Raw genomic sequence first — 144179 nt, 5'->3', positions numbered from 1 at the left:
TAAATTCTGGTTAACATATAGTATAATATTCATTTCAGAAGTAGAATTTAGTGGGGGCGCCTGGGTGGCTCAGTGGGTTAAGCTGCTGCCTTCGCCTCAGGTCATGATCTCAGAGTCCTGGGATCGAGTCCCACATCAGGCTCTCTGCTCAGCGGGGAGCCTGCCTCCTCCTTTCCCTCTGCCTGCCTCTCTGCCTGCTTGTGATCTCTCTCTGTCAAATAAGTAAATAAAATATTAAAAAAAAAAGAAGTAGAATTTAGTGATTCATCACTTTCATTTAACATCCAATGCTCAAAACAAGTGCCCTCCTAATTACCCATAATCCATTTAGCCTATCTCACACCTACTTCCCCCTCCATCAACCCTCAGGTTATTCTCTACAGTTAAGAGTCTTATATGGTTTGCTTCCCTCTTCCTCACCCCCCTTCCCATGTTCATCTGTTTTGTTTTTTAAATTCCACATATGAGTGAAAACATATGGTATTTGTCTTTCTCTGAATTATTTTGCTTAGCATAATTTACTCTAGCTCCACGTCATTGCAAATGACAAGACTTCATTCTTTTCTATGCCTGAGTAATATTCCATTATATATAGATATCACCTCTTTATCCATTCATCAAGTAATGGACATTTGCACTCTTTCCATAATTGGCTATTGTTCATAATATTTATATTAACATCAGGGGAATGTGCTCCTTTGAATCAGTTTTTGTATCCTTTGGGTAACTACCTAGTAGGGCAATTGCTGGGTTGTAGGGTAGTTCTATTTTTTTTTAAATTTTTTATTTTTTATAAACATATATCTTTATCCCCAGGGGTACAGGTCTGTGAATCACCAGGTTTACACACTTCAGAGCACTCGCCAAAGCACATACCCCCCACAATGCTCATAATCCCACCCCCTTCTCCCAAACCCCCTCCCCCCAGCAACCCTCAGTTTGTTTTGTGAGATTAAGAGTCACTTATGGTTTGTCTCCCTCCCAATCCCATCTTGTTTCATTTATTCTTCTTGTACCCACTTAAGCCCCCATGTTGCATCACCACTTCCTCACATCAGGGAGATCATATGATAGTTGTCTTTCTCTGCTTGACTTATTTCGCTAAGCATGATACGCTCTAGTTCCATCCATGTTGTCACAAATGGCAAGATTTCATTTCTTTTGATGGCTGCATAGTATTCCATTGTGTATATATACCACATCTTCTGGATCCATTCATCTGTTGATGGACATCTAGGTTCTTTCCATAGTTTGGCTATTGTGGACATTGCTGCTATAAACATTCGGGTGCACGTGCCCCTTTGGATCACTACGTTTGTATCTTTAGGGTAAATACCCAGTAGTGCAATTGCTGGGTCATAGGGCAGTTCTATTTTCAACATTTTGAGGAACCTCCATGCTGTTTTCCAGAGTGGCTGCACCAGCTTGCATTCCCACCAACAGTGTAGGAGGGTTCCCCTTTCTCCGCATCCTCGCCAGCATCTGTCATTTCCTGACTTGTTGATTTTAGCCATTCTGACTGGTGTGAGGTGATATCTCATTGTGGTTTTGATTTGTATTTCCCTGATGCCATCAAAATCCTTGAGGAGAACACAGGCAGCAACCTCTTCGACCTCTGCCGCAGCAACATCTTCCTAGGAACAACGCCAAAGGCAAGGGAAGCAAGGGCAAAAATGAACTATTGGGATTTCATCAAGATCAAAAGCTTTTGCACAGCAAAGGAAACAGTTAACAAAATCGAAAGACAACTGACAGAATGGGAGAAGATATTTGCAAACGACATATCAGATAAAGGACTAGTGTCCAGAATCTATAAAGAACTTAGCAAACTCAACACCCAAAGAACAAATAATCCAATCAAGAAATGGGCAGAGGACATGAACAGACATTTCTGCAAAGAAGACATCCAGATGGCCAAAAGACACATGAAAAAGTGCTCCATATCACTTGGTAGTTCTATTTTTAACTTTTGAGACACCTTCATACTGTTTTCCAGAGTGGCTGCACCACTATCCATTCCCACAAACGGTGTTAGAAGGTTCCCCTTTCTCCACATCCTTGTCAACATCTATAGATTCCTGGGTTAATTTTAGCCATTCTGACAGGTATGATATGGTATCCCATCATGGTTTTGATTTGTATTTCCCTGATGATGAGTGATGTTGAGCATATTTCATATATCTGTTGGCCATCTGGATGTCTTTTTTTTTGGAAAACATGTCTATTCATGTCTTCTTTAATTTTTTTTTTTTGATATTTAATTTACGAGAGAGAGTGCACACAAGCAAGGGGAGGGGCAGAGAGAGAGAGGGAGAAGCAGACTTCCCACTGAGCAGGGTGTCCAATGTGCGGCTAGATCTCAGGACCCTGGAACCACGACCTGAGCTGAAGGCATATGTGCAACTGACTGAACCACTTAGATGCCCCTTCTGCCCATTTCTTAACTGGATCATTTTTCTTTTGGGGTTTAAGTTTGAGAAGTTCTTTATAGTTGTTGGATACTAACCCTGTATCAGATGTCATTTGTAAACATCTCCCACTCTGTAGGCTCCTTTTTAGTTTTGTTGATTGTTTCCTTCACTGTGCAGAAGCTTTTTACATTGATGAAATCCCTAGAGTTAATTTTGCTTTTGTTTCCCGCGCCTCCAGAGATACGTCTAATAAGAAGTTGATATGGGTGAGATTCTTCAAATTTCTATTAGAAAGCACGACATATCCTTTTAATTTACCAGCCATTGTCCCAAGTAGATCACTTTCTCATTCCTAACTGTAAAACATCAAGGACCAGAAGAAAGAAAAATCAGAACACCTGTCAAGTTTCCTAATCATTACAACATTTCTCTTTTAGAAACTCCATATTCTTCCCTTTCTTCCTTATTCAAGGATCCTACTCAGATGTGGTCTCTAATGAATTTCTGACCTCCCCTTTACATTTTCCAGGCACTTGCAGAACCCCTTTGCTTATGCTATCCACTCAGTCTAATGTACATTCACTCTCTCACCTACTATAATGACTCACCTTTCTTCTTTAGAGTACTATGTTACTTCATTACTCTTCTTAATTTCCCAAAGTTTCCCTGAAGTCATAAATAAAGATAGAGATTATACTACACACCTTCCCTGTTAGTTTGTACCATTATGACCTTGCTAACATTTGATTATTTAACCTATAAAATGGCACTGTATGTGGCTTAATCTATTATTTCTTAGTCTTTTAATACTAGGATTAATATATAGTAGAGTTGTAATCAATTTTTAAAGATTTTTATTGAGTATTCAAAATTAAGAAGATAATTTGCAATGTAAAACCAAAATATTTAAAGATCTAAAGTAAAAACAAATGAACAAACAAACAAACCCTCATTATTCTATTCCAAAAACATAAATTAGGTAAAGATGAAATTAAATTTCATCAAAGTCAAGATCTCTAAATTTAACAAGGGTAAAATCTACAGTATAATAAAGACTTACTATGCCAATGTATTGTCACTATCAAATACTCATTAGAATTGAGTCTTTAGCATTAGAGATATTTAGTGTCATTTTTCTACACCAGCTGATAATACCATAGAGAAATCATAATTTTTATATCTCCAATATTGGATATTCTTCCATATGGATGTTAATATATATATATATATATCAAAAATAATGGCCATTTATTTTTATTACCTGGCATTATTTTTTCTTATATATATTATTTTCTCTTTAAAGGCAACCAGACCATACCATATCACATGGTCCAGTGATATATATTTGTATAAGGAAAAAAATAATTGAACTATTTTTGCCTAACTGGAGAAAAAGTCTAAAAAAATGCAAAAATATTAAATACAACTCTGTATTTTAGAGTCACAAATTGTTGCTTTGAAAGACTAAAAAGATATGAATACTTACATACATGATTGCTCTACTCTTATACCTCCTTAAAGACTGAAAATTAAAAACTGCAAAGCATTTTATGCCATTTAAAAGCAGATGGTGTATAAGAGCCACTTGAGTTGCAGAAGTGCTACCTGTCATTATATTTCCCACACCACTGAGAGAAATTAGGTGTTTGAAAAGCTGTAATGTGCCTTTTACTTGGAATTCTCAGGCTTTAATTTCCTCTCCGTGGAGTAACTCTGATGTGATGGTGCTTGTCTCTGTTTAATCTGAATCTGATACTCTTTCTTTATAAAAGTAAAATATAAAACCTTAAGAATTATTTTTTTCAATCTGCATTTATACTGTCCATTAAAAATATAGTACTTCCAACCATTTCCATGACGTACAAAAATATGCCAGGTTTCTGTATTTAAAATCTTCATAACAGGATATTAAAAAGGACTTGTTCTTCCTCAGTTTCCATTCAAATGTCAGTGAGACAAAATTAGATACCAAAATGATTGTAAGACCAATACCCATATGGAGCTTTTCAGAGAAACTGGTCCACCACTTTTGAGTTTTAGCACCTCCCCCAAGAATTAAAAAAAAAAAATCAGAATTTGAGAAGGGAAAATTTTGTAAAATAGTTCTCCGAGGCTATTACCCTACTGGTCAGTTATTAGATAAATTAGAATACGTAAATACATCCACTGCAGTTTAGACAAAGGATTCATGTCTGAGGCACATTTTAGAATGCTATAGTGGAATTATAGATGGAGGTCTGAATTCCCACACCCCACCTATTCCTACAGAGGTTTCTAAAGTGGAAAAGATGTCACAAGTCTCACAGTTTCAGCAACAGAGTCCAGATAACACAGGGTAGGTACACCCGTAGTGTACACAGAGTAACATGCAGAGCTGTCAAATCAAATCACTATGTAATACATGTGAAACTAATATAACATTTGCATCAACTATACATCAATAAAATAAGTAATTTTTTAAAAGGAAGTTTATTACAGATGTGATTAAGTTATGAATCTTTACAGGGGTAGATTATTCTGGATTATCTAGGTGGGCTTTAAGTGTAATTACATGAATTCTTATAGAAAAGGGGACAGGAAAATGGTCAGGCACATTAGAGGAGGAGAGAGGAGTTGAAAGAAGCAATGAATAGATTCTCTCCTGCTGCCTCTGGATGGAGCATGGCCTACTTGGTTTAGTTCAGTGAAACTGATTTTGGACTTTTGGCCTTCAGAAATAGGATAATACATTTTTACTGTTTTAAGCCATGAACTTTTTAGCAATTCGTCACCACACCCACATGAAATTAATGTAGCCCTCTAATTTGTATTCTTTCTCTTTTTCTAGGATTCAAAGCTGAAATAGACCTTGGTGGCTACATATTCCAATAGCTTTTAAGTTGTGCTCTTGAAGCCTACAGTTTCCCTGAAGCTACTGAAAAAAATACTGCTCGAGGTTGGTCACTATAAGAAATAATAAAAGAAATCCAGAAAAGTGAAAAAAAAAAAAAAAGGTAGAAAGATTGGTATCTCAAGTTTCATACCCTCCTTTCCCATGTGTCACATAAAGAAAGCCTCTATTGTTTAAGGTGTCCATCCATCCTTTCCCCTCAAACTCATTGCTCGATCCTAAAAACTGCTACAAGCCAATCATTCCCTCTGAAGAGATGGGTTTTGAGGGGGATAAATAGCTTAGTTCTAGTCAAAAATACATAAAAGGAGGAATGCTTGAGATACACAGTAATGTGAAAATTTTGAATAAAGGTTTTGCACAAGAGAAATATATTTATAATTTAGAAATAAATAATCCCTCTTTTGTTTTGTGTCTAGAACCACTACAGTCACCTTATCAAGAGTAGTTACTGTGAGGACTGAGGGTAACACAGTGAGGATGGCAGAACAGAGGAATGGAAAGAAGCCAGATCCATAATAGGACTAAGCCAATGAATTAGTGTGTCGGGGGAGATACAAACTTAATTTTAAGCTACCTTGAGTTTGTTTCTTTTTTAGCATCTAGGCAATTGAAACAATATCAACTAGAGACATGCCATGAATGAAATTAATTCTAAGTAAAAGATATTGCAGTCAAATTATGTAGTTATGAAGATGAACACAAAGAGGGGGAATAAATGAGGGTGAGATTGAATGAAAAGCAAGTTTGATGTGAGACCTCTTCTCTATCTGGAATTCTGGATTTAGAGAATCTTCTGAGACATATTTTCCTATAATTTCCTATAATTTTCCTTTGCTCCAAATGGGAAGAAGTTAATAGTTATGCCTGAAATAAATTTCAGTAATAAGTATTACATAAATTTAACATAACTTTAAAATATAAAATAAAATTAATAAAAATAAATGTTAGCTTTTATTCATTTATGAAAATAGAATTTAATTGGCATCTACTGTATGACAGGAGTCATTATGTGCTGTGATAATGATAGCATCAGGTTTTATTCTGAGTGTTTTAAACAACTACCTCATCTTATTCATCACAAAAACACCATGGATAATTCTTATTATTTTCTACCCTACATTTTGGACAAGCAAACTAAAGCTCACATTTATTATTAACTGTAACTCACTCAGATTTACACAGTGTAAGATTTGAGATTTGAAACCAGACAATCTAACTGCCATATTCTTGGTCCATACATCATAGCCTAATGGCCATGAACAAGATTGACAATAAAACTACATTCCAATGGGAAATTTAACAGTGCCATTAGTATTAAGCTGTTACTCTATTTGACACTTCAAGAAACAAAACTCTTAAAGTTATATTATTGTTGGTCTAAATTCAGATAAGGAAATTGCCTCTGAGATTAAATTGCAAAAGCTCTAAAAGTAATTGGCAAGACTAAACTTGAAACATGGTCTCTCTAAAACAAAAACTTGAGTTCTTAACCAACTTATGTTTATTGTCTGACTAAAATATATAGACACATGCCTCTAATGTAAAATAATTTTGATTTTATTTTAAAAAGGATTTTAAACTCTTAAAAAGTTATCTTTTTTTAACTATTACATCTTGCCATTCACATTTTATTTCACTTTTATTTTTATTTATGCTTCAGTTTTTCAAAGGTTTATTTATTTATTTTGAAGTAATCTGTACACCCTGCATGGGGTTCAAACTCACAACCCCAAAATCAAGGTCTCAGTCTTTTCTGATTGAACCAGCCAGGCACACCCTAAAAGAAACTATAACAATTGAAATTGATACTTAAATGCAGGGGATACATATAGATATATATTTTATGTTGCTAAATCTCTCTCTTAATGTTTTATTAACAATAAGAATAATATTTTAAAATAGATTAATACAAGTAAAATATAAGTTAAAATAATCATAAGTAAAACTAAGTAATGGAAAAGATTTCCTCCAGGTTTTTCAGGGCATTAATATTTATAACATCATCATATTAGCTGCTATCATCTTAATATTTATTGAGTACCCATAAATATAGAATGCATAGATAATAATCTTTATTAACAAAGGAAGGCAAGGTCATAGAGGAGAAACTATGCATTTTATAAAAATATGTACATGATGGGAAAAATCACCTTTCATTGTTCAGTGCCCTGGGAAAGAAAGAGTATCTTCACAAAAATGTTTCTTCCTGCTCATTTATTTTAATGATTCATTTATTTATTTGAGACAGAGAGAGAGAGCATGAGCAGGGTAAGGGGCAAAGGGAGAGGGAGGAGAGAGAATCCTCAAGCAGACTTCCTGGCAGGGATCAATCCCAAGAGTCCAAGATCATGACCTGAGCAGAAACCAAGAGTAGGCCATTCAACCAGTTGAGCCACCCAGACACCCCTTTTCCTGCTCATTTTTATAGCATCTATTCCTAAAAGTAAACACCGGATGCATGACACATTTGAAAAAAATAATAATGTTTCCAGGCTAGTAGCATTTTCAAAACTGCATTAAAAACAAAAACAAAAACAAAAATAGTAGAAAGATCTTATAAGAAGCTCTCAAAAAACATACATAAAAATATATATGTAATATTAATAATATACCTATTTCAAGTATGTTTCATTTACAACTTTTCTTGTAAGAAGTCATCATCATTTTAAAAATATGTTTAATCTTTGTTTAAGCACATTGTTCCTTTTTACAAAAAAAAGGTCATAAGAAAACTAAATTTATTAATAAAACTGTAATTTCTCTTCTCCTATGTGTGAATAAATTAACCTGTTTGTTGTAGGATTTTTTTTTACCCTGGAGAAGAAATGTTTATGCAAGAGTAAGTCATACCAAATACTTTCTGATATTAGGGGTGTGTGTGTGTGTGTGTAAAGAGACAGATAAAGCAATATATTTTAAGAGAATCACATTACACAGTATTGAGCAAAAAAAGTTGCTTTCAATTAAAAATGGAATGACTGGGCAACTGGGTGGCTCAGTTGGTTAAACAACTGCCTTCAGCTCAGGTCATGATCCCAGAGTCTTGGGATCCAGTCCAGGGACCAGCATCTGGTTCCTTGCTCTGTGGGGAGCCTGCTTCTTCCTCTCCATCTGCCTGCCATTCCCCTGCTTGTAACTCTCTCTGTCAAATAAATAAATAAAATCTTTAAAAAAAAAATGGAATGACTGAACTGTTCATTGGTGGAAATATTTGTTAAGTGTGTTTTACGTAAGCTTTTTAAATAGATGCTTGTTACCATTTTAGAATTTCACTATGCTTCTCAAAATAAAATAAAAATACCCCCATGTTTCCCTATCTTTTGACATGCTATGGGACTTTGGTGTTAAAATGTGGATCAAATTTTGCTATAGTGCTCTCTGTGGAAGGCACTATTGTGTGATAGTATTTACAGCTGCATATGAAAACATGTTTGAATAGTCAACTTTCCTGGAGCTCCCCAGGATTTAGAAGGTGATTATATGAAAACAGGAAACTTAAAAGAGATGTTTTAGAAAAAAATTCAGTTTTGAAATCAAACCCTCCCCAATGGTTTTATTTGTGGAAGAGAGAAGGAAAGTGCATTTGTTTAGTTTCTGAGAAGGTAATTTTGGTAGATCAGAAAGAAATGGAGTTTTAGAATATGAATTACCTGAGTTCAAATTCCAGATCCACCATTATTACCATTAAAAAAACCAAAGCCAAAACCAAAACCAAAACCAAAACAAATAAAAAAATGGGAGGGCATTCTGCTAAGTGTAATAAGCCAGGAAAAGACAAATCCTATATGGTATTACTTAAATGTGGAATTTGAAAAAAAGCCAATTTCATAGCAAGAGAAAAAAAATTGATGATTGCTAGGGGCTGGGGTGAGGGTAAAATGACCAGACATAGGTGAAATATTATAAACTTGCACCTATATGATGAATATGTTCTGAGGATTTAATGTACAACATGGTGGTAATTATAGTAATTAATAAATTGTTGTGTACTTGAAAACTGCTGAGAGTAGATCTTTGTTTTTAAAGATTTATTTATTTTATATAGAGAGAGTACATATGTGCATGCATGAGTGGGGGAGGGGCAGAGAGCGATTCTTCAAGCAGATTCCCCATTGAGTGGGGAGCAAAACAAAGGGCTCAATCTCACAAACCATGAGATCATGACCTGAGCTGAAACCCAGAGTAAGAAACTTGACTGACTGAGTTACCCAGGTATTCCACTTGGAGTAGATTTTAAACATACTCACAAAACACACAAAAAAGTGTTAACCTTCTGAGATGATGGATGTGTTAATTATCTTAATCTTGGTAATAATTCTATAATATCTATCAAATCATCCACATTGTACATTTTAAATATATGTCAATATATTTATGTTTATATGTCAAATATATATTTGTGAAATATTCTTCAGTAAAAATTTAAAATAATATGCTGTACTCTTAAATTTATTAAGAACTTAGGTCTCTTATTAAAAATAAAATAAAATGAGACATAAAAACTATTTTAGAAAATTAAAAATATGTGTAAATGATTCATAATACCAAAACCAAGGGATGCTTAAACATGTAAAATAGCAAAGAAGACAGAACATAGTTGAAGGAAAGTGAGGAATAGAGATTGGAGAAAACCAATATTGGAAAAATAACTGTTGAGAATTTTCTAAAACTAAGGAAACAGAGGAGATAAAAGACTTGAGTATAAACCTTCAGCACAGGGGTGCCTGGGTGGCTCAGTGGGTTAAAGTTTCTGCCTTTGGCTCAGGTCATGATCTCAGAGTCCTGGGACTGAGCCCCACATTGGGCTCTCTGCTCATCTGGGAGCCTGCTTCCTCCTTTCCCTCTGCTTTATTCTCTGCCTACTTGTGATCTCTGCATGTGAAATAAATAAATAAAATCTTTAAAAAAAATAAATAAACCTTCAGTATAAACGTCAGAGGGATTGGGCATACTGATTAATTGAAGAGGTGATATGATCTATTTAAAGTGCACTTATTACTAAAACTTTAAGTACAACTCAAATATAGAGCAATTTGAACATTAAAACATATAATGGGGGCTTAAGTGGGTAGGAGAAGAATCAATGAAGCAAGATGGGATTGGGAGGGAGACAAACCATAAGTGACTCTTAATCTCACAAAACAAACTGAGGGTTGCTGGGGGGAGGGGGTTTGGGAGAAGGGGGTGGGATTATGGACATTGGGGAGGGTATGTGCTTTGGTGAGTGCTGTGAAGTGTGTAAACCTGGTGATTCACAGACCTGTACCCCTGGGGATAAAAACATATGTTTATAAAAAATAAAAAATTTAAAAAAAACATATAATGGACATAATTAAACACCATACTTAATCTCTAGAGCATTAAGGTTAATAATAAAACCTTGAAAACGTTCAGAAATAAAAGACAAATTTTCTAATAAAGAAATGACATTTTGACTGACGTGGAAATTCTCATCAACAGCAACAAAAATTATTGAACAATAAAATTAATAGCTTAAAGTGTTGAATAAAAATATTTTTCATTCTTTTTTATGACTAATATTCATACACACACACAAACACACCCTGCACCTCTTCTTTATCCATTCATCACTCAATAGACATTTGGGCTATTTCCATAACTTGGCTATTGTTGATAACTCTGCTATAAATATTGGGATGTGTGTATCCCTTCAAATCAGCATTTTTGTATCCTTTGGGTAAATACATCACAGTGCAATTGCTGTCATAAAGTAGTCCTATTTTTAGCTTTCTGAGGCTCCTTCATACTATTTTCCAGAGTGGCTGCATCAGTTTGCATTCCCACCAAAAGTGTATGAAGCTTCCCCTTTCTCTGAATCCTCATTAACACCTGATGTTTCCTGTGTTGTTTATTTTAGCCATTCTGAGTAGTGTGAGGTGCTATCTCATATAGTTATGATTTGTATTTCCCTGATGATGCGAATTGTTAAGCATATATTCTACTGTTCTTTTGGTTTCTATTTCATTGATTTCTGCTCTAATCTTTATTAATTCCCTTTTAATGCTGGGTTTAAGCTTCACTTGCTGTTCTTTCTCTAACTACATTAGGTGTAAATTTACGTTGGGTGTTTGAGAGCTTTCTTGTTTCTTGAGAAAGACTTGTATTAAATTAAAACCACATTAAGATATTACCTTACATCAGTTAGAATGGCCAAAATTGGCAAGACAGGAAACAACATGTGTTGGAGGGGATGTGGAGAAAGGGGAACCCTCTTCCACTGTTGGTGGGAATGCAAGTTGGTGCAGCCTCTTTGGAGAACAGTGTGGAGATTCCTCAAGAAATTAAAAATAGAGCTTCCCTATGACCCTGCAATTGCACTCCTGGGTATTTACCCCAAGGATACAGATGTAGTGAAAAGAAGGGCCATCTGTACCCCAATGTTTATAGCAGCAATGGCCATGGTCGCCAAACTATGGAAAGAACCAAGATGCCCTTCAACGGACATATGGATAAGGAAGATGTGGTCCATATACACTATGGAGTATTATGCCTCCATCAGAAAGGATGAATACCCAACTTTTGTAGCAACATGGATGGGACTGGAAGAGATTATGCTGAGTGAAATAAGTCAAGTGGAGAGAGTCAATTATCATATGGTTTCACTTATTCGTGGAGCATAACAAATAGCATGGAGGACATGGGGAGTTAGAGAGGAGAAGGGAGTTGGGGAAAATTGGAAGGGGAGGTGAACCATGAGAGACTATGGACTCTGAAAAACAATCTGAGGGGTTTGAAGTGGTGGGCGTGGGAGGCTGGGGGAACCAGGTGGTGGGTATTAGAGAGGGCACGGATTGCATGGAGCACTGGGTGTGGTGCAAAAAAAATGAATTCTGTTATGCTGAAAATAAATAAAAGAAAAAAAAATTCTCACCAAGATAGTAGCCAACAGGATCCAATAGTACATAAAAAGGATTATTTACCACGACTAAGTTGGATTTATTCCTGGCCTTAAAGCATAGGTCAACATCCAAAAATCAAACAGTGTGATAGACTACTTTAAAAAAAGAAAAGGTAAGAACAAAATTATCCTCTCAATAGATGTAGAAAAAGCATTTGACAAAGTACAGCATGCTTTCTTTATTAAAACTCTTCACTGTGTAGGGATAGAAGGAATATACCTCAATATCATAAACACCATCTATGAAAAGCCCACAGCAAATATCATTCACAATGGGGAAAAACTAAGAGCTTTTCCCATAAGGTCAGGAACTAAGCAGGGATATCTACTATTACCACCATTGTTCAACATAGTACTAGAAATCCTAGCCTCAGCAATCAGACAACAATAAGAAATAAAAAGCATCAGAATCAGCAAAGAAGTCAAACTCTCACTCTGCAGATGACATGATATTCTATGTGGGAAATGCAAAAGACTCCACCACCCAAACTGCTAGAACTCATACAGAAATTCAGCAAAGTGGCAGGATATAAAATCAATGCACAGAAATCAGTTGCACAAATGAGACAGTAGAAAGAGAAATTAAAGAGCTGATCCCATTTACAATTGCACCCAAACCCATAAGGTACCTAGGAATAAACCTAAACAAAGAGGCAAAGGATCTATACTCAGAAAACTACAGTCCACTCATGAAAGAAAATGAGGAAAACACGAAGAAATGGAAAAATATTCCATGCTCATGGATTGGAAGAAAAAATATTGTTAAAATGTCTACGCTACCTAGAGCAATCTATACATTCAAAGCAACCCCGATCAAAATACCTTCAACATTTTTCACAGAGCTGGGACAAATAACCCTAAAATTTGTATGGAACCAGAAAAGACCCTGACTATCCAAAGAAATGTTAAAAACAAACAAACAAAAAACCTGATGGCATCACAATTTTGGACTTCAAGATTTAATACAAAGCTGTGATCATCAAGACAGTATGGTACTGGCACAAAAAGAGACACAAAGATCAATGGAACAGAAAAGACAACCCAGAAATGGACCTTCAGTTCTATGGTTAACTAATCTTTGACAAAGCAGGAAAGAATGCCCAATGTATAAAAGATAGTCTCTTCAACAAATGGTATTGGGAAAATTGAACAGCCACCTGCAGAAGAATGAAACCAAACCATTTCCTTACACCACACACAAAGATAGACTCAAAATGGCTGAAAGGCTTAAAGTGAGAAAAGCTATCAAAGTCCTACAGGAGAACACAGGCACCAACCTCTCTGACCTCAGCTGCCACAACTTCTTGCTAGACACATCTCCAAAGGCAAGGGAAACAAAGGGAAAAATGAACTATTGAGACTTCATCAAGGTAACAAGCTTTTCCATAGCAAAGGAAACAGTCAACAAAAACAAAAGACAACTGACAGAATGGGAGAATATATTTGCAAATGTCTTATCAGATAAAGGGTTAGCATCTAAAATCTATTAAAAAATCTTCAAATATAACACCCAAAGAAAAAATAATCCTATCAAGAAATAGGCAGAAGACAAGAACAGACACTTCTGCAAAGAAGACATCCAAATGGCCAACAGACATATGAAAAAAATGCTCAACATCACTCAGCATCAGGGAAATGCAAATCAAAACCACAATGAGATACCACTTCACATCAATCAGAATTGCTAAAATTAACCACTCAGGAAATGACAGATGTTGGCAACGATGTGGAGAAAGGGGAATCCTCCTCCTACACCATTGGTGGGAATGTAACCTGGTGCCACCACTCTGGAAAACAGAATGGAAGTTTCTTAAAAAGTTGAAAATAGAACTACCCTAAAACCCAGCAATTGCACTACTGAGGATTTCCCTCAAAGATAAAAATATAGTGATCCAAAGGGGCACCTGCACACCTATGTTTATAACAGCAATGTCCACAATAACCAAACTACAGAAAGAGCCCAGATGTCCATCAACAGATGATTGGATAAAGATGTGGTGTATATACACAATGGACTACTAATCAGCCATTACAAAATGAAATTTTGCCATTTGCAAAAATGTGGATGAAACTAGAGGGTATTAGGCTAAGTGAAATAAGTTAATCAGAGAAAGACAAATATCATATGATCTCACTCATATGTAGAAATTAAGAAACAAAACAGAATCATAAGGGAAGAGAGGAAGAGACAAAATCAGACAGGAAGACAAACCATAAGAAACTTAATTACAAGAAACAAACTGAGAGTTGCTGGAGAGGAAGGAGGTGGAGAGTTGAGGTAAGTGGGTGATGGGCATTAAGGATGGCACATGATGTGATGAGCACTGGGTATGATATAAGACTGATGAAACACTGACCTCTACCTCTGAAACTAATTACCTCTGAATGTTAGTTAATTGAGTTTGAATTTTAAAAAACTATTGAAAGTTAAAAAAAAGAAAACGGAAGTAAAAAGGCATAAAGTCCCCAAATCTCTTGCAAACGGATCAGAAAAAAAAAATATGTAGAGTATAAAATTTTATGTATTATACTATATATTAAAATTAATATATATTATCATATATAACTTATAAACTTTAAAATTATATACACATATATTTATTCATAATCTGAGAGGAGAGAGACAGACATTAAGGAAAAGTTCTTATAGTTGAGGAGTTTAATTTCTAGCTTCCATATGAGAGATGATAAAGGATATATAAAAAAATACTAAGGTGGAGAAAGAGGCAAGATGGCAGAGGAGTAGCAGACTGAAATGACATCAGATCCCACGAGTTTAGCTAGATAGGTATCAAACTATTCCGAACACCTACAAACTCAAAATGAGATAGAAGAGAAGAGCAGCAATTCTAGGAACAGAAAATCGACCACTTTCTGAAAGGTAGGACATGTGGAGAAGTGAATCCAAAGCCTCAGGAAGATAGACCATGGGGGGGAGGGTCGGCTCCCAGCAAGCGGCAGAGCAGTGGAGGACAAAATCAGAACATTTCAAAGTCATGTACACTGAGGGACATTGCTCCAGATGCTAAGCAGGAGTGGAGCCATTGCGGGGACAGCGTAGCCTCAGGTACAACAGGGTCACAGAAAGATTGGAAGTGGCTGAGTGTGGCAGAGATGCCAGGTATCAGAGTGGGGAAGACAACTACAGAGACAGAGCTGAACAGTGAGCTTTCAGATCAGGGTTTCCTTAAACCATGTTCCAAGTCACAGTTGGGCCACTGATCCTTGAGCAGGGATACCACAGGAGTCAAATCCAGGGAGACTCACCTTCCTTCTCAAGGAGGAGCAGTGCAGCAGGAGTCTGCTGAGTTTGGAGACTCCAGGTGGGGCTGTGCATCAGAGATAGAAATGCTCAGTCATAGGCTGTGTGGGTGTGGAGTGTGGCCAGAGACCAGGGAGATAGGAGTGATTTATTGCTTGTTTCTGGGGACACACTGAGGAGTGGGGCCCTGAGCTCTCAGCTCCTCTGGGCCAGATATTGGGAGGCCATCATTTTCATTCCTGTCCTCCAAAGCTCTGTGGAAAGCATTCATGGAATATAAGCTCCCTAGAGTGAACCCAAGAAGATTACCTAACCTGGTCCCTGGCAAGGCCCATGCAATTCCACCTTAGGCAAAGACATTTGAGAATCACTGTAACAGGCCCCTTCCCCAGGAGATCAGGAAGAACATCCAGCCAAGACAAAGCTCACCAATCAAGGAGAACAGTGGAACTCCAGAACTAGGGAAAAGCAACACAGAATTCATGGCTTTTCTGCCATGATCTTTCAGTCTTGCAAAGTTAATATTTTTTCATTTTTTAAATTATATTAATTTAACTTTTCCTCTTTTGACATTTTCAACGAGTTTATCTTAAAGATATTTCTAAAAAAAGTTTTAAACCTTCATTGTTATAGTCATATTTTATCCCTTCATTGTATTTAACCATATTTTTTGTATACATATAGGTTTCTCTTTGCTAATAAATTTGGTATACAATTACTTTTAATAGATCAAAATATACCCTAATCTACCACATGGATCCCTTCTAGTCTCCAGCCTGATTACATTCCCTCCTCATTTTTTTTCCCCTTCTTCCAACCAACTTATCTTACCAATTCCTTTTTTAGAATTTTATTTTAATTTTCATGTTTGCAGTCATATTCCATCCCTTCATCACGTTTACTCTTATTTATGTATGTATATAAGTTTTTATTTCTTTAAAATTTTGGGAGGTAGTCTCTTCTGAGAGACAAAAATACTCCCAAAATCAAGTGCGTGGCTCTGTTCTATTCAACTGTGTGTGTGTGTGTGTGTGTGTGTGTGTGTGTGTAAAGATAAATGTAATTTTTTTTTTAATTTTTATTTTTATTTCTTTTTCCCCCTTTCTTCTCCCCACAGTTTTGGATCTCTTCTGAGATGGTTATCATACATTTTTCTGGAGTCTTTGTCACACTAATAGTATTTTTTCTCTCATTCATATATTCTTATCTGGATAAAATGACAAAGCAGAAAAATGCACAAAAATACCCCAAAAAACAAACAAACAAAATAAAAGCAAAAAACAAACAAACAAAAAATAAAGAGTCAGTACCAATGCTAGGGACCCAATCAATACAGACATTGGTAATATGTCAGAACTATAGTTCAAAATGATGATTTTCAAGGTGCTAGCTGGGCTTGAAAAAGGCATGGAAAATATTAAAAGAACACTTTCTGGAGAAATACAATCCCTTTCTGGAGAAATGAATTAAAATCTAACCAAGTTGAAATCAAAACAGCTATTAATGGGTGTAATAAAAAAATTGGAGGCTCTCACTGCTAGGAAATATGATGCAGGAGGGAGAATTAGTGATATAGAAGACCAAATGACAGAGAATAAAGAAGCTGAGCAAAAGAGAGAAAAACAACTACTGGACCACAAAAGGAGAATTTTAGAGAAAACTGATATCATAAGATGAAACAATATTAGAATAATTGGGATTCAAGAAGAATAAGAAAGAGAGAGGGGGGCAGAAGGTATATTGGAGCGAATTACAGTAGAAAATTTCCCTAATATGGCAAAGGAAAGAAGCACCAAAATCCAGGAGGCACAGAGAACCTCCCTCAAAATCAATACAAATGGGTCCACACTCTGTCATCTAATAGTAAAACTTACAAGTCTTAGTGACAAAAAAGAATCCTGAAAGCAGTTCAGGACAAGAAGTCTCTAACATACAATGGTAGAAATATTAGACTGGCAATAGACTGATCCACAGACACCTGGCAGGCCAGAAAGAACTGGCATGATATATTCAGAGCACTAAATGAGAAAACTATGCCGCCAAGAATACTATATCCAGCTAGGCTATCAGAGAAAATAGGAATGATAAAAAGCTTCCAGGAAAAACAAAAATTAAAGGAATTTGCAAACACCAAACCAGCCCTCCTCTAAGCAAAGAGAGAGCCTAAAAGTAGTAGACCAGAAAGGAACAGAGACAATATAAGTAACAATCACCTTACAGACTATACAGTAGCACTAAATTCACATCTTTCAATAGTTATCCTGAATGTAAGTGGGCAAAATATCCCAATAAAGAGACACAGGGTATCAAAATGGATTAAAAACCAAAACCCATCAATATGCTGTCTACAAGAAACTCATTTTAAACTCAAAGGCACCTCCAGATTTAAAGTGAGGGGATGGAAAACAATTTACCATGCTAATGGACATCAAAAGAAAGCAGGGATTGTAATCCTTACATCAGATCAATTAGATTTTAAGCCAAAGAGTATAATAAGAGATGAGGAAGAACACCATATCATACTTAAAGTGTTTTCCAACAAGAATATCTAACAATTTTCAATATCTATACCCCTAACATGCAAGCAGCCAACTATATAAACCGATTAATAACAAAATCAAAGAAACACAATGACAATAATACAATATAGAAGGGAACTTTAACACCTCCATCACTGAAATGGACAGGTCATCCAAGCAAAAGATCAACAAGGAAATAAAGGCCTTACATGACACAGTAGAACAGATGGACATCACAGATATATTCAGAACATTCCATCCCAAAACAAGAGAGTACACATTCTTCTCTAGTGCACATGGAACATTCTCCAGAATAGATAACATCCTGGGTCACAAATCAGGTCTGAACTGGTACCAAAAGATTGCAATCATTCTCTGCATATTTTCAGACCACAATGCTCTGAAGCTACAATGCAATCAAAGAGGAAAATTGGAAATAAATCAAATACAAGGAGGCTAAAGAGCATTCTACTAAAGAATGAATGGGTCAACCAGGAAATTAAAGAAGAATTGAAAAAATTCATGGAAACAAATGATAATGAAGATACAACTATTCAAAATCTGTGGGACTCAGCAAAGGCAGTCCTGAGAGGAAATATATAGTGATATAAGCCTTTCTCAAGAAACAAGAAAGAACTCAAATAGACAACCTAAACCTTCATCTAAAGGAGCTAGAGAAAGAAAAGCAAAGAAAGCCTAAACCCAGCAGGAGAATTGAAATAATGAAGATCAGAGCAGAAATTAATGAAATAGAAACAAATAAACAAAAACAAAAACAACAACAACAAAAAACAAACAAAAAACAGTAGAACAAATCAATGAAACTAGGAGCTGGGTCTTTGAAAGAATTAATAAGATTGATAAACTCCTGGCCAGACCTATACAAAATAAAAGAGAAGGGACCCAAATTAGTAAAAGCATGAATGAAAGAGGAGAGATCACAATCAACACCAAAGACATACAAACAATTATAAGAACATATTATGAACACCTATACTCCAGAAAATTTGACAATCTGGAAGAAATGATGCATTTCTAGAGACATATAAACTACCAAAACTGAACCAGGAAGAAATAGAAAACCTGAACAGACCCATAACCAGTAAAGAGATTGAAGCAGTCTTCAAAAATCTCCCAACAAACAAAAGCCCAGGGCCGGAGAGCTTTCCAGGGGAATTCTACCAAACAGTTAAAGAAGAATTAATACCATTCTCCTGAAAATGTTCCAAAAAATTGAAATGGTAGGAAAACCGCCAAACTCATTTTATGCGGCCAGCATTACCTTGATCCCAAAACCTGACAAAGAACCCATCAAAAAGTAAAATTGCAGACCAATATCCATAGTAAACACATATGCAAAAATTCTTACCAAAATACTAGCCAAAAGGATGCAACAGTATATTAAAAGGATTATTTACCACGACCAAGTGGGATTGATTCCAGGGTTGCAAGGTTGGTTCAACATCTACAAATCAATCCATGTGATACAATACATTAATAAAAGGAAGAACAAGAACCTTATGATACTCTTAATTGATGCTAAAAAAAAGCATTTGACAAAGTTCAGCATCCATTCTTGATCAAAACTACTCACAGTGTAAGGATAGAGTGTACATACCTCAATATCATCAAAGCCATCTATGAAAAACCCATAGTGAATATTATTCTCAATGGGGAAAAACTGAGAGCCTGTCCTCTAAGGTCAGGAGCACAACAGGGCTGTCCACTATCACCACTGCTATTCAACATAGTACTAGAAGTCCTAGCCTCAGCAATCAGACAACAAAAGAAATTAAAGGCATCTGAATTGGCAAAGAAGTCAAATTCTCACTCTTTGCAAATGATATGATACTTTATGTGGGAAATCCAAAGGAATCCATTCTAAATCTGCTAGAACTTGTACAGGAAATCAGTAAAGTGTCAGGATATAAAATCAATGCACAGAAATCAGTTGCATTCCTTTACACCAACAACAAGATAGAAGAAAGAGAAATTAAGGAGTCAATCCCATTTACAATTGCACCCAAAACCATAAGATACCTAGGAATAAACCTAACCAGAGGCAAAATATCTATACTCAGTAAACTATAAAGTACTCATGAAAAAAAACTGAGGAATACACAAAGAAATGGGAAAAGGTTTCATGCACATGGATTGGAAGAATAAACACTGCGAAGATATCTATGCTACCTAAAGCAATCTACACATTTAATGCAATCCCTATCACAATACCATCAACTTTTTTCAAGGAAATGGAACAAATAATCCTAAAATTTATATGGAATCAGAAAAGACCTCAAATACCCAGAGGAGTGTTGAAGGAAGCCAAAGTTGGTGGCATCACAATTCCAGACTTTAAGTTCTATAATAAAGCTGTAATCATCAAGACAGTATGGTACTGGGACAGAAACAGACATATAGATCAATGCAACAGAATAGAATCACCCAGAACAGACCCTCAACTCTATGGTAAACTAATCTTTGACAAAGCAATAAAGAATGTCCAGTGGAAAAAAGAATCTCTTTAACAAATATTATTGGGAAAATTGGACAGCCACATGCAGAAGAAAGAAACTCGACCATTTTCTTAGACCATACACAAAAATAGTCTTAAAATGGATGAAAAACTTCAATGTGAGACAGAAATACATCAAAATCCTTGAGGAGAACACAGACACACCCTCTTCAACCTCAGTCACAGCAACTTTCTTTCACAGAAACATCACCAAAGGCAAGGGAAGCAAGGGCAAAAATGAATTATTGGGACTTCATCAAGATCAAAAGCTTTTGCACAGCAAAGGAAACAGTCAACAAAACCAAAAGATAACTGACAGATGGGAGAAGATATCAGCAAATGATGTATCCGATAAATGGCTAGTATCCAAAATCTATAAAGAACTTACCAAACTCAACACCCAAAGAACAAAGAATCAATCAAGAAATAGGCAGAAGACATGAACAGACATTTCTGCAAAGAAGACATCCAGATGGCCAACAGACACATGAAAAAGTGCTCCATATCACTTGGGATCAGGGAAATACAAATCAAAACCACAATGAGATACCACCTCACACCAGTAAGAATGGCTAAAATTAAGATATCAGGAAATGACAGATGTTGGCGAGAATGTGGAGAAAGGGGAACCCTCCTACACTGTTGGCAGGAAGGTATGCTGGTGCAGCCACTCTAGAAAATAACATGGAGGTTTCTCAAAAAGTTGGAAACAGAGCTACCCATGATCTAGCAATCACGCTACTGGATATTTGCCCTAAAGATACAAATGTAGATTCGAGGGTGTACATGCACCTGGTTGTTTATAGCAGTAATGTCCACAATAGCCAAAGTATGGAAAGAACCTGATGTCTATCATCAGATGAATGGATAAAGAAGATGTTGTGTGTGTGTGTATATATATACATATATATGTGTGTGTGTGTGTGTATCTGTATGTGTGTGTGTGTATATGTATATATGTATATATATGTATACACACACACACACACACACACACATACAGATACACACACACACACACACACACACAATGGAATACTATTCAGCCATCAAAAGAAATGAAATCTTGCCATTGCAATGTAGTGGATGGAACTAGAGTGTATTATGTGAGCAAAATAAGTCAATCAGAGAAAGACAATTATCATATGATCTCCCTGATATCTCCTCAAAAGAGGCAGAGTGGGGGTTTGAGGGTAGGGAAGGAACAAATGAAACAAGACGGGATTGGGAGGGAGACAAACCATAACAGACTCTTAATCTTAAAAACTAACTGAGGGTTGCTGGGGGGAAGGGTTGTGTGTAGAGAGTGGGTTAAGGACATTGGTGAGGGTATGTGATCTGGTGAGTGCTGTGATTTGTAAGCCTGATGATTTACAAACCTGTACCCCTGGGGCAAATAATACATTATATGTTAATAAAAATAACTAATAAAACAACAAAAAAAAACAAACAAGCAAAGAAAATACTAATGTGGAGATAAAAATAAAGGAGGAAAAGCAAAAGATGATAAAAATACAAAATATGATGATATTAATAAACAATATAGAGTAGAGATTTTCATGACTTTGATGCTACTAAAACCCTGGATAATAAGCAGCTGGCTTGCCTCAGTTACTGATTTAAGTTCCAGGAAATCATAAAGACTATGCCTGACAGTATCCTAATGCAATGTATCTCAATGTTTTTAACAAATGTTATCAAAACAAGAATTCTAAAGAGATTATCATTTCCAAAAACTTCTGATACTTGTAAGGGTAATGGTGACTCATTTTAGTTATACCTGATTATTTTGGGGGAGGTTAAACTATAGAATATATATATAATAGAAATGATTGAATTATGAAAGCAGGTTCACACAAATAATAATTTTTAATAAACATTAAAAATAATTCAAAGTCGGGCGCCTGGGTGGCTCAGTGGGTTAAGCTGCTGCCTTTGGCTCAGGTCATGATCTCAGGGTCTGTGGGATCTAGTCCCATATCAGGCTCTCTGCTCAGCAGGGAGCCTGCTTCCTTCTCTCACTCTCTATCTGCCTGCCTCTCTGCCTACTTGTGATCTCTGTCTGTCAAATAAATAAAATCTTTAAAAAAAAATAATTCAAAGTCTACAAATAAAACATAGACACAAACACAGCACATCTTTCTGGCAGGACCTTCAGTCTGTGAGGTACAACTTCCTCATTATCCCTTTCTCTGTTCATGACTATGTTTTGGTATCAGAGTAACAAATGAGTCCCTAACAATGTGTGCTGAACACTGACCTCTGAGGAAGTTGCTCTGTGGCTTCTTAGCTCTGAGTCATACACATATAAAAGAAATGTAAATGACATCCATCCTTCAGCCAGCCAGTTCTCAAATTATGAACCCCAGGTTTAATTACATGAATTTGAGAAGCCCCCCAATTTTTTATTGTTATAAGGAAAGTTTTAGGGTAAGGATCCCTTAACATATTTACACTAATCAATGTTACTAGAGTGTATATAATGAGGCTGATAAAGATCATTCATTCTTTTGGATATTGCTGATATCAATCATTTCTTTGGGTAACTCTGGGTAAGGAAGGAGAATATCAGAAGGCTTTCACTGTGCTTTCTTTCTCACAGAGCCAAATAAATATCATATTATCCTTAAATATTTAGAAAATTCTATTATTGATGCTAGGAGAATATCATATGTAGAATGTATTGACATAATTTATGGAATGATCTATTTAACTTCCTATTTTAGTTCAGATAAACATAAAAATATTTTAATTTTTTCAGAAATTAGTTTTCTTTTAGTCCATGTAAGATCATCCTCATATTTTACAGTTTAGGATATTGTGTTTTAATTCAGATGGATATTATTATAATTATGATAAAGAAAACATGACAGTGTACAGAAAGATAAGAAATTTAGTAGGGACATACTGTTGACAATGACATCTTAAAACATGTATCCTCAAGATAAATCTACTATAGAGCAATTTCAATTTTTAAGTCTATAATTTGTTAACCTATTTCCAAGAATATTTTCACTAATATTTAATTTCTTAGTAAGGTCAAAGGTACATTTAATTTTTTTGAAAATGAAGAGCATGGAATTTATGGTTTTTTGAAAATGAAGAGCATGGAATTAATAGTTCTATTTTTTATAAAACTTACAGTAATTCTACCACTTGCCCTGTATTGTCTACCTAAAAATAAAGTATCAAGATGAAACATTCTGTAGCCTGTTTTTTTTTTTTAAAGATTTTATTTATTTATTTGACAGAGAGAGATCACAAGTAGGCAGAGAGGCAGGCAGAGAGAGAGGAGGAAGCAGGCTCCCTGCTGAGCAGAGAGCCCAATGTGGGACTCGATCCCAGGACTCTGAGATCATGACCCGAGCCAAAGGCAGCGGCTTAACCCACTGAGCCACCCAGGCGCCCCCTGTAGCCTGTTTTTTAGCACATTCTATTGTGATAACTATTTGATTTTCTAGTCACTGCAACTCTATGGCAATGCAAATAATTGTAGAAAATTTAGTTGTTTATCAGTTGGGTTTCAACCAGCAAAGCAAATTAGCTGTATTATGGAATAAGGGTATTATTATGAGGATTAAAATTTATACCCTTGTGAAAAGAGATAGGAGAGTGAAGGTACACACAAGAGTTGGACAGTTGGGAAGATTGTTGAGCTCATTTTGTAATGCCAAGAATGTTGATTCCATGGTGTTATGCTGATAAGGAAGTCTATTGGAAGCTATTGCCACTATGTGGATTCTACCTCTACCTATAGCCAATAGTCTAGCACCTGTGGGTCAGCAACAGTTGTTCAACAGGACACACAGTAGGCAGGAAAAACAGTACACAGAACAGAAGAGCATAATGTCTGAGATGGAATCCACCTGTCTGCCTCTGTTTGTCACTGCAAACTTTAACTGCCATCTTTATAAAGCCATGGCCACTCTCAACTTTTACCTTCCAGATGTCACATAATATCATTTTTAGGCCAATTCTAACTAGAAGCAGAAAGAAAGGGATTCTGGGAAATGTAATTCCCTGCTTAACCAAATATATTCATGTAGACCTTTGGCCCCAGGGCTTTAGTCTCAACCATTGTTTTAAAGGTTTTCATTTATTTGTCAGAGAGAGAGAGGGAGCACAGGCAGGGGGAGGGGTCAGCTGAGCAAGCAGAGGGAAAGGCAGGTTCCCTGCTGAGCAAGGAGCCAATTGTGAGACTTGATCTCAGGACCCTGGGATCATGACCCGAGCCACAGGCAGATACTTAACTGACTGAGCCATCCAAGTATCCTAGTCTCAACCATTAAATAAGCAATGTTAAAATAAAAAATAGCTAACATTAAGACACAGAGTTATGTCAAATAAAAGCCTAATTTTATACTCTAAGGAAATAGAAAAAAGAAAAAAAAGCCCAAAGTTAGTAGAAGAAAGGAAATAGCAAAGATCAGAGTAGAAATACAATTAGTGAAAATAAGAGCTAGTTTTTTGGAATTTTTTTTAAACATTTACAAAACATACAAATCTTTAACTAGACTTACCAAGGAGGGGGGAGGAAGAGAAGATGTAAAATCAGATAAAAAAGATGTTACAACTGATACCACAGAAATGGAAAGGATCATAGGAAACAATTATGAAGAACTATATGCTTACAAACTGGACTACCTCAAAGAAATAGATAAATTCTTAGAAATATACAATCTACCAAGATAACTAAGAAAGTCAATTACTAGTAATGAGACTGAATCAGTAATCAAAAACTTCCCAAAGAAGAAAAGCCCAGGACAAAATATCTTCACTGGTTAATTCTACCAAATATTTTTAAAAAGAATTAATTCTAATTCTTCTTAAACTCTTTAAAAAATAGAACAGGAAGGAATACTTTCAAGCTCATTTTACATGTTCAGAATTCGATGATACCAAAACCAGGCAAGAATGACATAAGAAAAGAAAATAGACTAACTTCTCTGATAAACATAGATGCAAACACTAGCAACAAATATTAACAAACTGAATTTCACAATATATTAAAAGGATAATACACAATGATCAGGTGAGATTTATTCTAGGGAATCAAGAAGATACAAAACCCACAAATCAGAGTAACACACCACAAAATGAAAAAAATCAAACGATCATTAGTAGATATAGAAAAAGCATTTGAAAAAATTCAACATCCATTTACAATAAAAAACTCTAAAAAAAGTGGATATAGAGGGAATGTTCTTGAACATAAAAAGGTCTCATATGACAGATATACAGCTAACATCATATTCAATTCTTAAAAGCTAAAAACTTTTCTTCTAAGACCAGAAATAAGACAAAAGAACCTACTCTCACTACTACTATTCTACATAGTATTGGAAGTATAGCCACAGTCATCAGACAAGAAATAAAAGACATCCAAATCAGAAAAGAAGTAAAACTATCTTTATTTGCAGATGATACAATAAAATATATAGAAGACCCTAAGGATGCAACCAAAAAAGATGAAGAAGAAGAAGGAGGAAGAGGAGGAGGAGAAGGAAAAAAGAAGAAGAGGAAGAGAGAAAAATAAGAGGAAGAAGAGAAGAAAGGAGGAGGAGAAAGAAAGAGAAAAGAAAAGAAAAGAAAAGAAAAGAAAGAGAGAAAAGAATGCAACTCTTAGAATTAATAAATGAATTCAGGAAATTGCATGATATAAAATCAATTATACAAAAAACAAAAATCTGTCACATTTCCACACAGTAATAATGAACTACCAGAAGAAGAAATTAAGGGAATAATACCATTTACAATTTCATCAAGAAGAATAAAATCCCTAAGAATAAATTTAACCAAAGAGATAAAAGAGCTATACACTGAAAACTGTGACACTGATAAAAGAAATTGGGGAAGTCAGAAATAAATAGAAAGATATTTTTTGCTTATGGGTTGGAAGAGTTAATGTGGTTAAAATGTCCATACTACCCAAAGCAATCTGAAGATTCAGTGGCATCCTATCAAAATTCCAATAGATTTTTCACAGAAATAAACAATCCAAAAATGTATATAGAACCACAAAGGACTCTAAATAGCCAAAGCAATAGTGACAAAAAACAACAAAGCTGGTGGCATCATGCTCGCTAATTTCAAATAATATTACAAAGCTATAGAAAGCAAAATAGTACGACATAATAACAGACACACAGATCAATGGAACAGAACAAAGAACCCAGAAATAAACCCACACATATGTATGGTTTTTTCATGACAAAGGAGTCGAAAATACCCAATTGTGAAAAGATAAGCTCTTCAATAAATGGTGCGGGGAAACTGGACAGTCACATGAAAAACAATGAAACTGGACCATTATTTTAGATGATACACAAAAATTAACTCAGAATGGATTAAAGACTTTATTGTTAAGATCTGAAACCAGAAGACTCCTAGAAGAAGACATAATCAGTAAAGTCCTCAACCTTGGTCTTGGCAATGATTTTTTGGATTTGATATCAAAAGCAAAGTCAACAAAAGCAAAAATAAACAAGTGGGATTATATCAAATTAAAAAGCATCTACATAGCAAAGAAATTCATCAACAAAATGAAAAGACAACCTAGATTGTCTTCCAAATGGGAGAAAATATTTGTAAATCATAGTTATAATAAGGATTTAATATACAAAATATATAAATAACTCACAAAATGCAATAGCAAAATGAAACAATTAAAAATGGGCAGACAAGGGTGCCTGGGCGGTTCATTTGGTTAAGAGTCTAGCTCAGGTCTTGATCTCAGGGTTATGAAATCAAGGCCCACTTTGGACTCCATGGTAGAGAAGGAACCTGCTTAAGAGTCTATATCTCCCTTTTCCCCTCCCCAATCACATGTGCACTCTCTCTCTAAAAAAGAAAAAAGAAAAAGGCAGATAATCTTAATTATCTGAATAGATATTTTCCAAAGAAAACATATAGATGGACAAGAGGTGAATGAAAAGATGTTCAGCACAACTAATCATCAGGGACTGTGATGACATATCATGTAATATCTGTCAGAATGGCGATTATCAAAAAGACAAAAATAGCAAGTGTTGGCAAGAATGAGCAGAAAAGGGAACCTAAGTGCACTAATGGTGGAAATGTAAATGGTATGACAAGTGTAGAAAACAGAATACTCATCAAAAAATGAACACTGAGCTACTATATGACCCAGAAATTTCATTTCTGTTTATTTATCCAAAGGAAAACAAAATGCTGACTCAGAAAGTTATATGCACCCTCATGTTCATTGCAGCATTATTTACAATAGCCAAGACGTGAAAGCAACCTAAGTGTTCATTGTTGTATGAATAGATAAAGAAAATGTCATATAAGAATACAACAGAATATTACTCAGCCATAAATTATAAGGAAATCTTAATATTTGTGACAAGAGTGGAACTTGAGGGCGTTATGTTAAGTGAAATAATTGAGACAGAGAAAAACAAATACTATATGATCTCACATGTGGAATCTAGAAGATAAAACAACAAAAAAGTCCAACTCATGGATACAGTGAACAGATTGGTGATCAGCAAAAGTAGAGGATAGGAAGTGGGCAAAAAACAGTGAAAGTGGTTGAAAGATACAAACTTTCATTTGTATAATAATCATTCCTGGGAATATAATGTATAGTTTGATTACTACAGGCAATAATACAATATCGTATATTTCAAAGTCGCTAAGAGAATGTATCTTAAAAGTTCTCATGGCAAGAATATAAATTTTCGAACTATATGTGGTAATGGATATTAACTAGCTTTATCACAGTGATCATTTCAACATATATAGACATATTAAATCATTATGTTATACATTTGAAAGTAATACAACATGACATATCAACCATACCTCAAATTTTAAAAGTCTGGTCATTAAAAAGTGTTAAAAATTAATTTATACTATAAAATTTAACATAAAATTAAAAAGATAAAAAACATAACCCAAAACATTTGATTCTATATTTCCAATAGAACAGACAAAATTAACCTAAAACATGACTTGCATTCAAAGAAACTACTTTTAGAAATCAGCCTCTTGTAAATTATGTCAATTTATCAGGTTATATGATATCAAAATAGCCATTATCTAAGATTAACATTATTATTATTGTTATTCTTAATTTAGTCATTCACTTTAGACAAAACTGTACTGAACCTTTCTGGGTTATTGTGCTAAATAAAGGAATAAAGCACACTAAAATACTAAGATATATCAAACATAAGATTTGATAGTGATGATGTTTTGTATTTATTATTTGGTTCCTGGTCATGCGAAAAGAAAGCCATAATTCATATTTTTAAGAGGAAATAATTTCTTTTTCCACCAAAGTCCAAAAATGTTTATGTCTGTCTCCTGTATGGCTCTTTCTTCCTTGCATTGTTGTAATTTATATTGTATTATTGTCTTCCCCAAAAGATGGCAAGTTTTTTGACAGTAGGCAGGTTCATTGTCTTATTCATTATTTTCTTCTCTCAATATCTACTATAGGGTAGGGAATAAGCTAGGCATTGATAAAAATATATATATTTTAAAAGATGAGACTATAAAATGAAGTACCAACCAACAAAATATTAGTAATCACTTATTTGAAGGCACTTAATGCCATTTTTTTTAAGATTTTATTTATTTATTTGACAGACAGAAATCACAAGTAGATGGAGAGGCAGGCAGAGAGAGAGGAAGGGAAGCAGGCTCCCTGCTGAGCAGAGAGCTCGATACGGGACTTGATCCCAAGACCCTGAAATCATGACCCGAGCCAAAGGCAGTGGCTTAACCCACTGAGCCACCCAGGTGCCCCACTTAATGCCATTTGATAAGTATTTGAGAGAGGTTAAAACAAATAGCCTGGAATAGCAGTCAACATTTTTAGGGAAGCAGTAGTAATATCAATTTCCACAAATCTTATTTTATTAAATCTATTTTTAAAATAGCCTAGTTACATTATTTATATGTTTGTTATTTAGTTTTTCCTTTCTTTTCCCCCAATATTATCTTTTCTGTTATCTTTTTTGGGGGAGAGGGTATCATATCTGTAATTCCTATTTTGTTAGATGTGAAAGCAAAATTGTTTAAGAGACACATATATTTCTGAACTTTGTACCATAAATATTTTTTTAAAAAGCTAATATGGGGTGTTGGGTGGCTTAGTCATTTAACCATTGGCCTTGGCTCAGGTCATGATCATAAGGTCCTGGGATAGAGCCCTACATCTGGCCCCTGCTCAGAAGGGAGTCTGCTTCTCCCTCTCCCTTTGTCTCTCCCCCTGTTTCTGTGCTCTCTCTCTTTCTCTCTCTCCCTCTGTGTCAAATAAATAAATATTTTTAAAAATTAAAAAAATAAAAGACTAATTTGTCATGTAACTCATAGTCTTTGCTCCAATCTTACCTCTTTCATACCTGTTCATGTTGTCATTTACAATTTTCACAGTTTATTTATGTAAAGAGGATGTAATAGCTTAAAGAGTTTAAGAGATGAAACAAGGCAAATTTATAAAAAAAAAAACTGAAGGAAATTAAAATTCTCTAAATCATAAAATAATACATTACATATGTTCAACTCTTCCTTTGACTTTGTTTATGGAAGTTCAAACTTGGTGTGGTTAACCACATTTTCCAGCCTCAATATTACAAAGAGATTTTAGAGTGGTTTGTGTCATAAAATTGGAATGAATTGAATTTCAGACCTTTATGATGACCTACTTTTCAACTGTTAATGAAATCATTTTCCTCCACATTTGGAGCTCCTTGTAACCTTATCATTTACTACATGGAGGTGAGATCACTCAATCCTATTCTCCATGACTTCCTGCAGGTTTCCTGGCCTGTCACCTTTAGGTCATCCTCTTGGTTAATGGAAATTATATGAGGGCATAGGCTACCAGGGTGTAATGAAAGCTAGTGAGGAGTAGAATGTCTCTAAACTAACTTGAACTCCTTTTGCAAAATTTGTTTCCCTCTATCTTTCCACTTAAAATAGTACTATTTTGTAGAGACTTCATGGCTTTTTGATACTCCATGTAGAAAAAATTGTCCTTGAAATGTCGTTGTGTAACAGTGAAATATTTATCTGTAGTTAAAATGTAAAAACAAACAAAACAAAAACAAACAAAAAAACACCTCAACAAAAACAACAGCAAAACCTCAGAAGTATAAAAAATGGCATGAAAAGATCTAAAAATGAGTCAGAAATTAAACTGCATTTAATACTTTATACGAAAGGCAATAAGTGACACCATTAAAAGGCAAAGGGGCATGTTAACATAGAAAATCTTGATATTGCCAAGAACATGAATGATTCTTTAGTCTTAATATTCATTGGAGAAATTAAAAGGTCATAAAATACTTGCAGACTACAAGATGTATTTGTCTGAAGACAGGTGTATAAAATAATGAAATACCATTGACCCTTGAACAATACAGATTTGAACTATATAGATGCACTAATGTGAATCGTTTTGACAAATATGGTGCAGTACTATAAATGTGTTTTCTCTTCCTTATGATTTTCTTAAACATTTTCTTTCCTCTACCTTAATTTATTGTGAGAATATACTATATAATACATATAACATACAAAATACATGTAAATCAATTATTTATATCATCATTAAGGCTTCCCATCAACAGTAGACTATTAAGAGTTAAGTTTTGGGGGAATCAAAATTATACATGGATTTTCGACTTTCCCTAACCCCTGTGTTGTTCAGAACCAACTTTACATTTTAGTAGAAACAGAAATATTTAAGACCTCTTTGATAAAACACTTTCATGAACTTGGTTTTTGCATATTTCCGTTAGTTCTTCAGGGGCTTTTTTGCACTATCTTTATTGTGTTTCTAATTTTGGTCTAAATTATTTTCCCTCATCCTGTATGTGATTAAAACTTGAGAGGAGGGTGCCTGGGTGGCTCAGTGGGTTGGGCCGCTGCCTTTGGCTCAGGTCATGATCTCAGGGTCCTGGGATGGAGTCCCGCATCGGGCTCTCTGCTTGGCAGGGAGCCTGCTTCCTCCTCTCTCTCTCTGCCTGCCTCTCTGCCTACTTGTGATCTCTCTCTGTCAAATAAAGAAATAAAATCTTTAAAAAAAAAAAAAAAAAACTTGAGAGGAGATTTTCAATGTGGTATGAAACCTGATTATGAACCAGTGGGCAGAGAGAGCATCAGGAGAGGTCAAGAAATGGCTGGTATTCAGATCCAGCAAGCAAACAACAAATGGGATGGGGTGTGGGGTCTGGAGTCCTGGCCTAATAAGTTCCTGCTGCTCTGGGTACGGAGTATGTCACAGAGACAAAAGGGCACGATTTCATGTGGGACGTCCTGGTATAGGTCACTCCATCCACTCCGGTGTGTCTGCCTGACAAGCTGAGAAGCTCACACTTACAGGCAATTACCAACGTGGCTTAAAATAAATCAGATTCTTTCTAGGCTGCGTCCTCAGGAACAGACCCGCTATGTGCCCCCTGGGATTGCTCTGATGTTTATTAGACCTATTGTCGTAATGATTTAATTTAGTCACAGATTTCAAAGCCCTATAGCCACAGTTAATGCAGATAGACTTTATAATGAGGTATACCCTGTAAAAATAGATCGCTCTAGAGCATCGTTCACTGGTTTTAAGAGAAGAGCCCTTCCTGATTCTCCTGACTGGTCCAGTCTCCCCTGGGTTTGCATCTACGCACACTCACAGCACTGGACTTCCTGCTAGTAGAGAAATTCAATATTTCCCACAAAACTTTTCTCAGTGTATCAAAAATAAAACTGTGTGAAATCCTTGAGAAAGTAGGAAGGCAAAGACTGTAACTCCTCTTGGTCCTGACACATTCCAAATATCAGTAAACGTTTTAATCCAACTGGTGAACCTTGCTAAATGAAGTAATTTACACTTCAAGTCAATTTGTGACATGGTCTGCCAAATTTATTTACATACTAAATGTGTGAAGAAACAACTAACATATTTTCTAATTAATATATATATATATATATATATATATATATATATAGCTTTTTAAATGTAAACAGCAATACAAACCCAAAACAAGTTGTAAACTAACTTATCCATAGTTATTTATCTATTATCTATCTGTATGATCTATAGTTAGTTTTAACATTCACATTCAAGAACTTTCATTTCTTTCCTTCCTTCCTTTCTTTATATATCAATATCAATAAAGAGAAACGTGTGTACATGTATGTTCATGCTTTTCATAATTAGGGCATTAACATCATTAAATTATTTATTAAGTGCATAAATATATTCCATGTATTGTTCTAGAAGCAAACATATAGCAATGAAAAAGGAAAAGAAAAAGAAAAATTCCTCTATCTTCATGGATCTTCTAGAGAGAAAGGAAGATAAAAAAATTATAATAAAAATATATAGTATAATAGATGTTTGGATTTCTAAATGAATCTGAAAAGAAATGATGGTGTTGGACGTGGGGAGTTAACCCCTGAGAAGTTAAGATTTGAGAAGTTAAGATTTTCCCAGTTACTTGGGAAATGGTAGTTTCAGCTAAAGGGAACAAGTGCAAAGACTCTGGGGCAGCAAGGAAGCCAGTGTGAGGAGAATGGGTAGTAATGGGAGAATCTTAAAAGATAACTTCAGTGAGTTAACTGGGATTGTAGATCATGCTGGGCCTTATAGGCTTTTTAAAGCTTTATATTTTACTTTGAGTAAAACTAGACAGCAGGGCAGCTTTTGAGCAGCGTGGTAAGATCTGATTTGCTCTTTTAACAGGATATTATTGGCAGCTGAGTGGAAAATCAACAGGTGAGGACCAAGAGTTGCATCAGGCTCTAAGGCATTTGTCATTTCCAGATGAGAGGTGACTGTGATTTGAGGTGGTAGAAGGGCAATACGAGAAAGTAAGGTTCTAGTTCTATTTTGAATGTTGAGCCAATGAAATATTGTTGAGGTCAGATAGGAAAGAAGAAAAGGGTTCTAGATGCCCCTAAAATTTGACCCAAGCAATTGGAAAGATGGAGCAATTATGAATTAATATGAAGAAATGTTGGAAGATGCAAACATGGGGTTGGGGAGTAGAGCTAATGTTGAAAATGGTGAACTGGAGATGGATAGGAGATTCAGAAGTTGCTCAAATAGGAGTCTAACATTCTTGGACAAGGTCAGGGGAGGAAGTGTGAATTTTCATTCACAGTGGGTAGATGTATTTTAGTGCTGTGAGGCTGGATGAGATAATCAAAAGATTAAATGACATAGAAACTAAAGAGGAGCAAGATTGGAAACCTGAAGACATCAACAATAAGTCTGGGAACAGGAGAAGAAATAAATAAAAGTGATTAAACAAAGGGAGTCAGTAAAGGCAGAAGAAAACTTGAGGATATTATAGTCTCCTAAAAGCCTCATAAAATGTCTGAGTGGGGAGTGGTGAGAATGATAGGAGTCTTCAAATCCCACCCATAGATGTAGATGAGATTTGAAATATAATTGAATGCAAATAATTCAACAATCACTTGACTAATATTTTCATCAAGCATTTATGAAGATAAGCACTGGGTAATATATCTAAGTAGTGAATCACTAAATTCTACTCCTAAAACATACACTGTATCTTAACTAGCTGGAATTTAAATAAAAACTTGGAACTAAACTAAAATAAAATTAACAACAAAGGAAGAATTCATTTGCCAGTGTAGCATTATTTTAAATAAAGGTGTAAAATTTGTAAATGCTTTAACATGCAAAAAAGAAAGAAAATGTAAGATTTTTAAAATTGTAGGTAAAAAAATAAGTATCTTTTATCATAAATATTAAAGTAAAACAGATATATATAAGGTTCCACCCAGTTCTGTTAGTAGGTCAGTGTACCCAGTTGTTGTGAGTGTGGTTGTTCACAGATTATGGCTGCCCTTCTATTATGATGGATTGCTCACAGTGGACATGCTGACTGCAGTTGCCTCCCCAGGAAGGTTAAATTCTCATTCCCCGCAATGACTGATTGACATTGAGGTACAAAAAGCCAAACCTCTTGTTTCCTTGTTTGAATTAAGGATGGCTCGCCTGGCTGATTCATGCTCCACTTCCCAATTTTCAAACTCCACAGTGTACATATATGGAATAGTAATCCATAACAGTGAAAAAACCAAGGCCCAGATAGTTTGTGTGTTATGGGTCCATTTTTGTAAAGTATAGAATATAAACATTACCTCTCTGTAAACAAATAATATCACTAAAAGTATACACAGGGAGAAAATATAACCTACCTCTATTTGAGGTGTTGAGGGAAAAAAATGCAAGGAAGAAAATTTCTTTTACTTTTTTAAAAAGATTTTATTTATTTATGAGAGAGAGAGGGAGGGAGCATGTGCACAAGCAGGGGGAGCAGTAGGCAGAGGGAGAAGGAGCATCAGGCTCCGTACTGAGCCTGAGCCCCAATGGGGGCCCAATCCCAGGACCCTGGGATCATGACCTGAGCCCAAGGCAAAAGCCTAAGTGACTAAGTCACCAAGGTGCCCCTTTATTTTCTTTCAAATGCTGTACTATGTGCATGCAATTTGTTCAAAAGTTTTGTTGTCATTTTTTAATAATAGCAGCTACTTCCATTGTTAAGAATCAGAGATAATGTCACAAAAATGGAACTGTGATCTCCTTTTCTCTGGGACAAATAAAATAAGTTGGGAAAGAATGATTGCTGCTCCAAATGGGTCTGCTGATGAATTGGAAGGTAGCATAAATTCAGATCAGAATTTGGGGAGGTCAGATGTGGGTCCAGATGTCTAGCTGCATACTACATACCTGAACTCTACCTCTTTTATGTATCTGGGACATTGGAGCCTATCTACTTAGAGGAAAAAGCTTCATATCTGTATTTGATTTTCTTCACAGTATTCAGACAGGTAGTCAGGGAAGAGCTGTGAGTTTAGTATATAGTTGACTGATGAATTATACATATTTAATGAATTATGGTATTTTTATTGAACAGTTCATAGTGTGCTTATATAAGGTCAAAAACTACTTGTAAATAAGGAAAATATATAGAAAAGTTTTAGAGGGAAGAGAAGACACATCAGATGAAGAGGAAAATGTTAAATGAGGGCATTTTTAAAAATCATGTGCTAAAAAACAAGCAAAATTAGATTTGTTTAAACAAACTATATTGAAAATGATGATTGTGTAAGTGATTTATGATTTCCAAGATATTTACTGAAACCCAAACTTAGCTATTTTGGAAAGCCAACAAACTTTGATCATGTACACACACACACACACATACACTAACATATATGCTTATTAACTTACATATTAATATATATAACTTATATATAAATAAAAATTTGCTTTGGTTTATCTTTTGTTTTAAAAGTACTGTCCAAACCCTTAGGTCCGCTGTGTCACTGAATAACAAAAGCTATGATTAATAGACATGAGAAATGTCACCTGGATAGGGATTTGGAAAATAACTTTTAGTTATGTGAGACTAAACACTATAAAAATATAGTGCTTAACCTTAAACATCCCCGAGAATAATGATTAGGTTTAGACACTTTCTATGATAAATATCATACTATGTACCTATTCCTAATAATTTTATATAATAGTGGCTCTGAATATATAAATGCCCTCTATCTTAAATATTTTGTTAAATTAGTTTTTAGCTTTTTAACATTCATCTACATAGCTTTAATTTACAAGTATAGTTTCCATGTCAAATATGTGTCTGGCTCTCTGCTAAGGCATAAAATGTGTAAAATGTTTTTAACAAAAGAGCTTCATAATCTAGAAAAGAAATGAGACAGACTAATACAAAAAAGCATTATGAAGTCATTATTTTTGACAAAGCATGCATCATTTTGCATCATGTTGCTTAGAGATGTAAAAGACAAAATGGAACCCTAGTTACTGGTATTTATATAGAATGTTAATATTAAAACGTTTCAAGAAGGAGAGTTTTAAGAAATAGTTTCTTGCCTGGTTAGCTAAAAAATTCACATAGTATAAAATGTAAAAGTGTTTTGAAACCACTGTTTTTGCATTATGATTTGATATCATTTTTTGTTACATATCCCAAGCTTTTATAAACAGAGAGAAATGTTATTTTGTAGAAGATAATAAAAAATGCAATCACCATCTTACCAAAAATGAAGGGAACTAAAAACCACAAAATGCAAATTAGGTGGCAGAGCTGCCAAAACAGAGGAGATAAAGCAAGACAAATGGCTGTGGAAGTAAAGAGAGGATTTTTTGGAATAGAATCTCTAGAAGGAAGGGGCATACCTATGTTTGCAACAAATGTGGGCACTGTCTCTAAGAGGTTTTTTTGTTTGTTTGTTTTTGTTTTTGTTTTTAATGCTATTTTGGCCTAAGATGCAGCAGAAATGGACTTAAGTCAAAAACACTATAAGCAGGCTGTATTTACTTACAGGACATATTTGTTCCTGCTGTTGGAAGGAAGAAGACTGCATTTTGGACAGCTCCACAGCTACATAACCCAGGGAACTGGACAGGGATGGGGGGAGTGAGGGCTAAATGTACTCAGTAGGCCTATATAAACAGAACTCCCAGATTTCAGAAAAATACTTGTGTTCTAGACTTGGAAAATAGCCAACCCTCCTTTTCCCACCCACATCTACACCCCTCTCGCCCCACTCTCCCACACCTACACTTCTCTCTTACCTTCAGTTAGTTCTGGAAAAATATGCATCTATTTCAAAGAAGATAAACAATCTAACAAGAACCCAGAATAAATACGCTTCTATTAGAAAGAGAAAGGAAGGAAGGAGGAGGGAAAGAGTACAAATGGGAGGAAAGAAAGGAAGTGTTAGGTAGGCAGGCAGAAACAGAAGAAAACGTACCAAAAAAACCCCACCCCATTCTCTAGGGTGAAAAAACAAAAACAAAAACAAAAACATTCTCTAGAAGAGAATACTTGACAGAAAAATATAATTAAGAGAACCCTGACTGAAGACCTCACTAAAAATTTTAACTCTAAAGAGCAGTAATGTATTACCCTCTATGGAGCTAAAGTACAAAGTAGAAATATAAGACAAAGAAGAAATATTGAGGTAACAGAAAAAGGTATAAAAGCTGGCAAGCAGTGGAAAAAATTCAAAAATCATACAAAAGTTTGCACAATGCACAAAGTAGTTGCGATGCCTTTGTAATCATTGGAAACGAAGTCTGAAGGGAACAAAAATGAAAAAAATAACAAAATGATAAGGGCAAAAGTAAGCATTAAGATGATTAATGAGATTATAGAAATAAGAGAATAAGATTTAGTTTATGCATAATTGGGCTCTTGAAAAAGTTAATTCATAATAAAAAATCAATTGTTAAAAATATAATTTTGTAAAACCTTCAGATCTGAGACAGCATATCTTCAGAAGGAAAAGCTACATGCGTCCCAGGAAAAACTAATAAAGTGCATTCAACATCAAAATATATGTTAATTATTTACTGGACTTCAAAGACTGAAAATATTTCAATTAAATCTTTTAGCCATATTCTAGGATATGGAATTTAGAGGTTTTAAAACCTCAGAGATCTGGGGCACCTGGGTGGCTCAGTGAAGCCCCTGCCTTCAGCTCAGGTCATGATCCCAGGGTCCTGGGATAGAGCCCTGCATCGGGTTATCTGCTCAGTGGGGAGCCTGCTTCCCTTCATTTCTCTCTGCCTGCTTCTCTGCCTACTTGTGATCTCTGCCTGTCAAATAAATAAATAAAATCTTTGAAAAAATTAAATAAAACCTCAGAGATCTTTTTGGACCTTTTCATAAGCACTATTAGAGCATACATTCATATACTGATTTTGGCTGATACTCATCAAGAAATAAGCATGAAAGTATGTTTACCACTTTACTCCAATATCAATAGTTTTTGAATGCACAATCAATAAACATTTTCTGAAGTAATGCATCAATAAATAATTTGGTTAATTAATTTACCATGAATTGGATCATTTTAGTTCTACTCTTGTCTGGTAATTGTCAAGGTATATGTACCTGCCCTTGATCTATAACACAGAATTCCTGTAATTCAATGAATTGTATAATACAGCCTGGAATTCTACTGTTATATTCAATCAAAACACTATTTTAAATAAATACTTTAGAGATTTTACTTAAAAGATATACATAAATACTTCTAAATTTATAATATTACACTTAATTTTTAATCTGATTAAATAATTGAATTACCTTATATATGCACAGAGTTTGGCCCCAGTACTAACTTAGGGAAGTTTATTTTGATATTGATGCCATCAGTCTTTAGTTGAAGGGGTTCTAAGAAAGACCCCTATGTTTGATACCAAAATCATAATGTTCATTGCTTAGGGAAGAACAGCAGAAATTTTCTTAAGTCTTCCATTAGAGGGGAGAAAACTGTTCTTCTCTTTTTGTATTTATAGACTTAAGTGCAAAAGAAAATAAAGTTTTAAAGATATTTAGATACTGACAGTTTTCAAGAACACAATAAATTTGAACTAAGTCTTAAGGAACAAATACATAAATCAACAAAACACCTCCAAAGACAAAGTCTTTTTGTGTATAACATCTATTAGGACTAGTTTCATCTTGTCTTACAGTAGATTGTTTGTCTAATTTGGAGCAGCAGCTGAGATGTCTGGACATTAATATATGTGAGCCTGAGCTCTGACTCTGGGATGCTTACAAAGCCCCTTTCTAACCCTTCCAATAAAGCAATATCTGATTCTGTTACCAACAGTATTTGTTGAAGACACCATTGTCCAGTCTTCCATTTTCATTGACATGCCCAATAGACACCCCCAAAAATGCATAGTTTGTGACCTCTGTATCTAGTTATGCTGAACATAGGTTATAAACTTAATATATTTTAATTTTTTATAGCTTTTTCTGTCTTTCATTTCCTGTGTGTATGTCTGTGTGTGTATATCTGTCTCATCTTTCTCTCTTTCCTCTTCTCCCTCCCTTCCTCTCCCACTGAAGCTAACATTGTCACAAATGTTATATAATATGTATCAATTTTATTTGAGTTCTGGTGATTTAATAATTAACCAACTTTTTATAGCTAAATGACCATTACAATAGCTTCATGTTAGGGGATTTTGAAGGATATTGAGATTGTCGCTGAGTAGATCTATCTCTCCTCAGGCAAGCACTTCAGTGTGCTAAGGCTTGCAGGTGTTGGAAAATAATGGAGGTTTTTATAGAATAGTGCTCTAAGTTCTGAGGGGTAAGGACACCAACTGACTGAGAAGGCAATGATCTATAGGCATATATTAGGACAATACTGCTTGAGACTTTATAGGCTTCTTAACTACACAATATACTCTACCTAGTCCACATTTTTTAAAATGCTTGATTACATGATTACCCAATAGCCAACTGTACTAAGTGGGAGAATTCATATGTATTAATATGTATTAATCTTCTCATATTTTTTAATTAAAAAAGTCCCAAGGAATTAAATAATGATAGGACTGTAGAAATGCAGAAACACCAACTTGAGAGGTCTTAACAGAACCAATGTTAACATTGCCTGTGTTTTAAACTTATGAGAAGAGAAAAATAACAAGTTTAAAGATGTAAGCTATTTTAATAACTCTTTGAATTATAAACGGATACAGGTTGAAATTCTTGCATTTGAGACTCTTTTAATATGTTAGAAAAACAAGAGGGAAAAATGATTGCATGTCACCCTGTGATCAGTACTATATTAAGAGACATGATTGTTAAATTGGGGAACATAAGTATGAAAACATCAGTACAGATATAAAACATTTTTTTTTTTAAAAAGAAGAAAGGGCACTGGAATTGGGATTTAGAGATTGCAAATGAAAAGAAAAAAAAGATTAACTTTAGGATCAGATGGTAACATAAGCAATGGAGGACAAAACACTTATAGTGATTTAAGGATTTTAAGTAAAACTTGGTAATTTAGTATCAAGGTTGCAGAAGAAGTACAAGCTACACTGGAGCAGATTATGAAGACCTGTCTCAACTATGTAAAACTTCTTTGTTGTATTTGCTAAAGAAAATGAAGTAACATTAAATGCCTTTGAGGGGCACCTGGGTAGCTCAGTGGGTTAAAGCCTCTGCCTTCGGCTCAGGTCATGATCCCAGAGTCCTGGGATCGAGCCCCGCATTGGGCCCTTTGCTCGGCAGGGGGTCTGCTTCCTCCTTTCTCTCTGCCCACTTGTGATCTCTGTCAAATAAATAAAAACAAAATCTTTAAAAAAAATGCCTTTGAGGAGGAGTCAAGATGGCGGAGAAGTAGCAGGCTGAGACTACTTCAGCTAGCCGGAGATCAGCTAGATAGCTTATCTAAAGATTGCAAACACCTGCAAATCCATCAGCAGATCGAAGAGAAGAAGAACAGCAATTCTGGAAACAGAAAAACAACCACTTTCTGAAAGGTAGGACTGACGGAGAAGTGAATCCAAAGCGACGGGAAGATAGACCCCAGGGGTGGGGCTGGCTCCCGGCAAGCGGTGCAATGGCGCACAAAATCGGGACTTTTAAAAGTCTGTTCCGGTGCTTGCTTCGGCAGCACATATACTAAAAGTCTGTTCCGCTGAGGGACATCGTTCCAGAGGCTAAACCGGGGCGAAGCCCACGTGGGGTCAGCGTGGCCTCAGGTCCTGCAGGGTCAAAGAAGGATCGGGGGTGTCTGAATGTCGCAGAGCTTGCAGGTATTGGAACAGGAAAGCCGACTGCAGAGACAGAGCCGACAGTAAGGTCACAGCTCTGTGTTACCTTGAATCTGCCACAGGCTCGGTGAGCTCCGAGGGCGGCTGGAGGTCAAGCAGACAGGAGTAACTGGGCGCTGTTCTCTGAGGGTGCGCTGAGGACTGGGGCCCTGGGCTTTCGGCTCCTCCGGCCGGAGACCAGGAGGCCGCCATTTGTATTCCCGTCCTCCAGGAACTCTACGGAAAGCGCTCAGGGAACAAAAGCTCCTGAAAGCAAACCTGAGCGGATTACTCAGCCCGGCCCCTGGTAAGGGTGGTGCAATTCTGCCTGGGGCAAAGACACTTGAGAATCACTACAACAGGCCCCTCCCCCAGAAGATCAACAAGAAATCCAGCCAAGACCAAGTTCACCTACCAAGGAGTGCGGTTTCAATACCAAGGAGAGCAGCAGAATTCCAGAGGAGGAGAAAGCAAAGCACTGAACTCATGGCTTTTTCCCTGTGATCTTTTTTAGTCTTGCAGTTAATTTAATTTTTTTCTTTTTCATTTTTTGTTTTTTTTCTCATCTTCTGGTAAAATTTTTTTTTAACTTTTACCTTTTCTTTTTTAACGTTTTTTAACTAGTTTACCTAATATATGTATTTTTTCTTTTTTATATTTTTCTTACTTGTTATCTTTTTTTTTAATTCTTTTCTTATCTTTTTTTTCTATTTTCTTTTTTTTTCTTTCTTCTTATTTGAACCTCTTTTTATCCCCTTTCTCTCCCCTCACGATTTGGGATCTCCTCTAATTTGGTTAAAGCATATTTTCCTGGGGTTGTTGCCACACTTTTAGTATTTTACTTGCTCCTTCATATACTCTTATCTGGACAAAATGACAAGACAGAAAATTTCAACACAAAAAAAAGAACAAGAGGCAGTACCGAAGGCTAGGGACCTAATCAATACAGACATTGGTAATATGTCAGATCGAGAGTTCAGAATGACAATTCTCAAGGTTCTAGCCGGGCTCGAAAAAGGCATGGAAGATACTAGAGAAACCCTCTCGAGAGATATAAAAGCCCTTTCTAGAGAAATAAAAGAACTAAAATCTTACCATGTTGAAATAAAAAAAGCTATTAATGAGGTGCAATCAAAAATGGAGGCTCTCACTGCTAGGATAAATGAGGCAGAGGAAAGAATTAGTGATATAGAAGACCAAATGACAGAGCAAAAGAGGGACAAACAGCTACTGGACCACGAGGGGAGAATTCGAGAGATAAGTGACACCATAAGACGAAACAACATTAGAATAATTGGGATTCCAGAAGAAGAAGAAAGAGACAGGGGACCAGAGGGTATATTGGAGAGAATTATTGGGGAGAATTTCCCCAATATGGCAAAGGGAACGAGCATCAAAATTCAGGAGGTTCAGAGAACGCACCTCAAAATCAATAAGAAGGCCCACACCCCGTCACCTAATAGTAAAATTTACAAGTCTCAGTGACAAAGAGAAAACCCTGAAAGCAGCCCGGGAAAAGAAGTCTGTAACATACAATGGTAAAAATATTAGATTGGCAGTGGACTTATTCACAGAGACTTGGCAGGCCAGAAAGAGCTGGCATGATATTTTCAGAGCACTAAACGAGAAAAACGTGCAGCCAAGAATACTATATCCAGCTAGGCTAACATTGAAAATAGAAGGAGAGATTAAAAGCTTCCAGGACAAACAAAAACTGAAAGAATTTGCAAACACCAAAACAGCTCTACAGGAAATACTGAAAGGGGTCCTCTAAGCAAAGAGAGAGCCTAAAGTGGTAGATCAGAAAGGAACAGAGACCATATACAGTAACAGTCACCTTACAGCCAATACAATGGCACTAAATTCATATCTCTCAATAGTTACCCTGAATGTTAATGGGCTAAATGCCCCTGTCAAAAGACACAGGGTATCAAAATGGATAAAAAAACAGAACCCATCTATATGTTGCCTCTAAAAAACTCGTTTTAAGCCCAAAGACACCTCCAGATTTAAAGTGAAAGGGTGGAAAAAAATTTACCATGCTAATGGACATCAGAAGAAAGCAGGATTGGCAATCCTTATATCAGATCAATTAGATTTGAAGCCAAAGACTATAAGAGATGAGGAAGGACACTATATCATACTCAAAGGGTCTGTCCAACAAGAAGATCTAACAATTTTAAATATCTATGCCCCCAACGTGGGAGCAGCCAACTATATAAACCAATTAATAACAAAATCAAAGAAACACATAAACAATAATACAATAATAGTAGGGGACTTCAACACTCCCCTCACTAAAATGGACAGATAATCCAAGCAAAAGATCAACAAGGAAATAAAGGCTTTAAATGACACACTGGACCAGATGGACATCACAGATATATTCAGAACATTTCATCCCAAAGCAACAGAATACACATTCTTCTCTAGTGCACATGGAACATTCTCCAGAATAGATCACATCCTCGGTCCTAAATCAGGACTCAACCGGTATCAAAAGATTGGGATCATTCCCTCCATATTTTCAGACCACAATGCTCTAAAGCTAGAACTCAACCACAAAAGGAAGTTTGGAAAGAACCCAAATACATGGAGACTAAACAGCATCCTTCTAAAGAATGAATGGGTCAACCGGGAAATTAAAGAAGAATTGAAAAAAATCATGGAAACAAATGATAATGAAAATAGAACTGTTCAAAATCTGTGGGACACAACAAAGGCAGTCCTGAGAGGAAAATATATAGCGGTACAAGCCTTTCTCAAGAAACAAGAAAGGTCTCAGGTACACAACTTAACCCTACACCTAAAGGAGCTGGAGAAAAAACAAGAAAGAAACCCTAAGCCCAGCAGGAGAAGAGAAATCATAAAGATCAGAGCAGAAACCAATGAAATATAAACCAAAAAAAAAAAAAAAAAAAAAAACAATAGAACAAATCAAAGAAGCTAGGAGCAGGTTCTTTGAAAGAATTAATAAAATTGATAAACCCCTGGCCCGACTTATCAAAAAGAAAAGAGAAAGGACCCAAATAAATAAAATCATGAATGAAAGAGGAGAGATCACAACTAACAACAAAGAAATACAAACTATTATAAGAACATAATATGAGCAACTCTATGCCAACAAATTTGACAATCTGGAAGAAATGGATGCATTCCTAGAGATATATAAACTGCCACAATTGAACCAGGAAGAAATAGAAAGCCTGAACAGACCCATAACCAGTAAGGAGATTGAAACAGTCATTAAAAGTCTCCAAACAAACAAAAGGCCAGGGCCAGACGGCTTCCCTGGTGAATTCTACCAAACATTTAAAGAAGAACTAATTCCTATTCTCCTGAAACTGTTCCAAAAAATAGAAATGGAAGGAAAACTTCCAAATTCATTTTATGAGGCCAGCATCACCTTGGTCCCAAAACCAGACAAGGATCCCACCAAAAAAGAGAGCTATAGACCAATATCCTTGATGAACACAGATGCGAAAATACTCAACAAAATACTAGCCAATGGATTCAACAGTACATTAAAAGGATTATTCACCACGACCAAGTGGGATTTATTCCAGGGCTGCAAGGTTGGTTCAACATCCGCAAATCAGTCAATATGATACAACACATTAATAAAAGAAAGAACAAGAACCATATGATACTCTCAATAGATGCTGAAAAAGCATTTGACAAAGTACAGCATCCCTTCCTGGATCAAAACTCTTCAAAGTGTAGGGATAGAGGGAACATACCTCAATATCATCAAAGCCATCTATGAAAAACCCACCGCAACTATCATTCTCAATGGAGAAAAACTGAAAGCTTTTCTGCTAAGGTCAGGAACACGGCAGGGATGTCCCTTATCACCACTGCTATTCAACATAGTACTAGAGGTCCTAGCCTCAGCAATCAGACAACAAAAGGAAATTAAAGGCATCCAAAGCGGCAAAGAAGAAGTCAAATTATCACTCTTTGCAGATGATATGATACTATATGTGGAAAACCCAAAAGACTCCACTCCAAAACTGCTAGACCTTATACAGGAATTCAATAAAGTGTCAGGATATAAAATCAATGCACAGAAATCAGTTGCATTTCTCTACACCAACAGCAAGACAGAAGAAAGAGAAATTAAGGAGTCAATCCCATTTACAATTGCACCCAAAACCACAAGATATCTAGGAATAAACCTAACCAAAGAGGCACAGAATCTATACTCAGAAAACTATAAAGTACTCATGAAAGAAATTGAGGAAGACACAAAGAAATGGAAAAATGTTCCATGCTCCTGGATTGGAAGAATAAATATTGTGAAAATGTCTATGCTACCTAAAGCAATCTACACATTTAATGCAATTCCTATCAAAGTACCATCCATCTTTTTCAAAGAAATGGAACAAATAATTCTAAAATTTATATGGAACCAGAAAAGACCTCGAATAGCCAAAGGGATATTGAAAAAGAAAGCCAACGTTGGTGGCATCACAATTCCGGAATTCAAGCTCTATTACAAAGCTGTCATCATCAAGACAGCATGGTACTGGCACAAAAACAGACACATAGATCAATGGAAAAGAATAGAGAGCCCAGAAATAGACCCTCAACTCTATCGTCAACTAATCTTTGACAAAGCAGGAAAGAATGTCCAATGGAAAAAAGACAGCCTCTTCAATAAATGGAGCTTGGAAAATTGGACAGCCACATGCAGAAAAATGAAATTGGACCATTTCCTTACACCACACACAAAAATAGACTCAAAATGGATGAAGGACCTCAATGTGCGAAAGGAATCCATCAAAATCCTTGAGGAGAACACAGGCAGCAACCTCTTCAACCTCAGCAGCAGCAACATCTTCCTAGGAACAACGCCAAAGGCAAGGGAAGCAAGGGCAAAAATGAACTATTGGGATTTCATCAAGATCAAAAGCTTTTGCATCTTAAGGAGACAGTTAACAAAACCAAAAGCCAACTGACAGAATGGGAGAAGATATTTGCAAACGACATATCAGATAAAGGGCTAGTGTCCAAATTCTATAAAGAACTTACTAAACTCAATACCCAAAGAACAAAGAATCCAATCAGGAAATGGGCAGAGGACATGAACAGACATTTCGGCAAAGAAGACATCCAGATGGGCAACAGACATATGAAAAAGTGCTCCATATCACTTGGCTTCAGGGAAATACAAATCAAAACCACAATGAGATATCACCTCACACCAGTCAGAATGGCTAAAATCAACAAGTCAGGAAATGACAGATGCTGGCGAGGATGCGGAGAAAGGGGTACCCTCCTACACTGTTGGTGGGAATGCAAGCTGGTGCAGCCACTCTGGAAAACAGCATGGAGGTTCCTCAAAATGTAGAAAATAGAACTGCTCTATGACCCATCAATTGCACTATTGGGTATTTACCATAAAGATACAAACGTAGTGATCCAAAGGGGCAAGTGCACCCGAATGTTTATAGCAGCCATGTCCACAATAGCCAAACTATGGAAAGAACCTAGATGTCCATCAACAGATGAATGGATCAAGAAGATGTGGTATATATACACAATGGAATACTATGCAGCCATCAAAAGAAATGAAATCTTGCCATTTGCGACAACATGGATGGAACTAGAGCGTATCATGCTTAGCGAAATAAGTCAAGCAGAGAAAGACAACTATCATATGATCTCCCTGATATGAGGAAGTGGCGATGCAACATGGGGGCTTAAGTGGGTAGGAGAAGAATAAATGAAACAAGATGGGATTGGGAGGGAGACAAACCATAAGTGACTCTTAATCTCACCAAACAAACTGAGGGTTGCTGGGGGGAGGGGGTTTGGGAGAAGGGGGTGGGATTATGGACATTGGGGAGGGTATGTGCTTTGGTGAGTGCTGTGAAGTGTGTAAACATGGTGATTCACAGACCTGTACCCCTGGGGATAAAAATATATGTTTATAAAAAATAAAAAATTAAAAAAAAATGCCTTTGAATAGGTAAAATATTTCATTTACTATTTATTTTCAAGACTATCAATAGTGCTCTATTTAGTTAATTTAATATTATTAATGATATCCTATATAAAACAAAATATTCCATGTTTTTATAGTCATTAAATTTTATTAATTAGTGATTTTGCTATCAAAATCTCCTGTCTTCCTTTCTTTACATGTCCACTAACATCTCTATTCTTTCAGCTTGTTTTCCTGCTTCTATTTCTTATTTTAAACACATTTTTTATTAGAGTGTAATTAACATACAATTTTATATAGTTTCAGGTGTACAGCATACTATTCAATAATTCTATACATTACTCAGTGCTCACCATGATAAGGTTACTATAATATTACCTATAGCTCCTATGCTGTACTTTTCATCTCTGTGATTTATTTAAAACTAGAAGTTTGTAGCTCTTAATCCCCTTTATTTCACCCATCCCCACACATACCTCCCTTTCTCCATTCTTAATCATTTTAAATTTATCCTCTGGATTTCAGTTACAAAACTTTTCTGAACTTAAATATATGATTTGATCGTTCAAAAAAATAACTTCGGTAGACTTGCTTTACTCCCAGAAAAAAAGTACTACTCTTAAAATGTAGATTATAAATCTCATCATAATCTCAATAATCAGCTCCATCTGCTGTCTCATTCCACAGAACAACTATCAGGGTCTAAATTCCAGCTCTACTTATCATTTCTCAGTACTATCAACTGATTCTTCATTTTCCTGAGTATTCCTTTTTCCTCCTGGAATATATCACACACCCTTTTGCCATATTCAAGCATCATAATTTTTTTTTAATTCCCATTTTATAAATGAGGAAACTAAGGAAGACAGAATTTAATGACTTACCAAATTAAAAAGCAAATGAGAATCATCATCTTAGCCTGAGGAATTTTGCTCTAGCGCTCATACCAGGATTCTAAAAGGGAGTTCCCAGGAAATTTTCAGATGTGGTGTCCCACCTAAATAAGTGCATTAGAAAACACACCACCTGCAGTGGAAAAACAGAAATATACACATATAAAATTCAACTCTACCCGATGCTTCATTTCTATTTGCCACTTAAATTTACATATTTTTTTTATGTGTGGGAAACTGGTCTCAGTGCTCTCCTCTACTAGTTTGATTTCAATGTGCTCTAAAACCTGTGTTCTTTATATCAATATGTTTCACTTCTTTCACAAATTGTGTCTTTGGGCCAACAGTTTCGACCAATAACTCATAAAATGCTTTCAAGCGATAGTGCTGGACTTGTTGCAAAAAGATAAAGGGTGTCATGCTGTGTATTAAAGTGCAAGGTTTACAGTGGTTTGGAAAACCCTCAAGGAAATGCTCAGAGTAACACAGAACAGTTGTCAGCGAGTAATATTGGATGGGTGAAGGTGATTTGCTGTTGTGGAGGGATAATAAACAGTCATTGTAGTCTGAAGGACTGATCAAATACTGCATGAAGATTTGCATGGCCAAAAATTTTCCTTGATTTCAGAGGATATGAAGAGAAACAAAAAAGAGATTTTTATGTAAAATGTAGTATTTCAGGAGCACCCGAGTGGCTCAGTGGGTTAAAGCCTCTGCCTTTAGCTCAGGTCATGATCCCAGGGTCGCGAGATCGAGCCTTACATCCGGACTCTGCTTGGCAGGGAGCCTGCTTCTCTCTGTCTCTGCTGGCCTCTCTGCCTGCTTGTGATCTCTCTCTCTGTCAAATAAATAAAGAAAATCTTTTTTTTTTAAATGTAGTATTTCAATACTAGAAAATTAAAAGAAAAAGCACTCTTTGAAAGACTTATTGTTTTCGGAGAGAAGCCCTTAATTACTTTAACATATTTATGATTATCAAAAATGAAATAGCAGATCCTAGAAGCACCTCAAATACTAAAAGCTGAGACTGCTAGTCCAGTCAGGCATGTAAAAGCTTGAAACTTATCACTCTGTCCTTGCAAGTAAAGAGCTAAAAATACTAAGGCATCAACAATCTGTAAGGGAAGTGAGGTTACAGAGCAAAATGCTACTCCCAAATTAGAGGGACTGATGAAAGAATACAGAAAATCACAATTTACCTGTGCAGAAATCTACAAGCTAAAACCTCCAGGGGAACCAGCATCAGAGTAAAGAAACCAGAGCTGCAATTGACAAATTTTTCGAGTCTCAGGGTGGACAACTCTGAGAATTAAAAACTCCAGGGGGGGCAAGTTTTGTCAAGGTAGGAGAACACACATTTATGAGTTTTACCTCCTGGGTTTTTCTGTGGTTCTCACAGTGAATGGTGGAGAACAAGTCCTTCATGCTTCCAGCAGGAAGAAGGGAAAAGGAACCATTTTGAAATTTGCTAGAGCACAGTGTTTTTCTTAAAAAAGCATGCCCTCAGGAGAAAGTATTTAACTACAGCTGGACCTACAGGGTTTTTATCAAAGCCTACCTAACCAAGGAAAGAAAAATTGCCAATTCCAGGTGACTTTAGTCTTCCACAAAGAGGAAAGAATACCCCAATCCAGCCTACTCTAGCCATCCTACCTGCCTAAGGCAGGAGGCACTGAGAAGTACATGTGAAATTTGCAGTCCAGAAACACAGGTTCACTAAAAACAGAGCTAATAAAACAAGTATAGAATGTTTCCCCTCCCTGAGCACCTTACTACCACAGTGTTAAAGACTTATTTACAGAAGTTTCTTTTACTTAGTAAAATGAAATTGCAAGTATACAACATCATATTATTAACTATAGTCAACATGTTGTACATTAGATCCTCAGAACTTCTTTATCTTAAAACTGAAAATTTGTACCTTTTTATCATTATCTTCCATTTTTCTAGACCCTAGCCCCTAGCCCCTGGCAATCGCCATTATCCTTTTTGCTTTTGTAGGTTTAACATTTTCTTTCTTTCTCTCTCTTTCTTTCTTTCCTTCTCTCTCTCTTTCCTTCCTTCCTTCCTTCCTTCAAGATTCCACATATAAATGATACCATATAGTATTTATCTTGATCTTTCGGGCTTATTTCATTTGGCATAATTATTTCCAATTTCATCTCTGTTGCAACAAATGTCAGTGTTTCCTTCTCTTTTAAGGCTGAATAAAATTCCATTGTATATATATGCCAACTTCTCTTTACACATTTGATTTACATTTCACTAACAGTGTACAAGGATTCCCTTTTTCTCAACATCTTTGTCAACATATGTTATCTCCTGTCTTTTGATAATCACTATCCTAACAGATACGAGGTAATAGTTCTTTATGGCTTTGATTTGCATTTTCTGGTAATTAGTGATGTTGAGCACCTTTTCATGTGCCTGCTGGTCAACTGTATGTCTTCTTTAGAAAAATGTCTATTAAGGTCCTTTGCCTATGTTTTAATTGAAGTATTTGTTCTTGTTTTTGTTTTTGCTATTGACGTGAGTTCCCTACATATTTTAAATAGTAACCTGGTATGAGACCCATGGTTTTCAAATATTTTTCTATTCCATAGTTTGTCTTTCACTTTGTTGATTGGTTTCATTGCTGTGCAGAAACATTTTTAGTTTAATATAGTTCCACTTGTTTACTTTTTTTTAAAATTATTATTTTAGGTGGGGAAGGGTAAAGAGACAGAGAAAATCTCAACAGACTCCCTGCTGAGTGCAGAGCCCAAAGCAGGGCTTAATCCCAGAATTCTTAGATCATGACCTCAGCAGAAACCAAGAGTCAGACTCTTAACTGATTGAGACACCCAGGCACCCTCCACTTGTTTACTTTTGAATCTTTTAGTTTTGCTCCTGTTGCTGATTTCTAATTTCATATATTGAGATCAAAAAAGCCATTTGATATGATTTTAACCTTCTTAAATTTATTAATACTTGTTTTGTGACCTAACATATTCTGGATAATGTTCCATATGCACTTGAAAAGAATATGTATTCTGCTTCTATTGAATGAAATGTTCTTTATATGTCTCTTAGGTCCACTAGATCTATAGTGTTATTCAGAAACACTATTTCCTTATTAATTTTCTGTCCGGATGATCTATTCAGTATGAAACTGGGGTAATGAAGTCCCCTCCTATTCTTGCATTGCTATCTATTTCTTCTTTCAGGTTTGTTAATTTTTGCTTTAAATATTTAGGTGTTTCAATGTCGAGTGCATACATATTTACAATGGTTACAACCTCGTAAATAAACGGACCCCTTTATCACTCTGTAGTGAAGTTCTTTGTCTACTGTGACTGATTTTTATTGAAAGTCTTTGTTATCTAAATACAGTCACTCTGTTTTGGTTACCATTTGTGTGGAATTTATTTTTCTGTACCTTCATTTTGAAATTTTGTGTGCCCTTAAAGCTAAAGGGAGTTTCTTGTAAGCAGTATATTATTGAACCTTGGTTCTTTTATTCAGTCAATTTGTGCCTTTTATTTGGATAATTAACCCACTTTCAACTGCATTTCAGAAATAGATGAGGCATCACAAAGACCTTTGAACAACTCTGTCCAGATATTTTCAATGATATACTCAGCTGAATTTTAGTATAGCTTTCTGGTATAATTTACTTGCTGATGCCTTAGCTCATACCTAACTGATTTTCTTAGGCAAAGAGTAGACATATTAAAAAAAAAAATTAAATATACCATAAAACAAAACAAAACAAGAAAACCTCAGTTATATAAGACTCAAAAAATAAAAGAGAATATTCAAAGAAGAGATAACAAGTAACACCCATATAGTCCTTACTATGTACTCAGTTACTAAGTGCTCCAATCCTCTCCTGTCAAATACCCAAAGCACTCATTTAATTCTCACAGCAATACTTTAATAAAGTAAATAGCATTATTTTATTATATTTTTCCAGATAAGAAAATTGAATTAAACAGAAGTAAAGTAACTCAATCAAAGTTACATAGCAGAGATAAGATTTGATCCCAGGAAGGATAACCCCAAAGTCAATACTCTTTTTTTTTTTTTAAGATTTTATTTATTTATTTATTTGAGAGTAAGACAGAGCGAGCACAAGTGGGGGCAGGAGCAGAGGAAGAGGGAGAAGCAGGGTCAATCCCAGGACACTAAGATCATAACCTGAGCTAAAGACAGACACCTTCACCTATTTCATTGTTTTTCCCACCCATCTTCTCTATGATAACCATCAGTTTGTTCTCTGTATTTAAAAGTCTATTTTTTGTGTGTTTGTTTCCTTTTTTCTTTGTTCATTTAGTTTTCTTCTTAAATTCCACATATGAGGGAAATCATGTGGTATTTGACTTATTTCACTTAGCATCATATCCTCTAGGACCATCCAAGTTGTAGCAAACGGCAAGACCTTATTCTTTTTATGATTGAGTGATTGATATATGCACCACATCTTGTTTATTCATCTGTGGATGGATACTTGCATTGCTTTCATATCTTATCAATTGTAAATAATGCTGCAATAAACACAGAGGTGTTTATATCTTTCATATTAGGTTTTTGTTTTCCTTGGGTAAATATCCAGTAATATAATTACTAGATTATATGGTAATCCATTTTTAAACTTTTGAAGAAACTCCATTCTGTTTTTCACAGTGGCCACCAGTTTGCATTTCTTCCAACAGTACCTGAGTGTTCTGTTTCCTCCACATCCTCCTCAACACTTGCTATTTCTTACATTTTTTTTTTTTTGTTGTTTATTTTAGCCATTCTGACAGGTGCAAGATAATATGTCATTGTGGTTTGGATACTTAATATTCCACCAAAAACTACTAGAACTGATAGATAAAATCTGTGAAGTTACAAGATATAAAATCAATATAAAGAATTGTGCTGTAATAATGAATTAGCAAAAAGAGAAGTTAAGAAAACAATCCTATTTACTATCACATGAAGAGAATAAAAGACTGAGGAATAAACTTAACCAAGAAGATGAAGGACCTTTACTCTGAAAAGCACAAAACATTGATGAAAGAAATTGAAGATAACATAAACAAAGGTATCCTATGTTCATTAATTGGAAGACCAAACATTGTTAAAGTATACACTCTAGTCAAAGCAATCTACAGAGTTAACTCAATCCATATCGAAACGACAATAGCACTGGTCACAAAATCAAAACAAATAATCCTTAAATTTGTATGGAGTCACAAGGACTCCAAATAGCTAAAGCAATCCTACGAAAGACTAACAAAGTTGGAGTTACCACAATCCCAAATTTCAAGATATATTACAAGCTTGTAGTAATCAAAACAGTATGAGTACAGGCACAAAAATAAATATGTAGATCAATGAAACCAAATAAGGAGCTCATAAACATGGTCAATCAATCTACAACTAAGAATGCAGAAATACACAGTGGGGAAAAGAGACTCTTCAACAAATGGTGCTGGGAAAACTATACACTTACATGCATAAGAATGACACTGGACCACTTTCTCACACCATGTGCAAAAATAAACTCGAAATGGATTAAAGACTTAAGTGTGAGACCTGAACCTGAAAACTCCCATGAAAACATAAGCAGTAAATTTTCTGACATCAGCCCTAGCAACTTTTTTATAGATATGTCTCTACATGTAAGGGAAGCAAAAGCAAAATCAAACTATTGACACTACACCAAAATAAAAAGCTTTTGCACAGTGAAAGAAGCCATCAAGACACAAAAGTACAGCCTATCAAATGAAAGAAGATATTTGCAAATGATATATCCAATAAAGGGTTAATACTAAACTGTATAATTTACACAACTCAAAAAATAATCTGATTATAAATAGGCAAAGGACCTGAGTAGACATTTTTTTTTTCCAAAGAAGACATACAGATGACCAACAGAGACATGAAAAGATGCTCAGCGTCACTAATCATCAGGGAAATACAAATCATACCTTATTTTTAAATGTTTTTCTCTCCATTCTTGTGCATGAAATTTCAGATTAAATACTGATATGCACTATCTACATAAATCCTTTATATGCTCTTAAAACTAGTCAAATTTGAGGTTTTCAACATTTTATGTGTTTATTATCTAAGAAATGAAATTTATGGGTTCAGTGAAGGATTTTTTTTTTTTAACCTTGTTATACTGGACTCTAATTGCCATCTCTCTTGATGGTCTGGGGCTTAGAGGCTGTCATGGCAGCATTCGTTGGAGCTGATGTGCAGATTACTGGATTCTGTGACCCTCTGGGTAGGAGCAGTGCCGGAAAACGTGGCCCCACCAGAAGGCCACAGTAGGTCTATCACTGTTTTCTTCTGCCCCTCCCTGACACCACCCTTATCCTAAAGACCTTATGCTACTGCTACTATCATTAAGGAGAACTCTTTCTACCTGAAGACTCTTGGGCATCCGGTACTTTGCTACTGATCAGGGGGAAATGTAGTGTATTTTAAACATGAAGAGAGAATCAACCAAGCTGTGAGGCAGAAAAACATGTAAGCCAACCAATAAAGAGGAAAAATTTGAGTTTGTCTCATATGTCTCAATAGCAACAGTCACTTCCTATTTATAGTAATGTAATGGCCTGAATTCTAAATGATGCAAAAGGTGAGTCAAATGTTAAATGCAAGCAAACTCTGACTTATGCATAGATGCAGAAGAAAGACCTTGACAAACAACTACAAAAGCTCAGGGCATATAGCACCCATATATGCTGGAAAGGTGTGACTTGAAAATGAAAGATTGCCAATAGATGTAGTAAAATAAAGAATTCAGAAATATAAGGATCTTGTCAAGAAATAGCTGCTGTTCTCCATTTGTATGTCTTTATTGGAGAAGTGTCTGTCCATATCTTCTGCCCATTTTTTGATATGATTGTCTGTTTTGTGTGTGTTGAGTTTGAGGTGTTGCCTCTTTGTTTTGTTTTGCCCTTCAAAGGACGAATGGATAAGGAAGATGTGGTCCATATACACTATGGAGTATTATGCCTCCATCAGAAAGGATGAATATCCAACTTTTGTAGCAACATGGACAGGACTGGAAGAGATTATGCTGAGTGAAATAAGTCAAGCAGAGAGAGTCAATTATCATATGGTTTCAATTATTTGTGGAGCATAACAAAAAGCATGGAGGACATGGGGAGTTAGAGAGAAGGGGGTTGGGGTAAGTTGGAAGGGGAGGTGAATCGTGAGAGACTATGGACTCTGAAATACAATCTGAGGGGTTTGAAGTGGCGGGGGGGGGTGGGAGGTTGTGGTACCAGGTGGTGGGTATTATAGAGGGCACAGATTGCATGGAGCACTGGGTGTGGTAAAAAAATAATGATGCTGTTATGCTGAAAATAAATAAATTTACAAAAAAGAAATAGCTGTTCACCAATGAATCCATTTAAATGTATAAAAGTACTATAATTGCAAGGATTATGGTACACAAGAGAACAAAAATGTTACAAACCATGATAATGCAGGATAATATTATGTCATTATATAATAACAAAAACATTGAGATAAAGTGGGAGAGGGAAGGTGGAGGAAGTAGTGTGCAAAGTAATTAAATGATGTGATTTATGAAAATAACTCTGAAAATAACTAAAAGACATCTGCACACTTTACATAGGGCAAAACACATCAACATACATACCCCAAAATAAAACAACAAAAAAAGAAAACACAGATATGCAGCCAAAGAAACAAAGGAAATACCAGAAAGAGTTTATAATGGCATTTCCTCTAAAGCAAAAATTTGTATATGCTATATACAGTTCAGGATATAGTTTAATATCTGAATTGGTCTAGACATGGTATTGTGGAAAACGAACATTTTTTTTTAATTTTTTATTTTTTATAAACATATATTTTTATCCCCAGGGGTACAGGTCTGTGAATCACCAGGTTTACACACTTCACAGCACTCACCAAATCACATACCCTCCCCAATGTCCATAATCCCACCCCCTTCTCCCAAACCCCCTCCCCCCGGCAACCCTCAGTTTGTTTTGTGAGATTAAGAGTCACTTATGGTTTGTCTCCCTCCCAATCCCATCTTGTTTCATTTATTCTTCTTCTACCCACTTAAGCCTCCATGTTGCATCACCACTTCCTCATATCAGGGAGATCATATGATAGTTGTCTTTCTCTGCTTGACTTATTTCGCTAAGCATGATACGCTCTAGTTCCATCCATGTTGTCGCAAATGGCAAGATTTCATTTCTTTTGATGGCTGCATAGTATTCCATTGTGTATATATACCACATCTTCTTGATCCATTCATCTGTTGATGGACATCTAGGTTCTTTCCATAGTTTGGCTATTGTGGACATTGCTGCTATAAACATTCGGGTGCATGTGCCCCTTTGGATCACTACATTTGTATCTTTAGGGTAAATACCCAATAGTGCAATTGCTGGATCATAGGGCAGTTCTATTTTCAACATTTTGAGGAACCTCCATGCTGTTTTCCAGAGTGGCTGCACCAGCTTGCATTCCCACCAACAGTGTAGGAGGGTTCCCCTTTCTCCGCATCCTCGCCAGCATCTGTCATTTCCTGACTTGTTGATTTTAGCCATTCTGACTGGTGTGAGGTGATATCTCATTGTGGTTTTGATGTGTATTTCCCTGATGCCGAGTGATATGGAGCACTTTTTCATGTGTCTGTTCGCCATCTGGATGTCTTCTTTGCAGAAATGTCTGTTCATGTCTTCTGCCCATTTCTTGATTGGATTATTTGTTCTTTGGGTGTTGAGTTTGCTAAGTTCTTTATAGATTCTGGACACTAGTCCTTTATCTGATATGTCGTTTGCAAATATCTTCTCCCATTCTGTCAGTTGTCTTTCGATTTTGTTAACTGTTTCCTTTGCTGTGCAAAAGCTTTTGATCTTGATGAAATCCCAGTAGTTCATTTTTTCCCTTGCTTCCCTTGCCTTTTGCGTTGTTCCTAGGAAGATGTTGCTGCGGCAGAGGTCGAAGAGGTTGCTGCCCGTGTTCTCCTCAAGGATTTTGATGGATTCCTTTCGCACATTGAGGTCCTTCATCCATTTTGAGTCTATTTTTGTGTGTGGTGTAAGGAAATGGTCCAATTTCATTTTTCTGCATGTGGCTGTCCAATTTTCCCAGCACCATTTATTGAAAAGGCTGTCTTTTTTCCATTGGACATTCTTTCCTGCTTTGTCGAAGATTAGTTGACCATAGATTTGAGGGTCTATTTCTGGGCTCTCTATTCTGTTCCATTGATCTATGTGTCTGTTTTTGTGCCAGTACCATGCTGTCTTGATGATGACAGCTTTGTAATAGAGCTTGAATTCCGGAATTGTGATGCCACCAACGTTGGCTTTCTTTTTCAATATCCCTTTGGCTATTCGAGGTCTTTTCTGGTTCCATATAAATTTTAGAATTATTTGTTCCATTTCTTTGAAAAAGATGGATGGTACTTTGATAGGAATTGCATTAAATGTGTAGATTGCTTTAGGTAGCATAGACATTTTCACAATATTTATTCTTCCAATCCAGGAGCATGGAACATTTTTCCATTTCTTTGTGTCTTCCTCAATTTCTTTCATGAGTACTTTATAGTTTTCTGAGTATAGATTCTGTGTCTCTTTGGTTAGGTTTATTCCTAGGTATCTTATGGTTTTGGATGCAATTGTAAATGGGATTGACTCCTTAATATCTCTTTCTTCTGTCTTGCTGTTGGTGTAGAGAAATGCAACTGATTTCTGTGCATTGATTTTATATCCTGACACTTTACTGAATTCCTGTATAAGTTCTAGCAGTTTTGGAGTGGAGTCTTTTGGGTTTTCCACATATAGTATCATATCATCTGCGAAGAGTGATAATTTGACTTCTTCTTTGCCGCTTTGGATGCCTTTAATTTCCTTTTGTTGTCTGATTGCTGAGGCTAGGACCTCTAGTACGATTTTGTTGGATTTCTTTCTTCAACATTGTTAACTCCCTTTCACCTACATTTTGGCAAGATTCCATAGCTTTCCAGTCACTTTCAGGCATTAAAATATTTCACACAATTTAAATAAGTCTTTAATCTCAGATTCATTTCAGTGCTCTTTTACTTTCCCTCTCAAGGGATAGAATAGCAGAGAGATGGAAGGATTGATTATTTTCACCCTTTTTGTTGTACCTCCCTTTTTCCTTGCTTCTGTAGCTTAACCCTAAGGATAAAAAAGAGAGAAATAAAACTTCTACAGGAAAAGCATTTATGTAGTCCATGCTATTAGTAATTTTCTCTCACGTTTGAATTCTCTCTTTTTTTTTTTTAAAGATTTTTATTTATTTACTTGATAGACAGAGAGAGATCACAAGTAGGCAGAGAGGCAGGCAGAAAGAGAGGGGGAAGCAGGCTCCCCGCTGAGCAGAGAGCCCAATGTGGGGCTCGATCCGAGGACCCTGAGATCATGACCTGAGCTGAAGGCAGAGGCTTAAACCACTAAGCCACCCAGGCGCCCCTGAATTCTCTCTTTTATGACAGGCATTTAAATACAAGTATTTCAATTACGATACATTAATGGGTTCCTAGGATGACTCCATCAACACATCAGCTCCAAACCACAGCATTTCCTGCATGTTGCTTCTACTGCTTGACCTCTTCAGAAGTCCCTCTGTGGTTTCACTTCAGTTGTTACCTGACATCTACATTCCTAGCAGTTAGCATTTCAAGATGCCATCCTCATGAAAGCATGCCTTATACCACTGTATCTCTCTAGTTTTTTTTTTGTTTTGTTTTTTTTTGTTTTGTTTTGTTTTGTTTTTTGCATTAAGATTGCTCTCTTCACTCTCCTGCCTTCAGGTGAGAGTCCTGCACCTTATTTTTCAAGATACTAAAGTCAAGAAATGTCTTGTATTCTGTTCCCATGGCAGGGTGAATCTGGCCTACTAATTTTTGAAATTTGATAAGAATTCAACCCAAGATTCTGATGTCTATTGTAAGGGCAAATATAAGCTAAAAATAAGCATCTTGCCAGCTTTATGTCCTTGAAATTCTTTATTAAGGACATGGTCACCATCTCTTTGAAATGTAAACATCAAGGAAAATAGTGCCCTATCTTACAGTTTCTGTGGGAAGGTAAAGCACTAGCTTCCTCAGGGTGCCTAGTTTTAAGGTGCAAAATTCCTATCATAAAAGATTGTCTTTGTAATTTCCTAACAGATTGCCTGTGATGCCCATCATAATTAAAGTTTAATGCATATTCAACATAGAATTGTTTTCTTTCTCTTCTACCTCTTTGGATAGGTTTGTTGGATTTGAAGGAAATTTTGTTTTTGATTATATTTCTCCAATATTGTCTTACTGTAAGCACCCATTCTTTTAGACCCTACTCCTTGCCTTGGGATGCAAAAGCATCTTTCCTTTCTTAATAAGGAGATAAAATAGTACTCTCCAGAATCATAAGATTTTTCTAAAGAAATGTCTTATGTAGATTGGACTTTGGCATTGAGAATAGATATCCAAAGATTGATTTTATTTTATTGTTTTTAAAAGATTTTATTTAGTTATTTGATAGAGACACAGCAAGAGAGGGAACATGAGCAGGGGGAGTGGGAGAGGGAGAGGGAGAATCAGGCTTCCTACTGAGCAGGGAGCCCAATGCAGGGTTAGATCCTAGGACCCTGGGATCATGACCTGAGCAGAAGACAGATGCTTAACAACTGAGCCACCCAGGTGTACCCAAAGAATTGGTTTTAATCTCATTCCTTAGTCATGGGGGGAGTTTCACTCTTTGGAATTTGACAATATTTGTCACTCATTATTTCTCAAATACCTACAGGTATGCACACACACAAGTGCTTTTCCAAAACGAGGCCTGGAAAATCATTGAAGAACATGTTACCTCAAAGCAATAGTTATCTCAAAACACTGAGATAGGATTCAGTATTAGAAACAGGCTACATGTATATATATATATTTTTTTTTCTTTCCAAAATGTCAGTTTTATTTATTTACTTTGTATTAAAATATACAAAACATAAAATTTAACATTTAAACATCTTTAAATGTACAGCTTAGTGACATTAAGCACATTCATATTGAGCAACCATTGTTACTATCTCCATAACTTTTATTATCCCAAACTTTATCTACCCTCATGAGCAATAACTACCCATTATCACCTCCCAAAGTCCCATTATAAACATTATTTTACTTTCTTTCTCTATGAATTTGACTCTTCTAATTCCCTTTCTTAAGTGAAACCATGCATTATTTATCCTTTTGTGATTGGATTATTTTGCTTAGGATAATGGAAGATTCACTTATTTTGTAGCATGTCAGAATTTCCTTTATTTTATCCTTTTGTGATTGGATTATTTTGCTTAGGATAATGTTGTAAGATTCACTTATTTTGTAGCGTGCCAGAATTTTCTTTATTTTAAAGGCTGAATAATGTCTTATTGTATGCATATGCCACATTTTGTTTATCCATTCATCTGTCAGTAGATAATGGGGTTGCTTCCATCTTTTGGCTATTATGAATAATGCTACTATGAACATGGATGCTGAATTACTATTTAAGTTTCTGCTTTTAGTATCTTTGTGTGTATACTCAGAAACAGAATTGCTGGATCATATGGTAATTCTGTGTGTAATTTTCTGAGGAATCACTATATTACTTTCCACAGACACCACACCATTTTATAATCCCACCAGCAACACACAAGTGTTTGTATTTTTCCACATCCTTACCACCTCTTGATTTTTTTTGTTTGTTTTTGTTTTTATAATCGCTGTCCTTATGGGTAGGAAGTAGTATTTTCTTGTGGTATTGACTTGTATTTCCATAATAATTTGGTGATGTTGAGCTTCTGTTCATGTGTTTATTGGCTATCTTCTTTGGACAATATCTTTTCAAATCCTATGACAACTTACTAATTGAGTTGTTGGTATTTTGTTGCTGAATTTTGGAAGCTATTTATATATTAACCCCTTTACAGATGTATGATTTGCAAATATTTCTCCCATTCTCTAGGTTGCCTTTTCCAGCTGTTGTTAGTGTTCGTCGATACACAAAAGTTTTTAATTTTAAGTCAATTTACATCACTGGAATTTTAACAGAGATCAAATTTTAACAGAGATCCAATTAAATCTATATATCATTCTGAGTACTATTGACATTGTAACAATATAAATCTTTCAATACGTGAACATGGGATATCCTAACTTATTTGTTGTTCTTTGATTTTTTTCAGCAATCTTTTATTGTGTTCACATACTTCACCTCATTGGTTAAGTTTATTCCTATTTTATCATTCTGGATACTATTGAAGTGGAATTTTTCTTAATTTCCTTTTGGGATTGTTCATTGTTAGTATAGAAAAATATAACTAATTTTTGTGTACTGACTTTGGATCTTGCAAATTTGCTAAGTTTGTTTATTAATTCTAATAGTTTTTTGCATGAGTTCTTCAGTTCATTTATTTATTTTTAATAAACACTCATGTGCAAATCAAATGGTACGAAAGTATATACAATGAAAAGACTCTTTTTTATTTCAGGCATTGTTTCCCCAGGTTATCAATTTCTTATGCAGTGTTCCAAATATATTTCTTAGATATATGTGTGATTAATACATCCTACTCTTATTCACATTAGTGTGCACCTTTTGTCTACTTTCATTATATTATAGCAGTATATAAAATTTTTCTTCATTCTATGAAATGCAGAAAGCTACATTTCTATTAGTTACATATTTTTGGCAGTAGTGTGGAATGCCTGTCATATTTTATTTCTTTCTACTATACATGCATGCATTTCATAAAGACTTCTCTGAATTGCAGTTTAATGTTTCTTAATTTTGTCCTTTACTTTCCAGGATATAGATGAGGCAAGTAACATTTGCAAAATCATTCTCTATTTTACTTTCCCTTTTACTTGCTGACCTATACCAGTAATATAACCTTTTGGATTTTATCTCAGGAGATCTGCACAAAATATTCACTAATGGCATGAATCTTACCAACTTTCAATTTCTTGAGCTGCAAAATCTCAACCAGCTTTGAATCCAGATCTGGACAATATATTAAGATACTTCCTGATTCTCCTCTCATGTGCTCCCTCTTTACTCTTTTCCTTTAGAGTATTAATTTTAAGAATTGCTTTGGCCTTTTTTCTTAGGGAACAGGCAATTGCTGTATTCATTTAGAATACTTGTGTGGTCTGGGAAATTCCTGCTCAATTCTTTGAGTTGATTTTTTTCTTTTAAACTTTTGAGTACGTGGGTAAACTCTATGCTCAAAAATCCCTCATGGCTTAAATAGAAATGGATTCTTGGGACAACCAAGAATAAATGCTTAGCAAGGCATGATATTAATCATTTAAAGCTAGACCCTCTTAAGTATGCTATAGTACACTCAGAACTTGGATGAGTTAAAGTTTTAAAACAGCAAATATTTCTTAGCCTCCTATATATGAAAGGCTTGTATGTGGAAGATTCTGTTCCCTGTAATTGATATAGGAAAAGCTGTAACTGTATTCATGGTCAAGCACCAGTAGTCAGCATCCTGGGGCTATTCGAGTCTACTAAATACCATCCCTTACCTGAGGCCTGCCTAGCTGGCATTAACTTGACAACCCCCTTGTGGGTGGCACTTGCTGAGGTCACATTGAACTTCAAGTTGGATTGAGCCAACCCCTAGCTGCAATGAAACATCCCCCATGCTTTTGCTTCTGCTGAAGCCTATAGGTAGGTCTACTGTGACTGCTGAGGGCCATAGTCATTTATTTCTGGTCCAGCACATTCAGCCTATATATTAAGAAATTATTCATGATTCATAGAAATAACCACTTCTTACCTGGGGACAAAGCATCTATAACTTTTAGATAAAAACATTAAGATAAAACATTAAAGAAGCTTAAGGCTTCATGCATCTCACCCAGGCCAACATGCAAAGACAAATTTTAACAACTATACATTTACACAATTGTTGAAAACAGCCTCATGGCTTGAAATAGGCATCTACAAACAGCAAATTTGGAAAGCACTGTGCTTATTAAAAAAGCTCTAGGCACTACACTTGTAACCCTAATTCCAACAATAACCCATCATGTTCATTTGTTCCTCCATATTCTATTCCTTGTATCTTTCTCAAAGTTCATGTTGGGGTAAAAGGGAGATGAATTAATATCACCTTCCTCCAGCACCTAAATGCTAAACTAGTTGAAAAATAATGACAAAAAAAATGTATATTAAAGACAAAGCAGATATTGGTGAGTGGTTTCACTAGTAGTGAGTACTAGGGTTAGCCCTTACAGACTTTGAGGATTTGTTTAATACAAGCAGATTATCCTTTGCAGGATAGAACCTTCATTTGGAAAAGAGCAGAATCATGTTCCTTGTGTGTAACTCACTAATAAAAATGATGAGAATGTTTCTGACTAACACATGCCCTCCCATTATTTCTAAACCCACCAATTACATAAACCATTTCATTTTTTCATTGGGTCAATAAATGTACCTAATTTAGTATTGTTAATTTCAGGAAGCTTCTTCAACTTAAGAAGAATATTAAAAGTGTGGGAGAAGCATTACTCCTATCTCTTTATATCCCTGCACTTCTCTGCCAGACCTACAAACACACTGCTTTCCAAAACAGATCGAGCTACATTTGTTACCTGAGTTTAACATTTTTATCTCGATTTATGTCTCCAAAATTTTGATAGAGACTCATATTCATTTTGAACAAAAATAGTATTGAAAAGGGGGAAAATACATATTTTAACTGAGAAGAAGAGATCTTTGGTCCCTTTTATGGCTACAACCCAAGGCCTACTTTCCTTTTCTAATAAATGCAATAGTTCGGTCCATGGTCAAAGGAGCAAGACAGATAACAAAGCGAAGGTCAAGCAAAGCTTTATTTCATGCCAAGTATCAAGAATCAAACTGACCGAGACATCTCTTGCAAAGAGGTGACAACCCTCTGCCTTATGGACTAGCTTTTAAGGGCAAAGGCCATGTGGTTGGGCCTGGCCACGCACAGGTGACCAATGATATTGTAACACAGAGAAAGCTGCACAGTCCTGCTAGGTCACACATAAGTGACCAATTGAATTACAATTTACCCTATAGTGGATATATGAACTAGCCTATCACCTTGGTCAGAATGGGCACCCAAAAGGCACGCAAAGGGTGGAGCCCATACTCCTTGGTAGCTAGGAGACAGAATGCACCCCCATTGATTGAATGCCTCCACCTGGCTTGAGCTACCCTTGTATTTGGGCTTTGTTACCTCGGACTGGTTTCTGGGACTTATTTTTAAGTAAGTTCCCTGAAGGGGGAGGGGCAGGGCCAGGATGGAGCTGCTCTGGCTAAATAGGCCCTTACATTATCAATGACAATATAGGAAGATGTAAATTTACCTGGTTCACTGTTTTGCCATTCTTCTTCAACCAAATCACTTGTGGAAATGGGTATTATTATTGGTACTACATTTGTCAAAGAGAAACCTCAAGTATTCTTTATTTTTATATTTTATTTTTTTAATTTTTAAAGATTTAATTTATTTATTTGATGGAGAGACTGAGTGAGAGGCAGAGACAGAGAGCAAGCACAAGTAGGGGGTAGAGCAGGCAGAGGAGAAGCAAGTTCCTCACTGAGCAAGGAGCCAATGTGGGGCTCTATCTCAGGACCCTGGGTTCATGACCTGAGCTGAAGGCAGATGCTTAGCCAACTGAGCCACCCAGGTGCCCCTAGGCTTTCATTTAGTAACACCAATAGATTGTGTAATTTCTTTTGTAACTTATGTTATTATAGATTAAACAATAGTGGATATTAACCAGAACAAGAGACCTATACCCCTTTAGATTTTTGTTTGATGTAGAAAAGTTCCACTTGGCCTTGGTGAGGGATAATAAAATATATTATAAATTTCTGTTTTGTCTGCTAGATCAATAAAATATATATCACATTTCAAGCTTGTTTTAAACAATAAACTTTTAAATCACTTTTTGAAAACTGCATGTTTGCTCATCATTAGACCATAACCCATCTCTTCTCAATACCCTTCTCCAAACAACCTATACTCTTTAATGAACAACAAAACCAAACCATAATTTTGTAAAATTTTTGTCTTTATAGTTGTCTTATTTTTAATATTCCATTAAGTGTAGCATGATCAATAAAGAAATTTGGATGATGACATACATTTATGAGGTCTTCTAGCATTTAACATAATATTTTAAATCTAACATTGGGGGAGTGTCTGGGTGGCTCAATTGGTTAAGCATCTGCCTTCAGCTCAGGTCATAATCTTAGGGGCCTGGGATCAAGCCCTTCATTGGGGGGGAGTCCCTGCACAGTGGGGAGTCTGCTTCTCTCTCTCCATCTGTCACTCCCCTGCTTGTGCTCTCTCTCTCAAAAAAAATCTTAAAAAATTCAACATTAGAATTTCAAATTACCTAAATTTTGTGTGTGTGTCTATGTGTTTGTATTCATACATATGATGGGGGAAAATAATTTCCTGTCCAAAGGTCATTAAACATCATAAATATGAAATAATACATATTTTATCTGTTTTAACTGACAGAATGACTTGTTCTATCATGAATAAAATTCCAATTGATTTTAAGTACAAATTTATTATTAGAAAAGAAAAGGAATATAGGGGCACCTGGGTGGCTCAGTAGGTTAAGCCTCTGCCTTCAGCTCAGGTCATGACCTCAGGGTCCTGGAATAAAGCCCCACACAGGACTCTCTGCTCAGCAGGGAGCCTGCTTCCCCCTCTCTCTCTGCCTGCCTATTTGTGATCTCACTCTGTCAGTCAAATAAATAAATAAAATCTTTTTTAAAATTAAAAAAAAAAAGGAATAGAGCAGAGATTTTAAATGCTTTTACCTCTTACTACCATTTATTTTTATTCTTTTGCATATTAAGTCTTGATATGGTTAACATATTAATAGTTAAAATTATTCTAATACTATTACAATAATCTTTTATAAAGGTTTGAAAACTATTTCCAATTACTGAGGCCTAAAAAATGTCTGTATTTGGGCTAGACTCAATTTTCTCATGACAACTATTAATACTCTCCTTTTATCCCATGATTCAATCTAGTGTTCCCAGGTAGTACAAAATTCCCCTGTTCCCTAATCAGAGCTTTCTTCTTTTGTTTGTATATAATTGGGGGTGGAGAAGAACAAAATAAAGTCACATTGAGGACATATTAATCAAGATTATCCAGAGAAACAGAAACAATGTGATATAGGCTAGATAGACATATAACCTGAGAAGTCTCACAGTCTGCTGTCAGAAAGCTAGAAAACAAGGAAAGCAGGTATTATAATTCAGTCTGAGTCCAAAGGCCCAAGAACCAGGGAGACAAGGGTAAATACAAGTCTAAAGACCCAAGATTGGGACACCAATAATGTAAGTCCTGGTCTGAGGTGGAAGGCTTGTGAACCAAGGGTACTGATATCCAAAGGCAGAAGAAGACGGATATCTCTGCTCAAGCAGAGTAATGAATTCACCTTCCTCCACCTTTTTGTTTCATCCAGGCCCTCATCATATTGAGTGATGCCCACTTACATAGGTGAAGTCAATCTTTACTCAGTCTAAGGTTAATCTCTTCCAGAGGCACCTCTCACAGACAAACCCAGAAATCATGTTTTACCAGCTGCCTCAGCATCCCTTAGCCTAGTCAAGTTGACACATAAAATTAACCATCACAGAGGAGTCAGACACAATGTAGGGTTATGATGTCTTTTCCATTTCTTCTCCAGATCATGTTTTCTCTATATGTCAATTTTCCTTTGTCCCTTGTCAGATGGTCTACCCTAACTTGCAATCCATCTTAGATTTCATGAGCTAGGAAAATAGTAAGATTTTTTTACATTTTTAAAACATTCCAAATATGTCATCCCTATCATTCTTCCTTATGTCCAAACTAGTAAAATGACCAAGAAAAAAAAAAAGTGTGAATAACTTTTTAGAAAAGCCTTTTTTAGAAAATTCCTCTAAAAGTTCTTCCTGTCAGAAAAATGGCAAAAAGGAATATTTTTACATAGAAAGACAAAGATGGGGAGTGACATGCTGGACAGTCATCTGGATTCATGCTGGAGCCTTCCAGAGGGGAACTAAAAAGTACAAGTAGCATAGGAAGTAAGAATTACTTGTTTCTTTGTTCTTAGAGTACAAATAATATCACATTTCTTAATATTCTTGTACTTAACTAGTATAAGGCTCTAGCCCTAGCATACCCATATTAGTTGAAAGTCTATTCTGCATCTTTTGGATTTTGGAGTAGAAACTGGGCAGCATGGTTACTTAGAAATCCTAGAAAGAGGTGCCCCTGGATGGCTCAGTCATTAAGCATCTGCCTTCAGCTCAGGTGTGATCCCAGGGTCCTGGGATCCAGCCCCACATTGGGCCCCTTGATCAGCAGGAAGCCTACTTCTCCCTGCCCACCCCCCCAATCTTGTTTTCCCTCTCTCCCTGTCTCTCTCTCTGTCAAGTAAATAAATAAAATTTTTAAAAAGAAAGAAAGAAATCCTAGAAAGAGGCTCCCAGAATTCCAGATGTTAATGAAGAATTTGTGATTAATTAACTCCTCAGCACATTAATGTAGTGACACAGGTTTTTTGTTTTTTTTTTTTCATATATTGAAACTAAAACTACTTTAAGCTTCAAAAATCATTATTAATGAGTCCAGGTAGATCTGATTTTCTGAGATGTGGGAAGCCATAGCTGAGAAGGCATTATTGTACTTGTTTATCATATACCCACCATTATTATCAACATATTTACCTTGCTTTCAATTTTGCTGTGAACCTAAAACTGTTCTAAGAACACAAGTCTTAAAAAACTATTTATCTGTTAGGGCTTTTTCCCTGTCTTTATTTTATAAAAGGTCTCTTTGGACAAAAGGAAGAAATAATTCCATTGGATCATTTTCTTTGACTATCTACATGTCCGTATTTTTTCCATTGGTAAATGTATTTTAAGTATAAATAATTAGGTTTTATATATTCTTGTTCCAAACTTAGCTAATTCTTACTTACATTAAAAAAAAAAAAACTGAAATACAGTTGTGTTTCTCCTAACATTGAATAATGAAAACAATACTTAAAAGCATCATTGCTTGCACATGTACATAAAAAGATGTTCTTGCCTTTGGTTGTATCATTAGCTAAAGATCAATATCCTATGAAATATATTTTCTTTCATGTTGGAAGTTATTTTCTGCAATAATTCACTGCTATTGAGTTTGCAGTATAGCTATATACTTCTTGAGTTTTACAGATTTCACATTTATCTAACTGCACTAGCAAAAAATAAAAACTAATAGACATTTTAATTCTACTATATCTTGAAGGCTAACCCTTCCTCATTAAATAATGCATCTCTAAATTGCAACTCCATACTGAGTGATTTTTATTATATATGTTCCTTAAGAATGTGTCAACAAATTTTTCATTCCCTAGTCATCTAATTTTTTTTTCCAAATAAGAAGAAATTGCCCCCATTGGTACACAGTAATAACAGTTATGTTGATGCAAACTTTGATATGAAGAGTGAACCCGTGGGTCCCCTTTGGAAGGCTGCTGAGTTAACAGAGTCTGCTAAGTTAGACCTTCCTCCCATGTAATTGGAATTGGCCTTCAAAGCCCCATATGGACTCATAAATGGTATAGAATGAGTACCTAAACTCAAGGCATTATCTAGTATTCTCTTCAAAGAATAAAGTATTTGTGTCCTTATGTGAGAGGGATTAATAATATTAGTTAACCCTGGGAGAGGAAAGCTTCTATTTCCTCCTTTCAAAGGAAAACATTTCTATGGACTTTATCTAGTTTTGATAAAAAGTAGTTCAACTGTATCTTGCTGGAAGGGATCAGCAGATTGAGACCTCTTGACATTGAGAGGCCTTTCAGAATCTGAAAGATGTGATTCGATCAGGTACTGGGTTTGATTAAAGGGAAGCACAAAATGGATTTCGGTGAGGTGAATGTTAAATTTGTCTTCATATAAAAATGAAGTAAGAGAGAAATTGAGTATAGTGCATTATAAATATTTCACCATGCATGAGATAGAATTATACCAGAGCCCCTTTTACTCCTTTCAGAGAGAATTTTTTTTTTTCTTCTTAAGCACCAGTTTATGGGCAAAGGCACTCAGATCTGAGCAAATATTTCTCACATTTCTGGCTCATATCTACGGGATGTTCTATGTCGTATATATGTGCCAGGAATCACTGCACGGAATCACTCTCCATCTGCTGCCCAGCAGCTCTGCTCCAGGTAGAACTTCATTACTGTTAGCCCTCTGCCAGTATTAGCACCTGGATGCAGTTTAACTTCAGTCACTAGACCGTATTTTAGGCAGAAACCTGACAGGAAGGAAAAACAGATTGTGGGGAAGTACAAAGTATTTTACTTTTCTTTTATGCTTAGGAGGCTGGTGACTATAAGCTTGCGGAGAATTTGATCTACAATATAAACACAGGATTTCTGTAGTTCTTGTCCATGTAGTAGCCACACTCTAGAACAAAATCTCATTATATGACATTTGCAGGAGATTGCTCAACTGCAGTTGATAGTTGAGCAATAAAATGGTTCCCCAAGGACTGTTTGCAGACTTGACTGGGGTCAGTCTGGAGCTGACCCTGGTGAGCTGAGTCAGGCTGAGTGCTCTCCTGTGCTCCATTATAAATGGGCTCAGCTTTGGGAGTTCAACCTTCCAATGCAACTCTTTTCAGGATACATATGCATAATGCTGCTTATTTGCTGTAAACAGTTTTTCTCTTTGTTAGCTAGGAACACACATTAAACCAAACATTTGAGTTGATGGTCCTAAGGAGGTGATTCAACATTAAGTGAGGCTTTCCGTATGGGTGACTCTTTTGACAAGAATTAATAGAATAGGTGTGAGTTTGCTCCATAATATTTACACACATGAAATAATACTTTTTTTTTTTTTAATTAGGAATCTAAACTTGATGGTGAAAGTTAGTAGTAAATTTTCAGGATTTCTCTCTCTCTCTCTTGGTTTTGGTATTCATTTTCTATTTCTGCTATAACAAATTACCACAAACTAGGCAATTTATAACAACAACAAAAATTATTATGTCAGAATTCTAGATGTCAGAGTCCCAACACAGGTTTCATGGGTCTAAAATTGGGTGTTGACAGGGCTTCATTTCTTTCTGGAGGTTATTGGGGAATAGTTTTTCCACACCTTTTCCAGATTCTGGGAACTGCTGGCATTCTTTGGCCTGTAATCCTTCTCCATGTCCAAAACCAATGACAGGTTGAGTTCTTTTCACAACCCTTAGTTCTGACTTCCTCTGCCTTCCTTTTTGACTTTTGAGAACACTGATTTCACTGGCTCCACCAGGATAGTCCAGGATAATCTCCTAATTTTAAATTCATTTGATTAACAACCTTAAATTCTATCTGCAACCTTAATTCCCCTATGCCATGTTAAGCTAAATATTCAAAGTTACCGGAAATCTGGACACAGGTATTTTGGGGAAGGGAGACAACTTCCTGCCTACAGCAAGGTACGTGGACAGGCTTACGTGGTTGATGTTACTACCAGTATTGTTTCTTGCTTCTGCCATTTAAGAATGTTTTCCATCTGTTGGGCACTGAGTTCTCCACTTGCTTCTTCACTAGGCTTCACAACATGCTCTCTTGGGCAGGCACACATCCTCTTCCCTGTGAAGGGCGCCATCTTTGGGTCACTTTGTGATAGAGTCTCAGTTCCTGCCAATGACAGAATCATGGGCCATTTGCCCCAGTCTTAGAGTTATCTGGTCTTCTAGTACCTGGTCAAAGTAATAGCCTTCTAGGAGCTGATCATTTCTCCCCTTCCACCCAAGTCACCAGCCTTTCTTCTGCTTTCCCTCATCCTGCTACAGGAGTTTCATTCTTTAATAGAGTTCATCTTAATTCTTTAATAAAGTTCATCAAAGGCAGGGGTGCCTGGGTGGTGCAGTCAGTTAAGCATCTGCCTTCAGTTTGGTCATGATCCTGGGGTCCTGGGTTTGAGCCCTGTGTCAAGCTCCCTGCTCAGCAGGGAGTTTGCTACTCCCTCTCCTTCTGCCCCTCCCCAACTCATTCTCTCTCTCTTGCTTACTCTCTCAAATGAATAAATAAAATCTTTAAAAAATCTTCAAGGCAAAAGGTGATATTGGGAGATGATCTCCATGGTCCTTAAACCAGAGTGGATAGAAGACCTTGATTTTAGAACAATAAGGTTCAGTTGTAGTTCTAGGAAGAAAAATACATGAAAGGGAAATTTTTTTTTATTTTTTATTTTTATTTATTTATTTTTTTAATTTATTTGTTTGACAGACAGAAATCACAAGTAGGCAGAGAGGCAGGCAGAGAGAGAGGGGGAGGCAGGCTCCCTGCTGAGCAGAGAGCCCGATGCAGGGCTCGATCCCAGGACCCTGAGATCATGACCTGAGCTGAAGGCAGAGGCTTTAACCCACTGAGCCACCCAGGCGCCCCGGGAAATTTCTTTTTAAAAATTTCCTCTCCTTTCCTTACTCTACTTTTTTTCCCTCTTTCTGGTTCCTTTCAGAAATTTTTGTCCTTGACTAGTTTTTTCTACATAGAGAGAAGGAAGCTATCCTTGAATAGATGATTTATTCTTATTGTATTTATGCTTATATCATATTAATGACATACATACTTCCAAAATTTTTTTCACCTGCATGTGTTAAATTTTCTCTGGAAGTTAATAGTTTATTTATTGCAAAGAATGGTGGGAGTATAAATATCTTTTGTTTCCTGTAGTAGATGGAGTGAAAAAAAATAAAGTGAAAAATTACTAGCTACACACATTGAAAGGGTGTATAGTAATAAGGCCGTGGAAAAAGTAAGGACATAAAATCTTTTGAGGCCTGTTATGATCAACTTACATCACAATGAGGTAGGTATTCAACATAGAGTAGTATGGAACAAAAATAGACTGATATGATTAGCAAGAATGACACTGAAAATGTTACCTTTTTAAAATTTTTTTTAAAGATTTTATTTATTTATTTGACAGACAGAGATCACAAGTAGGCAGAGAGGCAGGCAGAGAGAGAGAGGAGGAAGCTGGCTCCCTGCCGAGCAGAGAGCCTGATGCAGGGCTCCATCCCAGGACCCTGGGATCATGACCTGAGCTGAAGGCAGAGGCTTTAACCCACTGAGCCACTCAGGCACCCCAAAAATGTTACTTTAAAAAAGAAAAAGAAAAAAGGGGGAAATAGGGAAGAATTCAAGAGGAAAAAGATAGACAAGAGAAAAGAAAGAACAAAAAAAAAAAAAAAAAGGAAAGAAAAGAAGAAAAAAGAAGGTGAAAGAAGAGGAAGTCCTAAAAAGTCAAAAGATGTTTGCACAAGAATATGTTTGTCTTTAAAATGGACACTTTAAAAAAAAAATTATGAAATAAACTTGTGGCATCAAATATTGCTGACATGACCACATTCCAGAATAAGTTTAAAAAGGTAATATCGAAGGAGGAAACACAAAATGAAGCAAAGTAGTGGCATCCATATGAAATTGATTAGTGCATTATTTACTGCACAGCTCAGGCAATTGCTACACTGCATAGCACAAAGAAATCCATCGTGCAGTCACCGCACTACATATAAATTTAAAATTGAGCTGAGATTCAATTTTGAGATACCAAAGGTGCTTTTAGTAGTGATTTGCTTTAGTAGTATTGCCTTAGGATATTATATTTTAAATATAATAATTACTCTGCAAAATTTATAGCTATGACAAAATTATTTTTCTTGTCTTTTGCCTTTTTCCTTTCTTAGTGATCTGTAATTGTGTGTGCAGTGGTTCAATCTGAGACATTATGCTATATAATGGAAAAAGATTTTGATGTTGTCATTGCTTTCCTCGTATCAATAGAGAATTAGCGACCTAGATTTCTGTCTTATAGATACCTCCTGAATTACTCCTTTTTTATAATGTCACTTAAAAATCACGACCTTGTTCTCTGAAGATTCTGTTACTTTAAGTATTGTGCTACCCACAAAAAAGTAAAACAACTTGTTTTAAAATACTTAATTTTGGGGAAGCCTGTGTGGCTCAGTCCATTAAGCATCTGCCTTCGGCTCAGGTCATGATCCCAGTGGTCCAGAGATCGAGTCCTGAATTGGGCTCCTTGCTCAGTGGAGACCTGCTTCTCCCTCTGTCTCTCCCCCTACTTGTATTCTCTCTCTCTGTCTGATAGATAAATAAATAAAATCTTAAAAAAAAAAACAACTACTTTTTTTGCTATTACAAATAAAGAAAATAAATTTTACAAGTCTATAATTATAGAACATGACAAACAGTATCTTTCAAGTTAAACAAAAAATACAATTGTCTGCTAGATATCTATCATTTTCCTTGTTCTACAGAAGAGTAACATCTTTTTCATTGCTGCTATATACCCCAATCTACTGGAAGATTACTTGGCACTTAATATGTTGTCAAAAGTATATTTGAATATGATATATAATATTTTATGGTGGCTCCACACTAATAAACATGTATTTTCTAAAAGATTATTTATTTATTTATTTGACAGAGACCACAAGTAGAAAGGCAGAGAGAGAGAGAGAGAGAGAGAGAAAGGAGGAAGCAGGCTCTGTTCTGAGCAGAGAGCCTTATGCAGGATTCAATCCCAGTACCCCAGGATCATGACTTGAGCCAAAGGCAGAGGCTTTAACCCACTGAGCCACCCAGGCACCCCAACATGTATTTTCTTTTATCTACATGTAAAAACCATGGAGAAAATAGAGAGCTGACATCTCACTAATACAATTAAATTCTCTCTTTAAATGTATTTATAAATCCCAAAAGATTATGGATTGAATATTGTTAAAATATAATATCTGATGTTATGCAAGGGGAAAGCTTTCCAGAGTTCTGTGTTCTTGTGAACAGAAGATTGGTCCAAAGGAAGAAACAACCCTCAAAGACACAGTGAACAAGGCAGATTTGTATTCAGAGATGAGTTTGTATTGAGGAATTTTAATATCTGGCCAGCTCTCTCTGGACAAGTCTACCTCACAAACGCAGGAAAAGATTTTGAGTTGTATAACCTAACAAGGATTTCCCTCCCTTTCCATTCATTAATTCTTGGGCTTCCAAATGAAATGGTGAATAAGGCACAGTCCTTGAATTGGAGAACTGGAAGCTATGGTGGCAAAAAGAAAAAGGAAACACACGGTAGGGCTGCATTGAGCATGAATGGTGAGCTAGAGGGAATGCAGAGAAATAATTTTGAGGAGCACTAAGAATAGGGCACCAAGTTTTATGGAAGCTGATTTCCTAGGTCAGTGAAACAATGGCATCAAATCTCTTTCACACTGAAAATCTGAGGCAGAATACTGGTTTTGTTGTTTGTTTGTTTGTTTTCAGAATCAAATGTTATAACTCTGTGTGTAAATACTGGAAAGAAATTCAGTTTTTGGACTCCTGGGTGGCTCCATCATTAAGTGTCTGCCTTTAGTTTAGGTCATGATCCCAGCATCCTGGGATTGAGCCCTGCATTGTTGGGCTTCCTGCTTAGAGGGAGCCTGCTTCACCCTCTCCCTCTGCTGCTTTCTCTCTCTCTAACAAATAAATAAAATCTTAAAAAAAAAATAAAAAGAAAGGAATTCAGTTTTTTTTCTAGGTTCCATACATCATACCTTATCATCATTCTGGGTGATTGGAAATGAATAAAGACAGTAAAATACCACGGATTATTTTGATCTTTAAAATCTTTGTCTTTGCCACTTCTAAAATCATGTTTCCTAAAAATTCCCCATATAATCTGAATCAATTATGTTTATCATAAAAAGCCTTTTTTGTTTGTATTTTTAAAAATCTGAACAGCCGTGATAATTAAAGTGAGTTTCCTAAAGTAACATTTTCCTTCTAGTTCCTGTCTTCTGTTTAGACCCCAAAACATTCCTATTTTATGCTCTCCATTATTTCTTTTATTGTCTGCTTCCCTCTTCTATTGTCATGCATGTGCTCTCCCTTTCTGATGCCTGCAGCCTGTCTGCTTTACCCTAATTCTCTCTGACATGCAATTCCTTGTCACTCACACTCTCATAGATATGTTATCTTTTTAAATAGCTTGTCTCTTAAAGTTCCTCTCTTCATATTTCTTCTCTCACTACCTACCTATCCTCACTTAATATCTGCCTTTCATACCTATTCCCAGGCTACTGTCTAAATCAACAAAGCCAAACACACTTACATTCAAAAAGTCAGCCTTGCCAATGCACCAGATTTCAACTGCACAGCCCTGTTACCAAGTGGTGACCTAGAAACACGCAACTTTCTACAGCATTAAGAAAGTACTCAATGAATCTCAACACTGACCCTGTCTCTCACTTAAGTGCACACACACACACACACACACACAGACCCACACCACGATCACAGAAATAACCTGTACACACACTCACACCCACATACACACACACCTTTCCCAGTGCTGGTTAGCTCCATTGTTCTAAGGACAACTACTTGCGGGGAATTAAAGTGTTAGTGGCACCAGGAGAACATAGGACAAATGACAGAGCCTAGATTGTAGTGCACAATACATTGAATAAAAGGAACAATACTGGGGGGCGCCTGGGTGGCTCAGTGGGTTAAAGCCTCTGCCTTCGGCTCAGGTCATGATCCCAGGGTCCTGGGATTGAGCCCTGCATCGGGCTCTTTGCTCAGCGGGGAGCCTGCTTCCTCCCCTCTCTCTCTGTCTGCCTCTCTGCCTACTTGTAATCTCTGTCTGTCAAATAAAATAAATAAAATCTTAAAAAAAAATAAAGGAACAATACTGGGGATCCTATTAGTTTGTGAGCCAAATATCCTCAGGGAGAAGATGAGTGAATAGGAGATCTGTGTGACAATGGAATCAAGAGTTAAGGGGACATGGAATGGAAAATGCTTATTCATATGTTTTATATCACTCTTTCTTTTAAAAATACAAGAAAGTATCATCAATCTCCATCTGGAATTATTTGAAGAGAGATTGCAAGAATTTTCTGCAGGCAAAAGTTCAAAGTGCAACGTATGGTTTACAACAAACTAACACATATTTCCTCAAGACAAATGTTAAAACAACATTGTCATTGATTATATCTATTGAGAAATATAGTACTTTTTATTGTGTACCCTTATAAATAAATGTTTGAAGGAAACTTATATTTCACCACATTCTACATGAGCCTCAGAATTAGCTAAGAGAAAGTGATGTAGTAACATAAGGTTACCCTTTCACCATACTAGAACAATAAAAGTAAAACTAGATAAGCAGATAAGTCTAACAGGGAAAATAAGGCTGTCTACATTCAAATGTAAGTTGAAACAAAAATTTACTATTCTGGTACACATTGAAAAATGAGCACAAACTCTTAATTTTTTCTAATTTTCATAAATTCTGAGTAATATATTATAGCAAGTTGAATACTATACATCAAATGCAGATTGCTGAAAGCATCTGATATTGTTCAAAAAACAGCTTGGAGTACCATTAAAGAGATTTTGTATCTTCAGGGCTGACCACACATTAGATCTCTTCTTGTATATTTTCTCAGAGTAATTGAAAATGTTTACCTCATCTTGCAGTGATACAAGTGATAATTTTTTTTTCCTATGTAGGATTTTTGTTGGCCCATGTGCTGAAGTTATTACATACATTATTTTATTTTATTAAAAATGTATTGTACAGAGGGAGTCAAGATGGCAGAGAAGTAGCAGGCTGTGACTACATCAGGTAGCAGGAGATCAGCTAGATAGCTTATCTAAAGATTGCAAACACCTACAAATCCAACGGGAGATCAAAGAGAAGAAGATCAGCAATTCTAGAAACAGAAAATCAACCCTTTTCTGAAAGGTAGGACTGGCGGAGAAGTGAGTCCAAAGCCACGGGAAGATAGACTATGGGGAGAAGGGCTGGCTCCCGGCAAGCGGCAGAGCAATGGAACACAAAATCAGGACTTTTTTTTTTTTTTCCAGCATAACAGTATACCTTGTTTTTGCACCACACCCAGTACTCCATGCAATCCGTGCCCTCTGTAATACCCACCACCTGGTTCCCCCAACTTCCCAACCCCCACCGCTTCAAACCCCTCAGATTGATTTTCAGAGTCCATAGTCTTTTACAGTTCACCTCCCCTTCCAATTTCCCCCAACTCCCTTCTCCTCTATAACTCCCCTTGTCCTTCATGTTATTTGTTATGCTTCACAAATAAGTGAAACCATATGATAATTGACTCTCTCTGCATGACTTATTTCACTCAGCATAATCTCTTCCAGTCCCATCCATGTGGCTACAAAAGTTGGATATTCATCCTTTCTGATGGAGGTATTTTTCAAAGAGCTGGAGCAAATAATCCAGAAATTTGTATGGAACCAGAAGAGACCCCAAATGGCTAAGGAAATGTTGAAAAACAAAAATAAAACTGGGGGCATCATGTTACCTGATTTCAAGCTTTACTACAAAGCTGTGATCACCAAGACAGCATGGTACTGGCATAAAAACAGACACACAGACCAGTGGAACAGAGGAGAGAGCCCAGATATGGACCCTCAACTCTATGGTCAAATAATCTTTGACAAAACAGGAAAAAATATACAGTGGAAAAAAGATAGTCTCTTCAACAAATGGTGCTGGGAAAATTGGACAGCTATATGTAGAAGAATGAAACTTGACCATTCTCTTACACCGTACACAAAGATAAACTCAAAATGGATAAAAGACCTCAACATGAGACAGGAATCCATCAGAATCCTAGAGGAGAACATAGGCAGTAATCTCTTCGATATCAGCCACAGCAACTTCTTTCAAGATATGTATCCAAAAGCAAAGGAAATAAAAATGAAAATAAACTTTTGGGACTTCACCAAAATCAAAAGCTTCTGCACAGCAAAGGAAACAGTCAAGAAAACAAAGAGGCAACCCATGGAATGGGAGAAGATATTTGCAAATGACAGTACAGACAAAAGGTTGATATATCCAGGATCTATAAAGAACTCCTCAAACTCAACATACACAAAACAGATAATCATATCAAAAAATGGGCAGAAGATATGAACAGATACTTCTCCAATGAAGACATACAAATGGCTATCAGACACATGAAAAAATTTTCATCATGCCTAGTCATCAGGGAGATTCAAATTAAAATCATGACTTTTTAAATCCTGTTCTGCTGAGGGACATTGCTCCAGAGGCTAAACTGTGTGAAGCCCATGTGGGGTCAGCATGGCCTCAGGTCCCGCAGGGTCACAGAAGGATCAGGGGTGTCTGAGTGTCACAGGGCTTGCAGGTGTTAAAACGGGGAAGCTGGCTACAGAGACAGAGCCGAGGAGTGAGCTCTCAGCTCCAAGTTACCTTGAACCGGCCGCAGGCTCAATGAGCTTGGAGCACAGCCATAGTCCAGGGAGACGGGAGTAATTGGGCACTATTCCTTGAGGGCGCACTGAGGAGTGGGGCCCAAACTCTTGGCTCCTCCAGGCCGGAGACTGGGAGGCCGCTATTTTCATTCCCATCCTCCAGAACTCCATGGAAAGCATTCAGGGAACAAAAGCTCCTGAAAGCAAACCTGAGCTGATTACTCAGCCCAGCCCCTGGTAAGGGAAGTGCAATTCTGCCTGGGGCAAAGACACTTGAGAATCACTACAACAGGCCCCTCCCCCAGAAGATCAACAAGAAATCCAGCCAAGACCAAGTTCACCTACCAAGGAGTGAAGGTTCATTACCAAGGAGAGCAGCAGAATTCCAGAGAAGGAGAAAGCAAAGCATGGAACTCATAGCTATCTCACCATGATTCTTTAGTCTTGCAGTTAATTTAATTTTTTTTCTTTTTCAATTTTTTTCCTCCTTCTGCTAATTTTTTAAACTTTTACCCTTTTCTTTTTTTAACGTTTTATAACTAGTTTATCTAATATATATATATATATATTTCTTTTTTATATTTCTTTCTTTATTTGTTTTCTTTTTTTAATTATTTCTTTTTTTTTTTTTTTCTTAACCGATTTTTATCCCCTTTCTCACCCCCATGATCTGGGATCTCTTATGGTTTGGTTAAAGCATATTTTCTGGGGTCTTACCACCCTTTTAGTATTTTACTTGCTCCTTCATATACTCTTATCGGGACAAAATGACAAGGCAGAAAAATTCACCACAAAAAAAAGAACAAGAGGCAGTACCTAAGGCTAGGGACCTAATCAATACAGACATTGGTAATATGTCAGATCGAGAGTTCAGAATGACAATTCTCAAGGTTCTAGCTGGGCTCGAAAAAGGCATGGAAGATATTAGGGAAACCCTCTTGGGAGATATAAAAGCCCTTTCTGGAGAAATAAAAGAACTAAAATCTAACCAAGTTGAAATCAAAAAAAGCTATTAATGAGGTGTAAAAAAAAATGGCGGCTCTCACTGCTAGGATAAATGAGGCAGAAGAAAGAATTAGCAATATAGAAGACCAAATGACAGAGAATAAAGAAGCTGATCAAAAGAGGGACAAAGAGCTACAGGACCATGAGGGGGGAATTTGAGAGATAAATGATACCATAAGATGAAACAACATTAGAAAAATTGGGATTCCAGAAGAAGAAGAAAGAGAGAGGGGAGCAGAAGGCATATTGGAGAGAAATATTGGAGAGAATTTCCCTAATATGGCAAAGGGAACAAGCATCAAAATCCAGGAGGGGCAGAGAACCCCCCTCAATATCAATAAGAATAGGTCCATACCCTGTCACCTAATAGTAAAATTTACAAGACTTAGTGACAAAAAGAAAATCCTGAAAGCAGCCTGGGGAAAAGAAGTCTGTAACATACAATGGTAAAAATATTAGATTGGCAGCAGACATATCCACAGAGACCTGGCAGGCCAGAAAGAGCTGTCATGATATATTCAGATCACTAAACGAGAAAAACATGCAGCCAAGAATACTATATCCAGGTAGGCCAGGCCATCACTGTAAATAGAAGGAGAGATTAAAAGCTTCCAGGACAAACAAAAACTGAAAGGATTTGCAAACACCAAACCAGCTCTAAGGAAATCTTGAAAGGGGTCTTCTAAGCAAAGAGAAAGCCTAAAAGTAGTAGAGCAGAAAGAAACAGAGACATTATACAGTAATAGTCACCTTAGAGGCAATACAATGACACTAAATTCATAACTCTCAATAGTTACCCTGAATGTTAATGGGCTAAATGCAACAATCAAAAGACACAGAATATCAGAATGGATAAAAGAAACAAAACCCACCTATATATTGCCTACAAGAAACTCATTTTAGACCCAAAGACACCTCCAGATTTAAAGTGAGGGGGTAGAAAGCAATTTACCATGCTAATGGACAACAGAAGAAAGCAAGGGTGGCAATCCTTGTATCAGATCAATTAGATTTTAAGCCCAAGACTATAATAAGAGATGAGGAAGGACACTATATCCTACTCAAAGGATCTGTCCAACAAGAAGATCTAACAAATTTAAATATTTATTCCACTAACATGAGAGCAGCCAACTATGTAAACTAATTAATAACAAAATCAAAGAAACACATCAACAATATTACAATAATAGTAGGGGACTTTAACACTCCCCTCACTGAAATGGACAGATCATCCAAGCAAAAGATCAACAAGGAAATAAAGGCCTTAAATGACACAGTAGACCAGATGGACATCACAGACATATTCAGAACATTTCATCCCAAAGCAACAGATTACACATTCTTCTCTAGTGCACATGGAACATTCTCCAGAATAGATCACATCTTCGGTCCTAAATCACGTCTCAACTGGTATCAAAAGATTGGTATCATTCCCTGCATATATTCAGACCACAATGCTCTGAAGCTAGAACTCAATCACAAAAGGAAAGTTGGAAAGAACCCAGATCATGGAGGCTAAACAGCATCTTTCTAAAGAATGAATGTGTCATCCAGGAAATTAAAGAATAATTGAAAAAAATGATGGAAACAAATGATAATGAAAACACAACTGTTCAAAATCTGTGGGACACAGTAAAGGCAGTCCTGAGAGGAAAATATATAGTAGTACAAGTTTTTATCAAGAAACAAGAAAGGTCTCAAGTACACAGACTAACCCTACACCTAAAGGAGCTGGAGAAAGAACAAGAAAGAAACCCTAAACCCACCAAGAGAAGAGAAATCATAAAGATCAGATCAGAAATCAATGAAATAGAAACCAAAAAAACAATAGAACAAATCACTGAAACTAGGAGCTGGTTCTTTGAAAGAATTAATGAGATTGATAAACCCCTGGCCAGACTTATCAAAAAGAAAAGAGAAAAGACCCAAATAAATAAAATCATGAATGAAAGAGGAGAGATCACAACTAACACCAAAGAAATACAAACAATTATAAGAACATACTATGAGCAACTCTACGCCAACAAATTTGACAATCTGGAAGAAATGGATGCATTCCTAGAGACATAAAAACCAGGACTACCACAACTACCAGGAAGAAATAGAAAACCTGAACAGACCCATAACCACAACTGAACTACCACAACTGAACCAGGAAGAAATAGAAAACCTGAACAGACCCATAACCAGTAAGGAAATTGAAACAGTCATCAAAAATCTCCAAACAAACAGAAGCCCAGGGCCAGATGGCTTCCTGGGGGAATTCTACCAAACATTTAAAGAAGAACTATTTCCTATTCCTCTGAAACTCTTCCAAAAAATAGAAATGGAAGGAAAACTTCCAGACTCATTTTATGAGGCCAGCATCACCTTGATCCCAAAACCAGACAATGATCCCATCGAAAAAGAGAACTACAGAGCAATATCCTTGATGAACACAGATGCAAAAATTCTCACCAAAACACTAGCCAATAGGATCTAACAGTACATTAAAAGGATTATTCACCACAAACAGATCGGATTTATTCCAGGGCTACAACATCCACAAATCAATCAATATGATACAACACATCAATAAAAGAAAGAACAAGAACCATATGATACTCTCAATAGATGCTGAAAAATCATTTGACAAAGTACAGCATCCCTTCCTGATCCAAACTCTTCAAAGTGTAGGGATAGAGGGCACATACCTCAATAGTATCAAAGCCATCTATGAAAAACCCACCGCAAATATTCTCAATGGAGAAAACTGAAAGCTTTTCTGCTAAGGTCAGGAGCACGGCAGGGATGTCCATTATCACCACTGCTATTCAACATAGTACTAGAAGTCCTAGCCTCAGCAATCAGACAACAAAAAGAAATTAAAGGCATCCAAATCGGCAAAGAAAAGGTCCAACTCTCAATCTTTGCAGATGATATGATACTTCAGGTGGAAAACCCCAAAGACTTCACTCCAAATCTGCTAGAACTTGTACAGGAATTCAGTAAAGGGTCAGGATATAAAATCAATGCACAGAAATCAGTTGTATTTCTCTACACCAACAACAAGACAGAAGAAAGAGAAATTAAGGAGTCAACCGCATTTACAATTGCACCCAAAACTATAAGATACCTAGGAATAAACCTAACCAAAGAGGCTCAGAATCTATACTCAGAAAACTATAAAGTACTCATGAAAGTAATTGAGGAAGACATGAATAAATGGAAAAATGTTCTATGCTCCTGGATTGGAAGAACAAATATTGTGTAAATGTCTATGCTACCTAAAGCAATCTACACATTTAATGGAATCCCTATCAAAATGCCATTCATTTTTTTTCAAAGAAATGGAACTAATAATCCTAAAATTTATATGGAACCAGAAAAAAACTCTAATAGCCAAAAGAATATTGAAAAAGAAAGCCAAAGTTGGTGGCATCACAATTCTGGAATTCAAGCTCTATTACAAAGCTGTCATCATCAAGACATATGGTACTGGCACAAAAACAGACACATAGATCAATGGAGCCGAATAGAGAGCCCAGAAATAGACCTCAACTCTATGGTCAAATAATATTCAACAAAGGAGGAAAGAATGTCCAATGGAAGAAAGACACCCTCTTCAATAAATGGTGTTGGGAAAATTGGACAGCCACATGCAGAAAAATGAAATTGGACCATTTCCTTTACCACACATGAAAACAGACTCAAAATGGATGATGGACCTCAATGTGAGAAAGGAACCCATCAAAATCCTTGAGGAGGATACAGGTAGCAACCTCTTCGACCTCAGCTGCAGCAACGTCTTCCTAGAAACATCGCCAAAGGCAAGGGAAGCAAGGGCAAAAATGAACTATTGGGATTTCATCAAGATCAAAAGCTTTTGCATCTTTTTTTTTTAAAGATTTTATTTATTTTTTATTTGACAGAGAGCGAGATCACAAGTAGGCAGAGAGGTAGGCAGAGACAGAGGGGGAAGCAGGCTACCTGCTGAGCAGAGAGCCAGACGTGGGGCTCGATCCCAGGACCCTGAGATCATGACCTGAGCTGAAGGCAGCGGCTTAATCCACTGAGCCACCCAGGCGCCCCAAAAGCTTTTGCATCTTAAGGAGATAGTTAACTAAACCAAAAAACAACTGACAGAATGGGAGAAGATATTTGCAAACGACATATCAGATAAAGGGCTATCCAAAATCTATAAAGAACTTAGCAAACTCAATACCCAAAGAATAAAGAATCCAATCAAGAAATGGGCAGAAGACATGAACAGACATTTCGGCAAAGAAGACATACAGATGGGCAACAGACACATGAAAAAGTGCTCCATATCACTCGGCTTCAGGGAAATACAAATCAAAACCACAATGAGATATCACCTCACACCAGTCAGAATGGCTAAAATTTAACAAGCCAGTAAATGACAGATGCTGGCGAGGATGCAGAGAAAGGGGAAGTCTTCTACACTGTTGGTGGAAATGCAAGCTGGTGCAACCACTCTGGAAAACAGCATGCAGTTTCCTCAAAATGTTGAAAATAGAGCTACCCTATGACCCAGCAATTGCACTACTGTACCCTAAAGATACATAGTTATCCAAAGGGGCACGTGCACCCGAATGCTTATAGTAGCAATGTCTACAATAACCAAACTATGGAAAGAATCTAGATGTCCATCAACAGATGAATGAATAAAGAAGAGGTGGTATATATACACAATGGAATACTATACAGCCATCAAAAGAAATGAAATCTTGCCATTTGTGACGACATGGATGGAACTAGAGGGTATTGTGCTTAGCAAAATAAGTCAATTGGAGAAAGACAACTATTATATGATCTCCCTGATAACACGAAGTAGAGATGCAGCATGGGGGGGTTAAGAGGGTAGGATAAGAATAAATGAAACAAGATGGGATGGGGAGGGAGACAAACCATAAGTGACTTGTAATCTCACAAAACAAACTGAGCGTTGCTGCGGTGAGGGGTTTGGGAGATGGGGGTGGGCTTATGGACATTGGGGAGGGTATGTGCTATGGTGAGTGTTGTGAAGTGTGTGAACCTGGTGATTCACAGACCTGTACCCCTGGGGATAAAAATATATTATATGTTTATAAAAAATAAAAAAAATTTAAAAATGTATTATACTAAGGAAGAAGGAAGATGGTAGAGGAGTAGGAGACTGAAATATCATTAGATCCCAGGAGTTCAGCTAGAGAGTTAGCAAACTATTCTTAATACCTACAGACTCAACAGGAGATAGAAGAGAAGAGAAGCAATTCTAGGAACAGAAAAGTGACCACTTTCTGGAAGTTAGGATGTGCAGAGAAGTGAATCCAAAGTGACAAGAAGATAGACCATGGGGGTAGGCGCTGGCTCCCAGCAAGTGAGAGAGCAGCAGAGCATAAAATCAGAACTTTTAGAAGTCTGCTCCACCAAGGGACATTGCTTCAGAGGCTAATCAGGGGCTTGAGACCTCATGGGGACAGTGTGGTCTCAGGATACATGGAGTCACAGAAAGACCAGGGGTGTCTGAGTATGGCAGAGCTGCCAGGTATTAGAGTTGGGAAGCCAGCCTCAGAGACAGAGTCAAGGAGTGAGCTCTCAGCTCAGGGTTACCTGATCCAAGGCACAGTCAGTCCACTGCTTTTCAAGCAGGGATCCTACAAGTGGCAGATATGTAGAGACCCCTTCCTTCCTTCTGCGGGAGGAGTGGCATGGGAGAATCAGCAGGAATCTGCTGGGTTTTAAAACTCCAAACAGAGCCAGTTGCCAGAGTTAGAAATGCTTGGTTACAGGCCAGGTAAGCTCAGAGTGTGGCCTGACAGCAAGGAGAAGGGAGGCATTGACTGCTTTTCTCTGTGGGTGCACTGAGGAGTGGGGTCCTGAGCTCTCAGCTTCTCTGGGCAGGAGACTAGGAGGCTGCCATTTTCATTCCCATCCTCCAAATCTCTATGGAAGTCGTTCAGGAAACAAATTACCAAGAGCAAACCTGAGAAGATTATTTAGCCTGGCCCCTGGCAAGGGTGGTGCAATTCTGCCTCTGGCAAAAACATTTGAGAATCACTGTAACAGACCCCTCCTCCAGAAGATCAGCAAGAACATTCAGCCAAGACCAATTCACAAATCAATGAGAACTCTGGAACCCCAGAGCTAGGAAAGCATCACATAGAATTCATGGCTTTTTACCATTGATCCTTTAGTCTTTCTAAGTTAATTTTTTTTAATTTTATTTTTTTCTTATTCTATTTCTAAAAAAATTTTCTCTTTCCTCTTTTAATATTTCAAAACTATTTTATCTTATCAGTACCTTTTTAAAAAATCTTTTAACATTTTCGTTGTTTTAGTCATATTTTATCTCTTTATTATATTTGATCTTATTTTTTATACACATATAGGTTTTTTTCTTTTAAAAATGTGGGAAACAACTTTTTCTAATAGATCAAAATATATGCTAAATCTAGTGCATGGCTTTGTTCTAGTCTCCAGTCTGATCAGGAGACTCTCCTTTTTTTTTTTTTTTTTTTCCCAACCAACTTATCTTATCAATTCCTTTTAAAGAATATTTTTAAATTTTCATCTTTACAGTTGTATTCTATCCCTTCATCACATTTGCCCTTGTGTGTGTGTGTGTGTGTGTGTGTGTGTGTGTGTGTTTGCTTTCTTTTAAATTTTGGGAGGTAGTTTCTTCTGGGAGACCAGAATACACCCAAAATCAAGTGGGTGGCTTTGTTCTATTCACCAGTGTATACACACACACACACACACACACACACACAAATATATATATATATATTTTTTTCCCCCTTTCTTCTCCACCCAAGTTTGGGTCTCTTCCGATGTGGTTAGTGTATATTTTTCTGGAATCTTTGCCACCCTTTTAGTATTTTGTTCTCTCATTCATCCATTCTTATCTGGATAAAATGACAAAGCAGAAAACCTTACCACAAAAAAAAAAAAAAGAAGAAGAGGCAGTAACAAAGGCTATGGAACTAATCAATATAGACATTAATAATATGTAAGATATATATATATACATATATATAATATAAATAATGTACAAAAATATATTAAAATATCATATGTGTGTGTGTGTGTGTGTGTGTGTGTATGTGTGTGTATATACTTGGGTCATGAATCAGGTCACAACCAGTACCAGAAGATTGGGGTCATTCCCTACATATTTTTCAAACCATAATGTTCTGTGTCACTCTCGGCCTGCAAGAACGACTCGGAGACTCACGTAGCGGCGAACCTTCTTCTTTAATCACTTTTTTCTTCTCCTCCCTCTACCCTCGGCGCATGCGTTTTTATACAGGCAGTGTTAACCAATCAAAATGCAGTGCTCATGCACCTCCCGCGAGAGTGGACCTAAATGAACAGCCAATCATATTCAGTCCCTTACAGCTCTTAGATTAGGCCTCCTGTACTGGCTCCTGACAGTTCTGAAACTAGAACTCAATCACAAGAGGAAAGTTGGAAAGAGCTCAAATACATGGAGGATAAAGAGCATCTTACTAAAGAATGAATGAGTCAACCACAAAATTAAAGAAGAATTGAAAAAAAAATCATAGAAACAAGTGAAAATGAAAACAACTGTTCAAAATCTTTGGGATGCAGCAAGGGCAGTCCTGAGAGGAAAGTATATAGTGATACAAGCCTTTCTCAAGAAACAAGAAAGCTCTCAAGTACACGACCTAATCCTACACCTAAAGGAGCTAGAGAAAGAACAACAAAGAAAGCCTATACCCAGCAGGAGAAAAGAAATCATAAAGATCAGAGCAGAAATCAATGAAATAGAAACCAAGAGACAGTAGAACATATCAATGAAACTAGGAGCTGGTTCTTTGAAAGAATTAATAAGATTAATAAACCCCTGGCCAGACTTATCAAAAAGAAAAGAGAAAAGACCCAAATAAATAAAATCATGAATGAAAGAGGAGAGATCACAACCAACACCAAAGAAATACAAATAATTATAAGAACAAATTATGAGCAACTATGCATCCATAAATTTGATAATCTGGAAGAAATTGATGCATTCCTAGAGACATATAAACTACCAAAACTGAACCAGGAAGAAATAGAAAACCTGAACAGACCCATAACCAGTAAGGAGATTGAGGCAGTCATCAAAAATCTCCCAACAAACAAGAGCCCAGGGCAGGATGGCTTCCCAGGGGAATTCTACCAAATATTTAAAGAAGAACTAATTCCTATTCTCCTGAAACTGCTCCAAAAAATAGAACTGGAAGGAAAACTTCCAAACTCATTTTATGAGGCCAGCATCACTTTGATCCCCAAAACAGACAAAGATCCCATCAAAAAAGAGAGCTATAGACCAATATCCTTGATGAACATGGATGTGAAAATTCTCACCGAAATACTAGACAATAGGATCAAACAGTACATTAAAAGGATTATTCACCACGGCCAAGTGGGATTTATTCCTGGGCTGCAAGCTTGGTTCAACATTACCAAATCAATCAATGTGATACAATACATTAATAAAAGAGAGAATAGCTGCTGAAAAAGCATTTGACAAAGAAATGCTTGACAAAGAAATGACAAAGAAATAAAAGAGAGAATAGATGCTGAAAAAACATTTGACAAAGTACAGCTTCTCTTGATCAAAACTCTTCACAGTGTGGGCATAGAGGGTACATACCTCAATATCATAGAAGTCATCTGTGAAAAACCCACAGTATCATTCTCAATGGGGGAATAACTGAGAGCTTTTCCCCTAAGGTCAGGAACACAGCAGGAATGTCCACTATCACTACTGCTATTCAACATAGTACTAGAAATCCTACCCTCAACAATCAGACAACAAAAAGAAAGAAAAGGCATCCAAATTGGCAAAGAAGTCAGACTCTCACTCTTTGGCGATGAGATGATACTTTAAGGGGAAAACCCAAAAGACTCCATTCCAAAACTGCTAGAACTCATACAGGAATTAAGTAAAGTATCAGGAGATAATATCAATGCACAGAAATCAGTTGCATTTCTATTCACAAACGACAAGACAAAGGAAAAAGAAATTAAGGAGTCAGTCCCATTTACAATTGTACCCCAAACCATTAGATACTTAGGAATAAACCTAACCAAAGAGACAAAGAATCTGAACTCAGAAAACTATAGAGCACTCATGAAAGAAACTGAGGAAGACACAAAGAAATGGAGAAATGTTCCATGCTCATGGATTGGAAGAATAAATTTGGTGAAAATGTCTATGCTACCTAAAGCAATCTACATATTTAATGCAATCCCTATCAAAATGCCATCCAGTTTTTTCAAATAAATGGAACAAACAGCCCTAAAATTTATATGTAACAAGAAAAGACCCTGAATAGCCAGAGGAATGTTGAAAAAGAAAACCAAAGTTGGTGGCATCGCAATTCCAGACTTCAAGCTCTATTACAAATCTTTCATCATCAAGAGAGTTTGGTACCAGCAAAAAACCAGACACATAAATCAATGCAACAGAATAGAGAAACCAGAAATAGACCTTAACTCTATGGTCAACTAATCTTCAACAAAGGAGGAACAAATGTCCAATGGAAAAAAGACAGTCTCTTCAACAAACGGTGTTGGGAAAATTGGACAGCCATATGAAGAAGAATGAAACTGGACCATTTCCTTATACTACACAGAAAAGTACTCAAAATAGACGAAAGACCTCAATGTGAGAAAGGAATCCATCAAAATCCTTGAAGAGAACACAGGCAGCAACCTCATCAACCTCAGCCGCAACAAATTCTTTCTAGAAACATCATCAAAGGCAAGGGAAGCAAGGGCAAAAATGAACTATTGGGACTTCATCAATACAAAAACTTTTGTACAACAGAGGAAATAGTCAACAAAACCAAAAGACAACTGACAGAATGGAGAAGATGTTTGCAAATGCCATAATCAGATAAAGGGCTAGTATCCAAAATCTGTAAGGAACTTACCAAACTCAACACCCAAAGTACAAAGAATTCAATCAAGAAATGGGAAGAAGACATGAACAGACATTACTGCAAAGAAGACATTCAGATGGCCAACATACACATGAAAAAGTGTTCAATATCACTCGCCATCAGGGATATACAAATCAAAACCACAATGAGATACCACCTCACACAGTCAGAATGGCTAAAATTAACAAGTCAGGAAATGACAGATGTTGGCAGGATGCAGGGAAAGGGGAACTCTCCTACACTGTTGATAGGAATGCAAACTGGTGCAGCCACTCTGGCAAACAGCATGGAGGTTCCTCAAAAAGTTGAAAACAGAGCTACCCTATGGCCCAGCAATTGTACTACTGGGTATTTACTCTACAGATACAAATGTAGTGATCCAAAAGGGCATGTGTTTACAGTACATCCACAATAGCCAAACTATGGAATGTTGCTAGATATCTGTCAACAGATAAATGGATAAAGAGGTTATACACACACACACACACACACACACACACACACACACACACATATATGGAATACTATGCAGCCATCAAAAGAAATAAAATCTTGCCATTTGCAAAGATGTGAATGGAACTAGAGGGTATTATGCTAAGTGAAATAAGTCAATTATAGAAAGAAAATTGTCATATGATCTCTCTGATATGAGGAATTTGAGAGGCAGGGCAGGGGCTTGGGAGGTAGGGAAGGAAGAAATGAAACAAGAAGGACTGGGAAGGAGACAAACCATAAGAAACTCTTAATCTCACAAAACAAACTGAAGGTTTCTGTGGGGATGGGAGCAGGTATAGGGTGTCTGGGTTTGGACATTGGGGAGGTTATGTGTTATGGTGACTGCTGTGAAATGTCTAAGACTGATGAATCACAGACCTGTACACCTGGGGGCAAATAATACATTATATGTTAATAAAAATGTATTGTACTGTATGTATCTGGAATTAATAATGATGAGTTTTAAAAATATTTTATAGGAAGCACTAGAATTATATTTCAATATCCCTGAATTATAAGGTTTTTCTTTATTAAAATTTGTTTCCTTCTTATTCTGTGACTTCTGAGCATTGTATGATCATTCCTAGGTACAAATAAGATGTTTTTCAAACATCTCTTTAAGATTTTTCAGAATAATCCACATCATTATTATCTCTGTTTTTGCTTCTTCAATCTTTCCAGTGTGAAGATCCAATGCATGTACTAGGTTCGCCATTCTGTTTTTTGTCCATAATGTGTCCCCATGCAGCCTGAGGTCATCTTTGTAGAATGCAACTTCCAATTTACTTCTTATGTTGTAACATTTGTGAAATCAGGTGCATTTTGTCACATATATGTGGTGATTCCTTTTCCTTTCAAGAAACTTATTAAATCAATGGTTCATCTTACATTAACATTGTCTTAGAATCAAGGAAATGTGACACATGGGATTTGCAGGCAGTTGCTTGACTTCTTTGGGAATAACTTTTCTCATTTTCTTCCAATATCTAGGCCTATATTGAGGGTAACATGGTACAGAAAAGACTGAACTTTTTTTTTTTCCTCCAAGTTTTTATATCTCTGAGCATACCGGGGTTATCCTTAACCTCCTCTTCCTGCTCTCCATCACAGTCCTCTTCATCTACTTTTTGCAGAATCTTTTTAGTGGATCTTTTTAGAACTTATGTTACTTTTTAGTCTTATGGAAAAATGGAAAAATATATTCTGGAGATATTAAAAGCCCTGGGAGTCTCAGTGAGAAAATATTATGGAAAAGTGTTTTGTAATGTGATGAAATAAATGTTACTAGAAAAATATGTGTGGAAGCCAAGAAACAGAGTTTGTGTGAAGAAGATGTTGCTCGGAGTCTAATTTTGGCTTTCTTAAAAGCAGGCATATTGACATTAGACATAGGTATTACATATAAGCTTTATGTTAGAGCCTCTGTCCTTTCCTCCCCTTGTCCTCACACTGCTGACCTCAGGGCTACCCTCTGCCCTTATTTTGAAAGGTTTATAAAGCAGGGAGTTGGGACTGAGAACATTTATAGATCAAAGGCTTTAAGAGGATCTCAAAGTGGCCATACAGAGCAGTTCTCTCAGGAGAGGCACCAGTTCACACCTATCATTCAAGCTTTACTTTGTAAAGTAAGTTTTGTCTTCATCCACTTAATAAAGCTGTATTTGCTGTTCCATGAAAGCAGCAAGTGATTTTTGCCTCTTCCTAGAGCTCCAGGGAGGAAAAAATTATTGTATCCAAGAAACTTATTTCCTATGTTTCAAGTTCGGAGTGATATTTACACTTCTCTGGGGCCTTTAATAATAGCAAAACCTTACCACCCTCTGAGTTACTTCTACAACAGAAGATGCCAAAGACTTACATAGATGAGTTAAAAGATGTGTATTTAATAAAAATAATTTTCACATAAGAAAACAAATGAGGGAAATTAAGCTGATCTAGTAAAAAAGAAAAAAAACTAGGAACTTGAGATAATTGAACATTCTATACATACTATGGCTCTGCCAATTACTTCCTTCCCCATTCTTTTTAATGAATCTCTCTCTCTCTCTCTCTCTCTCTCACACACACACACACACACAAACACACACAATCACACAATGATGTATATAACATATCATATGATTCAGAAATTCCACTTCTAGGTATATACACAAAATAATTGAAAAAAAGGACTTGGTGATATATTTGCACATATATTTTCTTTTTATTCTTTTTCTTTTTCCTTTACTTTTTCTTTTTTGTTATGTTCAGGTAACTACTGTGTAGTACATAATTAGTCCTTGATGTAGTATTCAATTATCATTAGTTAAGTATAACATCTAGTGCTCATCTCAGCATGTGCCCTCCTCAATACCCATCACCCTGTTTTCCCCCTCCCTGCTCCTACCCAACCCTCCTCCACACATGTTTATAGTACTATTCATAAGAGTCAAACTGTGGAAGGAGTCCAAGTGCCTATTGACTGATGAATTGATAAATAAAATGTGGTATATACATACAACAGAATTTGTTTCAGGCTTAAGTAGGAAGAAAATTCTGACACATGTTACATGGCTGAATCCTGAAGAAATTATGCAAAGGGAAATAAGCCAGACACAAACATTAAAATATTGTGTAATTCTACTGATTACAATATCTAAGCCAGTCAAATTCATAGAGACAGAAAGTAGAATGCTGATTGCCAAGAATTGGGAATAGTGATGGATGGGAAGTTAATGTCCAATAGGTAAAGAGTTTCAGTTTGGAAAGATGGAAAAGTTCTGTAGATAGATGGTGGTGATGATTGCATGATAATATGAATGTATTTAATGCCCCAGAATGGACACTAAAAAATAATTTAAATTGTAAATTTTATGTTATGAGCATTTAATCACAATGTAATTTTTTTTAAAAAAATTGAGTATAATTGACACATAATGTTACATTAGTTTCAGGTGCACAACATAGTAGTTCCAAAAATCTGTACATTATGCTATGCTCACCACAAGTGTAACTACCATCTGTCACCACGCAATGTGATTACAATATTGAGGGCTATATTCCTTATGCTGTGCATTTTATTTCATTCTATAGCTGGAAGCCTGTGCATGTCTCTTATCTCCCTTTGCCCATTTTGCCTAATTGAAAAAAAAAGAAAGAAAGGAAATAAAAAGAGGGAAAGAGTGTTCATTTGCATCAAACGCTGCTCAGGCTATGTATACTGCAAAAACACATAAATTGCCATTGAATTTGGAAAAATGAAGGCTTTAAGAATTCTTTAAATAACACATTCAGTAATATTTCTATGGCATTGTATTTATACATATAAATTTATATTTAAATTATTGTGCAAGAATTTAAATATTACACTGCTTAGCTACCCAAAATTTTTCATTGGAGAGAGAGCTTATATAATTCTTTGTGTCCCCAATAATTTCTAACACAACACAATGTATTTGGGTGGGGCTCAAAGTTATTTATACAATTGATACCCACCGAAAGAGAAAAATCAGTTTTAAAATCCACAAAAATATACTAATATAAAGAAATTATATGTCCCTGAAATGGAGCTTGATTTGTTAAATAATCCATGTTTTTCCTCACAAATCAAGTTGCCACTTTCTTATATCTTAAAATTTCATTGAGGATTATGGGATTTTTCTATTTTCTGAATTTGTGCCATTGAACTATCTAGTAATATGACTCTGCCACACTATTTCATTCCAACTCCATAGCAGAGCTCCAGTGTGCTTTATTATCTTAGTTATTCTTACTACTTTTCTTTTTGAGATTTTTATTCTGGCTATACTTGTTTATATTTCCAGAGAAATTTATTAGTGGTAAAAATGCTCTATAGTTAATTAACTTGAGATTATGTTCATTTATTAGTATTATTTCGGTGGATATTGGCATCTTTTTAGTGTTTGTCCAGAACATAGTACACTTTTCAACTTATTCATATCATGTCATCTTATAGATTTAGAAAGATAGGGGCACCTGGGTGGCTCAGTGGGTTAGAGGCTCTGCCTTCAGCTCAGGTCATGATCCCAGAATACTGGGATCTAGCCCCACATTGGGCTCTCTGCTCAGCGGGAAGCCTGCTTCCCTTCCTCTCTCTCTGCCTGCCTTTCTGCCTACTTGTGATCTCTGTCTGTCAAATAAATAAATAAAAATATTAAAAAAAAAGAAAGATAGATGTCTTCATATAGAATTTACTTGTTTCTTATTAATATTATTTTATCTTTGGGGTTTCTATGGTAATATACAAATGCATGATTGTTTGTTTTTAATATGTGAAAACTATTGTTTTAACTAGTTGATTTTATAAGCAGCCAGATTACTGGTTTTTCATATAAGTAGTTTTTGTGACAACTAGGTATTTTTTTGGAAGAATAAATATAGTTGGACCTATAGCTCTCATCTTACATTGGGCTAGTACCATATTATTCAAATGTTTTTGAATATGAAAACAAAAATTATAAGAGCATTTAAAAAGTCTGTAGGAAAATTATCCTTTAATTATTTTAAATATGTAGTATGTAAAGTCTTTATATCTTTAATGCAAACCCAGAAAATAAAAAAAATTAATATCTTAAACTACATGAACAGACACATTCTGCAAAGGGAAAGATGAATTACCACAGAAAAAAGTTTGCAGTTTCTATCACAGAAAAAAGAACAATTTCCCCAATCTATAAAACATTTCTTCAAATAAAAAAATCTAGCCACCAAATAGAAAAAGGTTGAAGAGTATTAAGAATTAAGAGAAAAAATCCTAAATATATAATAAAAGTATTCAATATTTTAAGTAAATACATATTGAAATTGTAATGAGATATAATACTCCTCTTTATTCAGTTTGTGGAGGAAAAGTTGCTCTTAAATATTATTGATGGGAGTATAAATTAATATAATTTCTTTGTACAGAATTTTGGAAAATCAACCCAAATTATAATTGTACATTTCTTTGACCAGAACTTCCAATTGGAATTTTTATATGTTTTCTACTCATTATAACATTGATATAACACCTAAAGATTGAAAACAATATCAATGTATGGCATTATCTCTGATATATGTATATATATATATTTTTTTTTTAATTTTTTATTTTTTATAAACATGTATTTTTATCCCCAGGGGTACAGGTCTGTGAATCACCAGGTTTACACACTTCACAGCACTCACCAAAGCACATACCCTCCCCAATGTCCATAATTCCACCCCCTTCTCCCAAACCCCCTCCCCCCAGCAACCCTCAGTTTGTTTTGTGAGATTAAGAGTCACTTATGGTTTGTCTCCCTCCCAATTCCATCTTGTTTCATTGATTCTTCTTCTACTCTTTAAAATATATATATATATATATATATATTTTAAAGAGAATATATATATTCTTCTACTCTTTAAAATATATATATATATTTTAAAGATTGCAGAACACAGTGCACACTATGCTACAACATATGCAAAAGAGATGACAACATATCTTTGAAATTAGATTTTTGTGTGTGTCATCTTTGCCTCTTTGAAAGCATATGTATAATTTCCTACTAGAACTATAAATTGTTTATTTTGAACAGAGTCATATAATTCAGTGTGACCCCATTCTCTCTCATGGTAGCACTTCACTCTCTTCCCAGTTTAAGTCCCCTCCAAATACTGTGGCAATCAGACTCTTATCAGGGAAGAGTCAACATATCACTACAAACTTGACCCCTGTTTCAAAGATATTTGTCCTGATCTGTCTCTAGGTATCTTACTTTGAGGAAAATTCAGATTCGGTGATTTTTATAGTAACAACATAATGTCTGCATTCCTCACCATTGTCAAACTTCAGACAAAACCTCTAAATCTTATCACTCTTAAATATCAACTATAAGAAGCGTAAATATAATTCATATAGCATAAATCATGAAGGTCTGAACTCCATGGCTGAGTGTACAATATTATTTAATATGGGAAAATAATAAGAAGACCTTAAACCAGAGCAGATTTGCTTCTAGACAGCTGCTGCTTAAGCCAGAACACAAAATACTTCAACTTTTGCTAAATATACCCTTAACATATTCTTCCTCATGAGGTTTCATGAAATTTGATTTAAACAAACAGAAAAATTTAGCTTTTCTGCTTTTCCTCCTCCCTTGCTTGCAATGATAATAGTGGTTGTAGGTCCATCTCTTTCATTATGAATGGCCAAGTATTCCCCTTCACAAAAGTAAGAAGGTGATTATCTTTCCTCTGGAATTTGCTGAGTAATTAAATTGATAGATGGATACAATAATTCCAGAATATAAAAATAAGGTACACATGGCAAAAATTATAGAGGGAAGTGCCTTTCTTAGTTGAGCTGGATATGATGAGAGGATCTTTTCTGTTGTAATAGGTGCAAGGAAGGTAGTTGAGTTTATGCTATCTTGCTTGAATAGCCAGAGCTGAACATAGCATATCAGACAAACAAATGGCCATAAGAAGCAAGAAGACATGGTATAGATTCTTACTGCTGGGGTGAGGACTGTGAAAAAGGACATGCCCTGCCAACATGATTTGATCAAAGGAATTCTGGAAACATATACCTGGTGACTCCCCAAATCATCCAGTATGCCAAAATAAAGTACAAATCAAATGACATCTGAATTCTAAAGAGGTGGTCATGGGCCCAACCCTACTTCACACAATTTTTGCTTTCTGAGAAGCTTTCAAGCTGCTTCCAACTGGATGTAGAATTCCTGATATTGAGGTTATAAACTAGATGGTTAGTAATTCTTTTTTTTTTAATTCTTTAAATAGTTTATTTATTTATCTGAGAGAGAGCACACACAAGTGACAGGGAGGGGTGAAAGGAGAAGGAGAAGCAGACTCACTGCTGAGCAAGGAGCATGATGCTCGGCTCCATTTCAGGGTCCTAGGGCCCTGGGATCATGAACCGAGCCAAAGGAAACTGCTTAACCTACTGAGCTAGCCAGGCACCCCAAAGGATAGTAGTATTTAAAGTAAGTTCTGGTTTATAAAATTCTCTGTATGAGAAAGACTAGGACAAAATTAAGATTTTTTTTCTAGCATCTAAGCAGACTAGTGGGATTTAAGACCAAGAAGAAATTGTTCATGCATTTTTTTAAAGATTTTATTTATTAATTTGACAGAGATCACAATTAGGCCAGAGAGGCAGGCAGAGAAAGAGAGAGAGAGAGAGAAGAGGAAGCAGGCTCCCCACTGAGCAGAGAGCCCAATGTGTGGCTTGATCCCAGGACCCTGGGACCATGACCTGAGCTGAAGGCAGAGGCCTTAACCCACTGGGCCACGCAGGTGCCCCAATGTAGTTTTGAAACTGTATGTTAACTGTTTAGTACAACTTATATAATTATATTACCCAAAATTAGCTATTTGCTAATTGTGTTGGGTTTTGTATTCAGATGTAGTGAAAAGAAAGGCCATAGGCACCCCAATGTTCATAGCAGCAATGTCCACAATAGCCAAACTATGGAAAGAGCTGAGATGCCCTTCAGCAGATGAATGGGTAAAGAAGATGTGGTCCATATATACAATGGAATATTACTCAGCCATCAGAAAAGATGGGTAATCAACTTTTGGACTGGAAGAGACTGAATGGGACTCTAAGAGATTATGCTAAGTGAAATAAGTCAAACAGAAAAAGTCAATTATTATATGGTTTCTCTTATTTGTGGAACATAAGGAATAGCATGGAGGACATTAGAAGAAAGAAAGGAAAAATGAAGGGGATGAAATTGGAGTGGGAGACAAACCATGAGAGACTATGGATTCCAGGAAAGAAACAGGGTTTTAAAAGGGGGTAGTGTGGGGGAATAGGTAATCCTGGTGATGGGTATTAAGGAGGGCATGGATTGCATGGAGCACTTGGTGTTATATGCAAACAATGAATCATGGAACACTACATCAAAACCTGATGATGTACTGTATAGTGACTAAAAAACACAATTAAAAAAAACAAACAGAATTAGTAATCTAAAAAAAAAAAAAAAAGAAAAAAAAAGAATTTCTATGGCTATGGGAAGTAAACCCTGAGTAACTTTGGCAGGTGCCATGCTTTCTGGGTTTTCTAGGTGATGCTGCTCTGAAAGACAATGTTTTGAGCCACAGTCATAATCTTCCTGGGTAATGCCATCTTAGAGCAGTTCTCTGGACACGATATTGGTCTAATCATAAGAACTCTCTGTGGACAACTTTTTGGAATGGTTGAGCATTTTTTTTAAATCAAAAGGCTTTCATGAAAATTAATTTTATATAATCATAAAATAGCAATCTGTCTACAAATAAACAAATAAAATTATTTACATTGATAGCCGATCAAACATCATGGAAGTGGCAGATACATGGGAGGGGAGTACTTTTTTGGAAAAAGATCTGTAAGTTCATGTATAGTAGAATTCAAATCATTATAATCTGCCTTTATATGCCATTTAAAAATTAAGAATGAAGGAGACCAGAAAGAATAAGAGATGATTAAAAGAGATAGAAGTTATATTGAATTAAAATCACTGAAATGATAATAATGTTTTCTACATTTATAGAGGCATGATCTATTACCAAGCCTTAATTATCATTTTCAGGAGTCTAATCATGCTATCAAGTACATTCTGATTTATTTAAATTGATAAAATGAACAGTAATAACTGAAGTGCCAAGTAGCAACAAACAAATTTCAAAATAAAAATCCATTTAACCTGCACTAATTAGAAGATAGAGGATATATGTTTTCACTAGAGCATCATTAGTAGGAAACTTCTGAACTAGCAAAGTATGTCTTGGTTTGTGGATATATCCACCAGTGCCTGTTCTCCTGTGGACATTTCAGTATAGACACTTGCAGTCACATTATCATGTGCTAGCTAAGACAGTAAAACATAAGAATTCAAGTCCAGAAGCAAAGGAAGATTTTAGTTTCCTTGAAATTGTCACAGACAATTAAGATGAATGAGTCAAAATTTTAAGACTTCAGTGGTTCACTGATTATTTATTTTTTCCTCACTTTGAGGAAAATTTTTTTATTTATTTATAAAATAAATTTTAAAAATGTATTTATTTTTTCCTCACTTCAGTGACTGGCAAAATTATTTGTAGAGGTGATGGGGGGGATGGCAAAAAATGTGGAGCTATTTTTATTAGTTTAACAAATCCTTGCCAATGATTAAGTTTCAGTGGAACCATAGGAACAACACTACACAATTAAAATAATCTTTGAGCAAGTTTCATGCTAATCCTGAAATGTTAAATTATAATAACCATATTTATTTTTAAACAAAGAAACGGGAAGAAGGAGGCTAGTGACTCAGACCTAATTATGAATTATCAGCTTGAATAATGCTAAGTTTTAACCACTATTGGAACTATGTGGTGACCTCTCATGATTAGAGCAACACAATGACAAAGATACACTTGCTCGTTTTTATTGAAATATTGGAAATAATTCTATGGTCTGTTCTCCCATTTTAAAATATATCATTATTTTAATTCATAACCTTTCTTCGAAAACCTATTACCATGCATAAGTCATATGTATCAGTTTTAGTTATGATAGTAGTGAATTCTCTGAAAAGAGGTTTTTGAGAATGTAACTAATTCTGTTCACAATGTCCATAATCTCATAGTTTTACAATGTCCTATTAAGATAAGAAAAATACTGAAATTATGAAATAGAAATTAAATGTATAAATCAGGCTGAAGTTTTTTTTAAAGCTGTTTTTAAAAGAAAACAAATTAAATGATTTTAATTGTAGTTATTTAAGAGCTTTAGGTTCTTTTATGTTTTTGGTCTGGTTGTAATGGAAGATTGTCTATTGCCTAAATTATACAGAAGAAAAATAATATTAAGGTTATAAATGGAATGAAAAGTGATTCCACAGTGGGTAGAATGCATTTATATAACTCAGCAGTGTTTTTAATATCTTCTTTGGTATATTTTTCTATAGTTAAAAATGGTTATTTATATTTTATGTTTCTGTTATTTGAAACCTACATGGGTTTCTTTATTCCTCTTCAACAAATGACATTATCCTATCTTAGCAGTTGTTGAAAAAATACTCATTGCTTTTGAAGATCCGTTATGTGACCTATTTTACAGAGTTTTTAACATTTAATGATCCCTGGAGACTCCTGTTTGTCAATGTTACTGTCAATGTTAATAATTTATACTTTTCCTAAATACAAAAAGCACTGGAGAAAATAGGAGTGATAAATAAGGGAAAACAAAAACAAAGTTTCTATAAATTTGAAGTTCAGAAATTTAAGTAAGAAAGCATTGTGCATATGTGTGTGTGACAAAAATTAAAAGAAACAAAATCATAAAGGAGAGGATGATTAATTTATAATCTTGAGATTCTGACATTAAGAAGCACAATAATTATTTAGGGGAGACAAACATTTTTTATACCTTAAACTCCCAGAGTAACATTTTTTATGACTGTATTACCTTTTGAATTTATTCCTGCATTTTACAGTTATTGGTTAAATGTTCTACTACATTGGGGGAGGAGGATCCTGTGATATATGTCAGAGGCATCAGCATCTTCAAAGAACTTAAGGTTTTGTAGAAATATCTAAGTAAATTAATTAAAATTAGGAAAATACTATTTTATACATATTGTGTGGATATCCATGGGGTTCTGTAAAAGGAAGAACAAAGCAGTGTCTCATGCTTACCTAGAGTTAAGCCATGATGCACTTCATTGAAGAGGAATTGGGAACTTAGACTAGGATCCCTAGAAAACAAAGACAGAAGGACAGAAGCTTATTAATAAAACTATATTAGGGAGTACAACACCTAGGAAGCAGTGAAGGAGAGAAACTCAAAGAAGAACATACAGGGGCACCTGGGTGACTCAGTTGCTAAGCATCTGCCTTGAGCTGGGGTCATGATCCCAAGGTCCTGGGACTGAGCCCTGCATTGGGCTCCCTGCTAAGCAGAAAGCCTAATTCTCCCTCTCTGACTCCCCCTGCTTGTATTCTCTCTCTCATTCTGTCTCTCTCTGCCAAATAAATAAACAAAATCTTAAAAACAAGAAGAAGGAGGAGAAGTAGGAGGACATATAAAAGCTGGCCATAACTTTTTGACAAACTCTTTTTTCCTATTTCCACAGAGATCTTCACAAAGACCCTATGAATGATTCATGAAGCAGAGGGATAAGAAAGCCAGCCATAGGGGCGCCTGGGTGGCTCAGTGGGTTAAGCCGCTGCCTTCGGCTCAGGTCATGATCTCAGGGTCCTGGGATCGAGCCCCGCATCGGGCTCTCTGCTCAGCGGGGAGCCTGCTTCCCTCTCTCTCTCTCTCTCTGCCTGCCTCTCCATCTACTTGTGATTTCTCTATGTCAAATAAGTAAATAAAATCTTTAAAAAAAAAAAAAAAAAAAAAAAAAAAAGAAAGCCAGCCATACTCTTCAATTGTCTCTTATCTCCCCTTGATCAGAATTTGCCACCATGAGTAATAACTCTCCATCATTTCCATGTAGTATGCTGATTACCTATTGAATTGTGCTACTTTTCATGCTGGAGGAATAATAGGGATGCCCCAGATTTGGAGGCAAGAGGTGGCAGGAACATTTGTGTAAAGTGTGACTCTGTAGGGTATAACTGGAAGCAAGGAGAGGGATCAGGAATAGGGACTTCAGAGACCCCTTAACTGGTAGTAATAGTTGTGGCAGTAGCCACAGCAGTAACTCATATTACCATATTACACAAGTCTATGTTGGGACTTGTGTAATAGGTTTGGGACTTGTGTAATAGGTTCAAACTTGTAGGTTTGACCAGAAAAGAATTCAAGTGTACAGACCTGGAATGATCCATAAACTTAATCCTGTGCATGCTGCTTGACATTAGTGTTGAAAAATAACTAGATGTTCACCAAATTAAGAAAGGAAAAAGTGGGTGCGAGAGGAAACATCATGAGAAATGGCATTATGTTTGACTATATTACTCCTGAATCCATCCATATTTCTCCATTGATACAGCCCTGGTCCTTCTCCAGGTGTTTAAATTAGTAGCCTATTAATTTGCAGCCTTCTAAAAGTCACTCTTTAATTGCTCTGTCCATATTTAACTTTTACTCTTCCCATTCATAGATCCATTGTTCATCCTCCAATGCAAATCTGGTTGTAGCATTTCAAATCTGAAAGTACTTCAGTGCATTTCCATTCCTTTAGGATAAAATTTCCAACCTTTGACCTACCAAGATTTTCTAGTATCAACGTATGTTTTCTCTTAGCCCCAACTTTGATCATTCACTGTTTCCCTCACATATGCCAATGTTTTCATTCCTGTATCCTCGGTGCCTAGCAAAATGCTTGACACATATCTATACAAATAGTCATGAAGTAAATGACTACATTATTGCCCCTCAGGAGCTCCATTGAACAAGCAAGGCAGATTTATAGATATTTCAAAGATTGGAATAGAATCTACATAACACTACATGGAACTTTTATTGTGTCATGTTGTGTTGTTTTTGAAGAGGAGAAGGGCATTAGGAGAAGTTTAGAGCATTAATCCGATAAGATGTAAAAGTGGAGTGAACAGTTAGTTTTTTATTTTAGTGCATTTAGTGATTTTAAAAGAAAAGTAAAATAGCAATTTTTGGAATTGCTAAGCTCTATGGAATGATCAGAGTAGAGAGAGTAATCCTGTGTTACTGGTACATGGGTTGCCTGGGGAGATAATCTAGACAGAAGACTAGAAGGTGAGGCTTCCCTTTAGTGTATTTTACTTTTTGCAGTCCCAGGTTTATGTTTTCTCCTGAAAATATACACCTTCATAACAAGTTATTCTTCACCCTATCAAGACCATTTTTTGTTATAAGGTATATACTTACTATGGAATGTTTCAATTATAAATCCTATCTTATCATACATAGTATGACTGTAAGATTATATTTACATCCTTGTGTTAAAATGTTCAGTCTCTGGGATTCTATTCAAATCCACTTTTTGGCCTACAACTCTATGAGATCAAAACTACTGCCTTTCACTTCCCTGTGATTTTTTAAATTTTGTTTAAATTAATGCACTCACTGTTATTCTTGCTATGTTTAAGCAGCTGTTCCGTAAAATATTTTCTTTCACAGTTTTATAAGCCCTTGTGAATCAGTCAATGAATCTCTTTCCAAACATGTGGTGCACATTCCTCTAGAGATATGTTTTTTATTTCCTTCTTAATAGCTATTTTTTCTGCGATTATAAGCAATGACCTGAAAGAGGAGAACCCGTTCTTTGACACTTTCTATAAATACAAATTCTTCACTGCTCTGCTCTCCTTTTTATCTAAAAACAGAATTAAAATAAAATAAAGATGTATTGATGATATTTTTAAAAAGAAACACAAGACTATATATATAGATATACACATATATATAATACACATATAATGTATAGAGATATATATTTTTTTCTCTACTACTCAATCTAAAAGACATTTCTATTATCCCCATATATTGGTAATACCCAAGGGTCAAAGCAACTAGAAATAACTAGGTAGTAACATGTACAACCTAAGCAAAAACTGAAAAAAAGTAATAATATATTATAGTAGTAATAATAACAGTGAACTATTCAAATACTGTTCTAAACACTTTGTGTGGATTCATTCAGATCTTCAAAACTCCCTGTGATGTTGATAATAATATAACATCTTCTGTTTAAATTAGTTGTCATTAGAAGAGAGATCTTTAGAAAAAAAGATAAGTAAATTTGTGCTACTGAATTATGTAACCTCAGCCTGCAGGAGTGATAATGTTATTTGAGCACAAATTGCCAGAGTTTACATGCTCATTAAGCCCTACTTATAAATATAATCTCAATACTTATCCCCATCCTCAATTTGTCCTAGTTGATCATGACATCCAAGAACATTTTAAAATATGTATTTGGGAGAATAGTACTCTGAATGAGGGTGTGGTGAATGGTAGTGGTGGTGTGAACATCAGCTCTATGTATATATCAAGTAGTTACTTTTCTTGTGTGAGTGCATATAAACACAAACTATTATGTATGGCTATTAACGATCTTGCAAATGTGAAGATCCAGATGCAATCAGTCTCTGGCTTTAAATTCTTTGCATTTGTTCTTTTTCTTGTTGAGAATTGAGAAAGTCCAATGGGAAACAATTAGCATAATAATTTTTTGCATAAAAACAGATGGAATCATCATTTCTGGACAATGAAACTAAATGTTTAACTTTTATATGGCATTCCTTAAAATGAAAAAAAGTTAATTTTTATAAGTCAGAAAGACAATAAATTTTTAAAATGCATTCTCAGAATAATGGTTTTTGAAATATTTGATTTCAAGTCACAATTCAAAAGCAGTAACGTGTTATGTATAAAACATTTTGCAATTGACAAAATTATGTTTGATAATTATTTTTCTTACATTCCCTGAAAACAAATGAAGAACAAAAATATTATTTTTCAGCCTGACAAAAAGCAGTAATTTGTTATTTAAAAAGCATTTTGCATTGATAAAATTGTGTTTGATAATTATTTTTTTATATTCCCTGAAAACAAATTAAGAATAAAAATATTATTTTTCAGCCTGAACTAAAAAAATATAAGTAAATAAGTAAAATTAGATAAAAAGTATTCTATCACTTTTCTTAAAAATAAGTAAGTAACTGGTCTGCCATGAATTACCCTATAATAGCATAGGTGGCATTTCCAGGAGTAAAATTCAGGTCACTTGTCTCCTAATTGTATGCTCTGTCCAGTAGCCTGGTTTCCTTCAGCTAGAATATTTTATAGATGCTGGTTGGAATATTTTTACAAAATAGACCTCATTTTTTTTTGCCCAGGAAATTTTTATATCTCTCTTCTAATCTGATTTTATGTATTTTTTAAAAGAAAAAAAAACTAGAAATAAAATAGAAACTGAGTAACTATGCATGTTAATTTCCCATAAAAGTATTTCTCAATTGAAACATATTCATATTATTTGTTCAGTTCTAAGTATACACTATTTCAAAGATAATTTTAATAATGTCTATTTTTAACCATAGATTTTTTATATTGCTGCCAAATTCACACATTCTATTTCCTGGATAGTGTTTGGTGCAGAAAAAAATTCCCAATTCAATCTTTCAGTTCACTAGCAACCATGGAAATTATCAGCTAAAAATTGATACCCCTGGAAATGTATAACAATTATACCATATAATATTTCAAAAACAAATGTAACTATCAAAATGCGATTTAAAGATGAAAAGAGATGGGACACCTGAGTCGCTTCATCAGTTAAGTGATCTACTTTTGATTTTGGCTTAGGTCATGTTTGCAGGGTTGTGAGATCAAGGTCTGCATCAGGCTTGGCGTTCAGGGAAGAGTCTGCTTAAGATTCTTTCTCTCCCTCTCCTTTTCCCCTTGCCACCTCCCACAGGCTTTCTCTCTCTTTCTCTCTAGAATAAAATTCAAACAAACAAACAAACAAACAAACAAATAAATAAATAAGAAAGAAGAAAGAAAAGGGCATTTCTCACATCTCTAGAAATTAATAAATGCTTATTTAAATAAGTTGGATCCAATATCCAAAATTAAAATGTAAAGTTTCAGAGGAAAATGGAGCTAAATTATTAAGCAAATCAATCTTCTTGTGTTTGGTAAAGCAGTAAATATTCATCAATATAATCACCATGATTGTTTTACTCACTCCTATATTCCCTAGACTTCTCCTAATGTACAACCCATAACAGATGTAATTGTTAAACAAATGAACAAACACAAATGAAAGGCTGGTACTAATCCTTTTTTAAATTTTTCATTTTCTTCACATTTTCCATTTTAATATAAACTTATAGCTCAGAAATCCTGCATCTTTTTTACATCTAATCTCAAATGACTTTGTAACTAGTTGGTTCAGGCTACATGCCATATAATACCTGAAGAAATATAGCAGTTTGTTTATAGTCTTACCATTGTATTTGTCACCTTATTAATTAACAAACTGATTAATTTAATCATTTCTCTGATATGACACTGGTGGAGTTTGAAGCCATTATTAGTGCTTAGCTTGCTTATTTATTTATTTATTTATTTATTTATGATTCAAGTCAGTTAACATACAGTGCTGCACTGGTTTCAGGGGCAGAATCCAGTGATCCCTCACCCACATACATCACCTAGTGCTTATCCCAACAAGTACCCTCTTTAAGACCATCACCCATTTAGCCAATTCCCCCCACTCATCTCCCCTCCAGCAAACCTCAGTTTTTCTCTCTATGGTTAAAAGTCTGTATGGTGTGTCTCCCTCTCTGGTTTTCTTATTTTATTCTCCCTTCTCTTCACATATATGCATTTGTTCTGTTTCTTAAATTCTACATTAGTGAGGACACCTGGGTGTCTCAGTCTGTTAAGCATCTGCCTTCAGCTCAGGACATTATCCAGGGTTCAGGGCTTGAGTCCCACATTGGGCTACTTGCTCAGTGGAGAGCCTGCTGCTCCCTCTGTCTGCCACTCCCCCCTGTTTGTTCTCTCTCTTGCTCTCTTTCAGACAAATAAATAAATAAATAAAATCTTTTAATAAAATTCTACATGAGTGACATCATATGATACTTGCTTTCACTGATAATTTTTTTCACTTAGCATAATACACTCTTATTCCATCTATGTTGTTCCAAATGCAAGATTATGTTCTTTTTGATGGCTGAGTATATATATACATATATATATATATGTATATATATAAAATTTGGCTATTTGTTGCTATAAACTTTGGGGAATTATGTGCCCCTTCAGATCAACATTTTTGTATCATTTAGATAAATACCTAGTATTGCAATTGCAGAGGCATAGCATAGTTCTATTTTTAACTTTCTGAGGTACCTCCATACTGTTTTCCAGAGTGGCCACACCAGTTTGCATTCCCACCAACAGTGCAAAAATATTCCCCTTTCTCCAGATCCTCACCAACACTTGTTTTTTCCTGTATTCTTAATTTTAGCCAAAATAATTTCATTTATCATCCCATCAAAAAGAATAAATATCTAGGAATTAATTTAACCAAGGAGTGAAATAAATTTATATAAAACTATAAAAATGATGTAAGAGATTGAAAATAAAAATAAAAAGATATTTTATGCTTATGGACTGATAAAATTAATATTGTTAAAATTTATATACTGCCCAAATCAATCTACAGACTCAATGCAACCCCTATCAAAATACCAATAGCATTTTTCACAGAACTGGAATAAATAATATGAGAATTTCTTTGGAACTACAAAAGACCCTGAATGGACAAAACAATGATGACGGGGGGAAAAAATGATAGAGGTATCACAATTCCATGTTTCAAGATATAATACAAAGCTCCAGTAACCAAGGCAGTATGGTACTGACATAAAAATAGAAACACAAATAAAAAGAGCAGAATAGAAAGAGCCCAGAAATAAACCCTTGCTTATATAGTCAATCAATCTATGACAGAGAAAGGATGCTTGGGTGGCTCAGTTGGTTAAGCATCTATGTTCACCCAGGTCATGTTCCCAGGACCCTGGGATCAAGTCCCACATCAGGCTCCCTCGTCAGTGGGGAGTCTGCGTCTCCCTCTCCCTCTGCCCCTCCGCCATGGTCTCTCTCTGTCTCTAAAATAAACAAATACAATCTTTACAAAAATCTGAAAAAGAAGGCAATAATGAAATGGAGAAAAAGAGTCTCTGCAATAAATGATGTTAGGAAAATAGGATATCTACATGTGCAAATTGAAATGTAATTTTCTTATACCATACACAAAAATAAACTCAAAATGAGTTAAGGATCTAAAAAGAATTAAAGACCTAAATGTGATTAAAGACATAAAAATCCTAAAAGAGAACACAGTAATTTATCTGTCATCTGCTGTAGCAACATTTTTCTAGATCCGTCTTTAAGGCAAGGGGAAAAAACCAAAATAGATAGATGGTTGAAACTATATCAAAATAAAAAGATTTGCACAGTTAAGGAAACCATCAACAAAACAGTTGGCGATCTACTCAATGGGAGAAAATATTTGCAAATTATATATTTGCTAAGGAGTTAATATCTAAACTCTGTAAAGAATTGTACAACTCAACACCGAAACAACAACAACAAAAAGAAAACGGTCCAGTTAAAAAAAATGGACAGAGGACTTGAATAGATATTTTTCCAAGGAAGACATATAGATGGCTAACAGACACATGAAAAATACTCAACATCACTAATCATCAAGGAAATGTAAGTCCACAAATGCAAAACCACAATGAGATATCACCTGTCAGATGGCTAAAATCAAAAGACAAGAAATAAGCATTAGTAAGAATGTAGAGAAAAGGGAATCTTCATGCACTTTTGGAATAGCAAAGAGTAGGGAAATTCTTCAAAAAATTAAAAATAAAAATATTATAGGATCCAGTAATTCCACTACTATTATTTACCCACAAAAATAAAAACACTAATTTGAAAAGGTATATTCACCCTTATGTTTATTAAAGGATTATTTATAGTAACCAAGATATGGAAGCAGCCCAAAAGTCTCTGTATAGATGAATGGATAAGAAAGATGTGGTATGTGTATGTGAGTATTAAATTAATATATAATAGATTATTACTATGCCATAAAAAAAGATGGGATTTTGCCATTGCAACAACATGGATGGATATAAAGGGTGTCATGCTAAGTGAAATAAGTCAGACTCAGGAAGACAAATACCATATGATTTCACTTGTATATGCAAAATAAAAAATAAAACAAAAACAAATGAATAAACAAACAAAAAGTAGAATCAGATCAATAAATACAGAGAAGAAACTAGTGGTTGTTGAGGGTGGAGGGAAAGGTGGGCAAAATGGGTGAAGGGAATGTGAGATACAAGCTTGCAGTATGGAATGTGTACGTCACAGGAACAGGCATAGAATAGGAAATATAGACAATTATATTATAGTGTTGTATGGTGACAGAAGGTAGCTACACTTGTGCTGAGCACAACACAATGTATAGAGAAGTTGAATCACCATGTTGTACAACTGAAACTAATGTAATATTGTATGTCAATATACTCAATTATGCTCAAAAAAAGAAAGCCCAAACTTAAAAATGATTATATACAGCTATTGTTAAATTATTATCTTTTTTTTTAAGACGTTATTTATTTATTTTACAGAGATCACAGGTAGGCAGAGAGGCAGGCAGAGAGAGAGGAAGGAGGAAGCAGGCTCCCTGCTGAGAAGAGAGCCCAATGTGGGGCTTGAACCCAGGACCCTGGGATCATGACCTGAGCTGAAGGCAGTGGCTTAACCCACTGAGCCACCCAGGTGCCCCAAATTATCATCTTTTATTTAAAGGAAGACATCGCGGGAATTCTCCTTGTAATAATTGAAAAGTGATTGGGTTTAACAAAATTTCATGACAGTACCAGTTAAGTATATTGATACACCTATAGTTTTGAAATACTGTTAATCATCATAATAAGTTGAGGACTTTGTTAAAAAATCTGAATCTTCTAACACCTGTTAAGTAAATATCTCCAAAGGAAAAGGCTGCACATCAATATTTTACGTAGTATAGATTCCATGTGATTCTGACATGCAACATAATTTGGAAATTACTACTATAGAAAATGTATTTACCCTGCATGGATTTAGGACTACACTAAAGTTTTCTAGTAGTTTGTTTGTTTGTTTGTTTGTTTGCTTTTGTAACTATTTAAAGTGTATGTAAGTTATCTTTATTTTTTCATTGTAAGTCAGCCTAAAGTTTCATACTTTCTCTCTTTTTAAACTGAGCTTCTTCAGAAAATGCAGTTAGGTAGAATCAATGTATACCGTTTTTGCCTATATTGGAAAATATTGGAAGTGTTATCATCCCCATTTCTTTCCCTTTCCCTGAATCTATAGCATTTGTCATGTGACTTTTGTAGTTCTTTTCACTTTTGTGGTAGTGTACATGTCTCTGCCCAGTAACTTTGGGCTTGGCCACATGATTTAATTGGCCAGACATAATGTTATCAGAAGCAATGGCAGCCAGTTCTCAACCTGGATCTTTTTAGTGACATTGTGTTTCTACTTGCACATTTATCTCCTCCACAAGAATACAATAACCCTAGGAGATTCTGCCCTTTCAGTCCAGGAATGGACATGTGGAATGACATGTAAAACAGAGACACTCTAGTCAACACATAGAGCCATGAAGATGCATAAAACCACTATCATACATCACTGAGACTTTATACAGTTCATTACATAAGATCATAATGGTCAGAAGTAACCAATGTATATATCTGGGATAGCATATTTAGGGGTTAATATTTACTATTTTATGCAAGAACTGAATAATCCCTCCAAGACAACTTGATTGACATGTATTTAAACTTTTCTAAGTACATAGTATTGGCAAATATGTTAAATATAACAAGGGTTAGAGATTTTTATAATTTAACACAAGTCATCTTTAGTATTTCTTGTTTATCTTTACATCTCTGACAACTAGCATAGGATTAGAATAGGGTTAGCAGTTAAATATGTATAAAATTATTATGTGAAGTATAGAGTAATTGATTTAAACTGATGAATTTGCCTTTGATTTGAGAACATAATATTTTATTACTGAAAGATAATACATGTATCTATTTTTAATAAAATATAAGTTTATACCTCTTATGATAGTTCTTTTTCTAGTTATAAGTAAATATAAGACTGCTTAAGATTCTAAGAGAATGGTCAAGTATCATTCTTCTACATATAGCTGCCCAGTTTTCCCAGCACCATTTATTGAAGAGACTGTCTTTTTTCAACTGTATCTTTTTTCCTGCTTTGTAGAAGATTATTTGCCCATAGAGTTGAGGGTCCATATCTGGGCTCTCTACTTGTTCCACTGGTCTATGTGTCTGTTTTTATGCCAGTACCATGCTGTCTTGGTGACCACAGCTTTGTAATAAAGTTTGAAATCAGGTAACGTGATGCCCCCAGTTTTATTTTTGTTTTCAAAATTTCCTTAGGGATTCGGGGTCTCTTCTGATTCCATACAAATTTCTGGATTATTTGCTCCAGCTCTTTGAAGAATACTGGTGGAATTTTGATCAGAATGGCATTAAAAGTATAGATTGCTCTAGGCAGTATAGACATTTTAACAATGTTTATTCTTCTGATCCAAGAGCATGGAATGGTCTTCCATCTTTCTGTGTCTTCTTCAATTTCCTTCATGAGTGTTCTGTAGTTCTTCAAGTACAGATCCTTTACCTCTTTTGTTAGGTTTATTCCCAGGTATCTTATGGTTCTTGGTGCTATAGTCAATGGAATCAATTCTCTAACTTCCCTTTCTGTATTTTTTCATTGTTAGTGTATAAGAAAGCCACTGATTTCTGCACATTGACTTTGTATCCTGCCATGTTGCTGAATTGCTGTATGAGTTCTAGTAGTTTGGGGGTGGAGTCTTTTGGGTTTTCCATATAAAGAATCATGTCATCTGCGAAGAGAGAGAGTTTGACTTCTTCATTGCCAATTTGGATACATTTTATTTCTCTTTGTTGTCTGATTGCTGTTGCTAGGACTTCTAATACTATGTTGAACAAGAGTGGTGAAAGTGGGCATCCTTGTCTTGTTTCTGATCTCAATGGAAAGGCTGCAAGATTTTTCCCATTGAGGATAATATTTGCTGTGGGTCTTTCATAGATAGATTTGATGAAGTTCAGTAATGTTCCCTCTATCCCTATAGTTGGAAGCGTTTTAATCAGGAATGGATGCTGGATTTTGTCAAATGCTTTTTCTGCATCAATTGAGAGGACCATGTGGTTCTTCTCTCTTCTCTTATTGATTTTTTCTATCACATTGATTGATTTGCAAATGTTGAACCATCCTTGTAGCCCAGGGATGAATCCCACCTGGTCATGGTGGATAATCTTTTTAATGTGTTGTTGGATCCTGTTTGCTATTGTAACTTAGTACTTTCAGAATTAGATAAGTAGATGCCATTTATAATTAAACCTATTTTTCTAGCATGATAAGTATCATATTAGGATTTATAATTAATAATCACAGTAATATTTTATTTTTGTCATTTTGACAGCAAACCACAAGTTCCAGTTGAATGGCATCTGAAGTTTATGTAACAGTATACTGAATGTTATTACTTTTGTTAATGATGCACATGGACTTGAATGTAAATATCTCATAACAACAAGATTCAGATCTTTGGTATTCCAGGCAGGTCTAATCCACATACCTCAATAACAATCATGTATTACTTTTTGTGGATCCTTGAATTTATTTGAGTGTGTTTGAATTTTTACTATGCCAGTGGCAAAGTGTCAAATAATTGTTAGACATTACAAAATCATGGTAGAATTCTGTGTTATTATTAACTTTTTAAAAAAATATTTTATTTATTTGTCAGAGAGAGAGAGAGAGCTAGAGAGCACAAACATGGGTAGAAGCAGCAGGCAGAGGGAGAAACAGGCTCCCACTGGAGGCCGATGTAGGACTCAATCCCAGGACCCTAGGATCATAACCTGAGTGAAGGCAGATGCTTAACTGACTGAGCTACCTAGGTGTCCCTGTCCTTATTAACTTTGAATGAAAAAATAAAGACGTCTTGTGATGCACAGCAAATTGCTGAATATTAGTGGCTCTCTCTTTGCTTTAAGGTACTAAATCAAAGTCTAAATAGAAAGTGTATTAGAACATGATCCTCTTATACTTTTTTTGGAATCACTCCCTGATAACATCTTTATCATGAACAAATTCCCTCACCATTTTGATTTTTCTATTGATAGTCAATTGCTCATTAATTGAACATTTGTTCTAGATTTATTATAGCTTTTGAGATGTTCTCCAAAATAAGCCATATTTTCTTCTAATGTCTTTTTCATATTTGATAACTTTGGCAAAGGAACTGAATTTGCTTTTGTTCTCTCTGCCACCAAATCTTCTATTTCCTAATAATCCCTTTCCATGTCATTTGTTCCCTGATAACATTTTTTTACCATCTTTCCCATTGGAACCATCCACCAAACTCCAAGACACTCATTCACTTCCTTCAATGATTTCTGTTTTTGGATCACAATCTTCTTAATTGACTCATCCTTTATCATAATTTTTGAAATCTTATAAATACACAGTTAAGACTCTTCTAAAATTCTGGTCTCACTGTTTCTTAAATTTTTGTTGTTATAATAATCTTCACTGTATTTTAGACAACCAACAATTTACATTAAAATGTATCTTTATCAGCATGCCCTATTTCTTCTATTTTCAATTCTGTTTTTTTTTTTTTTTTTAAAGATTTTATTTATTTATTTGACAGAAATCACAAGTAGATGGAGAGGCAGGCAGAGAGAGAGAGGGAAGCAGGCTCCCTGCTGAGCAGAGAGCCCGATGCGGGACTCGATCCCAGGACCCTGAGATCATGACCAGAGCCAAAGGCAGTGGCTTAACCCACTGAGCCACCCAGGCGCCCCGTCTATTTTCAATTCTGAAATAATTTTTCTCACTACATACTCATGTCTTTCTGCCAGTCTCATTCCCATTAATTTTACTCATGGTGACTCCTGCTTAACATACATCATAGACGTGTTAGTCCTCAGCCTCCTTGTGGCTTCATTCATATTTTACACAACCTAATCATTATCTTTCACAACAATGTACACATAACCCTAGACAGCTTTTATCTCTTTTTCTTGTACTTCTATTTTTCAATTACTGGACTCTGGTGAGTCCATTATCTGTTACCTGCACTATCTGTTTCATCCTTTGAAATCATATTATTTTCTGAAATCAGAGCTATGTGATACAATGTGATCTAATCTCTCACCATGATTTAGCAAATTTCAGTTATCATCTAATGTTAAGTACCTATTTCCTGACTAGTCACCCTCAGTAAATTAAGTGCACTTGTTTCAATCTAGTTTTGTTACTTTATTGTTACATGTATTTTTGTATGTAACAAAATACATTTGTTACACGTATGTAACAAATATGCATGCATGTACGCACATGTATGTGCACACACGTATGTAACAAAATACATGTGTTACATGTATGTAATAAATATGTATGTATGTAAATACATACATGTATGTAACAACATATATTTTTCCAGGTCAACCAAGCAGCATCTCCCCTATCTGAAGGAGAGCCCAGATAGAATATCAGACCTGTGTGAATCTCATCTTGCACTTTTACCCTCACTCTTGTTTTTCTCCAAAATCTGAGAGTGTCCCAAACTCATAAGGAAAGTCTAGACACAATGAGGATGCATTCAATACAGGATACAACACATTTAATACAGGATGGAGGTAACTAAGACAGCACTCTCCACTGAAGAAGAGGCCCTATAGTCTGTGAGACAAACTCAGGTGATTTTTGTAATCAACAGTATAAATGAACACTGACAAATCAGAAAAGACAGCTAGGGTGCCTGGGTGGCTCAATCATTAAGCATTTGCCTTAGGGTCAGGTCAGGATTCCAGGGTCCTGGAATCAAGCCCCACATTGGGCTCCCTGCTCGGCAGGAAACCTGCTTCTCCCTCTCCTACTTCCTCTGCTTGTGTTCCCTCCCTCACTGTGTCTCTCTCTGTCAAATAAATTAATAAGATTTAAAAAAAAAAAGACACTTAACTTTACTGTCCAGAGACAGCTGTGTTATTGGGAACTATTTTATAAAATGTTTATTTCTGGGGCGCCTGGGTGGCTCAGTGGGTTAAGCCGCTGCCTTCGGCTCAGGTCATGATCTCAGGGTCCTGAGATCGAGGCCCGCATCAGGCTCTCTGCTCAGCGGGGAGCCTGCTTCCTCCTCTCTCTCTGCCTGCCTCTCTGCCTGCTTGTGATCTCTCTGTCAAATAAATAAATAAAATCTTTAAAAAAAATAAAATAAAATAAAATGTTTATTTCTGAAATATTTTATAAAATGTTGAATTTTGTTACTTCACTCTACATCTGAACCAAGGACAATATGAGTTATGTTCATTGTTTCTTCCCTCTTTTCTACCTTCTCTTCTTCTTTCTTCTTCTGTTACTTTTATTTTCTTTATAATAATTTACTCTAAATACATTGATTCTTACTTATTTTATCAGAGTTATGCATGTACACAATTTAGAGCATCAGTTGGCTTTACAAAGTATTTCTGGGATATGCGCATTACTAAAGTAATATGCTAATACTATTATTAAAGTTGAAAACACCTTTAACTTCAGCTATGCTCTCTGTCACTTTACAAGTCAGCCCCTGAGATAATCTTTATTTTGTAATTAATTTACCTGTGCAATTAAAAGGAGATTTTATTATAACCAGTGTTTCTAAGTATTTGGTAATAAGAGTTTTCCTTTGCTATACAGTGTCATATTGCTGACATTTGAATTAAATTGTCTTATAAGAAATTCCACGTTTAAATGTGAATTTAATGTATTTGAAGTTTTTAAGCTAAAAGTGGGACAGATATAAAAGACAATTATTTTGGCCAGAAATGTAAACATGTATTCATTTATCCAAATACTCACTTATGCTTCAATTTGTTATCTACCATGCACCAAGCTTGCTTATAATTGTGGGATGTACAATAATGTGTAACATAAATGAACAACAAAGACAAAACTATCTCTTTTAACTGACATTCTAGTGATACCTGACTACATGCTGTTTGGATCCCATATTTTAATTCAAAGTAGAACACTTTGAGACTTAATTTAGAAACACGCAGAAAAAAATGTTTATTATTAATTCAGCAAAAAACACTAAAATTGTACACATTTATTCATTATTTTATTTCCAGTTGATGATAGTTTATTGTTATGTAATCTGCTTAAAATATTCATATGTATATATATAATTATAGGATGAAAATCAATACAGAATAGATTTTCCTTCGAAATTAAGTTTACATAATGAAACAAAGAAATAGTGAGTGTAGATATCACTCCATTTTTAACAATAAAAATATTTAATTGTTGATATTAACATAATTTTTGGCTTTATGTTGCTGTTACCTAAAAGTTGTGTTAGCCTGGGATTTTCATTTCTTTGAATTTTGGAATAGACCTGCCTAAGCCTTAAGAAAGAAGGACTTTGTTTTAAAAATAATTGAATTAATGATGTCAAAATATTTTTTGAAATTCGAGTTTACTAACTGTATCTTATAAATGTAACGTGTATTTCATATTCAAGTAAGAACAAATGCAGAAATAAATTGTGAAAAATATTGCCTCACATCTAATATGTAGAGAAATTTAATAATGAATATAAGAAATTTAAGAGTCATAGAAGTACATATTAATTGATTCAATATATTTCTTACACTTAATGCTTTATTAAGACAGAAAAAAATGCAAGTTGAAAAATTTTATATTGCTACTTATGTGCTGATACTCAGAAGTCCCTTATTTTAAGTCTAGTAATTATATCTGACTTAATTGGAGGATCAAAACAAGAAGGTGGAGGAGCAGCAGACTGAAATGACATCAGGTTCCAGAAGTTCGGCTAGATAGTTATCAAACCATTCCAAACACTGACCTCACTGGAAGATAGAAGAGAAAAAGAGCACCAATTCATGGAACAGAAAATCAACCACTACATGGAAGGTAGGATATGAGGAAAAGTGAATCCAAAATGATGGGAAGGTAGACTGCAGGGGGAGGGGCTGGCTCCTGGCAAGTGGTAGAGCAGAAAAGCACAAAATCAGAACATTTAGAATTATGTATGCTCCATTGAGGGACACCACTCCAGAGGCTAAGTGGGGATGGAGTCCTTGCGAGGACAGTGTGGTTTCAGGTCCCACAGGGTCACAGAAAGACCAGGGGTGTGATTGTGGCAGAGCTGCCAGGCATCGGAGTGGGTAACCTGACTACAGAGACAGAATCAAGGAGTGAGCTCTCAGATCAGGGTTACCTTAAACCATGATCCAAGACACAAACCTGTGCCTCTTCAAGCAGAGACCCCATAAGTGGCAGATCTGGACAGACAACCTCCTTCTTCCTCCAGGAGGATTGGTGTGGGAGAGCATGGCAGGAAACTTCTGGGTCTGGAGACTCCAAACAAGGCTGTACACTGGAGATAGAAATGCTCAGTCACAGGCCAGGTGAGTTCAGAGTGTGGCTGGAGACCAGGGAGATGGGAGGGATTGACTACTTTTCTCTAAGGGCACACTGAGGAGTGGGCCCTGAGCTCTTGGCTCCTTCATGCCAGAGATTGGGAGGTTACCATTTTCATTCCCCTCCTCCAAAGCTCTACCAAAAGTGTTCAGGGAACAAAAGCGACGGAGACAGTCCCAAGCATATTACTTAGCCTGTCCCCCGGCAAGGGCGGTACAATTCTGTCTTGGAAAAAGACATTTGAGAGTCACAACAACAGGCCCCTCTCCCAGAAGATCAGCAAGAACATCCAGCCAGGACCAGTTCTTGTTCTTTCAACGAGAACTGCAGAAGTCCAGAGAGAGGCAAAAACAATGCATAAAATTCATGGCTTTTCCCCCCATGATCTTTTAGCCTTGCAAAGTTAAATTTTTAAAATTTTTTTCTTATTCTATTTTTATAATTTTCCTCTTTTCTCTTTTAATGGTATTTAGCTAGTTTATCTTAACAATATCTTTTTAAAAAAATCTTTTAAAATCTTCATTGTTATACTAATACTTTATCCCTTCACTGTATTTTATATATATACAAATATATATATATATATATCATTATATATATATATATATAATCATTTTTTCATCATTAAAATTTTGGGATACAATTTCTTCTAATAGATCAAAATATACCCTCAATCTAGCTCATGGCTTTGTTCTAGTCTCCAGCCTGATCATATCCCCTCCTCTTTTTCTTTTTCCATACAACTTACCTTCAATTCCTTTTTTAGAAATTTCTTAAATTTTCATCATTACAGTTATATTCTATGCCTTCATCATGTTTATCCTTATTATATATATATATATATATATATATATATATATATATGTTTTTCTTTCTTTAAAATTTTGGGAGGTAGTTTCTTGTAAGAGACAAGAACACATACAAAACCAAGGGGGTGACTCTGTTCAAATCACCCAGTCTAATATATATATTTTTTAGTTTTTATTTCTTTTTCCCCTTTTCTTCTCCCCCACGTTTTGGATCTCCTATGTTATGGTTAGCATACAATTTTCTGGGGTCTTTGTTTGCCATCTTTTCAGTATTTTATTCTCTCTTTCATATATTCTTATCTGGATAAAATGACAAGGTAGAAAAACTCACCACCAGAAAAAAAAAAAAAAAAAAAAAGAACAAGAGGCAATGCTGAACATCTAGGGACCTAATCAATATGGACATTAGTAAGATGTCAGAACTAGAGTTCAGATGATGATTATCAAGGTGCTAGCTGGGCTAAAAAAGAAGCATGGAAAATATTAGAGAAACCCTTTCTTTAGAAATAAAAGAAGTAAAATCCAACCAAGTTGAAATTAAAAAAAGCTATTAATGAGGTGCAGTAAAAAATGGAGGCTCTTACTTCTAGGATAAATGAGGCAAAGGAGAGATTTAGGGATAGAGAAGACCAAATGATGGAGAATAAAGAAGCTTAGCAAAAGAGAGACAACAACTACTGGAACACAGAGGGAGAATTCAAGAGATAAGTGATACCATAAGAAAAAATAATATTGGAATAATTGGGACCCCAGAGAAGAAGAAAAACAGAGAGGGGCATAAGGTATATTGGAGTGGATTATAGTAGAGAATTTCCCTAATATGGCAAGGGGAACAAGAATTAAAATTCAGGAGGCACAGAGAACCTCCCTCAAAATAAATAAAAACAGGTCCACACCCCATCATCTAATAGTGAAACTTACAAGTCTTAGTGAAAAGAGAAAATCCTGAAAGCAGCTCAGGACAAGAAGTCTATAACATACAATGGTAGAAATATTAGATTAGCAGTAGATTTATCCAGAGAGACCTGGCAGGCCAGAAAGAACTGGCATGATATATTCAGAGCACTAAATGAGAAAACTATGCAGCCAAGAATACTATATCCAGATAGGCTATCATTGAAAATTGAAGGAGAGATAAAAAGCTTCTCGAACAAGCAAAACTTAAAAGAATTTGCAAACACCAAACCAACCCTAGAGGAAATATTGAAAAGGGCCCTCTAAACAAAGAGAGAGCCTAAAAGTAGTAGACCAGAAAGAAACAGAGACAATATAAAATAATAGTTACCTTACAGGCAATACAATGGCACTAAATTCACATCTTTCAATAGTTCCCTGAATGTAAATGGGCTAAATGCCTCAATCAAAAGAAACAGGGTATCAGAATGGATTAAAAAAAAAGAAAGAAAAAAACTGTCTACAAGAAACTCAAATTTAAAGTGAGGGTGTGGGAAACAACTTACCATGCTAATGGACATCAAAAGAAAGCTGGGATGGCAATCCTTATATAAGATCAATTATATTTTAAGCCAAAGACTATAAGAAGAGATGAGGAAGAACACTATATCATACTTAAAGGTCAGTGCAACAAGGATATCTATCAATTTTCAAAATCTATGCCCCTAACATGGTAGCACCCAACTATATAAACCAATTAATAACAAAATCAAAGAAACACATTGAAAATAATACAATAATAGCAGGGGACTTAAACACCACCCTCACTGAAATGATTAGATCATCCATGCAAAAGATAAACGAGGAAATAAAGCCCTAACTGACACACTGGACCAGATGGACATCACAGATATATTCAGAACATTCCATCCCAAAGCAATAGAATACACATTCTTCTCTAGTGCACATAGAGCATTCTCCAGAATAGAGCACATCCTGGGTCAGAAACCCAGTCTCAACTGGTACCAAAAGATGGGATCATTCTCTACGTATATTCAGACCACAATGCTCTAAAGCTAGAACTCAATCACAAGAGGAAAGTTGGAAATAACTCAAATACATGGAGGCTAAAGAGCATCCTACTAAAGAATGAGTGGGTTAACCAGGAAATGAAAGAAGAACTGAAAAAATTCATGGAAACAAAGGATAATGAAGATACAACTGTTCAAAATCTGTGGGACACAGCAAAGGCAGTCCTGAGAGGAAAGTATATAGTGATATAAGTCTTTCTCTAGAAACAAGAAAGATCTCAAGTACACAACCTAACCCTACACCTAAAGGAGCTGGAGAAAGAATAGCAAGAAAACCTAAACCCAGCAGAAGAGAGATCCTAATATCAGAAGAGAAATTAATGAAATAGAAACCAAAAGAACAGTAAAACAAATCAACAAAACTAGAAGCTGGTTCTTTGAAAGAATTAATAAGATTGATAAACCCCTGGCCAGACTTATCAAAAAGAAAGAGAAAGGACCCAATAAATAAAATCAGGAATGAAAGAGGAGAGATCACAACTAACACCAATGACATATAAACAGTTATAATAACATAAGATGAGCAACTATACACCAGCAAATTAGACAAGCTGGAAGAAATGGATGCATTCCTAAAGACATATAAACTACCAAAACTGAACCAGGAAGAAAAAGAAAACCTGAACAGGCCCATAACCAGTAAGGATATTGAAATAGTCATCAAAAATCTCCCAAAAAACAAGAGCCCGGGTCCAGAGGGCTTCCCAGAGGAATTCTACCAAACATTTAAAGAGGAATTAATACCTATTCTCCTGAAACGGTTCCAAAAAATTGAAATATAAGGAAAACTTCCAATCGCATTTTTTGAGGCCAGCATTACCTTGTTCCCCAAACCAGACAAAGACCACAGCAAAAAGGAGAACTACAGACCAATATCCTTGATGAACACAGATGTGAAAATTCTCACCAAAATAGTAGCCACTATATAGGATCCAACAATACATTAAAAGGATTATTCACCACGATCAATTGGGATTTATTCCTGGGCTGCAAGATTGGTTCAACATCCACAAATCAATCGATGTGATATCATACATTAATAAAATAAAGAACAAGGACCATAGGATACTCTCAATAGATGCTGAAAAAGCATTTGACAAAGTACAGCATCCCTTCCTGATCAAAACTCTTCATGGTGTAGAGATAGAGGACACATACCTCAATATCATAGAAGCCATCTATGAAAAACCCACAGCAAATATCATTCTCAAAGGAGAAAAACTGAGAGCTCTTCCCCTAAGGTCAGGAACATGGCAGGGATGTACACCATCACCACAGCTATTCAATATAGTACTAGAAGTCCTAGCCTCAGCAATCAGACAACCAAAAAATAAAGACATCTGACTCAGCAAAGAAGACAAACTCTCACTCTTTGCAGATGATATGATACTTTATGTGGAAAACCCAAAAGACTCCACTCCAAATCTGCTAGAACCCATACAGGAGTACAGTAAAGTGTCAGGATATAAAATCAATGCACAGAAATCAGTTGCATTTCTATACACAAACAAAAAGAAGAAAGAGAAATTAAGGAGTCAATCCCATTTACAATTGCACCTAAAACCATAAGATACTTAGGAATAAACCTAACCAAAGAGACAAAGAATCTGTACCCAGATATCTATAAAGTGCTCATGAAAGAAATTGAGGAAGACACAAAGAAATGGAAAAATATTCCATGCTCAGGGATTGGACAAACAAACATTGTGAAAATGTCTATGCTACCTAGACCAATCTACACATTTAATGTAATCCCTATCAAACTACCTTCAATTTTTTTCACATAAATGGAACAAATAATCCTAAAATTTATATGGAGCCAGAAAAGACCTTGCATAGCCAGAGGAATGTTGGAAAAGAAAGCCAAAGCTGGTGGCATCACAACTCCAACTTCAAGCTCTATTACAAAGTTGTCATCATCAAGACAGTATGGTGCTTGCACAAAAGCAGACACATAAATCAATGAAATAAAACAGAAAGCCCAGAAATAGACCCTCAACTCTATGGTCAACTAATCTTTGACAAAGCTGGAAAGCATGTCCAATGGGGGAAAAGAAAAAAGAGTCTCTTCAAGAAATGGTGTTGGGAAAATTGGACAGCCACATGCAGAAGAATGAATCTAGACCATTTCCTTACACTATACACAAAAATAGACTCCAAATGGATGAAAGACCTCAATGTGAGAAAGGAATCCATCAAAATCTTTGAGGAGAACCTCTTCAACCTCAGCCACAGCAACTTCTTCCTAGAAACATCACAAAGGCAAGGGAAGCAAGGGCAAAAATGAACTATTGGGACTTCATCAGGATCAGAAGCTTCTATATAGCAAAAGAAACAGTCAACAAAGCCAAAATACAACTGACAGAATGGGAGAAGATTTTCACAAATGCCATAATCAGATAAGGGGCTAATATACAAAGTCTATAAAGAACTTATCAAACTCAGCACTCAAAGAACAAGGAAGCCAATCAAGAAATGGGCAGAGGACATGAACAGACATTTCTGCAAAGAAGACATCCAGATTGCCAAAAGACACATGAAAAGTACTCAACATCACTTGCCATCAGGGAAATACAAATCAAAACCACAATGAGATACCACCTCACACCAGTCAGAATGGCTAAAATTAAGTCAGGAAATGACAAATGTTGGTGAGGATGAGGAGAAAGGGGAACCCTCCTACACTCTTGGTGGGAATGCAAGGTGGTGTACAGTCTGGGAAACAACATGGAGGTTCCTCAAAAAGTTGAAAATAGAGCTATCCTATGACTCAGCATTCACACTACTGGTATTTATCTTAAAAGATACAAATGTAGTGATCCAAAGGGAATGTGCACCCCAATGTTTATAGCAGCAATGTCCACAATAGCCACACTGGAAAGAACCTGGATGCCCATCAACAGATGAATGGATAGATGATGTGATATATATATGTATATATAATGGAATGCTATGCAGCCATCCAAAGAAAGAAAATCTTGCCATTTGCAATGACATGGATGGACTAGAGGGTATTATGCTGAGCAAAATAAGTCAGAGAAGTATAATTATCAGAGAAATATAATTATCATATGGTCTCTCTGATATGAGGAATTTGAGAGACAGTGCAGGGGAGTTATGGGTGTTGGGAAGAGAAAAAATGAATCAAGATGGGATTGGGAAGGAAACAAACCACAAGAAACTCTTAATCTCACAAATCAAACTGAGGGTTGCTGAGGGGAGCCGGGGTATGGAGAGGGTGGTTGGAATATGGACATTGGGGAGGGTATGTGATGTGCTGTGAAATATGTCAGTCTGACAATTCACAGACTTGTACCCCTGGACCAAATAATACATTATATATGAATAATAATAATATTAAAAATTTTTTAAAAATCTGACTTAGATAAATTTTGTCAATCATCTTTTCCTTTTTTAAACTTTTTAAGACTTTGCTTTTTAAGAGCACCTTTAGATTTACAGTAAAATTGAAAAACAAGTGCCATATTCCCCCTGTCCTGCATACATACAGCCTCTCCACTATCAATTTCTGTACCATAACATAACTGGTTAGAACTGAGGAACATACACTGACACGTTATCACTCAAAGTCTGTACTTTACATTATGATTCACTTTTGATGGCACTCTACATCCTATGGAAGAGTGAATGTGTACATGTCTATGTAGAATGACATGTATCCAGCATTACAATATAATATGGAATAGCCTCACTATCTTATAAATCCTTTGTGCTTTGTTTATACATACTTCCCTACCTCTTAAGCCTTGGCAACCACTGATATTTTTACTGTGTCCATAGTTTTACCTTTTCCAGAATGTCATACAATTGGAAACATACAGTATGTAGTCTTTTCAGACTTGCTTCTTCACATAATGTTAACATTTTAAGTTCTTTCAGGTCTTTTCATGGCTCAGTAGCTCATTTCTTTTTAGTCCTGAATAATATTCCGTCTGAGTGTACCACAGTTTATGTATCCATTCACCTACTAAAGGACATCCTTGGGTTGTTCCTAAGTTTTGGCAATTATGAAGTTTCTATAAACATGTATGTACAAGTTTTTGTATGAATATAATATTTCAACTCATTGAGCAAATACCGAGTGTGATTGCTGCTGGATCATATGAAAAGATAATGTTTGATTTTGAAACTACTAGATTGTCTTCCAAAGTGATTGTACTTCTTTAATTCCCACCAGCATTGAATGACAGAGAATTCCCGTTTCTTCTTATCCTTACCAGTATTTGGCGTTATCAGTGTTTTTTTTTTAAAGTTTTAATACACTTTAATAGCAATTTAATCTGTAAAGCAAAGTGTTTAGAAAATTCTAAAATTTTATTTTCTGTGTTTTATTACCACATTTTCATGAACTCTAATATTCAAATACTTCTCTCAATTTGAAGTAATGTAAACTCTTTGAAAAGAAATTGTAACATAGAAAAACGAAAGGAGAAAACAAAAATTATCTAAAAATTCATCATATTTATTTTGCTACATTTTATTTATTTTTTTTTAATTTTTTATTTTTTATAAACATATATTTTTATCCCCAGGGGTACAGGTCTGTGAATTACCAGGTTTACACACTTCACAGCACTCACCAAAGCACATACCCTCCCCAATGTCCATAATCCCACCCCGTTCTCCCCCCAGCAACCCTCAGTTTGTTTTGTGAGATTAAGAGTCACTTATGGTTTGTCTCCATCCCATCCCATCTTGTTTCATTGATTCTTCTCCTACCCACTTAAGCCCCCATGTTGCATCACCACTTCCTCATATCAGGAAGATCATATGATAGTTGTCTTTCTCTGCTTGACTTATTTCGCTAAGCATGATACGCTCTAGTTCCATCCATGTTGTCGCAAATGGCAAGATTTCATTTCTTTTGATGGCTGCATAGTATTCCATTGTGTATATATACCACATCTTCTTGATCCATTCATCTGTTGATGGACATCTAGGTTCTTTCCATAGTTTGGCTATTGTGGACATTGCTGCTATAAACATTCGGGTGCACGTGCCCCTTTGGATCACCACGTTTGTATCTTTAGGGTAAATACCCAATAGTGCAATTGCTGGGTCATAGGGCAGTTCTATTTTCAACATTTTGAGGAACCTCCATGCTGTTTTCCAGAGTGGCTGCACCAGCTTGCATTCCCACCAACAGTGTAGGAGGGTTCCCCTTTCTCCGCATCCTCGCCAGCATCTGTCTATTCAGAATATTTCATCCCAAAGCAACAGAATACACATTCTTCTCTAGTGCACATGGAACATTCTCCAGAATAGATCACATCCTCGGTCCTAAATCAGGACTCAACCGGTATCAAAAGATTGGGATCATTCCCTGCATATTTTCAGACCACAATGCTCTAAAGCTAGAACTCAACCACAAAAGGAAGTTTGGAAAGAACCCAAATACATGGAGACTAAACAGTATCCTTCTAAAGAATGAATGGGTCAACCGGGAAATTAAAGAAGAATTGAAAAAAATCATGGAAACAAATGATAATGAAAATACAACGGTTCAAAATCTGTGGGACACAACAAAGGCAGTCCTGAGAGGAAAATATATAGCGGTACAAGCCTTTCTCAAGAAACAAGAAAGGTCTCAGGTACACAACCTAACCCTACACCTAAAGGAGCTGGAGAAAGAACAAGAAAGAAACCCTAAGCCCAGCAGGAGAAGAGAAATCATAAAGATCAGAGCAGAAATCAATGAAATAGAAACCAAAAAAACAATAGAACAAATCAACGAAACTAGGAGCTTGTTCTTTGAAAGAATTAATAAAATTGATAAACCCCTGGCCCGACTTATCAAAAAGAAAAAAGAAAGGACCCAAATAAATAAAATCATGAATAAAAGAGGAGAGATCACAACTAACACCAAAGAAATACAAACTATTATAAGAACATACTATGAGCAACTCTACGGCAATAAATTTGACAATCTGGAAGAAATGGATGCATTCCTAGAAACATATAAACTACCACAACTGAACCAGGAAGAAATAGAAAGTCTGAACAGACCCATAACCAGTAAGGAGATTGAAACAGTCATTAAAAATCTCCAAACAAACAAAAGCCCAGGGCCAGACGGCTTTCCGGGGGAATTCTACCAAACATTTAAAGAAGAACTAATTCCTATTCTCCTGAAACTGTTCCAAAAAATAGAAATGGAAGGAAAACTTCCAAACTCATTTTATGAGACCAGCATCACCTTGATCCCAAAACCAGACAAGGTTCCCACCAAAAAAGAGAGCTATAGACCAATATCCTTGATGAACACAGATGCGAAAATACTCAACAAAATACTAGCCAATAGGATTCAACAGTACATTAAAAAGATTATTCACCACGACCAAGTGGGATTTATTCCAGGGCTGCAAGGTTGGTTCAACATCCGCAAATCAGTCAATGTGATACAACACATCAATAAAAGAAAGAACAAGAACCATATGATTCTCTCAATAGATGCTGAAAAAGCATTTGACAAAGTACAGCATCCCTTCCTGATCAAAACTCTTCAAAGTGTAGGGATAGAGGGCACATACCTCAATATCATCAAAGCCATCTATGAAAAACCCACCGCAACTATCATTCTCAATGGAGAAAAACTGAAAGCTTTTCCGCTAAGGTCAGGAACACGGCAGGGATGTCCATTATCACCACTGCTATTCAACTTAGTACTAGAGGTCCTAGCCCCAGCAATCAGACAACAAAAGGAAATTAAAGGCATCCAAATCGGCAAAGAAGAAGTCAAATTATCACTCTTCACAGATGATATGATACTATATGTGGAAAACCCAAAAGACTCCACTCCAAAACTGCTAGAACTTATACAGGAATTCAGTAAAGTGTCAGGATATAAAATCAATGCACAGAAATCAGTTGCATTTCTCTACACCAACAGCAAGACAGAAGAAAGAGATATTAAGGAGTCAATCCCATTTACAATTGCATCCAAAACCATAAGATACCTAGGAATAAACCTAACCAAAGAGACACAGAATCTATACTCAGAAAACTATAAAGTACTCATGAAAGAAATTGAGGAAGACACAAAAAAATGGAAAAATGGTCCATGCTCCTGGATTGGAAGAATAAATATTGTGAAAATGTCTATGCTACCTAAAGCAATCTACACATTTAATGCAATTCCTATCAAAGTACCATCCATCTTTTTCAAAGAAATGGAACAAATAATTCTAAAATTTATATGGAACCAGAAAAGACCTCGAATATCCAAAGGGATATTGAAAAAGAAAGCCAACGTTGGTGGCATCACAATTCCGGACTTCAAGCTCTATTACAAAGCTGTCATCATCAAGACAGCATGGTACTGGCACAAAAACAGACACATAGATCAATGGAACAGAATAGAGAGCCCAGAAATATTTTGCTACATTTTATTCCAATATTTTCCTCACGCATCTTTTGGAATCGTTTTATATTTTCTTCTTTTTGTCACTTATTCTTTCTCTCAAGAACGTGTTACTATCAATCTGTCTTATCACTCTGAGAGTTTGTAATGCCAGTGTCATACAGTATCAGTAATGTCACTATTATACTCAGAATATTTGAACTATGATACTATAGTTATATGTATTATGTATTATTTATTTAAGCATTGTAAAAGAATCATGTGTAGATCTTTTTATGTGTTTCTATTTCCTCAGAATATCTTCTTATAAGTGGAATGTGGGATCATTTTTTTTTTTTTTAATTCTAAGAGGTGTGTAGTGGGCACTCCTTTTTGTTTTAATTTCCATTTTTCCTAATGAACATGTTTTCAAATGCTTATTTCCCATCTATATATCTTTGATATATATCTTCTTTTTCAAATTTTTTTTCACATCTTTTGCCCATTTGTAATTGGGTTTTAGATTGTCCATTTTCTTACTTTTGAATCTTGAGAATTTTTTTTTTTTGGTATGTTTTGGATTACAGTCCTTTATTAGATATGTCTTTTGCAAATATTTTCCCCCAGTCTGTGGCTTGTCTGGTTCTCTTGACAGTATCTTTTCACAAAGACACTATCTTTCACAGACAGAAGTTTTAAATTTTAATGAAGTCCAGTTTATCAATTTTTTTCCATGGGTTTTGCCATTACTATTTTATCTAAAGAGTCATTGCCATGTCCAAAGTCATTTAAATTTTTTTCTGTGTTATCTTCTAGTAATTTTATAGTGTTGTGTTTTGCATTTACATCTGATTCATTTAAATTTAATACTCATAAGAGTTATAAAGATTGTATCTAGATTCATTATTTTGCATGAATGTCCAGTTGCTTCAACATTATTTGTTGAAAAGTTTATCTTTTCATAATTGCAACTGCTTTTGCTCCTTTGTCAAAGATCAGTTGACGATGTTTATGTGAAACTATATAAATCATTCTTAACATCTGGTTTGTAACACTTCCTATATTTTCTTGTAAACATTATTCACATTCACACTACTATTACATTGTCTGTAAAAAATACACATTTTTTCTTCTTCATATTAGCTTTCCTATTTCAACTGACATTCACATGTTTTCTACTAATAGTCTTATATGAATTATTAGAGTTATTGGTTCAAGCATGCTGTTTCTGTATATTCATAACATTATATAATATCTTGTGACAGCTTAGGCATTTATCAGAAAATGAAGAAAGCTTAAATACTACTAGTTACCTATTCATTTATTCCATTTTCTGAATGACTCTGATTTTAGCAAACATGTTAAGGCTTTACCAAGTTTCAAAGACAAGCACATTAATAAATGTCAGTAAATTTTAGTTTGTGATGATTAAAACAAAAAGTTAATATTTTCATTTTGAACAGGTTTCTAGATAAATAATGATTCACTAGATATCATTTGTTGTTTATTAGGGATATTCAGTTAGGGATAATTTAATAGCACTTTTGGAAGGCATTTTATATGGAAATCACTTATTTTCACAAAATAGACTCCAATAATGTTGACTTCCATTTATATTTACTGGTAAAAGTGCTTATTTTTTAAAATAATTTTCAAATATCCTATTAAAAATCTGAATAACAAAGATATGGTGTTTATATTCCATAAATATTAGTACTTCCATTTCCAAGATTCTACAAAGTGTTTGTTTTGATTTATACTAAAATATAATAATCTAGTTTGAAGAGAAAAAAGTGAAATAATATATCTGATTATGTTTCAATCATTTTCTAAGGTTAGAGAACACAGAATCAACAGGGACTACCCAATGTTCAATGAATCATTAATGGTTGCTTTTTAACATGAAATTTAGCATATGTGTTTTATAAATGAAGAAATTTATTTGTTATGATGTTAAATTAAATCTACTGGGAATGAAAGGGCTGCCACAAACAATTCTGTAATTCTCACCAGCCTCCCCCATGGTCCTGGTAGGACTTTTAGCAGCTACCTGAAGCTCTCCAAAGGAAAACAAAGAGGGGGCTATAGGCTAGGGAAGTTGGTTGAGACGGGGCTACTATGACTTCTCTCCCTGAAAAACCAGAAGAGGAACTGAAGAAAGAAAGTTCTTTCTCCACATAAATGGACATATTGCATGCAAACTTGAGAGCTGTTAGTCATAATATTTTCCAAAATATTATGGGTGGGAGAAACAGAATGCTCAAATCTGCAGTGGTTTGAAAATAAATAAATAAGAAACAAAGGGCAAACGATGAAGATCTGATTTTCATTTCATTGATCTGAAAAATAAAAAATGCTTTTAATACATAAATTTATGTACTAATCCCAACATTTCTGATTCCTAATAACCAAGGACTGATTTTGGTATGTATCTTGCATTTGTATTTACTGATTCTCTAACATACCTTTTTCTTTTTTCTTCTAAGACAGGAAGGGAAACCTTTCTCTATATCTTTTCATTCTCTTCACTTATTTGAGTGTATAGAAATTTTCATTGCAGAAAATGAATATCTGCTCAAACTAGCTTAAGAAAAATATTAATTCTAATAAAAATACAATTTGCTTCAAAAACCAAAAGCAAACAGTGACATTCAGAAGGCTTTTTATCCCTCTGACCTCTCTTTCTCTGCTTTATTCTTTGCTTTATATGAAGACTTGAAACTGGAAGCATGATTTTTTCCCTCCCCCTTTTTATATTTGGAAGAATAAGGATATCAATAGTCCCTAGTTTGGGATATTACATGTCCATCTATCTGGGCAGATGCTATCCTTTCTTGTTCTCTTCTAATTTCCCCGGATAGGGCATTATATTGATTCATGCCTAGGCCAATCATAAAAGAACAGGTAAGAAGGCATTTGCTGTATAAAATTAGCAACAGGGACACCTGGGTGGTTCAGTGGATTAAGCTGCTGCCTTTGGCTCAGGTCATGATCTCAGTGTCCTGGGATCGAGCCCCACATTGTCTTTCTGCTCAGCAGGGAGCCTGCTTCCCCCTCTGTCTCTGCCTGCCTCTCTGCCTACTTGTGATCTCTCTCTCTGTCAAATAAAATAAGTAAAATCTTTAAAATAAATAAATAAAATAAAATTAGCAACAGAAAATTCCTACTAAAGAAACCATGTGTTTAGATGTGAGGTAAGGATAGCAATGTTTTAAAAATTACTATTAACTTGGAAGCCAGTTATGTGGCTCTCTAGTAGACCTACTGTTATTTGTATTATGAGGTAAAGTATCTATCCACACAAAATGTTCATCTTCCTTCCCTTACCCTTGAGAGATGTTGCTAATTTGCCATGGTGTCTTTTATCATGAAATCCGATGCCAGCCATTAAATTCTGCATGAGATAGGGCTGCAGGAACCTACTCCAAATCAATTGTAGTGCAAAGTAAATCCAGATTCCCCTCTCTTGCCTTTCACTTTCTTATGATACTTTTTCCATCCATTCTATCAATATCATACAAAGGATACAATATTTTGTAACACAATGATTATGGTTCCTTTGCATTAATCTGAGGAGTTTTGAAGAAATGCAAAGATGAAAGAAATATATACATATTTTATATTATTATATATTACATCAGCTTAAAGAATATTAATATTGTTTGCCAGAATTTTATTTTCTAAATTTTCAAAAATTTCTAAGAACAAAATATCTTAAACCTCAGACCTGGAATTTATTCATTAATATCACTAAATTCTCAGAAATGTTGATCATATATAAACTTACATTTTGATTTTTCCATTTGATTTTTAAAAACTTTTATTTAAATTTAATTTAGTTAACATATAGTGTATTATTAGTTTCAGGGGTAGAATTTAGTGATTCACCAGTTGTGTATAACAGCCAGTGCTCATTACATCAAGTGTCCTCCTTAATGTCCATCACCCAATTACCCCAATCCCCCAACCCACCTACCCTCCAGCCACCCTCAGTTTGTTCCGTATATTCCCTATAGTTCAGAGTCTCTTATGGTTTGCCTCCCTCTGATTTTATCCCATTTTACCATTCCTTCTCTTTCCCTATGTTCATCTAGTTTGTTTCTTAAATTCCACATACGAATAAAATCGTATGGTATTTGTCTTTCTCTGTCTGATTTATTTCTCTTAGTGTAATGCTTTTCAGTTCTATCAACATAATTGAAAATGACAAGATTTCATTCTTTTTGGTGGCTGAGTAACTACATCATATATATATATATATATCTTTATATATATATATCATATATATATATTTTTATATATATAATAAAGATGTGATATATATGTATCACATCTTTATTATCTTTATATATAGATGTATACATATATGTATCAATACATCTATATATATATAAAATATATATATATGTATCACATCTTTATTATCCATTTATCAATTCATCTGTTGATGGACATCTGAGCTACTTCCATATTTTGGCTGCTGTAGACATTGCTGCTATTAATATTGGGGTGCAGGTGTAACTTCAGATCACTATGTATCATTTGGATAAATACCTAGTAATGCAATTGCTGGGTCATAGGGTAGTTCTATTTTTAACTTTTGAAAAAACTTCATACTGTTTTCCAGAGTGGCTCCACCAGTTTGCATCCCCCCCCCAATAGTGTAAGAGTGCTCCCCTGTCTCTGCATCCTTATCAACATCTGTTGTTTCCTGAGATGTTAATTTTAGCCATTCTGATAGGTGTAAGGTGGTATCTCATTGTGGTTTTGATTTCTGATTCAGAGTGATGTTGAGCATTATTTTATGTGTGCATTAGCCATTTGTATGTCCTATTTGGAAAAGTGTCTGTTCATGTCTTCTGCCCATTTCTTGACTGGAATTTTCAATCTTTAGGTGTTGAGTTTGCGAAGTTCCTTATAGATTTTTGATACTATCCCTTTATCTGATGTCATTTGTGAATGTCTTTTCCCATTTTGTATGTTGCCTTTTAGTTTTGTTGATTGTTATTGTGCAAAAGCTTTTTATCCTGGGGAAGTCCCAATGGTTCAATTTTGCTTTTGTTTCCTGTGTGTCTGGAAACGTGTCTGGCAGAAGTTGCCATGGATAAGGTAAAAAATGTTCCTGCCTCGGTTCTCCTCTTGGGTTGTGATGGATTCCTGTCTCGCTTTTAGGTCTTTCATCTATTTTGAATCTATTTTTGTCTATGGTGTAAGAAAGTGGTCCATTTTCATTCTTCTGCATGTGGCTGTTCAATTTTCCCAACACCATTTGTTGAGGAGACTGATTTTCATGCTCAGTGGAGTTTTCCAAAGTCAACTGTATATAAAATCTTTTAGTTAAGGTAACTAAAAAAATCAAAACAAAGCAACATAATTTTAATTGTAACATATAATATAGATTTAAATAATACAATAATATTTCATTTTATTAAATTAATCATCACAAGAAATTAGTATATGGGGGGTGTAACAACTGCTTTCTGTTTCCAATGAAATCAATGAAATTATGTTATTATTTTAAAATATGCTTCTTTTGTTCTTTAATTTTAAAGGGTAATTCAGTGATCACTTTTGCTTATTTATATTCTAGGTCAGACTACTTCTTAAAATTGGACCAAATACATTTTTGTACTGTTTGTGTATATACTGAGATTTGGAAAGGGAAAAGTAGAAAGAGCTCTCCGGCTTTTTTTTTTTTTTAAGATTTTATTTATTTATTTGATAGAGAGAGACACAGCGGGAGTGGGAACACAAGCAGGGGGGAAGTGGGAGAGGAAGAGGGAAGGGAGAGGGATAAGCAGACTTCTGGCTGAGCAGGAAGCCTGATGTGAGGCTCAGTCGCAGGACCTTGGAATCATGACCTGAGCCAAAAGCAGCCACTTACACTACTGAATTACCCAGGTGCCCTAACACTCTAGCTTTTTTCCCCCAACTTCTTTACCCCACCTTTATCTCCTGCTCCTGTTCTTCCTTTATCCCCTTCCTTCCTTCCTTCCTCCCTTCCCTCTTTTTTCCTTTCTCTCTCCCTTTTTCCTTCTCATTCCCTTTCTTCCTTTTTTAAAATTTGTTCCTTTATTAGTTCTGTTTGTCTGTCTTTCTCTTTTTCTGTCTTTCTGCCTCTATTCTACTTGTAATTATTATGCATAGTCATCACAAAATAACCTCTTCTCTAATCATCTCTTAATGTGGCTCCTGCAGTCATCTTTTCTGCTCACAGAAAGGTCAGAGAGGGGCATTGGGCTACTGCAGTTCAAGAGAGCAAGAGAGTGGTTCTTTTTAAATCATAATTTCTACATGTTTTCACTATGGAAATGAATAAAATAGAGACATTAATACTAGAAAACAAATTATATTGGATAGAGAAGTATTAAGTATTATATGCTATAAGTGATTTTGAAATAGCAAAACAGAAAAAATAAAGATTGTACAGCAATTCAGTGTATTACTTTGAATAGTCTTAAATTCTGAAAGTCACAGTGCTATGGAATTAAGTAGATTCTTCAAGAAATTCTGGATAATTGTGAGAATAATAATAAGAAAATCCCTTTATTGCATCTAAAATTGCAAGTAAACGTTACCTGAATTTTTATATTAGAGTTTAGATATTGCAGTTAAAAGTTTCTAGCAAAAAAGTTATCTTTTTAACATTTCTTCAAGAAAATATTTTTATCATATCAGACTAAATATTTCTAGCCACCAAAAGATTTTGCCTATTGTAACAACTGTTTGGATAATGTAATATTTTTAGGAATATATGTGAAAACTAATAGGTATTGCCAATTTATGCTTTGTCAAATTTAATTTTTATGTAATTTGCCTCTCATACTCAAGAGCAAAATTGTTCCAAAGGTATTTTGAATATTTTCTTTTTTATTTCATTTTTCTATTAATCTATTTTATGTTTCCCATGCTGTGTTTTCGTTGTATGAGGCTTATACTTCTTAATTCCAGAGCTTTTTCTGCATCAGAAAATAAAGTTGCATTGCATTCCATGTTCTTTTACTCATATTTCTGCATTAGCAGGTTTCTAAAAATTAACCTTGCTCAAGCTGTGGTTTTCTGCTGACACATAATGGAACTGCCACAGAAGCAGAGCTAGATTAAAAAGAAATCTGCTTCTCTATGTACTAATAGCATTTCCTACAGGCTTTTCCATAAAGACAGTTCCAGAAGAAGGCATAAAAGTTAGAGCATTGTTATGATAAAATAATGACAAGATTTTCTTATTTTTTTAGGTTGTAAACACTCCTTAAGGTCAGAGTTAGCAAAATTTGAAAAAAAGAAAAATGACCAGATACTTCTTCAGTATCCTCTCAGCCTTAATATTCTTTTTTTCTTTCTACCTGGACTCCCTTTCCCTGTTGGATTTTATTTGTCTCCCTGCACTTCCTTTAACTTAGTTGTCCAGTTTATTTCCTACAAAAAGAAAAACCAACTAATAAATCCTGACATCCTTTTTCTTTGAACCTAGAATGATTGAAGCTCCAGTCCTTTTACATGGTAGATGTGTTCTCAGTACAATGTCTGAGGTTCCACAATATTTAATGTGTTAGCAGTAACCACAGTGGACATACTAGAGATCTTATCTGCAACATAGGGTTCCCAAAGCTAAGGTGGAAGTAAAGCTATGATAGATCTCAGAAGGTTTCTGGTGGTCAACAAAATAACACAAATGCCACACCAAACTTAATGAAAATATGCTTTTAACAAAAAATAGTAAAATTCTACAGATAATTTCTGGGTACCCTGCCTTAATCTCCAGAAAATTGTCAGCACCTACTTCCATCACATTTTTATAAGACATATGATGCGAAGTTTTGTTTTGCTATAGGAACTGATTTTTATGTGTGTACCTGGTGCTCCATTCAAATAAAATTTAATATTAGAACTTAAAGTTTTGACTCACATATCTCGTCTTCCTAACTTGGCAAACTCCCCAGAGTTGCAGTTTAACATGAATGTTTGAAACTCAACAAACAGCAAAAATTTTAAAGAGACTAAGCTTTGGTTGGCACGTCCCCCAGGATCCAGTTTTTATGGGCTTATTCTGTCTAATATAGCTTATCTGTCTTCCTCCTTTCAAATGCCACCTGAGTACAATTTTTAAGTCTGTGTTTATTTTTCTTCACTATCTTTCATGTTTTCCATGCCTGTTTGAAGCAAAAGAAACTCTAACTTATGTTCCATTAGGCAATGAAATGAAGCTCAAACTTCTAGGAGTATGGATCAGATTTTGAAGAGGCAACGTTCATAGTATCAAAATGTTGCTCCTTAAGTCACTTGTAAAAGCAAATTTTAAATGTAGGCACAAAATCCCTCCTCTCACCTCAAAACACAGAGTCATGCCTGGTTACTTGATGTATTTATTATCTTAAGTGGCAGAGAAAGAAAGGGTAAAATACTATAAACATTTGATACAAAGCACATAATGACAGACTGGCCATAATACTCTTTCTTTTCATTTTCTCCTCAGCATTGTTTATGCAGAAATTAGGTTGTTCAAAGAGCTTGTGGTAGTATAGAAAGAATGCCACATAAACACCTTTTCTAGGAGGTGGCTTTTGTACTTATATTTCAATTAAAAATTTCCCATGCCATTTTTAACTTTACCAAATTTAGTTTAAAAATATTATTTCATCCAAACAATATTTTATGGTCCATATCAAAGGATCCTCTTCAGTAGGTGAAAATATGTCAGTGTTTTTTAAAGTTTGATATAGCTTCCAGCAAAATTGAAGCTAGATTCTGCTAAAGAATAGTAAATCCATGTAAACACCATGAACATTGCTCAAAAATTCTCCCTGCTTTTCATTGAACACTCAGAGTTGATACAGAATTACATATGGAAAGCAGGCCAGATTAAAGAAGGCAGGAAGAGTCTGGAGGATATTGAGAGAATTCAGAGAAGGAGACTATTTGGATGTGTTTGTGATGCAATTATATTCCACACATGCTACCATATCAGCTGATGTGCATCCCAAGGAGGATTTGGAGAGTTCTAAGTATCTGGCATTTCAGATGAGTCACACATTTTGGTGTCTCCTACTTTGGGAATATCCAGAGATGTTACCATGTCCTTTTTCTTATTAACAAATATATGTCTTTCAAATGTGTCTGTTGGCATCTTTCTGTGAACATGATCTTCTCATTTTGATACCAACCCGCTGGCACATCTCTAATATGCTTATAACATTGTTGTTATCCATTTCTAGGTAATCCGCAGAGATTTGATTCTCTGCCAGGGTGAAAGAGCTGCAGTATGACATATGCTATGTTCACTCCTCATATCCCACCACAAGGCCAACACGTACTCAAGTCAATGGGGAAAAGAGCCCCTCACACAAATTGGCAAGGACTGTGAATTACCGGACAGCAAACTGATCTGAATAAAAAGTCCATTTCAAATACATACCAACACTTCTAGACTACTCTTTGCAGTAAGGTTAGGTAAAAAAAAATAAAGATTTTTGTAGGAAAATGTACTGAAAAATAAAGACACAAAGAAAAAAAAAACTGAAGTCAAAATAAACTTAGAAAAATCAATGTGTCTGTCATGAGGGAGTTAGCAAAAAAAGACTTGAATGTGTTTATTATGCCAGAAGAGTGGGAATTATTTTAATTGAGACCTCTGAGAGAGATTTTGGCTTGTTTCAGATGAAAATATTAGAACACTAGAGATTAATGCTCACTAAAATACACTATTTGAATGCATCATTATAAGATGGTGATGTTTTCAACAATGTATTAATTACACAAAATACATTTAAATATCCTAAGCAGTTAAGCTCTAAGGTCTTTCCATACTAATAACTTCGTGAAACACATAAGATTACACTGAAAATAACTACTGTCTATCTTTGGACAGAAGTATTTTTAACTCTTGGTGCAGTTAATTCCTAGAAATCAATAAACTGGTTTAGAGTGAAATCTTTGTTTACTACTTATGCTGGATATACATAGGAAATTGCTCATTTGGATTATGTTGTTCACTTGCATTTCATCAAGCTAGTTTTAAAATTCTGCATGTAGTAAAGGTAAAAAATCTAATGGCAATTCACGTGTATGAGATCAATTAAAGGTAAAAGATACTTAGCTGTGGTCAGGATTAATTGTAAAATTACCAGAAAAACGTAAGTGCCTTGGCCATTGAAAGTTTGTGTATGTGTAAAACTTGTCTATAATTTAATTTTACACAACAGATTTGAGAGAGAAAACCATAAATAAGTAGATGCTGCATCAGGGCTGGAAAGTGGAATGAGCTTCACTTGCTGTATGACTTAATTTAATTAGACATTTTAATAAAATTTGTTTTAACTCAATTGCTTCATAGTCTAACCATTATTTGAGGGATGCTTTAGAAGACAGTGTGAACTAAAAAGATTGAAATGATATTTTTAATAGAAAAATGTACTTCATTATGTACTGTAGCAAATGATCAATGGCATAACATCTCACCAAATACATATATACATTATGTTTCAAAAATTATAATTTAATAACAATCTTTCTAAAAATATTACTGAGTGAAATTTCCAAATCAAGCATTAAAGTCCTGTTCAAAAAGATTACTTAAAATTGTGCCTCATGTACTGCATGCTTAAAACAAAATATTAAAATATTTAACTGGTTTTAGCATACATTAGGTATTCTGTGAGCATTTGTTGAATAAATTGGGACTATTTAAATTCTGTTCATGTCATTTTTTTCTATTTAAAGTTTACTTGAAAAGATTAGAGGTTCCAACACATGCACATTTTTTTTATTTGGTATCTACATGACTTAATGATCAGTCACAAAGGATTGAATTTTGTAAACATGTGATTTTAAATATAAACTGCTTTCTTTAACCTTAATAATTTAAGAGTCTGATTTTGGGGAATGGTGACATTTGTTGATAGATTAAATGGTTGCAAACTTTCCAAGCATATATGATGATTATTGTTTATTCTTTAGCTATGAAAATATATCTTTACAATGACAATGTTATTTGATAAAATTATGGACAGTAGGTACTATTTCAACTCCTCAATTTAGAACAAAAATACAACATAGTATCAAGCATGTTGAGATGACTTAGAAATCTGTAATCTGTGATCATTCTTTTTGAGTGGGTTTGACAGGGTGTAACTGTCCCTCAGAACAATGTATTACTTAAAAATATAACCCAGGAGAAATTATACTATTCCCAAGCATGTTTAGATATAGCCTTCAGAAAAATATATACTGGCAATAGGCCTCTGGGGGAGAGGACAATATACGTCCTTGAAGCCGAGTAGCTGCGGATGCCTGGCCCGCTCAGGGCTGAAATCTGCCTGCTTTATTTTTCCATTATTTTCCCTTTCCCCTGAGAGGACCTGTGGCTAATTAGATGAGACCTTTGAATGTGCTTGCTCAACTATAAACTTTATACTGCTTGACCAGATATATTTTGCCTTCCCTCTTGTTTATCTACAAGGCATATGATTAATGTGTAGCCTTCTTCTGTTCCTTTGTTGATTACTATCTATATCTAATAAATGCAGGACTGAGGAATTGTTCCAGGCAACAGTCTTTTCTACTGTTGTCCCCTGCTCCCTTTCTCCTGCAGCTGACTTGTTCGTGCCTCATTTTTCTCCCATGTGCCATCAGGAAGTGGCAACAGGGTATATAGTGAGGCTCTCTGAGGCTTAACAGCATCTTCTGGGCCAGTTGGAGTTCTATGTCAGAGGGAGGAGACAAATCACCACCTAGACCTATGGGGCTTCCTTTAAGCATATAGCTTTTGTTTTGACTAAATAATATATTTAAGATACAAAATTATCTGTGAATTTAAATTCTTTCTCCTATAATTAAAATTTCCTACTTCCTTTATCTATAAGAACATAAAAGTTTTTCCTGCCAGCCCCTCTTGCTCAAAACATACAAACAAAGCTCAGAAAACTGGGGACATGTAACTTTCACCATATTTTTTCACAAAGCCTTAATATATTTTGCTATATTTGAGAATGTTGATCTCTGACATTTTAATGGGACTTCCGATAAACTCATACAATGTACACACACACACACACACGTGCACACACACACACACACACACACACACATTGTTCATAAGTAAGAGGATGAGGCAAATACTGTTTGAGATTTTAAGAACTGAGAATGCACATTATTAAGAATAACATCATTATCACTTCATATGCTAAGTTCCAAGGTCTGGTTATTGGTGTGCCCATTCCCACAAATCCAGGTAACTAAAGATTCCAAACTGTTTGAAAACATTGTAGAAGAGAGATGGGTGGGTATGGAAGGTGTGGCTGTGGAAGAGGAGGGCAAACATGAATAAAAGGCTTTTCTCTTGGCAGTAGCATTCAGTATTTGCCATGAGATCCCATTTTCCCCTATTTCCTTATCTCAAATGAGAGATGGAGGCATTAGACAGCTGGTTCTTCCTCCTGAAGCTGAAGGGGGAAAGACAAGAATTTTGGTGTGGGGATCTGGAAGAAAAGAGTACTGTTATTCAGTGCCTTAGATTACTGAGAGCTTAGCCACCACACTTGCTATTCAGCTGTGTAGAAAGTGTCCCAGGGAGAAGTAATACATTGATATGAATCAGATAATTCTTACTTGCTCATAGTCTTGGTTCTAAAGAGATATGTGAGATGGATGTATAAGATATATCCATGCTGAAGGCACTCAACTGTACAAGAAATTCTGTTCTATGGACTTGGATGGGACAAAACTAAGGTGCATGGGGAGAAAGAAAACAGCAACCTTGCCATTATTTACTAGGAGCTGTTCATATTCCGACCTATATAAAAAGACTTGTACTGCCAAATCATGTGGGTTGCATGTATCTGCATTACCTCTTTAGTGCCAGATGCATGAGACATCAAGGGAAGACAGGGAAAGTATGAGAAAGCATACTACAGAATTTCACCTCTCTAAGGCAAAAGAACAATGTTATTTCTTAGTGAATGAGAGTAGCACTTTAAAGCTTTTATTTACTTATTTGACAGAGAGAGATCACAAGTACTCAGAGAGGCAGGCAGAGAAAGAAAGAGGAGGAAGCAGGCCCCCTGCCAAGAAAAGAGCCCGATGCGGGACTCAATCCCAGGACCCTGAGATCATGACCTGAGCCAAAGGCAGAGGTTTAACCCACTGAGCCACCCAGGCACCTGAGAGTAGCACTTTAAATCAAATAAAATTGAAGTGTTGAAATAGATTTTTTTTAAAGATTTTATTTATTTGACAGGGAGAAACACAGTGAGAGAGGGAACACAAGTAAAGGGAATTGGAGAAGGAGAAGCAGGCCTCCCACTGAGCAGGGAGCCTGATGCAGTGCTCAAACCCAGGACCCTGGAATCATGACCTAAGCTGAAGGCAGATGTTTAAGTACCAAGCCACCCAGGTGTCCCAAAATAGATGTTTCTTAATACTTAATATTGACTGAAATAAAAACTTGCTATTTAGGAAACTTAGAAATTACAAAGTTGGATTAACAGAGTGCATCTGTTAGACTCACAAGAAAAATGAAATAATTTCATTTGTCAAAGTAAGATTTTCAAAACTTACAAATATGTTTCTTATACATATGTAGACTGGAACATTAGTCAAAGTTTTATTTAACTAATTAAAGAAAGAATTTGAAAGTGTGAAACTAAAAATATCACTTAAGAAAATTTTTATAGTCATCTAATGAAAGTTTGCTAAGTTGGAAAACAAACTGGTTATTGCCCTATTGGGCCAAAAATCACAATATTTGGGGTTACCTTCCTTACTCAATAGAAATCATTCACATATCTTCCAACAAAAATCTACATCTTAGCATGTCACTTCAAGAGACCACCCTCTAATCAATAGTCAATTGTAAATCAAAGGCATATTCCATAGAAAGTTAAATAACTTAAGTCGACCTCTTAGACCAGGGGTCATCACACCTATTTGAGGGTGTGTTTGTGTGTGTGTGTGTGTGTGTGTGTGTGTACATGTTTGTGTGTGTGGAAGGTTAGAGAAATATATTTAGAATTTTTAATTCATTTAGTCTCTAATGTTGGCTATTTAAGTCTATCATTATACTACAAATGTAGATACAAAGCATACAGAAAAAAAGGAATAAAGCTATATTTAATAAAATTTTATTGATGGATACTAAAATATGAGATTCATATAATTTTTGTGTATCACAAAATTTTTCTGTATTTTTTCAATTATGTAAAAACGTGAAAAACAATCTTAACCTGTTGTTGATAAGGAGAACAGGTGGTAGGCTAATTTGGCCTGCAGGCTACACTTTGCTGGCCCCTGTGGTATAGCCTGTGACATTCAAAAAACAGCAATTATATTTTATGTTCAAGTTTTCTTAATATATGCTATACATCCTTGAGTTGAATCTTTTCGCATCTGTTTCACCACAATTGAATGTTCCAATTTAAAATGATTTAAGGAGGTTGGAGAGGCAAGATGGAGGAGGAGTAGAAGACTAAAACGACATCAGACCCCAGGAGTTCAGCTATATAGGTATTAAACCACCAACACACTCAACAAGAGATAGAAGAGAAGAAAAACAGCAATTATAAGAACAGACATTGACAACTTTCTGAAAGGTAGGACATGTGGAAAAATGAATCTGAAATGGTGGAAAGAGAGACCATGGGGGGAGGGGCCAGTACTAGCAAGCCATGGAGCAGTGGAGCACAAAATCAGAACTTTTAGATGTCTGCTCCACTGAGGGTTGTAGCTCCAGAGGCAAAGTAGGGGTGGAGCTCTCACGGGGACAGTGTGGTCTCAGGTCCCGTGGGGTCACAGAAAGATTGGGGGTATCTGAGTATGGCCGACAGGTATAGGAGCAGTGAAGCTAACCACAGAGACAGAGCCAAAATATGAGTTTTCAGCTCAGGATTAACTTAAACTGTGATCCAAGGCACAGTCAGACCACTGTTCCTCAAGCAGGGACTGCAGAAGTTGCAGATTTGGAGAGACTCACCTTCCTACTCTGGGAGGAGCAGTGTGGCAGGAATCTTCTGGGTTTGGAGATTCAAGGCGGGCCCATGTGCCAGAGATAGAAACACTCAGTCACAGGCCGGGTGAACTCAGAGTGTGGCCAGAGACCAAGGAGACAGGAGTGATTGACTGCTTGTCTCTGGGGGCACACTGAGAAGTGGGGGCCCAAGCTATGGCCCCCTCTGGGCCAGAGACTGGGAGGCTGCAGTCTTCAATCCTGTCCTCAAAGCACTACAGAAAGTGTTCAGGGAACAAAAGCTCTGAGAGCAAACCTGAGCATATTACTTAGTCTGGTCTTTGGCAAGACCTGTGCAATACCGCCTCACACAAGAACATTTGAGAATCACTGCAATAACCCCCTCTCCCAGAAGATCAGCAAGAACATCCAGCCAAGAACAACGTCACCAATCAAGAACAGCAGAACTCCAGAGCTAGGGGAAAGCAACACAGAGAATTCATGGCTTTTCCCCCATGATCCTTTAGTCTTGCAAAGCTAAATTTTTTTTAAAATTTTATCTTTTTCTTATTCTGTTTTTTAACTTATCCTCTTTTCTCTCTTAACTTTCTTTTTAAGATTTTATTTATTTATTTGACAGAGATCACAAGAAGGCAGAGAGGCAGGCAGGGGGTGGGGGGTGAGCAAACCCCCCACAGAGCACAGAGCCTGATGTGGGGCTCAATCCCAGGACCCTGAGATCATGACCTGAGCTGAAGGCAGAGGATTCAACCCACTGAGCCACCCAAGCACCCCTTTAATGTTTTTAACTAGTTTATCTTAATACCTTTTGAAAGAAAAAAAGATTATTTAAACCGTCATTGTTATAGTCATATTTTATCCTTTCAATATATTTAACTTTATTTTTTTGTATACATACAGTTTTTTTCCCCAAAAAATCAGGGGATACAATTTCTTCTAATAGATCAAAATATACCCTATTCTAGCATATGGTTTTGTCTAGACAACAACCTGAGAACATTCCCTCCTCTTTTTTTTTCTTTTTCCAAGCAACTTACTCTATCAATGTCTTTATTCAGATGTGCTCTTTAATTTTCATCTTTACAGTCATATTCCATCTGTTCATTGTGTTTACCCTTATTTTTGTGTATATATATATATATATATATATATATATAATTTTCTTTCTTTAAAATTTTGGGAGGTAGTTTCTTCTAAGAGAACAAAATCAAGTGGGTGACTCTGTTCTATTCACCAGTTCTATATATGTGTGTGTATACACACACACACACACACACATATATATATATATATATATATAATTATTATTATTTATTTATTTATTTTGTATTTATTTTTCACTCTTTCTTCTCCTACTTATTTTGGATCTCCATTTTCTGGAGTCTTCTCATTCAATATTATTTTCTGGATAAAATGACAAGACAGAAAAACACACCAAAATAAAGAACAAGAGGCAGTACACATGTCTAGGGGGACCTAATTAATATGTACATTGGTAATATGTCAGAACTAGAGTTCAGAATGATGACTCTCAAGGTGCCAGCTGGGCTCAAAAAAGGCACGGAAGATATTAGAAAATTGCTTCTTGGAGAAATACAGTCCCTTTATGGAGAAATATAAGAAAAAAAATCGAATCAAGTTGAAATCAAAACAGCTATTAATGAGGTGCAATGAAAAATGGAGGCTCTTACTGCTAGGATAAATGAGGCAAAAGAACAAATTAGTGATATAGAAGAACAAAAGATGGAGAATACAGAAGCTGAGCAAAAGAGAAAAACAACCATTGGGCCACAAGGGAAGAATTCAAGAGATAAGTGATACCATAAGATGAAACAATATTAGAATAATTGGGAACTCAGAAGAAGAAGAGAGAGGAGGGCAGAAGGTATATTGGAGTAAATTATAGCAGAGAATTTCCCTAATATGACAAAGGCAACAAGAAGGAGGCACAGGGAACATTCCTCAAAAATCAATAAAAATAGGTCCACACCCTGTCATCTAATAGGAAAACTTACAAGTCTTAGCAACAAAGAGAAAATCCTGAAAGAAGCTTGGGACAAGGAGTCTGTAACATACATTGGTAGAAATATTAGAATGGCAGTAGACTTATCCACAGAGACATGGCAGGCCAGAAAGAACTGGAATGATATATTCAGAGTACTAAATTGAAACAAACAAACAAACAAACAAAGAAAAAAACATGCAGGCAAGAATACTAGAGCCAGCTATGCTGTCAATGAAAATAGAAGGAGAGATAAAAAGCTTCCAAGACAGGGGCGCATGGGTGGCTCAGTGGGTTAAACCTCTGCCTTCA

This window comes from Mustela putorius, unplaced genomic scaffold (genome assembly GCF_011764305.1).
Source record: "Mustela putorius furo isolate JIRA1106 unplaced genomic scaffold, ASM1176430v1.1 tig00003898_pilon_pilon_pilon, whole genome shotgun sequence".
In the NCBI taxonomy this organism is placed as follows: Eukaryota; Metazoa; Chordata; class Mammalia; order Carnivora; family Mustelidae; genus Mustela; species Mustela putorius.
This window is presented reverse-complemented; position numbering follows the sequence as displayed.